Here is a 121896-nt window from a genome sequence, read left to right on the forward strand (position 1 = left end):
ATTTTTCATATGTGACCACTGTTCTAAGAAACCTTTGCTTCCTCCTAAGTAACAACAACAAAAAAAGTAAACAAATTTCTCTCCTTAAATTTTAAGTTTCAGCTTTTACATTTCAGTCTATGATTCATCTACATTTAATTTTTTGGTTGGTGTGAGATAGGGGTCGAGGTTCATTTTTGTTAAATTTTTTTAAATTGTGAAATACAGCATGTATACAAAAAATCAATATATTTCCAAGTACATTTAACAAGTAGCTATAGAACAAATTTTAAAATTTATATGGGTTATAGCTTATCACCTTAAACATAATCTCTAAATAGAAAACAATACAGACACAATGTTTTTTTTATTTGTTTGTTTTTTGCTTGACAATACTCAGCTGACCTGAGTACAATTGGAAACACACTAAATCTCTCCAGAATAGGGTGCAAGCCCTTGGGTAATACTCACTCTTAAACTTGATATCCTATAACTTAAATACTACAACATGAACAATACAACTTATGCCATATGATAAAGGGGATGAGATGGAGAGAAAAACAAAGACATTTGCTTTATATACAAATACATATAAAGAAAGCAAGAAAGAAATATTGATACTATTACAGTCCTTGTTTCTGTAACTGATCACGTGGTTGTAGTTCATATTTATCACTACCTTCTTCCAGTACCCGTTCCATGTTCCCTTTACCCTCAGCAAGCACTTCAGCTGGCCGTGGTTCTTTGCCTGGTGGGGTGACCCAAACCTTCATTCCTGAAGTTTCAGAGCCAATGGCAGTCCTGCCTGAATTGGGTTTGTTGTAGTTTTCCATTGACTTAAATCACAGTGCATGGTAGTACTAAGAAACACCCTAGGGGACCTCCTGTATTCCAGGAAAACTGTTCTTTACTTCCATTGTGTAATTGCAGCCCTATTTCCCCTTGGTAGTCAAGATCAACCAACCCAGCCAGTAAAGCAATCCCCTCCTTTCCTGTTGATTCAGAGGTATAAGAAGCCCAGAGTGACCAGGTGGAAGTCTTAGCTTCTGGTTCAATGGAATCATTGCTGCGTTTCTTGGTGGAAGTCCTCCTCTTTCTGGAACTAAGGCCTGTGGGCCAGTAGAGCGCAAGGTAGCAGAGACAGGAAGCAAAAATTTTCCTAGTGGATCACTAGGGGTGATAGTGAGTGGTGCCACTCCCATTTTCACCCTTTGATTCCTGGGACTATGAATCCTGGCCATGGGAGAAAGAGCAGCATACAGTGGACACTGATTCAAAGCATGCACAGCCTCCTGGAGAACATGGCCCCAAACCTGCAACATATGGCCACCTAGTTGGTGCCACAATTGAGTCTTCAAAAGGCCATTCCATCGTTCTATCCATCAGCTGCTTCAGGATGATGGGGAACATGGTAAGACCAGAGAATTCCATGAGCATGAGCCCATTCCTGCACTTCATGTGTTGTCAAGTGGGTTCCTTGATCAGAATGCTGTGTGGCATACCATGGCAGTAGACAAGGCATTCTGTAAGCCCATGGATGGTAGTCTTCACAGAAGCACTGTGTGCAGGAAAGGCAAACCCATATCCAGAGCATGTATCTATTCCAGCTAGAACAAATCGCTGCCCTTTCCATGATAGGAGTGATCCAATGCAATGAACTTGCCACCACATAGCACTCTGAGGAAAGGCGCCATATCGGGGGCTGAGTGTGGGTCTCTGCTGCTGGAAGATTGAGCACTCAGCAGTGGCTGTAGCCAGGTTGGCCGTGGTAACTGGAAGCCCATGTTGCTGAGCCCATGCATAACCTCCATCTCTACCACAATGACCACTTTGTTCGTGAACAATGAGAAGGAGTAGCTAGGCAAAGAGGCTGAAAGGCGCCCACAGAACGGGTCTTCTTAGCCACTTGATTATTAAAACCTTCTTCTGCTGAAGTCACAACTGGGGTGCATTCACATGGGACACAAATATCTTCCTGTTTTTTGCCCAATCACACAGGTCTATCCACATACCTCTTCATCACTAATCTTGCAATCATGCTCCTTCCAAGTTCCTCATCACCCAGCCAAATCATTAGCTGTAATCTATGAGTCGGTATACAAACACACCTCCTGGCAATTTTCCTTCCAAGCAAAATGAACAACCAGGTGCACTGCTCGAAGTTATGCCCACGGGGAGAATTTCCCCTCACCACGGTCCTTCAGGGACATCCAGCAAGGGGCTGCAGTGTTGCAGCTGTCCACTTTCAGGTGGTACCTGCATATCGTGCTGAACCATCTGTAAACCAGGCCCGAGTTTTCACTTCCTCAGTCAACTGACTGTAAGGAACTCCCTAAGAGGCCATGACTCTAGGCTGGGAAAGAGAAGGTAATGTGGCAGGAGTGGAGTGGGGGCTGTGGGCATTTGGGCCACTTTCTCATGTAACTTACTTGTGCCTTCAGGACTTGCTTGGGCCCTATCTTGTATGTACCATTTCCATTTTATGGTGGAGTGGCTGTTGTATACACTCAACTTTATGGCTTGGTGGGTTGTTCAACACCCAGCTCATGATAGGCAACTTAGGTCTTATGATAACTTGGTGGCCCATGGTTAAACATTCAGCCTCTACTAAGGCTCTATAACAAGCCAGAAGCTGTTTCTCAAGAACAACTCCCGGCACCAAGCTGTATTAGTTAGGGGTTTCAGGGAAACAGAACCAACAGGAGATATCTGTAAATAGGAGATTTATAAAAGTTTCTTACACAACCGTGGGGATGGAAAAGTCAAAAATCTGCAGGGCAGGCCTCAAGTTAGCAGCGTTGATAAAGGTCCTCTACCAACTCCCCAGGAGAGGCTGGCTGGCTGAAGTGAAGAGAGAGAGATTCTCTCTTCTGAATTCTCCTTAAAAACCTCCAGGTGATTAGATTTAGCATCCCTCATTGCAGAAGGCAGTCCCCTTAGCTGACTGCAGATGGAATCTGCCAACCTGCTCACGATTTAAATCCATGAAATATTTAAATCCATTGGAAATCACAGATAGTCCAGTGCTTGCTTGAAAAGACAATGTACCCTATGGGCTGGCCAGGTGGGCCATGAACCTAATTATCACATTAGAGAGGCTATAGTTGTCATTGAACTGTACATTTAAAATGACTAACTATGCTATGTGAATCTCAAAGTTTAAAAGAAGGAGTCTACAGAAATTTCTGCTGCTATAGCTTTAAATCCATAGATTAATTTTGGGGAAATTGACAAAAATATGAATATGTTTTTCTAAATTCATTTATTTAAATCTTATTTATCTCAGCAATGTTCTGAAATTTTCCAAATAGAAGTATTGAACATCTTTTGTAAAATTTATTCCTAAGAATTTTAGGCTTTTTTGACAGTATTGTAATTTTCAAATTTCACTTTTCTATTGTTTGTTGTTAATGTATACAAATGCAAGGGTTTTCTATATTAAGCTTGTATCCCACAAGGTGGCTAAATTCCCTTTTTAGTTCGTGAAGTGGTTTTGAGGATTTCTTAAGCTTTTTAGGTAATCAAAAATGTCATCTGCAAACCGACAGTTTCACTTCTTCCTTTCTTATCTTTATGTCTTTTATTTCTTTTTCTTGGCTTATTGCAATATTTCCCCTGGTACATTCTTTATAGAACTAGTGAGAGTGAACCTCATTGTCTTGTTTCATCTTGGGGAGAAAATAATCAATATTTCACCATTAAGTATGATGATGACAGCAGTAAATTTTTCACAGATGTGTAGCTGCTAAAAGGTTTTAACTGTGAATGGGCATTGAGTTTGTGAAATGCTTTTTCTGCATCCTTGGGAATGATCATATGCTTTTTTTCTTCTTTATTCTGTTAATGTTGTGAATTACATGGAGTAATTTTTGAATGTTAATGCAATCTTACATTTCTGGGATACACCCTATGTGATCATGTTTTATTATCCTTTGCTGAATTCAATTTGTAACATTTTGTAAAGGATTTTTGTCTCCAGCTTTAAGAGGAATATTGATAGGTAATTTTCTTTCTTTTTATTTCATTTCTGTGGTGACTTTTTCAGGTCTTGCTATTAGGGTTATGCTGGCCTCATAAAAGGAGTTGGGAAGTATTCCCTCTTCCTCTATTTTTTGAAAGAGTTTATGCAAGATTGGTATTATTTTTTCTTTAAATATTTGATAAATTTCACTAAATGAAACCAAGTGGTCTGGAGGTTTCTTTGAGAAGTTTTTTCAATAGATATAGGGTCATTCAGAGTTTTTCTTTCACATTGGGTCAGTTTTGGTAAATTGTGTTTTGTACCAAATTTGTCCATTTCCTCTAGGTCATCAATTTTTTTCTTAGCATAAAGTTGTTCATAATATACCCTTATTATCCTGTCAATGTCTGTAGGATTTGTGGTGATAATTGCTTTTTCATTATTGATTAGTAGTTTGTTCTCTCTCTCTTTTTTTTCTTGACCAGTCTACAGAGTTATGATTAATTTTGTTGTTCTGTCAAAAAAAAAACAACACAAAAAAACCCCAACTTTTAGCTTTGTTAAATTTTTAAATTATTGATCTTTTTTCTATTTAAGTTGTATCTGTTTTTCTTTTTATTTGTCCTTCCTTTTACTTACTTTTATTTTTGCTTTGTTTTGTTTTTAGTCTCTTAGGTACAATCTTGGTCAATAATTTTATCATCATTTAGTTAGAAATATTTTTCAATTCCTTTTGTAATTCCTTCTTTGACCTAAGGGACCCTAAATTTGTTTAGATTTCATTTTAAAATATTTGGGAATTTTCCAGATACTGTTTTGCTATTGATTACTAATTTAATCAAATTATGGTCAGAACTGCAATCATTTCAAATTTACCAAAACTTAATTTACGGCCCAGAAATTATGTAACTTGGTGAATATTCCACATGAACTTGAAAAGATATATACTCTACTGTTGTTAGGTATGGTGCTCTATAAATGTCAATCAGTGCAATTTGGTTGATTGATGATAGGGTCAAGCCCTCTACATCCTTACTGATGCACTTTCTACATGTTCTAACAATTTTAGAGAAAGACGTATTGAAAGTAGAAACTACAATTGTGGCTTTGTCTGTTTTGAATTTCAATTCTGTCAGTTTTTCTTTCAAATATTTTTAAACTTTGGTTTAAAAAGGTATTAGGTATATGTACACTTAGCATTTTAATTTCTTCTTAAAACATCTTTTCATGGCTTTGCTATGAAATGTCCTTGTTATCTCTGATAACATTCCTCATCTTGAAATCTACTTTATCTCACATTAACTAGCAATTCATGCCTTCTGACAATTAAAATTTTTATTGTATATGTTTTCACTTTTTAATTTTAATTTATCTGTACCTTTAACTTTAAAGTGAGTTTCTAATAAACAGCATATAGTGGGTCTTAACAACCTTTGTCATTTAATTGGAGGTCTAGGCCATTTACATTTAGTGTGATAACTGATATAATTGCTTTATTAGTTTGTTAAACCTACTGGAATGCAATATACCAAAACTGGATTGGCTTTTTCAAAGGGGATTTATTAAATTACAAATTTATACTTCTAAGGTCATGAAAATGGCCCAGTTAAGGTATCCAGAGAAAGATACCTTGACTCTAAAGAAAGGCCAATGGCGTACAAGGTTTCTCTGTCACATGGGCAGGCACGTGGTGATGTCTGCTGTCCTCTCCCCACCCAACTGCAACCCTGTGTCAGCTGGGAAGGCACATGGCTGGTGTCTGCTAGCCCTTGCCCCTTGGCTCACTGCTTTCAGCTTCAGATTCCGGTTGTTCTCTCCAAGTCTGTGGATCTTTACTTGGCTTCTCTGGAGCAAACTCTGGATTTCATCTCTTACTTTAGCATCTCCAAATGTCTGGGTCTTGGTTTCATCCTTCTGCACTCTGAATCAGCTCTGAGTTCTCCATCATATCGGGCTCTAGGAAAGGATTAAGACCCCCTTGAGTGGGCAGATCACACTTCCATGGAAACAACCTAATCAAAAGATCCCACCCACAATTAAGTGGGTCACATCTCCATGGAAACAACCCAATCAGGAGGTCCCACAAAACAATGAGTCTGCCCCCACAAAGATTGCATTAAAAGAACATGGCTTTTCTGGGGTGCATAACATTTTCAAGCTAGTACAACCAGACTTGTGTCTATCATTCGGATATTTGTTTTCTATTTGTCTCATCTGTTCTTTGTTCCCTTGTTTCCTCTTTTCCTGTCTTCTTTTGGATTATTTCTAATATTCTATTTTATCTTTTCTATTCTATTATTATCTGTACCTCTTTGTCTTATTTTTGTGGTTGCCCCAGGCTTAGCATTTTACATTTACCACATTATACCTTTAAATAATATTACTGCCATTCACATATATTGTAATAACCGTACAAAGTTATGCTTCTGCTTCCTTCTTCCTCTTCTTGTCTTTGTGTGTTATCGTCATACCTTTTACTTCTACATATATTATAAACCCACAATGCCTTGTTATTTTTATTTTTTATTGAAACAATCACTAACCTTTTCAAAAATTAAAAACAATGAAGAAAAAATACCTTTTATATCTATCTGCATATTTACCTTTTCTGGCATGGTTAATTCTTTTTTGAAGATACACATTTCTATCCTGTATTATATTACTTCAAGTCTTCTGATGATGAATTATCTCAGTTTTCGTTTGTCTGAAAAATAGCTTTGCTGTGTCTTCAATTTTGAAGGGTATTTTTCTTGGTCATGGACACTTAATTGTAGAGACTGTGGAGTATACTGGGTTTTATTCTAGTAGGCAGTTAACTCGACTCAAATTCCACATTGGGTCTCCCCTGTGGTTGCAGCAATGGTATTCCCTGCTTGGTCTTCTTTAGCTAGGCTGCTTGGACTTTCTATAAAGAGCACACAGTTCAAGGATCAGTTAACGCTTGGGGCAGAATTTCTATCTAGAATTCATCACACTCCTTCTGTGGTTACCTCTTTTCCAGGATTTTTTTCCTTCACTTTTCAGTGACTCTGAGAGCTCTAAAAACTTTGTAGCCTTGTTTGCTTGAATTCTAGTTACTCCAGACAGCATGGACTGGGGAGTGATCAAAGCAAAAAGTCATAAAAATTGCAGATCCCAGTACTTTCCCTTCTTTCAAGACTTGACATCTCTCTAGTTTCTAGCTGCTTTATGTACTCTCTAGTGCCTTCAAGTAGATATTAATTATATTTTATTTGGCCTAGGGTTTAAAATGATCTGTGGAAATGTGGGTCCAATACAAATTATTCCACCATTACCAGAACAGTAGTGTGGATAATTTTAAATCACAATTATTGTTTTCTCTGAGTGTTCCAAACTTGGTCTTGAGACTATTTACACATACAGATTTGTGCGGCTAATATAAATGGAAGATATTTGCCATGCTTGGATTTGCTTCCATTGTAATAATCTTCTTTCTGGGAACGTAACAGGAAATATGGTTTCCAGCCATGCTTGTTCTGAGCTGCAAAACTGTCTTCTGCTCAGGCAAAATGCTCTATCTAAGTAGACAAGTGCAAATTCTTCCAGCTGTGAGTCATCATTTCATCGAAAGTTTATGAAGTACTTACTTATTTTCTCCATTTGTCAGATAAACATCTTTCCACTCCCTTCCATAACAGCTCTACTTAATTTTATCAGTTTTATATGTTGGTCAACCTGTGTATGATTTTGTCTAAAAGAAGTGCGCCACTATTTTTTAAAATGCTTGTAATTCCTAGTTTAGAAAACCTCAAAGAATCTCTAAACTTCTGTAACTCAATATATTTTAGATTGCTTGACTATGGAAGAGTGGTGGGTGTGTATAAAAATAACTTTTAACAGAAATTCCTGGTGAGCTCCAAAATGCTGCCTATTTGATAACAGGTAGAATCATTTATCAGTGAAATACTCTGATTTCTTCTAGTTTGAACTTATTTAAGGACCTATAATACAAAACTCCCTTTATTACTGAATATTTCATTATTGCTATCACTAGTTTGTACTACTTGACATTTTCAAAATGGTAATAAAACTGAAAGACAGAGGAGATCTGTGTTGAGAAATGTGTACTGATCACAGCAAAGGTTGCTTAAGCTCAAAGGAATGTGTGCAGCTAGTTGTACATTGGACTAAGACCTTTATAATAAATAGTTCAGAGCTGCCAACTTCGTAGAATCAGGCACATTTGCCAAAGATTGTAATTTCCTAAGGAATTATGCAATCATTGTTCCCATCATAAATTCCAGAGTTGTCAACATCTAAACATTCCTGCCCATCAGGAGGTAGGACTTTTCATTTTCATTGTGGCAAGGAATTCATTAATCATTTGCTGTCATCTTAATCAGTAGGAACAAATATTGTAATAAACATACTAAAGCCTCCAATGGACTAAGATGATGTTTAAATGAAAAACAAGACTCCAATAAGTGTGTGTTAGTGCATTCCCTCCACTTCTGTAGGCTTGTTAATTTACTGATTGCAGCCTGAAGGCTTTTAATGGTGAAGGAAAAGCAGTAGGTGTTCTTTTTAGAGTTTTAACTGAGAATACAATGCTTAGTCTTCTGGCCTACAAACAAACAACTTTTATAATACCTAATCTAAACTACTGGTGATTCTTCCCTCCTATATTGTAAGCTTCTTGGGGACACAAACCATGCCATTGTTAATTTTTGTAACACTGTCAGTGCCTGGCAAGCTGCCTTGAATTTTAGTGGGTGTTCAGCAAAAGTTTACTTTTCCATAAGTAAAATCCTACCGGTCCCAGGAAGTCCTTGGGGACTGATGGTCTTTCACGTTAGGTTATTGTTATTATGCCACTTTCATTCCTACCACTCACACAATAGTTTAAACTTACCTAATCTACCATATTATAACTATTGTATTTGTTAATATTTGTTAAAGCATTCTCTCTTGTCTTCTGTTTCCTAAACTATAAAATGGGGGAGACCTCTTCTAATAGGTAAGGGAATGGCTTTGCCACCCACAGGAAGCTATGCAAATACGAAACAATAATTGTATTACAGTTCTGAAAGCCCTGTAAGTGATCAGGGTCTTTAATTCTATAATTGTAATCTAAAAACAAGATGTGCTCAGCTCAAACAGAAGATTATTCTGGCAGAAGCGTAATCATAGATAAGGCATTGGTATCTGAGTTTTTCATTTAGAACTAGCGTCTGTTGCTTTAGACATGACAATTTCGCTCTTTACAACCACACTCAAAACTAGATAGCTTATTTTCAAAGGCAAACAGTTCTCCAGTAGGTAACTTTATGTTACTAGAAAGCGTAGTGTTTAGAATTAAAACTAACAAGAAGTAAGAATGACAGAAACAAAGGTCAAGGAGTGAGGAAACACATAATGGGCTTTGGTATTGGTGAGCCAGCCAGTCTGGACGCAGCAGACGATGTGGCAGCCTACAGAACCAGAAACGTCACCAGGGGTCACGCTAGGGAGGCCTTGTGTCCTCTATTTCCCAAGCTATTGCACTTTATACTACGGTTTACAAGAAGCCATTCATGTTTGAGCAGGGATTTGGTTATGATGTAAACCATGTTTGGGGAGACTATTCACATAACGATGTGAGGCAGAGACCAGGGGCAAGGGCATAATCCCTACTTCACAAATTATAGAATTAATTGAATATATATATATATGTATATATATAGTTACTTCATTACTGTAAAATGTCAGAAATGCAAGGGTGAAATACAAGTGTGTACAGTTTAAAGAATAATAATAGACACCTGACTTTTAATTTTTAAATAAGCTTTGCTGTTTATGTGTATATCTCTAAATGACGTATCCTTATTTTTTTCTGTCTTTGTCCTTTATATAGTAGAATCAGACTCAAAGTATTTTGTGTGTGTGATTCCTCTTTTTGCCCCCCACTGAACTTTTTTGAGAGTTTCATCCATATTCATGCCTATACCTGTAGTTCATTCATTTTCACAGATATATAGTATTCCATTGTTTGAATTCGAACACAGTTTTATCCACTCGGGATATTTCCCAGTCTTTGGCTGTCCTAAGTAGTGCAGCTAAGAACATTCACGCATGGGTCTGCCAATGTACATGCAAAAGTTCCTCTAGAATAAAATACACAGGAATGAAATTGCTGGATCTTTGGAAAGTGCATTTTTTACTTATAAGCAATACCGAATTGTTAGCCAAGGTCATTATCAAATTTACAATCCCATTGGGAGTTATGAAGGCTTCACTTCCTCACTAACATCTAAAACTGACCAATTAAAATTTTTTCACCATTTGGGTGGATTTGAAATGGTAACTTGCCGTGGTTTCAACTTGTAGTTCTCTGATCAGCAATGAAATAGAGCATACTTTCATATTTTTTGGCTATTCAAGCGTCCTCTTCTGTGAACTATCTACTCATACCATCATTTGCCCGCTTTTCTTTTGGTTGGGTTGGCTTTGCCTTATGGATCTACCAGGTCACCTCTGTCTTATCAGATTTCCACGGACCTGCTTCTAGCCTCTGTTTTCTTGGGGACTTGTATTTTATTGATTTGAATATTTAAGAATGGTTAGCTCAAAAACTATCTTCAATGGAGCTCTCATCCACAGGAATTTCTAAGAGACGCTTGGAAATACTCAGGCATCACTGAGGATGAGATGCCAGCAGAGGGAGCCCAAACAGACCTGGCATGTAGCCGAACAGCATTCAAGTATGCTTGAGTATATTTGAGTAAGGCGGTTCAGATTTACTTAACGCTCTATGGGCATTTGTCATTATTAATTACATGAAGAGTTTTATAGTAGGTCACATTCTTATTTCTGGTGTTTTATTATTTTTATTTCATTTTCCCATATCACTATAGCACAACCGCCGCATGGCGAGATGAGGTAACTAGTTCAGTGTTGTCCCTGGGATCGTTACGGCTTGTCCGACTCTGTTCCTACATTGTTTCCCAGCCACTGCAGTCTTGACCCCTCTGTCGACTCTGGAAACAGTCCTGAAAGTGGAGAGTTTAGATTGTTAGCTGTGATAACTTTCTACAACTCAAGCTTGCCCTAATCTGATCTAGTTGTCCAAAACGAGTAGTGGGATTCTACCACCTCCTAAACCTCACTGCCAAGAAAAAAGGTTTGCGTTTTGCACCTCATTGTCTGGGTTCCCATCTCGAAAATCAGTTCCTCTGTGACTGTGCTTCTCTAAGAGACCAAAGTCCTGTCCTGAAACCCAGGCCAGTGACACGGACCCTGAACCCTGTTCCTTAAGGCACTAAAAATAGGAACTCAAAGCAACTTTCCCAGCCAGAGTTTTGATTTGTTTTTGGAAGTTTCTGGAACAGGTGCTAATCCCAGAATATGGACAGGCCACAGGATAAAATCCTTGGATGCTTCCTTGTAGTGGCTGTCAGAAATCTCAAAAATAATTTCATGTGCCATTACTGTAGCTTTTCTTCAGCAGCAATTCAGCAAAAAAGCTTCTTGATATATTTTTATTTATTTATTTAACCAGTAATGCTCTATGTTATACGCTTAGGAATATGGCACAAGCAAGACTGGCAGAGTCCTTACCATCAGGAGATTATAGTCGAGCAGACATTTGTGGCATCAAACCCATTTTCACCGGGAAAGTGCTATGAAAAGGAGGACAGAAAGGAAGTTTACAGCATCTAGTTAACCTCATCTATTAATGTTTACGATGTGATTTTTTTGTCTTTTATTCTGGGTTTGTTACTTGTTCTTGTCTTACAGCATCTAATTTTATTTTATTCAACGTAAATTATTTTAGTTGTAGGCAAAGATATGAGACTGTGAATGTAATCGCACAATCACTTTCATCTATCCCTCCTTCTTTCACAAAGAATTTTAAGTGCTGCATCATGGGAGTATACACTGGAATTTCTGAGCTGGGTTTTCACCGATTCAACTACTGGCTTCACAAATGGCTCCCAGATGTCACAGAAGCTGATCCCGTACAAAAGCATAGCCTGAGAGGGTGACAGATGCACAAATCCTTAGCTGGTCTAGATGAAGAGAGGAGGGAACAGAGGACTGCATGTCTGCAGGGGATGACTGAACCAGGTAAAGGTGGGAATGTGGTGAAGGGGGAGACGGCCTGTTCCAAAAACTGTTTCCCTGCACAGTGCTGGCCTAGTGCTGCCAGAGTACCCCAGTTTACAGGAGAAGCCAGAATGTGGATTTTTATATAAAACCTTTCCATTTTTAAGTGGTGTCAAATAACTTAAACTTCCTTAAAGAAATTGTGCAGGCTGAAAAAACACCCCTGCCTTACTGTGACGTCTAATTTAGACTAAATTTTACGCTGGCTTTCTAAGCGTGGACTTTTCAACTACAACAAATGGATCTTGTTTTCTCTCCCATTTTCTTCATCCCTTTTTCAGTTGGAACACCAACCTTCAACCCCGTCACCGTTCACTTTCTCCCGGTATTGTAAAATGATCTAAATGGGAACAAATGAAGTGAATCAATGGAATTTGTTTGCCCTTTTCTCCCTAGAGGTGTTTTTCTTACAGAGGGAAGTGGGAGCAGGTAGGATAGGTGAACAAGTCCATTTATTTCCCTTCCTTCCCTTGAGTGGGCCACAGACTGAAAGGTTTACAGGGTAAAGTCCCAGCATTTCTTCCCTGCCTAGAGAATAGCCCACTGAAAGAGAGTAATCAATGGATCTCTTTACCCCTTTTAAATCCTAAATCCAGAATATGTTCTGTAATAATGCTGCACTGTACAACTTTTGGCTGCTGATAACTGAATGTAGTACAATAATTAGCTGTACAGTGACAAACTACTCTCGGGTTTATACCAGCTGCCCCAGTATCAGTTGCGGTATCATAGGATGGCAATCAAATTTTCAGGCAGCTAGGTATTCAAAATGTAGGATTGTGAATTCTCCTGGGAAAATAATTCTATCCCTTGGAGATTTCTGTTCACACATTTGTTATGTAATACTAATGGCAACTGCAATTTTTGAAAAAATACTTGACTTTTAACTAAGACATAAGTAAATTTGGTATTTTGTAGCAATCCTGCATAAGTCAGGATATATTTTAAATGTTTTTTCAAATCCTGTTTCTGATTAGTCCTAAATCAACTCAAACATTATTACTATAAAGTCATATCCTCTGTTGTTTCTAAAAGTCTATATCGCATATGACTATGAATGTGAGAAACCAGCAAAAGAGCAAAGAGATGTGACAGAGCCTGTACCTGCCATCTAGCTGCTCCTTTTTAGATCCATTCCTTCTCCTTTCCCTACTCTGCTTTTTATGAGGAGGAGTGATTTTTCCCAAACTCCCTGGCCTTATGACTTCCTGACTGGTTCGGTCATTGAGAAGCACTGGTGAAAGGTTAGAGGATAGGAGGTGGGGAAAAGGCAGGGTATGCTGCCCCTATGACAGTAGCTATGTCCTCTGTAGGTCCAAAGAGACCCCTCGCTACCCCCACCTTGTATCTACTGCCAGCTACAGTGGATGGCCAGCTTCCAGGCTCTGATGACCCTTTGATGTCCTCTCAGGACTAGAGGCAGTCATGGCTTGTTGCTGTCCTAATACTGAGTAGCTTCACTGTCCCCTTTGACTTCTTGGCTCAGCTATTCAATCACCCGTGTTACCAATCCTTTGCATTAAATTTTCCCTTTCAAACAGTGTTTTTTATTCTATTTTTTTTACTATCCCTTCACTGATACAAAAAAAGAATGGAGTTCTTTGCAAAACACTCTAAGCTTTCAGGTATATGTCATTAATCTAATCCCCAGACTAGCACGTCAGTTTTATCTGTGACCAGGAATTCTTATATTTAGTCATATTTTCCACCTAAGCCCAATTAGCTATTCCCCACATTTTTTATTATTCTTGTCAGATGCCAGAGAATTTTGTAACCTCAGTTTGAGTTGCCTATATTGGCTTCTAAAATTTCTTGGTGAGAAAAAGTTTAACATCCAGTCATAAGCCTGTATCTTAGCAAAATTGAAATATGATTCAGGAATCAGAAATAAGTTTTATTTAGCTTCTAAAAGCTATGGACATTGCTTTTCACAAGAGGCGTCAAGAGGAAAATCCCATTTGTAGGCGTCGAAACTCTTTATTTATATCATTTCCCCCCCCACACAGTGTTTTCAATCTTCAGGAAAATAGAAATAATGGTATAATATAACCACTGATAACTTTTACTGGATTCACCACTTGTTAGCATTTTAACAATTTTTTTCTCTCTTTTGGAACCATTTAAAGGTTAGTTGCTGGCATCGTGACATTTCACCAATGAATAGTTCAATGTGTATCTCTTAAGAGCAAAACATTCTCCTACATAACCATAATACCATATTATGCCCAAGAAATAGAGCACTGTAGTCCATTCTAATTTCCTGAATTATCCTCAAAATGTTCTTTATAGCTCCCCCCACCCACAAACTTTTTAAAGGGAAGTATTATGCAACTATAGGCAACTGGATGATATAAGAGAATGATAAACAAATGTCGATATTTGCTTATGCCATCACTTATTTGCCTATCCTATGAGCAGATAGATACAATTTAAATGATCTAATTTTGCTTCTCTTAAACAGTATTGGCTAAAATTCTGAAAGTGAAGGATGAGATTGATTATTAATTTGACTTAGATTTGGACATAATTTACTCATTCATTCATGCTGCAAGTGTAGACTGAACATTTCACTGTGCGAGGTGACCTGGATCCAAGCCAATGTGATCTTAGCCACATTATAATTGGAAATGAACAAGTACAATATGTCATAATGCTTTTAAGAACAGAGACATGAATATGCTGTAGGGGGAAACAGGAAAAATATGTGGTGGCATTAAAGAAGGCTTCATTTTCAAATAATAACTGAGCTGAATCTTAAAAACATGGCAGAAGTTTGTCAATCTTATCTCTAACATTCAGTCTCTAAAAGGGGGTTAAAAGCAAAATCAAATCTCTGCTGCTGACGTGAAAAAGAAAAAAAAGATGTTCATGTTTTCCTTTGAGTTTATTACTTTCCTAATCCTTTCTATCTAGGTTATTGATGATACTGATTTAGTTTATTAAATATAAATTTAATAGTTGATAAACCTCATTCCTTAATATTTTATTGTATCAGTGAACAAGGGTTCCTTTCTACAAAGATATCAGATTTTCCCCCCTTTATATGGCTTCAATATTAATTTCCCATCCCCTTATTTGCAGGCTGGCCAGAAAATGGAGATTGCAGAAATTGGAAGCATCTTTTGAGCTCTTGCTTGAATTCCCTGAAATGCTTCCTTATGCTTGAGGAAGAGTGCCCTATTGTCCTACAAGACTAAAAATAGTAGCCAAAAAAATATTTTCATTCAAACCAGTAGTACATGTCTTTCCACAATGACAATTTCCCAGATCTAAAGTGAGTCTAAGGCATGTCCTATCCTTGCTCTGCTCACAACTGTTGGAATGTGGGCTGTGGCTGACACTTTCTTTTATACACCCAGCCTGTCCTGTAAAATTCTATAAAACAGTTCTTTATTAGAGAGGTTGTGGGTTTACAGAACAGTCATGCATAAAATATAGGATTCCATTTATCTATTATTAGTACCTTGCATTGGTGTGGCATATTTGTTACAACTGATGAAAGCACAGTTTTATAATAATGCTATTAACTATAATTATGGTTTAGCTTTGTATTGTGCAGGTTCGTGGGTTTTAAAAGAAGATTTGAATCTATTACCATGTATACAACCTAACATTTCCCTTTTAAGCACATTCGGATACACATTTCACTACTGGTCATTATGCTATTTCCCATCTCCACCCCATCCCTGGTAATCCATATTCTGGATTCTGGCTGAATGCGTTTACTTATTCTAATTATTTCATATCAGTGATATCATACAATATTTATCCTTTCGTGTTTGGCTTATTTTACTCAACATGACATCTATGTTGCAGCATGTATCAGGACTTCATTCCTTTTTACAGATGAATAATATTCCATGTGCATATGTACCACATTTTGTTTATCTGTTCATTGGTTGATGGACACTTAAGTTGCTTCCATCTCTTGAAAATTGTGAATAATGCCACTGTGAACATTGGTGGGCAAATATCTGTTTGAGTGCTATTTTCAATTATTTTGGTAAAATTAGAAGTGGAATTGTGTCATATGGTGATTCTTTTTTTTTTTGGCACGGGCAGGCACTGGGAATCAAAACCTGGTCTCTGGCACAGCAGGCGAGACTTCTGCCACTGAGCAACCATTACACTGCCCATATGGTGATTCTCTACTTTATGAGGAACCTCCAAACTGTCTTCTACAGTGGCTACATCATTTTACAGTGCCACCAACAATGCAGAAGTGTTCCTATTTCTTCAATCCTGTTAAACAATTACAATTTTCTGTTTTTTTTTTAATGGTAGCCATTCTAGTGCGTATGAAATGTTACCTTGGTGTGGTTTTGATTTGCATTTCCTAGATGGCTAATGATGTTGAGCATCTTTTCATGTGCTTTCTAGCCATCTGTGTATCTTCCTTGAAGAGATGTCTATTCAAGGCTTTTGACCGTTTTTTAATACATTTTTATTGACAAAGCCTTACCCATGTGTATGAGTCCATACATGGTGTACAATCAATGGCTCACAAAATCATCACATAGTTGTGTGTTCATCACCATGACCATTTCTAGAACATTAGCATCACTCCACAAAAAGAAATAAAAAGAAAAAAGAAAAACTCATACATCCCTTACCCCTTACTCCACCGTCTTATCGACTACTGGTATTTCAATCTACCCAATTTATTTTACCTTTTATCCCTCTGTTATTTATTTTTTATCCATATTTTTACTCATCTGTCCATATCCCAGATAGAAGGAGCATCAGACACAAGGTTTTCACAATCACACAGTCACATTGTAAAAGCTACATCATTATACCATCATCTTCAAGAATCAAGGGTACTGGGATACAGCTTAACAATTTCAGTTGCTTCCCTCCAGCCATTCCAAAACACCATAAACTAAAAAGGGATATCTACATAATGCATAAGGATAACCTCCAGGATAACCTCTCAACTCTGAAATCTCTCAGCCATTGAAACTTTATTTTGTCTTCTTTCTCTCTTCCCCTTTTTGTCAAGAAGACTTTCTCAATCCCATGATGACAGGTTCCAATGAATCCCAGGAGTTCTGTCCCATGTTGCCAGAGAGATGTATATCCTTGGAAGTCACGTCCCACATCATGGGAACTTTTGCCCGTTTTTTTAAATTGAGCTGTTCATCTTTTTTGCTTTGTGTTGAAGGACTTTTATGTTCTGGATATTAAACCCTTATGGATGTGAGGTTTCCAAATATTTACTCCCATTACGTAGGTTGTCATTTTACTTTCATGCTAAAATCCTTTGAGGCACAACAGTTTTGAATTTTGGATTTTGATGAGGTCCCATTTTTCTTTTGTTGCTTTTGCTTTGGATGTAAAGTCTAAGAAGCCTTTGCCTAACACAAGATACTGAAGATGCTCCCCCACATTTTCTTCTAGGAGTTTAATAGTCCTGGCTCTTATATTTAGGTCTTTGATTCATTCTGAGTTGATACTTTGTACCATGTGTGGTGCAGGGGATCCTTCTTCTTTCTTTTGCAAATGGAGATCCGGTTTTCCCAGCACCTTGTTGAAGAGACAATTCTTTCCCAATTGAGTGGTCTCTGCTCCCTTGTCAAAAACCATTAATGTAAGGGTCGATTTCTGAACTCTCAATTCAATTCCATTGGTCTATATGTCTGTCCTTGGGTCAGTACCATGCTGTTTTGGTTACTATGGCTTTTAATAAGTTTAAATTCATAGATTGGAAGACTAAATATTCAGGATGTCAATTCTACCCAAAGCAATTTATAAATCATAATTTTAAGTAGGAGACACCAAAATTTGAGCCTGAACAGCAAATAAACTCAAGTCTCAAAAGTAGAATGCAAAACTTTTGCTTTCATATTCTTTCTACCATTTACTCTGAAATCTTGGGAAAAAAAAAAGTAAAACCCTAATATTATTTGACTTTTTAGTTTTCTAAGGCAATAGTCTTCCAAGTCTGGTGAGTGTCCTTTGGGGCTACACAAGACAATCCACTGATTCATGGAAAGAAACTATTAAGTAAATTTTTATCTACACTTTCATCTTGCCTTTAAAAATGTCTATTTTCATATACTTTATACTTTATAACCTACATTTTACATCAGTACAGTAATACACATATATAATTCAAATAAGTAAATAAATAAATGGTGCAAAGAAGTTTGGTACATTTTGATTTAGTGCACTTTATTCATATCTTGCGAATACTATGGAACAAACCTTCTTTTACAAAAATGATAAACTGAACCAGTACATAGGTGGTTCAGTGGTAGAATGCTCACCTTCCATGTGGGAGACCTGGGTTCAATTCCTGGACCATGCACCCCCCCCAAAAAATAGATAAAATAAACTGAAAGGCACAACCAGTTATAAAATGTTAAATTATTCTTCTCGAACCATTACGATAGTCATTGTATATTAAAATCCTCATACAACTCTATGGATATGCTAAAAGAATATTTTGACAAATCATAAAAACTCATAGAGAATTTGAAAATAGAATGAAGAACAAATATTAGGCAACTGTTGTTATCATTTTATGTACTTTCTTCTAGTCTTTTCCCTGTGCACTTTTGTTAACAATAGATTAAATCATATGTCTATAAATATCTGCTTGCTTTTTTTCACTTGTAAAGCACAGAGCTTTCACAAAGTCATAAAAATTTTTAAGAGCTACATAACAGTCCAATTTACCATATATGCCCTTACAAATACTGGAATGAAGAGATTGATGTCAGGAAGAATTGTGGTGCTGATGACATTTTCAGTGAATTCATCCCAGATGGTTTTATAGGTTAAGGCTCTCTTTCGCATACTCTCTATATAGATGTGATAATCTGTAGTAAACGTTCACTAATTAGGCATATTTTCCTTTTGTTGTGTGAAGATTTTATTTCACATTTATATTTCCGCTTCTATTATCTCTGTCTATCCATTTCTTTTAAGACACCAAGGAGAGATTTCTTAGGGTCTATTGGACTAAAGGCATTTACCAAAGGAACCTCTTTCCAGGAGACCTGAACAAACAATAATGTAACATGGACTCGTGGAACCATTTTTCTTCCACCACTGCCCTTAAGCTGTTGACTAGAATTTCTATTCTCAAAAAACAGCTCTCTTGTGCAAGCAAAACAAAGAAATCTAGATTTAAAAAAAACAGGCTAGAGTGCAGGGTGCGGAAAAGCTGGAAGTATAAAAGAAACTAAGCCAACAAAGTCGGTGAAAGGAAATCAAAGCAGATATCCCAAACAAAGACGTGCTATCAACAGCAGCCGCTGAAAAAATATCAAACAAAATAAGCAGCTTAAGCTTAAGACATAGAACGCACCCTCTGAAGCACAAAGCAACTATTTCCACAACTCTAATCCTTCTTTAAGCCATGTATTCCTTTCTTTGGTTATTTGCCCTGAAGTGTTGAAAATAAACACTTGACAACTGAAGTGAATTAAACCTTTAGCTTTCAGTTAATCCGAGTCTAGCAAGTTTAACAGCATTTAATGGATAAGTCTTTGAGTGGGTATGAGTTCAGTTAACATCTGAGTCCGATTATTCTTCATCTGCTGGTAACACAGCCTTACTTCAGGACGTTAAGTTCTCTGAGCAATCATGACTAAGAAAAAGTGTTTTTTTTTTAACCTACTAGGAGTCGAACTCATTGATCCGGGACATGACTAAAATTTTTATCCTTTACAATTTCCAACATTTGCAATGTTTGGATATTTGCAGTATCCAAAAATTTCCCCACTTTACAATGTCCAATAAATGTGAAATGCTAACAGAAATCTTTAAAATTGACTTTCATTAGAATATGACAGCAAATAAAAGGGATGAAAGTAAAAGGTGTTTCACTTGCACAGGTTCTTTTGTTAATAGCATCAGGAACGTTTTTAAAAACATTTTTATAATAGACTTAGTATGATGACACAAATTTTGTGATAATACTTGGCACCCTTACTTGCCTACCTATTTAAATTTTCTGGTTAAAAGAATATATACACATAATGCAATGTAGACTTGGAGCAATATTACCCAACTCATTTATCTAACCAATTCAATACAGAATGCTTATCACACATGCACCACAGCCATGCACAGTCCCAATTAAAAATATCATTCAGTTTTCTGTGTAGCAGTATTTTTAATTGTTATGCTTCCTATATTTTCACAATATCCTTTTCTTCATCTTTTTTCTTTTGCATGAAAATATCATGAAAGACACTACGCAGCAATGATGAGATTCAACCTAGGGCACCTCTGGGCTGTACGTTTCTAAAATTTTACAATTTGGGTCATCTACGTACTTTATAGATAGGTTGACTCTTTAGGTATCGTGCACCTCATAACTTTCAATTCTAGAAATAAACTCTAAATAAAATTGATTTGACAAACTCGTTTTACTCTCTATGTGAGTTTTTCCTCAAGTGAAGTATTGAGATAGATCAGTATCTTTCATTGTCCAAATGAATTTTCTGTCTGTGATCAGAAGATAAGAAACTAGAATAAGAAATGTGGTGAAATAGAAAACTTAAAAACTACAATGAACGCATCGAGGGAAGAAAAAGTAATAGCAATTTTAGCCTGTTGTAAGGAGGAGGGGTTCAATAGTATTAAGTACAACTTATTAAATGTTTCCCATCTGCCAGGCACTGTACTAAGTGTTGACTAGAATTTTTTACATTAATCTCATTTATTCATCTCAAAAATCCCTGTGAGGTCAGTATTATTACTTATTCCAAGATCACATGGCTAACAAGGGACAGAGCTCGGAATTGAATCTCCTTCTACTTATCTCTAAAGCTTAGACCCTAAGCATCACAGTTACTGCATTCAACACAACATGCATTGGATATCTAATTCTGTAAACATATTGAAGTGGCTCTGAGTAACATGAGGGATAGAGAATAAGTAAATAGTTGACAAATCAAACTGGAAATCAGGAAGAAAATTGAAGAGCTAATTGACAAGACTGTTTTTAAATGAGTTCCAAAATCAACTTAGCACTTGTCCTGGTGTCTTGGGCAATGATCCCTGCTTTAGAAAATGTAAAATAACTAGTCTAGGGTGCACGGGTAGTTCAGTGGTTAGCATGCCCACCTTCCATGCAGAAGACCTGGGTTCAATTCCCGGACCATGCACCCCCCCACCCCGCCCAAAAAAGATAATCACGTGGACAAGATGACTAGTCTATGAGCAAGCATAAAGCAAAAATCTTTTAAATGTTAAGGGTGTTGAAGTCATGGAGCCATTGATCAGAAGTATTTGGATTCATTTTACATAAATAACTTCCGACATTATGCATTGGTACAGATGACTGTCTTCAGAATTTCTATTTGTAGAGCTAATCCTTGAACTGTAATATTATTGAATACTTGCTAGATCCATGTACAGAAGGATCTGTTAGGTATATTAGAAGGATAATAATGTATTAGAGTTGATCCCATAGTTAAGAATTGGGGACATAAGTACATATTTTTGAAATTTTGAATAATTTTGAAATAATTTTCTGAAATTATTTTTGTGAGCAACAAATGCAACATGCTGTATACGAAAAGCCACTTTTGTTTTGGTGGTGGACTATGATGGTTTTGGTTTTGGTGGTGGTTCTTTTTCCACCTAGTAGACTTTCCCTCCCTATTTGCTTGTGGGGATGCCATTTCATCATGATTCAGGTGGGGCTAATTCCGTATCCCTCACCACTAGGCGTAAACTTTCACACGTATCACCACACAGCCATCGCCACAGGAGTCCATAATGGCGCACACCTGGTTAGACAGAGTGCGGCATGCTTGTGCTGGCAGAGATTGGCTCAGGGAAGGACCAAGCAGGGCCAATTACACTCCTTTCCGGGGCATTTACTGGCAGTGTTGAGAAAAAAACCCTTTCCTGTTGCTGAGATCACTAGCTGTGAGGAAATTATAAGCCTGGAGCTGCAGATGGCCATCTTTGCCATCTCATGGAGAAAGCCTGTTGAGGGAATATAGCCAAAACAGCAAGAAGAAAGGACTGAGAGGGTGAGATCCGAATCTAACCGTAATCAAAGTCAGCAGCAATCCTGCGTTTCCCAGTTACAGCCCATACAAGCCTTTCTGTGCTCAAGCTAGTCTGAGTTAGGTTTCTGTCAAAAATGCAGCAGATCCTTAACTGCAGGCACATTACAAATATACACCATCAAAACAATATTTCCCAGATATTATTACAAACACAGGTGCTGTATATCAGAAGTCCATAATCTCTGGCAAATACACCAGAGCTTTTCCTTTGGTACGATGAAACGACTCTATCGTCATGGCCCCAATTTTTAAAAATGTGTTTTAATTTCTTTTGTTTTGAAATGTGTCATAAATACAAAAGGCAACGAAATATGTCTGTATTATTTAGAGATGGACGTCCATATGCCAATCCCCAGGTTGAGAAATAGGAAGTCACTGGTAACTTAGAAGCCCATTTGCACCCCTTCCACCTTCTCTGAAGTTAACTGCTGTGTATTATTTGGGTTTCCATTTCTTTAGCAGCTATACAAATGAAATCAATCTGTTTTTCTCATGACTTGAATTTTTCTCTCAGCATTTTATTTTTTGAGAATCACCTACATTGATAAACAGTGGAATTTGATTCATTTTCACTCTTGTGTAGAGTATTGCAATGTGGGAATATACGACAGTTTATTTATCTATTGTACTGTTGAAATGACATTTAGGTTTCCCCCGTTTTTTGTGATCACAAACAATGTTTCTATGAACATTCTTGTATGTGTACCTACAGCAGACATGCAAGATATTCCTTAAGATGCATCTAGGAACGAAACGATGGTTGTTGGATATGCCTTTTTAGAATTATTTTAGAAAGCGCTGAATCATTCTACAAATGGTTACATCAATTTACACTCCCCCAGCAATGAATCAAATTCCCAATTGCTCCACATTCTTGCCTACCCTTGGGATTAACCAGTTTTAATTTTTGCCAATTGAGTATCAGGATGGATTTCACAGCAACGAAATGGTATCTCTGTTCTGTTTAAATTTTCATTTCTTGATTACTAATGAGGTTTCTTCTCTGGTGAAATGTCCATCAGTGTATTGTATTTATTTTTATTATTAGCTTGTTTTCTTTTTATTAATTCACAGGAGACATTTGTTTATTCTGGACACTAATCTTTTGTGGGTTTTATGTGTTTTAACTATCTTCTCGGTTCATTAGTCTTTTGAATAAACGGAAGTTGTTCATTTAAATCTAATAGAATTTATTAGCATTTTCTTTCATTGTTTGTCCTTTTTGTGTCTGATTTAAGACCTCCTTCCCTCCCCTAATGTAATAAAGATATTTTCCTACATATCATTTAAGAAGTTTGATAGTCTTGCATTTCACTTTTAGGTCTTAATCCACTTGGAATATTCTTTTATATATGGTGCAAGACAGTGATCCATTTTCCCCCATATGAATTTACAATGGCCTAAGCATTATTATTTATATATCAAGTACTACTTAAATATTATTATTGAATTTATATAAACATGTAAATGATATTGACTCTATCTTCCACTGATCTATAATGATAATTATGCTTGAGAGCTATTGGTCTTCATTCTGTTTCATTGGTATTTGTGTACAAGCCATGCCAAACCCATTCTGCCTCAATTAGTCCAGCTTTATAATAAATCTTGCTATCTTGTAGAGCAAATCACTGCAACCCTGTTCTTTGTCTTCAAAACTGTCTTGGCTATTTTGGTCCTTTGTCCTTGCATATAATTTCAGAATTAGCTGTCAGTCCACTAAAAAAAAGCTCCAGTTTTTAATTTGAATTTAATTGGATCTGTAGATAAATTTAGGGAGAACAGAGACCTCTATCTAAGGGAGTCTTCTTATCTAATAATGTAACATTTATTTATTTCTATTTTAATGCCTTTTATAATGTTTTATAACTTTCTTCATAAAGCACTTGTATATGTTTTATTAAATTTATTCCTGGGAACTTTATTTTTTCTATTGCCGTTGAAAACACAATATTTTCTAAAAATTACATATTGTAACTGGTATTTGCTATTGTGTAGCATTGCAACTGACTTTGTTGGTATGCTGTATGGTGGGGAATCACATTTCATTCTTTTTCCATGTGACAGCCCCATTACTGCAGCACCATTTGTTGATTTTTTGGGAGGAATGGTAAATGCACAGGCTGAGAATCGAACCCGGGTCTCCCACGTGGCAGGTGAGAATTCTACCTCTGAACTACCCTTGCACCCCTGCAATTGACTTTTGTATACTGATTTTTCATAAAATAATCTTGCCAATTTCTCTTACTAATTTAAAGAGTTTATTTCTAGATTTTTATATTCAAAGTTTTATCATCTACATATAATGCTTTGTTTTCTTCATTACAATCTTTGTACCTTTCATTTCTTTTATTTGTCTTACTGAAGTGACTAAGATTTCTAATATAAAGTTGAAGAGAAATGCTAACATTGGATATCCTTTTACTTTATTCCTGATATTAAAGAAAATGTGTTCAATATTTCACCATTACATGAAACGTTTGGTATGGTTTTTTTGCAAATAAATTTTATCACGTTAGTTAAGTTCCATTCTATTCCTGACTTTCTAAAAGATTTTATTGTGAATGGGTTGAATTTTATTGAATATTTATCTCTTATCTACTGAAATGATGTTTTTCTCTGGAGATATGCTCATGTGGTAAATTACATTAATCAATTGTCTACTATAAAATCAACTGTGTTCCTAGAATAAACCCAATGTGTTAGCTTTTCATGCATTATTGGATCCGGTTTGCAGGTCAGGGAAGAACTAGCTGTGTTTAGCTGGGGTCCTTGGGTCCTTGAGATACCCTTACATCCCAGTGTCGCTTTGGAGCCTCTTACGTGACCCTCTGAAAATCAGGAATGTGAACTGGCATAAAACAGTCATGGTCCAATTCAGTATTATATTGGGAGGTCTTGATTTTGTCCACAGTGTTGCCAAAAATCAGATCTGCATAAGGACCATGCTAGGGAGTTCAAGGTGGGCAAATTTCCATGACCATAATTTCCACATTTTAATATAATATGGATACCTATTGGATAACCCACCTGGTAATTTATCCTAATAGATAGATAATATCTATTTTGACATTTAATATCTTTAAATATATCTTTAAGAATTTATCCCAATAATATCTGTTGGGATAATTTACTAAAGTCTCTAGTACTAAGTAATAAAGCACCTGCATCTGAGAGGACTGGGATTCCCTACTTTATATCAGAGGCAGAATAGAATCTTTCAGTATCCAGGATTTCTAAAGATAATTTTGTTCACCTTTCTAAGGTGTACAGGGAAGCAAATATTAAATCGCTGATGCCCCAAATTCAATTAAGTGCTGCTTTTTCTTCCATAGTCTGAAAGAAAGAAAACGACGGAAGTGAATTGAAGTCAATAAAAATTGGACTACCTCTTTTTTAAAACAGAAAAATATGTCCTACAATTTTTGATCAGCTCATACTACCATTATAAGAATGCCAACATATTATATTAAAAAAGGATGGAAATTTAACTGCAAAATGATGCTACAAAAAAGAGGCATAAACTACATATAGAATACATCTGTATCATAATGATTTCTTGGGAGGTTGAATTTTCTAAATGACCCATATGACCATTTTCAGATAATCAGTCATTATGTGAGTGAAATGGAAGTTAAGATTACACTGAGAAATCACACTGCAGCTTATATTAAAACATCAAGTAGAATTGTCTTTACTAAAGTTCATATCTGTAATAGGCATGATATATAAATTTTAAAACTCAATCCCCTGGTTTTACTGTACCATTTGTTTTACTGATGCAGTAAAATGTGACTGCAAATCTTTTTTAAAAAATATTTTTATTAATAAAACAATAAACAAACACACAAACATTCTATACATGGTATATAATCATTGGCTCATAATAGCATCACATAGTTGTGTATTCATCACCATGATCATTTTTTTGAACATTTGCATCTCTCCAGAAAAAGAATGAAAAAAGAAGAAACTAATACATATAATACCCCTCACCCTTCCCTCTCATTGACCACTAGCATTTCCATCTACCCAATTTATGTAAATCTTTATTAGTAGTTACTAATTTGGTTTCTGATTTTCCCAGCATTGAGTTCACGCATCACATAAAAATTATGATCCTACACTCACATATATATATGTTCAGATGAACATCACACATATTATATAGTAATAAATTACCATTCCAAACTTTTTTATGAACTGAAAATACACTTAAAATGGTCAACCAAAATGTTGATTATCAATCATAATCCTTTTGATGATAATCAGATTATCAGTCATAATCATAATTTTCTAAATTTTGACCCTTCTAAAAATAATGCTTACTCTCCTCTATTTGTAAACAACAGCTCTGAAAGTTTAATTTAAACTCAACAAGGGTGACTGATTAAGTAATTAAACATAACCCTATGGAATGGTACATCTAGAAACTACATCAGGGCGAGCAACGGTGGCTCAGTGGCCGAGTTCTCACCTGCCATGCTGGAGACCTGGGTTGGATTCCCGGTGCCCGCCCATGCAGACAAAAAATCACCTATATCAGCTCTGGAGTTCTTAAAATAATAGAATAGTAAATTAAGTTATAGCATATGTCCCTAAGCAATCATTCAGTCCCTTTCCATTAATATACTTACAAACTGTTCAGGAGTGCCACCTTTTCATAGAAAAGGAATCGACATATTTGTGTATACAAATATTATTCTTCTATAAATGAGGATTTCTGAATTTCATCATAGTTGAACCGTTAAAGAATGCATTAAGGCAGATGTATTCAAAGTAAATGCATTCACCTACATTATCATTTATAAATGTTTTAATCTTTTTGTACTCTTACAAAGAATATTTTTCTGATTAGACGGTATATGGGGCTCTGTCATGAAAGGAAAACATTAGTTCACTAATAAGAAGTAGAGACTTAATTCTCATTCCAGCTCTGCCACTTTCTAAGTTTCCTCAACTACACACTGTTGATAATTCACTATAGTATCAAATAAAATAATATGAAAATTATTTTATGGGAATATACTATGTAAATTATGCATTGTCATTATTTGCTAAACTTTTTTATTGTGAAATATAACATGTATATAAAGAAAAGAAGGAAAAAGCAATAATTTTCAAAGTACACTTCAACAAGCAGCGAACAGATTTCAGAGTTAGTTATGCATTACCATTCCACTATTTCAGAATTGTCCTTCTGGCTGCTCCAAACTGGTAGTAGAAGAAATACCAAGAGAGTGATTCAGCAGTCACACTCATTTGTTAAATTCTGTTTTCTTGGTTATAATTCCTCCTTCTCCCAATCTATGGGGATCTTTTGGCAATGCCCATTCTGACTTTGTGATGTTGAGAAGGGGTGTTCACACTAAAGGAGAAGGGGGTGTGGTTAGTTAATAATCTTGGAGAGACTGGTCCCAATGGGTTTCAGGATTCATCTGGCCTAGGAACCTTCTAGAAATTATTGGTTCCAGGAAAGCAAACTGAGTGCATGAAACTTTTATAGAGTCTCAGTTGGAGCCCTAGGTGTTCTTAAGAGTTAACAGGAGTGATGTTGGTTGGGGGTTAACAAACCATGCAATGAGCAGTATCTACCTGAAGCTTGCATAAGAATAGTTCTTCAGAATAGCCTCTTGACTCTATTTGATCTTTCTTAGCCACTGATGCTTTATTTTATCACACTTCTTTTCCTCCTTTTGGTCAGAAAGGTATCGTCAATCCCACAGTGCCTGGGCGGAGTCATCCCATGAGTCATGTTCATGTCCCACGTTGTTAAGGAGATTGTCCCTCCTGGATGTCATGTCCCACATAATGGGGAGGGTAACGATTTTCCTTACAGAGTTGGGCTTACAGAGAGAGGCCATACCTGAGCAACAAAAGAGATTTCCTGGAAGTAACTCTTAGGTCTCGTTTTATAGGTAGTCTCAGCTTCTCCATCACAGTACTAAGTTTCATAAGAACAAGCCTCAAAATCAAGAGCATGGTCTATTTTCTTGGCAGTCCCCAATGGTTAAGAGGGTATCTGGGTTTTTCCAGATGGGAAAGTTTAATAGTTCCATTTTTTTTTCCTTTGGACCCTCAAGGGACTCTACCCATACTTTTTAATTATCAGCCCACCATAGTCTGAGATGTATTCTGATTTACGTTTATACAAATTATACAGAATTACAAGGCCTCGTTCCCGGTCTGGACTCTAAGAGTTTGGGTGTTTAAATAAGGTGTCCAGATAGGTTGATTTAGATAGTGTGTTACAGAAAATTTAGGTTCTAGACATTATAAACTGTAGGAGACAGGATGAAAATAAGACCTGCGGAATTAGTTGGGAGCAGATGGCATTAGGGTGGTGTCGGCTGGAAACTGTGGAGATTGTAATCTGCTTTATATTATCTGATTTATGTAGAATAGTCTGGGAGGAAGAGAATGTTTGTTTACCCCAAATGGTTATCTTAAGTATGAAGGAAGAGCACTGAAAGATGAGCACTTTGTTCCCTCGGGAAATGCACTCACGCCTTTTACCATCCTGCAGTATATAAGCAGGATCTGGTTAAGAATAGAGTTGTCTGTATCGCTGATCTTCAGACCCCCTGATCCCGTCTCTTTCTCGTCATTCCTTAATATCCTTTGAGCTCCGTTCCGTAGGAAGCAACAATAGACCTCTCTGCCATTGGCCTCATAGTAGGTGGAGGTCTGGAGTGCATACGCTATCATCTTTTGCCCTGTATTCGGATTTATCTTAGTCTCAGCCATGTCGGCTTTGTTTTATCTCTAATTGAGGCCTGATTCCTTGTTTGGTTACTTTAACTGTTACTATATAGAGCTATGCTAATTTCCAGGGCTGCAGCACCACATTGCTGGGTCCCAGGGGTCACAAGCTACTCAAAGTTCCAGGAGAATACACGCTGGTACACGTATAGCTCCGTGTCTCAGAATCTAGAAACACCCTTACAACTTCAGGCTATGGGGCAGCTCTAAGGGCTTACAACCTAAGTTCCAATTTTCATATAAGTATTTTCTGAAAGAGACGTTAGCATATTTGTTCATTTGTTTCTGGCTTATTTTGCATAACACATTGTCCCTAATGTTTATTCATTTCATGGCATGCCTCTCGTCATCTTTCCTTTTTGTAGCAACACCATATGCTATCATATAAATGTATCACGGGTCACCATTTTGCTTCTCAGTCATTGCACCCTTTGGCTCAGTTCATCTATTGGGCATCATGGATAATGTCCAAAGTAAACAAGCCATGCCTTACAGTGTCCTCACCTAGTTGTACAATCAGCAGCACTCTTAATTTTAGACAATTTTTACTGGACCACAGTGACAGAGAACCAACAAACACAGTGTCACCAAATACCCCTTTGTCACTTGTCCCTCTCCCCCAATTAGTTGCCCCGGTAGTGCTGTGGTACTGTTGATATCTTCCTGTTAACTACTGGCCCTAGCATACAATTTTAATTCCCCCCCTGTAGCCCTCTACTATTGACCCTTTGTTCAATATCAAACCTTTGATATAGTTCATGCAGGAACTTATTTATAATTGTATATTTAATCAGTGGGATACATGGCACTATACATCCCCTTTCAATCATATTCTGAAGCGTCTTTATTTTTATATTCTGGTATTTTTTATAACATGACATATAGGAGTATTTCATTTAACCTCTTTTTATTTTAAATACATTTCTACTGAAAATGTACTGTAATGCAGTGTTTCAGTTTCCTGGCTGCTTAAAACAAATACCATACAATGGGTTTGCTTAACAACAGGAATTTATTGGCACGTGGTTTCAGACTTGCTTCCTATTGGAGTTGGTATCTTTTGGGGGCTCCTTGGCTCTTCCCTCACATGGCCATGTCTTCTTTCTCTTCAGGGTTCCGCCAGCTTCCACCTTCTGTCCCTCCATCCCCACCCCATGGCTTCTCTCTGTCTTTCATTCTGTCTGTACAGGACTGTGGTAATCTGGAATAAAACCCAATCTGATTCAGCTGGGCCACGCCTTAGCTCGAGCTACACCTCGAAGAGATCTTATTTATTTATTTATCGACACCAGGTCCACGGCCACCAGCACGAGACCAACCTCAGGAGCATAGACACACTGGGGGATGCAACTCAGTCCACCACAGGCATCTACTCAAAAAACCTCAAGTCACCGAAATTAGCTGCAGTGTTAAAGTTAAAAGATAGAAAAAAAAAATTAAGTAGTCAAAAGATTTCTCTGTTCTCCCTGGATAATAAAAGGAAATGATATGGATTTATAGCACTCATAATTCATACATGAAACCGAATAATTCTGATCATCAAACAAGCAAAGCAATATGAAAAAAAGAAAGGAAAAAAGGCAATAAAGACCTGCGATTGAAATAATATCCCACTTCCGGTATGAACATGAATTTGTTTGTGGCTGTGATGTCCGTCTCTTGACTTGATGGTTAAAATAGCAGCTTTTTCTAGCCTCAAACTGAGAAAATCTAAGGTTGCTTCATGTCAACTCACTTTGTCATGTTGAACCAGCAACATCAAAACTTGTGTCCATGCTATGAGTTGGCAGCGTATCTTCTATTTGCTTTGCATATGATATTCTGCTTGCAGTTTGCCTTTTCTTAAAGATTTTAGCACCTAGAAACCATATTCATTGTTGGTGTCTAGCCCAGGGTCTTACACAGTAATAAGAACAGATTTGAAAACAATGGAATGACTACGCTCCAAATAAATCAAAAGATAATGGAACCTTTGCCCTGTCACTGGCGGTGAATGTGTTAGCGTAGATGGATGAGCAGAGGCGTTGAAACAAAACTCGAATAAGTCTGGCTTTGACTAGCAAAGAATACTGACATTTTTAGTCCCTACTAAGAATCTGAGTATTAAGTAATGCCTGTTTAGTTTATTCTATCTTTAAATATGGAATTTTTAAACTGACTTTATATTCTTTTATTCTAATTGGAGATGGCATCTGAATATCTTATGTCCCTTCGCTTTTCCCTTGGACTGCTCTTGCACGCTGTGCTTGCCCATAACTACCTCGTTTCTAAGCTGCCAGTTTTGTTTTATTTTTCATGTTGCTAGCACATTCACCTTCCTAAAATGACCACTACAATCCCAGCACTCTTTTGCCCTTTGCAGGTGCTCTATTGACTCCAAATTCCTTAACATAGTTTAAAAATCTTTCCATAATCAGGTCTAACTGCATCTCTTCCTGCTGTCATGAACTATTTTAGCTGTTTTTTAAAAATGACTTCTTTTACTGGAAGAGCTGTAGGTTTACAGAAAAATTATGCTGAAAATAGAGTTCCCATATCACTTTCCTTACACACAGTTTTCCTTATGATTGACCCTTTGCATTGGTGTGGTACTTTTGTTACAGTTGATGAAAGAATATTACTATATTCCTACTATTAATTATTGATCATAGTTTACATTAGGGTTCACTGTTTGGATTTTTAATTAATTTTTTGTCCTAGTAACATATATACACATAACCTAAGATTCCTTTTCACCATATTCAAATACACAATTCACAGAGTTAATGACATTCATAATTTTGTGCTACCATCACCAAACTCCGTTACCAGAATTTTACAACCAACCCAGAGTTTCTATTTAAGCCTTAACTCCCCATTCCCTACCCACGCCCCCCAAGCCCCTGGTAACCTGTATTCCAGTCTCTGACTCTATGAGTCTGCTCACTCTAATAATTCGTATCAGTGAGATTGTACAGTACATGTCCTATTGTATCTGACTTATTTTCCTGAACATGATGTCTTCACGATTCATCGATGTTGTTGCATGTATCAGACTTCATTCCTTTTTACGGCTGTATACATCCATTTATGCATATGCTATGATCTGTTTACCCATTCATCAATTGAGGCATATTTGGGTTGCTTCTGTCTTTTGGCAATTGTGAATAATACCACTAGGAGACCAATGTGTAAATGTCAGTTCAAATCCCTGCTTTCAATTCGTTGGGATATACACCTAGAAATGGAAATGCTGGTGTATTGGTCAGGGTTCTCTAGAGAAACAGAAACAACAGGGAACACTTGCAATTATAAAATTTATAAAAGTGTCTCATGTGACCGTGGGAACGCAAAGTCCAAAATCCGCAGGGCAGGCTGTGAAGCTGACGATTCAATGGAGGGTCTGGATGAACTCCACAGGAGAGGCTCGCCAGCCGAGACAGGAAGAGCCTGTCTTTTCTGAATCCTCCTTAGAAGGCTTCCCGTGACTAGATTAAGCATCACTCATTGCAGAAGACACTCCCCTTGGCTGATTACAAATGGAATCAGCTGTGGATGTAGCTGACATGATCATGATTCAATTCTATGAAATGTCCTTATTGCAACAGACAGGCCAGCACTTGCCCAACCAGACAAACAGGTACCATCACTTGGCCAAGTTGACACATGAACCTGACCATGACACTGGGCCATATGGTAATTCTATACTTAATGATCTAAGGAACCACCAAACTGTTTTCCACGGTGGCTGCACCATTTTATAGGAACTACTCTTATATTTTTACCATGATTCTTTGATTCATAGCTAAGACCTTGCCCTTATCATAAAAAATGGTTTATTTATTTTACTTATTATTATCAATCGTTTATTGCACCAACAGGACAGTATCAGTCCCTTCAAGTTTTCTGTCAACTAGCATAAGTTTTCTTCTTTAGTGTCGTCAGAGGACAAATTCCCATTTCCCAACCACCCATGTCCCCACTGACTCTAAAAAGAATATTGTATTCTGAAAAAATATGCCAGCGCCAACGGAGTCACAATTTAGCCTTGGGGTATAGTGGGCTACTACATTTTATGTACTTTCCTCTTTCAATGTCATCTTTGGGTTAAGTAGACCCCAGGATTGGAAAGTCCTTGGATCTGAAAAATTCAAGTTATTCTTACAGAAAAGCATGTAAACTCCTTTACTGAGGCTGTTTCTCTCATCTCTCTACAAATCAAGTAGATCCTCAATTTCCAATGAGAGTTTATCATATATTCCACAGAACCACTCATAGATAACCCAGTGCCTCCTCTCTGCTTACTCCATGGAATGATGTTTTTGTGTCTAGTTTCCTAGAGCTGATTAGTATGCCTGGCTTTACATTTTATTTTTTTTATTAATTTTTAATTTTTTTTAAATACCAAAAGACACCAAACAAATGTAAACATTCGTAATTTTTGATCATTCTGTTCTACATATATAATCAGTAATTCACAATATCATCACAGTTGCCTATTCATCATCATTTACGTTTTACTTTAACATATTTAGACTAGTATTGTCACCCTTGCAAAAAGGGAAATGCCTCAGTGTGTTCCCATCAGGGATGCACCTGATTGCAGACATGAGTTCAAAGGAAATGCTTTAACTTTTTCTTCGTTCCAAAATCTCATTCATTTCTATCCCCCTTTTCCCAATCTTCAAACCCCAGTCCTGTAACTGAGAAATTAGGATTTAAGGGATGATTTTAATTACTGAATCATTCTACAGGTATTTCTTTCCGCATTCTGATATACTGGATTAGACAGAGGGAAATACCTGAAATCTCTAAATTGTAACCCAGCGGTCTGGATCTCTGATAATGATTTTATAGCCTCTCTTGTCTGCCCCGTGATTGTAAAAACCTTATGACTAACCTTCATTTGCACCCATTTATCCAGTTTTTCAACTTCAGAATCTTGTACTCACTGGAGACAGCCCCTAATGTTTATGAATGAAGGGTCTTGGGTCAGCCCAGAAGTCACCCAAGTCCAAAGTTATCTTGATAACTGAGACTGGATCTAATAAAGTGGGCCCGCCTGACATGCGCAGCGGCTCAGACTTTAACCTACAAGTCACCTAGACCTCAATATAACACTAAACTCGTGCCCGTCATCACAGTAAGGCCGCCATTTTCTTACATTTGTTCTGCGACTAAGCGTGCAATCAATCTGTGCATGCTCAGTAATCAGATCACCTCTAATTACATCATCTGTGATCATTATCTGCCCATTTTTACTCTCATGAAACTATCAAAATTACCGACAGGCCATACGATCTCCTGTTATGTGCCTAGTAATAAACTGTTTCTCTCTTTGAAACCTGGCGTCTCAGGAATGGGTCATTTGACCTCATTGGGCAAACGAATCAACTGCCTTTGTCCAGTAAGAGTCCTGTTCTGGTCCTCATGCTGCCCCGTCCAGTCCCTGCAATCTCCTTTGTTTACCTGGCCTTTGGTTTCTGACATCTGGCAATTCTTCTCTGACTTCTTTTCCAATTCTCTCTCTAAAGACACAGTTTTGATGGAATCACTCCCTAGTTTAAATGCCTTTCGTGGCTCCCCACCGCGCACAAAATAAAATCCCTAGGGCAGCATTCACGACTTTTCAATCTGGTCCTAGTCTCCCTTTGTAATTCCTTTTCCAACCGCCTATGCTATCTACTCAGTATTCTACGGACTACTGTTTACCGAACACATCTCTGCACGTTCCCATGCCCTGTCCTGTTTCTTTTTTTCCTAAAGTGGCCTTCTCCACCTGTTCATATCTTGCTTTTTAATTAATTCCAGTGCCACAGGATGTCACCTTTTAACACCTATCTTGCTGTCCTAGAACAAACTTGCTCCTTTTGGCTGCCGGGCACACGTTTTCCTCTTAGAGGGGTCCGTCCGGCTCTGTCTCCTCTTTATTGCTGAACTCCTCAAGGGCAGGATAATGAGCTATCATCTTTCTATGACCACAGCTTAGTAAGTGGACCTGAAGAGGGAGAGTAATCCTTCCCAAGAAGTGGAAATATTGCTAAGGACCAAAGGTAGGGGGATTTTCCTGCTTGTTTCTTGGAAGTAGTTCAAATCCTTTAATTATAGACATTCACCTTATTGAAAATAACTTCCTGGACTCATGAAATTCAGAGACCTTCTAATACAAACTATCAGAGTTCTTCCTTTAGAGTCAAGACTGTAACTTGTAAGATAGGGAAGTCTCGAAACCAAGCCTTATCAAATTCAAAAACGGACATGTCTCGTTCACGCCACCAATCACACTCCTTCTGTGCAAACTCTCTAGTTAGGAGAATTTATTAAAAGAAAATGCTCCATGTAAATCCAGACTGTCTGACCCCTTAACTTATATGAAAATATGTGATCCCTGTCGCAGGAGGCTGAGCCGCAGGGGAGCGGATTTCCTTGCGTATACTCCGGCTGTTGGTTTCCCCAGGCAGGTAGACAGCCTCGCTGTGTCTCGGTGTCCACGCCCAGTCTGCCCACCCCTGTCCGCGGGCACGCGGCCTCGGGCCGACCCTCCCCGGGGCCGTCCGGGTTCACGGCCTGGGCAGCGCCGAAGCTGGCTCGAGGGCGGTGACGTCTCCAAGTCAACAGTCCCGCAGAGAAGCGGGCGATGCCCGGCCTGTCCCGGGGAGGATCTCACGGTCCTCGGCCTCCAGGGACCAGCCCGGGGCTCCGCCAGGCCTCTCCGGGCCGCGCCCCCGCCGTCCGCAGCCGGGAGGGAGGGGCCGGGAGCGCGCCGGCGCCTGGCGGGGGCGCGCGGAGGGCGGGGATAGGGGCGCGCGCGGCGAGGGAGGAGCGCGCGGAGGGAGAGTGCGCGCGGAGGGCGGGGGAGGGGCGCGCGGAGGGCGGCGGGCGGGGGAGGGGCGCGCGCGGCGAGGGAGGAGCGCGCGGAGGGCGGGGGAGGGGCGCGCGGCGGGCGAGGGAGGGGCGCGCGCGGCGAGGGAGGAGCGCGCGGAGGGCGAGTGCGCGCGGAGGGCGGGGGAGGGGCGCGCGCGGCGAGGGAGGAGCGCGCGGAGGGCGGGGGAGGGGCGCGCGGCGGGCGGGGGAGGGGCGCGCGGAGGGCGGGGGAGGAGCGCGCGGAGGGCGAGTGCGCGCGGAGGGCGGGGGAGGGGCGCGCGCGGCGAGGGAGGGGCGCGCGCGGCGAGGGAGGAGCGCGCGGAGGGCGAGTGCGCGCCGGGCCCTGCGGCCTGCGGCGCCGTCACCCCGCGCGGCGAAGCGGCTCGCGCTGGGCGTCGGCGTCGGGGTCGGTGCCGCGGCCACTGCTGAGCGCGCGGGGACGCCGGGGAGCAGCGCCGGGAGCCCGCCCCGCGGTCGCCGTCCTGCCGCCGTGGGTCGGCCCGGGCCGCGTCACCATGTCGCTGAGGCAGCTCCTGGCCGGGCTGGCGGGCCGGCTGCAGGACCCGCAGCGGGTGGCCGGCTTCCAGCGGCTGTGCGGGGTGGAGGCGCTGCCGGGCCGCCTCGCCGCGGCCGCCGCCCCGGGGGAGGATGAGCGCGAGGCGGACGCGCCGCTCACCGGAGAGCGCCGGCGGCGGGGGCGGCGGCCCGGGCCGCCCGGGGACCCCCAGCCGCCGGGGGGCGGCGGCGGTCAGCGCCTGGCCAAGCCGGGCGGCGGCTCCCCCAACGGCGTGCCCAACGGGCTGGCGGCCGAGCCGGGCCCGGCCCCGCGGCGGGGGGCGGCCGCGCTGCGCCGCAACTCGCTGACCGGCGAGGAGGGCGAGCTGGCCGGCGTGAGCAACTGGCCGCTCTACTACCTGTTCTGCTTCGGCACGGAGCTGGGCAACGAGCTCTTTTACATCACTTTCTTCCCCTTCTGGGTCTGGAACCTGGACCCCTTGGTGGGCCGGAGGCTTGTGGTCATCTGGGTGCTGGTCATGTACCTGGGCCAGTGCACCAAGGACGTCATCCGCTGGCCGCGGCCCGCCTCGCCTCCGGTGGTCAAGTTGGAAGTCTTCTACAACTCCGAGTACAGCATGCCCTCCACCCACGCCATGTCCGGCACCGCCATCCCCATCTCCATGGTCCTGCTGACCTACGGCCGCTGGCAGGTAAGGGTCCCTCTCCGCGCCCCCTCGGTCTGGTGGTCGCCAGAGATGCCCGGGTGGCAGGTGGGTTCACAGAAGCTCGGAATTTGCAGTGTCCTCCGCGGTTATTTTAATCTGGACGTTCCTCTCCAAAACCTTTCCACGGTGCCCACAGACAGGCCCTTTCTGGGTTTTTAAAAATTAAAGGACCAGGGAAAACCCATCAGATGCACTCTAGCTGTCAAACTGTATTTTAGACAGCAGTGCCTTTCTTAGAACCCAAAGGAAACCCTTTGCGCAGAATACTGTATGATTATTGGTCTTTCCTTGAGTTTTGAAACTTTTCGCTCCTGTGATGCACGGTGAAAGTGGCTTTTCCCTATAACCAATCTTTAGGACACCAGGACTGTTTTCTCTGCAGTATACGCTGCCATCCCAACACCGATTCAGTTATCAGATACAGATACAGCCATTCGCTTACTGGGAGACAATGTTTACAAAGCCTGAGTTTATTCCGGAGTGACCTTGCTCCAGGCAGTGAAGGCATTGTTGTTAAATGAAAGCCACCCGTTATGGGAGTTCATTGAGCACAGTCTGCCTACACTCTGGGGCCTCCTTTTAAGGGCTAGCGTTGCTGATTTGCTGGTAGACATAAAATTTATCTTCTGATTGCTCTCTGTAGTTTCAGTTGTTGACTTACTGCTAGTATGCTTGCATTGACTGGAAAAAAATGCATGAGTTTAAAATTATTCTTAAAGATAGGGCTTTTGATCAGACTTGCAAATGTGTAAAAATGGCAGCTGTGTCAGCAGGGTCTTTCTGACAATCAAGGATGAGTTTTTACAAGTGTTTTATGTTTTGGCTACTTCTTTTGGACTCCCATTTTTCAGTTTTCTGTGGTCCATAAGTGTTACTAAGGTTTTAAAACTAATTCACTTTAATATTTAAGCAGTTTATTCTTAAACTGTTGTGCTTGCTTTATCTGTCATTTGGGTTGTAAAGATATTTATTGGTCCTGCAGTTTAGTCCCTTAATTTAACAATAAAGTGCAAAGCTGTGGAGAATCTTTGTCAGGAAGCATTCTTCCTTTGTGCATTACTGCACAAAATGATCTTGTCTTCAGAAATTCACATTCTGTGTAAAACTACATTATGATAAGCTTCCTTATCCCAAATTAAATGTCAGCATAGATAAGATCTTGTCCCCATGGGTATTTCTATATAGTGTATTTCTCTTACTGTAAAATGGAAAGTATATAATGTACATAGTAAAAATGACAGAATTACTAGGGAAGAGTACGATAGCAAGTTTTTCCAGGGAGATATACAGTGATATTCAGATTATAAAGTAGGGCCGCCTGTTTCAAAATTTTTAATTATTTCAGAATTGGAGGTTGTCAGTGAATGACACTTGGCACAGTAATTACTGATGTTTCTTGTTTTCGTGAGACACTCAGGGCCTTTTATAACTGTAGGGCCTTTTATAACAAACTCCTCTTCAGAGAGTAGCTATGTTTCATGCTGTTAATATTAGCAGTCCGAGAAAGAGAAAATAGTTATTTTTGCTCTTCACTTATTCAAAGCATATGCTAAACAGGAAGTTTGAAAACAGTACTGCCTAATTGTTTACAGGATACAGCTATCAGTATTCTAACATTTCAGGTTATTTGAACTATCAGAGTAAGCTTAAATTATAGTTTTTGAACAACCTGGTATGTTTGAGGAACTTATATACCATACAATTTTACAATTTTACAATTTGAGCTAAATAGGACTTTGTAAATAAAGTTTCACACTGTCACAGTTGTGGAAACTGACCAATTACATTAGAATTAACCTAAAATTAGCTTACATGTTTTATTTTGCATCTTTTTTTATCCATAACACTTATATATTTGAATAATTGTTTACTTTTTGGTTAGCTGTTTTGAAATAAAGGCTGCCTTAGATGAAAGTTTTGCCTTTATAATTAACAGTAATAATCCACTACGTAAACCAAAATGACTTTTATACTTCTTTACTTTTGTAAACCAAAATGACTTTTACACTTCTTTACTTTTGTTTTCTTCGTCATCAATGGAAAACAAAAGTGTCTTCCTTTCTTGAAGTCAGTGGTGTTTTATATTTGCTGAAAGCGCTTGCTTGTATTTCCAGAATGCTAATGAAAAGATTTTAGAAACGGGGTAAGAATGAAAAGGACGGAGGCCTGGTGTTTTTTAATTAGCAGCTCTTTAGCTTGACCATCCAGCCCCTCTGCCTGCCTCTGTCTCTCCCTGACAAGAATGTTGCTTCTCTATGCCGAGGTCCCTGAGCATCCTTCCGAACGGAGTTAGCTCGCATGCCATCCTTCTCTGCTTGCTGTATCTAATCCGTTCTCCACCACTCAGTGTTCTTCCTACTTGAAATTGGCTCCAGATTTGCCTCTTACCACACAGCCTTTTTTATTAACCCTTTCTGTTTCATTATTCCTCAGTTCTTAAAATGGCAAGGTAGCAAAAAACTACCCGAGGACTTGTGAAAGGACAGATGTCTGCACCTGGCTCCCAAAGATACTCTGGCCCTTGAGACATAGACGAGAATTGTGTTTTACTAGAGTAGTTTCTCCCAAAGATTCTTAGGAAGAAATGGACATTCCTCAACCTCTTCCGGTAAAATTAACTCTCGAGCCTTAGAATGTATTTATATTTGTCCAAGATTGCTGTCTCAGCTCTCTTCTGATCCCGATCTTTCAGTCTTTTTAAGGTATAAGACAGAAAGGGAGATTGGAGCAATACAGCACCAAGCAGTTATTTGATATTGGAAGAATTTGAGAACATTTTTATGGAGAATGTAAGAGTGAAAATGTTACGGCATTTCCCCGGGGATTAAATAACTTAAGATCCATTGGCTAGGTAGTAGTTATTGTTCTTATACTATTAGTTGGATTTTTTTTTTGTAACTTGACTTGTGAAAAATTAAATATAAAGAGCACCAATATTAAGAAAAATAGTACTTGAGGAATAATCTAAAATAAAAAACAAAATACTCCTTTTGTATGACGTTTGCATGTTCTTTCTGGAAATAAAAATTCTTATTTTTTAAATAATATGGTATATAATCAGTTCTAATGATGTCCTTAATTTAATGATTGGTTAAGAAGGTTTTAGGCAACTTTCATTTTTTAAAAATTAGACTTTTTTTGTAAGTATTATGAAACTACCGTGGTCAAAACAGCATGGTACTGGCATAAAGATAGATATACTAACCAGTGGAATCGAATAGAGTGCTCAGATATAGACCCTCTCATCTATGGACATCTGATCTTTGATAAGGCAGTCAAGCTAACTCACCTGGGACAGAACAGTCTCTTCAATAAATGGTGCCTAGAGAACTGGATATCCATATGCAAAAGAATGAAAGAAGACCCATCTCTCACACCCTATACAAAAGTTAACTCAAAATGGATCAAAGATCTAAACATTAGGTCTAAGACCATAAAACAGTTAGAAGAAAATGTAGGGAAATATCTTATAAATCTTGTAATAGGAGGCGGTTTCCTAGACCTTACACCCAAAGCAAGAGCACTGAATAAATAAATAAATAAATGGGAACTCCTCAAAATTTAACACTTTTGTCCATCAAAGAACTTTGTCAAGAAAGTAAAAAGACAGCCTACACAATAGGAGACAATATTTGGAAACAATATATCAGATAAAGGTCTAGTATCCAGAATATATAAAGTGATTGTGCAACTCAACAACAGAAAAACAGCCAACCCAATTACGGAATAGGCAAAAGACTTGAACAGACACTTCTCAGAAGAGGAAATACAAATGGCCAAAAGACACATGAAGAGATGTTCAACTTCCCTGGCCATCAGAGAAATGCAAATCAAAACCACGAGATATCATCTCACACCCACCAGAATGGCCATTATCAACAAAACAGAAAAAGACAAGTGTTGGAGAGGATGTGGAGAAAGAGGCACATTTAGTCACTGTTGGTGGGAATGTCAAATGGTGCAACCGCTGTGGAAGGAAGTTTGGCGAATCCTCAAAAAGCTGAATATAGAATTGCCATATGACCCAGCAATACCATTGCTAGGTATCTACTCAGAGGACTTAAGGGCAAAGACGCAAACGGACACTTGCACACCAGTGTTTATAGCAGCATTATTTACAATTGCAAAGAGATAGAAACAGCCAAAATGTCCATCAACAGACGAGTGGCTAAACAAACTGTGGTATATACATACGATGGAATATTATGCAGCTGTAAGACAGAATAAAGTTATGAAGTATGTAACAACATGGATGGACCTTAAGGACATTATGCTGAGTGTGATTAGCCAGAAACAAAAGGACAAATGTATGGTCTCACTGATATGAACTGACACTAGTGAATAAACTTGGAGAATTTCATTGGTAACAAGACTTCAGGAGATAGAAATAGGGTGAGATATTGGGTAATTGAAGCTGAAGGGATACAGATTGTGGAACAGGACTGATTGTAAGAATTCAGAAATGGACAGCACAATGCTACCTAACTGTAATACAATTATGTTAAAACACTGAATGAAGCTGCATGCGAGAATGTTAGAGGGAGGAGGGCTGGGGGCATAAATGAAATCAGAAAGAAAGATAGATGTTAAAGATTGAGATGGTATAATCTAGGAATGCCTAGAGTGTATAATGGTAGTGACTAAATGTACAAATTTAAAAAGTTTTTGCATGAGGAAGAACAAAGGAATATCATTACTATAGGGTGTTGAAAATAGATCGTAATTAATGTTTTAAAACTTTAGCTTATGTGTGAGACTAAAGTGAAAAATGTTTATTTGGTACAAAATTTATGTTTTGATTAGTGCATTTTCTAATATAACTTATGTAGACAGCTTAATTGGAGACCATAAGTACATGGAACCTTGAGTAGGACATGAGATTTTGTTGATGTGTCCAGAGTGATGCCCCCATAAATCCCAGAGTGATTTGATCAGTGAATAAAAAGGTATTTGCAAAGTCCCCTTTGGGGAATGGTGAGAAAGGGGGAAAATTCAACTTCTCCAAGTTGAATTCTTGATATTCTCACAAGCAGGGGAAACAACCAAAGCTATAAGCTGAGCCCCTAATTTTGGGATTTGTTCATATGAAACTTAACCCCACAAAGGATAGGTCAAGCCTACTTAAAATTAGGCCCAAGAGTCACCCCTAAGAGAACCTCTTCTGTTGCTCAGATGTGGCCTCTCTCTCCAGCCAACACAACAGGCAAACTCACTACCCTCCCCCTGTCTATGTGGGACATGACTCCCAGGGGTGTGGACCTTCCTGGCAACATGGGACAGAAATCCTAGAATGAGCTGGGACTCAGCATCAAGGGATTGAGAAAGCCTTGTCGACCAAAAGGGGGAAGAGCAAAATGAGACAAAATAAAGTGTCAATGGCTGAGAGATTCCAAACAGAGTCAAGAGGTTATCCTGGAGGTTATTTTTACGTATTAAATAGATATCACCTTGTTAGTCAAGATGTAGTGGAGAGGCTGGAGGGAACTGCCTGAAAATGTAGAGCTGTGTTCCAGTAGCCATGTTTCTTGAAGATGATTGTATAATGATATAGCTTTCACAGTGTGACTGTGTGATTGTGAAAACCTTGTATCTGATGCTCCTTTTATCTACCTTATCAACAGATGAGTAAAACATATGGAATAAAAATAAATAATGGGGGAACAAATGTTAAAATAAATTTAGATTGAAATGCTAGTGACCAATGAAAGGGAGGGGTAAGGGGTATGGTATGTATGAATTTTTTTCTGTTGTCTTTTTATTTCTTTTTCTTAATTAATGCAAATGTTCTAAGAAATGGTCATGATGATGAATATGCAAGTATGTGATGATATTGTGAATTACTGATTATGTAGAATGAAATGATCAAAAGTTAAGAATGTTTGTATTAGTTTGTTATATATTTTTTAAAAATTTAAAAATTAATAAAAAAAGAAAAAAAACCACTGGAGACTAAAAGATATAGCAACATTAAAAAAAAAAAATTAGCCAAATCCGTTCCCAACTTGTCCACGTGCTTTTACTGCTTTTTACAGTGATAATAATGATTGTTATATAACAGTAGTCATCATCCTTACTAGTAACCTTTATTAAGCACTTACTATGGGTCAGACATCACTCCCAGTGTTGCATACCTGCCGCTTCATTTAGTTGGCTGTAAAACACCTCATCGTTTGATTCTGCTGTGAATACCAGTTCACAGGATGAGGAAACTGAGGCACAGGGAGGGTAGATAACCTCCTCTGTGGGAGAGGATGGATTCAACCCGGACTCACTGACCCGGGTGCTCACAGACAGAATGTTCTAAATCATACTCACAGCAACATGTACCGTTTAAACCATAGGTAGGACTTTTGATAGGATCATTTCTGTAATGTGATTAAATGTATAGTAGGTACATATACAGATATATGATTAGAGAAATATACACTTATATTTATATGCCCTTGAGAAGATGAAATGTGTGTGTGTATATATATATGCAATATCCACAAATATTCATATTTTGAAAAGATGTTAAGATGTTACTGGAAAGTAAATGCTGATTTGGTCAACCTTCCTTTTCCTATGTCTTCCAAATACAAATATAAATGAAATTCATTAAACATAATAACAGCTTTGGGAAAGAAAAGCACATAAGATATCCTACCAAAATAAAATATTAAAGGAAGATATCTGTGTGCTCATGAATAGGTTGAAGGTAGAAAGATGAAAAGTAAGAGTTAAAAAAAATAGGTCCCTAAAATGGCAGAAGACCAGAACATGCTTCATGAGCCAAGGAAAATTGATCATTATGGCAATTCAGATGAGAAGAAAAGCAGTTTATTAAAAAAACTAATTGATTTGCTGCTTGATTTATTTTTTTACTTAGCAAGATAATTTGAAATGAACATTATCCTGATTATGTAAATGCCTGTTACTAAATTTTTATTTAAAATTAATTGCATTTATTTATTTGAATAGGTAATGGTGCAAAATTTACATAAAAATATGAAGAGGAGGATGCATTTCTCCTCATTCTGTGCTACACACCTACCCAGGTCTTTTTCCCAGAAGGAATCATTGTTACAAGTTTCTTGTTTAGCCTCCCAGAGATAGGCTTTACTTTTATAGACATTTATGTATATGCCTTACTTTTCATGCAATTGATAATGTGCTATATACCATTTGGGACCTTACTTTTTTCCCTTAGAAATATATTGTGGAGATATTCCTTTTCTCTTAGCTGACAATTAAATAATATAAATTGTGTGCTTGTTTTAAATGCCTTACGTGACTTACCTATTTTAATCCACATAAAGTCCTGTGAGTGTTATCATTGTTTTACCAAAAAAATAAGATAAAATGAAATGAAATGAAAACTGAGGCAAAGCAAGGTTAAGTTACCTACCCGAGACCACGACAAGTGCACGGGAGAGCCTGGGTTTGGGTCCAGCACGCTAACCATTCAACATGGAATCTCCCTCCAGGGCCTGGATTCAAACCTAAGCTTTGGAGTTCGGCTCCAAAAATGGTACTGTTTTACTGTATTATGTTGCCTCTCCTTGTGAGCACATTCCATATAATAGAGAGATTTATCTCTTTTTTTCACAGTTTCATAATGTTCCAATATATCAATGTAACACCCTTTATTTAATATGTTGGTTATTCTAGGAACCTAGGATTTCAGTCTTTTCCTAATAGTTAAAACCTAGGATTTAACTATTCCCATATACAGTCAATTCTTCTTATTTTGTAAAGTTACCACCAACCCTAAGTTAGCAAATACTGAACCACTACTCCTGGGGAAAATAGAGGGTTCTGATTAGCCTCTGATTAACCCTGTCAATACATAACCTTATATTACATGTGTTTCTCTTTAAAGACACCTTATAGTTTTGTTTCCTCCTAAAATTTGTATACAGTTTTTCCCTGGGAAATTCTCTGTTTCACCAGCCTTTTGGAGACTGCCTCCCTTTTAACACCATCTAGAGACAGTATCACTGCTTTCAGAAGATTTAGAGCAACAATTAAACAGAACCCCTGAAAACAGATTTAAGCAAGTTTAACCAGAGTATCATTTGGAGTCAGGTAGTTGGAGCTCGTTAAGTAAGCTGTTGAGTCATTGATACTGAAAATCATGGCCACTATAACTCATGTTTGAAAAAAGCATGTATTTTCTCAGTAAGACACATCACAGTCTTGCACTTAGGAACACTAGACAGCACTTCAGCACTCTGCTTGTGAGCTGTTTTAAACGGTGAAGTGACCAACGGAAAGCACATAAATGAGAAAAACGTGGCATTAACTATACTGTGAAAAAGATAGTTGTTTACAGTATGAGAGCAGAAACAAGAAGACAGAACTTCATCTTGGTTGGCCTCAGCTGGAAGCATGCTTGTCAGGTGACTCACATTTTTTGCTGTTCTGAGCATGTCCTCAAATGACCGGAAAAGTGCTGCAAATATTGATTTTGAATGGTTTGGATATTTGAGTGGGATTACAAATAAATTTTAACAAGTAGAGGAATTGGCAAATACTGAATCCATAAATAATGAGGATCAGCTATGTATATATCTGAACACATTGCTGTGTCAAAGTATATGTATTTGAAGTTTAACAGATAATATAAATTGCCCCTGAAGATTATCTCAATTTACATTCCTCCAGCAATATATGAGGGTACCTTGTTTCCTACACTCTCATTAATGTAATCAGATGACTTGATTTTTTGCCAATCTGGTAAGTGAGAAATAATTTTTTAACATTGTATTAATTTGGATTTCTCTTATCAATAAGGCTGAACAGCTTTACATAAGTTTATCCGTCCTTTGTCTTTCCTTTACTGTGAACTAACTATCCAAACCCTTTCTCTACATTTTTCTATTAGATTGTTTGGTATTTTACTTACAGATTTTTAAAACTATGCCTCTTTGGTTTGTGTGTGTGTATGTGTGTGTTATAATGATTTTCTTAGAGGTGGCAATACCTTCCAGTAGTATACTGCTTTAAATAGAACGTAAGAACGTGTCTTCTTTCTCACGTTGCCTGTTTTTTGTGGTTTTGTCAGATATACTATACAGGTCTGTATACATTATAAAACTCATATTACACTGCCATTATTTTTGTATATTATTGCAATATATAATGTGGAGTGGCCTAATAGATTGTTTTGGTCCTGGTATAATTTTTCTTCTAACAAACTTCTTTTTCCTTTTTTTTTTTTTTTGTAGTATAGGTCTGCTGGCAGTTAATTTTTCTCTTAGCTTTCTTCCCCCCAGAAAAGTATTTTGCCTTTATTTTTGAAAAATATTTATATAGGATATAGAATTCTAGGCTTGCAAGACAGGTTTTTTATCCCCTTTCAGAACTTTAAATACGTTGCTCCATTGTCTTTAACTTCCATAGTTTTGAATGAGAAGCCTGGTGCAATTCTGATCTGTAATCCTCTGTATGTAATATGCCTTGTTTCTTCTGGCTGCTTTTAAGATTTCCTCTGTCACTAGTTTCCTGTGTCACTAGTTTTTTATTTTTATTTTTTTTATTAATTAAAAAAATTAACAAACAAAACATTAAGATATCATTCCATTCTACATATATAATCAGTAATTCTTAATATCATCACATAGTTGCATATTCATCATTTCTTAGAACATTTGCATAGATTTAGAAAAAGAAATAAGACAACAGAAATAAAAACAAAACAATAACAGAGAAAAAAAAAGACTATACATACCATACCCCTTACCCCTCTCTTTCATTTACCACTAGCATTTCAAACTAAATTTATTTTAACATTTGTTCCCCCCTATTATTTATTTTTATTCCATATGTTCTACTCTTCTGTTGATATAGTAGCTAAAAGGAACATCAGACACAAGATTTTCACATTCACAGAGTCTCATTGTGAAAGCTATATCATTGTTCAATCATCATCAAGAAACATGGCTACTGCAACACAGCTCCACATTTTCAGGCAGTTCCCTCCAGCCTCTCCACTACACCTTGAACAACAGGGTGATATCTACTTAATGCGTAAGAATAACCTCCAGGATAACCTCTTGACTCTGTTTGGAATCTCTCAGCCATTGACACTTAGTCACATTTCACTCTTCCCCCTTTGGTCGAGAAGGTTCTCTCAATCCCTTGATGTTAATTCTCAGCTCATTCTAGGGTTTTTCTTAGTCCCTTGATGCTGAGTCTCAGCTCATTCCAGGATCTCTGTCCCACGTTGCCAGGAAGGTCCACACCCCTGGGAGTCATGTCCCACGCAGAGAGGGGGAGGGTGGTGAGACTGCTCGTCATGTTGGCTGGAGAGAGAGGCCACATCTGAGCAACAAGAGTCTCTCTTGGGGGTGACTCTTAGGCCTAAATTTTTTTTTATTATTGTTAATTAACGGAAAAAAAGAAATTAACCCAACATTTAGAAATCATACTATTCTACATATGCAATCAGTAATTCTTAACATCATCACATAGATGCATGATCATCGTTTCTTAGTACATTTGCATCGGTTTAGAAGAACTAGCAACATAACCGAAAAAGATATAGAATGTTAATATAGAGAAAAAAAATAAAAGTAATAATAGTAAAAAACAAAACAAAACAAAAAAAAACAAAAACCTATAGCTCAGATGCAGCTTCATTCAGTGTTTTAACATGATTACTTTACAATTAGGTATTATTGTGCTGTCCATTTTTGAGTTTTTGTATCCAGTCCTGTTGCACAGTCTGTATCCCTTCAGCTTCAATTACCCATTATCTTACCCTGTTTCTGACTAGGCCTAAATTTTAAGTAGGCTTGACCTATCCTTTGTGGGGTTAAGTTTCATATGAACAAACCCCAGGACTCGGGGCTCAGCCTGTAGCTTTGGTTGTCCACACTGCTTGTGTGTCACTAGTTTTGAGCAAGTTGAAGAAGATACACCTGGAGGTGATTTTCTTCTGCTTGGGATCCATCGGTCTCCTTGGAGCTGTGTCTCTGGTTCTCTTTCAGTTTAAAAGATGTTCAGCATTATTTATAGAAATGTGTATTTTTTCTGTTTCCATACCCCTCGTGCTCTCCTTCTAGGAATCCAACATCACAAGTGTTAGTCTGGTTAACACTGGTCACTCACAGGTCACTAATGCTGTGTTCATTTTTAATTTTTTTTGGTGATTTTGCTGTCTTTATTTCGTTTTCAGTAGTGCCTCATGCTCTGAATCCAAGCTCACTAATCTGTCCTGTACTGGTGATCTGCTGGGAATCTCAAGTGGGATGGGGTATAATTTCAGATACTGTATATTTCATATCTAGAAGTTCCATTTGAGTCTTTTTTTAATCTTCCATTTCTTGGCTCATTATATTACTGTTTTTCTTTATATCCTTGTATATGTTTATATGATTTAAAATTTTTATTATGTTAAATTTTATGCAACCTAAACTTTCTCATTTTATCCACATTCGTATACACAATTCACTGGTATTAATTACATTCGCAATGTTGTGCCACCATCAGTTACCATAACTTTTCCATTATGCCGAATGAAAACTCCCTATCAGTTAAGCATTAACTCCCATTCTCCAGCCCCATCTGGACCTCGGTAATCTGAATTCCACTTTCTGACTCTTTTAAGTTGCATATTCTAATTATTTCATATATGTGAGATCATATGATATTTGTACTTTTGTGTCTGGCTTATTTCATTCAACATCATGTCTTCAGGGTTCATCCATGTTGTAGCAAGCAGGAAAACTTCATTCCTTTTTATGGCTGAACAGTAGTCCATTTTATGTTGTGCCATTTTGAATCTGTGGTGTATCCCAGAAATGCCAGGTTCTTTAATCCTCATTCAGTATTGCTGGATAGGATCTTTTTGATTATTCATGGAGATGTGACCCACCCAGTTGTGGGTGCTAACTTTTGGTTAGATTGTTTCCTTGGAGATGTGTCTGTACCCATTCAAGGTGGGGTTGCTTACTGGAGCCCTTTAAGAGGGCTCTGGGATATGTGAAGTTCTCCAAGGAGAGGCATGTCATGGACAGAACCCCAGAAAGGCTGAAGAAAGAGCTGGAAGAGGAGCTGCTGCTGAGTAGCGAGGACCTACGCAGCCACGCCTGGTACCGCGGCCGCATCCCCCGACAGGTGTCAGAAAACCTCGTGCAACGAGATGGGGACTTCCTGGTGTGGAAGAGGGAACCATTTTTGGAAAGAGCCATGAGAGCCTGCACAGCAAGAGACCTTTGCAGATAAAGAAGCAAAATACCCCTGGGGGAGCATCATGAAACAAGAATCCTGGAGAGAAAACGAGCAGACGTCACCATGTTTGCCGTGTGCCTTTCCAGTTGAGAGAGAAACCCTGAACATCATTGGCCTTCTTAAACCAAGGTAGCTTTCCCTGGATGCCTTAGATTAGACACTTCTGTAGCCTTGCATTAATTTGGACATTTTCACAGAGTTAGCACTGTAAACTTGTAACTTAATAAATTCCCCATGTTAAAAACCATTCAATTTCTGATATATTGTATTCCATATGTGTTCTAGTTTGCTAGCTGCCAAATGCAACACGCCAGAGATGGATTGGCTTTTACCAAAAGGGGATTTATTTAGTTAAAAATGTATAGTTCTTCAGAGGAAAGGCAGCTAACTTTCAACTGAGGTTCTTTCTTACTTGGGAAGGCACAGGGTGATCTCTGCTGGCCTTCTCTCTGGGCCTCTGGGTTCTAACGACTTTCCCCGGGGTGATTTCCTTCTACATCTCCAAAGGTCTGGGCTGAGCTGCAAGTGCTGAGATGAGGTATGCTAAGCTGCTTGGGCTGTGCTATGTTGAGTCTCTCATTTAAGCACCAGCCAATTAAGTCAAACATCATTCATTGCAGCAGGCATGCCTCCTAGCCAACTGCAGGTGTAATCAGCAACAGATGATGTTCACATGCCATTGTCTCTCTCTCTTTCTGTGTACCCTATGTTATACATTTTTTGCCATGCATATCTGTGTTATTTTACTCATCTAACCGTAGACTGGACAGAAGGGTATGAGTCACAAGGGTTTTACAATCACACAGTCAAAACATAAAAGCTATGTAGTTATACAGTCATTATCAAATATTAAGGCTACTCAGTTGCAGTTCAGCAATTCTAATACAATTTCTAATTTCTAATACACTAGAAGCTGAAAAGAAATACCTTTATAATGATGCAGTAGTCATGATCATTTGTTAAATCCTAACTTCTCTGTTACAAGTGCTCCCCCTCATTTGATTGATTTCTCAGTCTTCAGAGGTGTGGGGCAATAACCTTCCTAACTTCTTCATGCTGGAAAGGGGTGTTGACATTGTGGGGTGAACAGATATGCCTGGTTAATGTTCTCGGAGATCCTGCTATCTCTGGGTTTTAGGGCTTATCTGAGATAGGAACAATCTTGAGATTTTAAGTTTCTGAAAAAATAAACTTGGTGCATGAAACTTGTGGAGTCTTAGCGCAGGGTAGTCTCTAGGGTTTTCAGGAGCATTGTTGGTTGGGGCTTGGCGTACTGTGACAATTTGTAATATCTGGGTGAAGCTTGCATAAGAGTAACTTCCAGAATGACTTTTCAACTCAATTTGAAAATTCTTAGCCTTTGAAACCTTATTTTGTTATATTTCTTTAACCCCTTTTTGACCAAGAAGGCATTGTCAGTCCCACGGTGCCAGGGCCAGGCTCGTCCCTGAGAGTCAGGTCCCAGGTTTCCAGGGAGACTCACATCCCTGGAGTCATGTTCCACATAGTGGGGAGGGCAGGGAGTTTATCTGCAGAGTTTGGCCTAGAGGAAGAGAAGCCACATCTGAGCAGTAAAACAGGCCCTCTGGAGGTGATTCTTAGACATAATTATAGGAAGGCTTAGCTTTACCTCAATGATCCAATTTTTTTATTTTATCACCTCTCTATGATCATTTTATCCTCTATTTTATTTATCTCTTCTGTAATCTTTATTATTTCCTTCCTTCTGTTCACTTTTGGCTTAATTTGCTCTACTTTTTCTACATCCTCCAGTTGTGAAGTTAGATCTCTGATTTGAGGTCTTTTTTCTGTTTTAATGTAAGCATTTAGAGCTTTAAGTTTTCTTCTCACTACTGCCTTTGCTGTATTCCATAATTTTTATGTTGTATTTTTGTTTTGATTTACCTTGACATAATTTCCCTCTGAGTTCCTCTTTGACCCAATGGTTATTTAAAAGCATGTTGTCTAAGTTCCACATATGTGTGCGTTTTCTAGTTCTCCCTCTCTTTAATTTCTAACTTCATTCCATTGTGATCAGAGAAGATATATTGTATGATTTTAATGGTTTTTTTTTTTAATTTACTGAGACTTGTTTAGTGACCTAGCATAGAATTTATTCTGGAGCACGGGCACTAGGAGAATGTGTACTCTGCTCTTGTTCGGTGACATGCTCTGTATATATGTCTGTTAGTTCATAGTCTCATTAAAGTTTTCAATTTCCTTATTGATCTTCTGTGTGGAGTTTGACCCATTATTGTAAGTGGTGAATTGACGTCTCCTATTAATGTAGAACTGTCCCTTTTCTCTCTTGAAATCTGTCAATATTTCATATATTTTGGAACTCTGCCATTAGGTTCATATAAATTTATAATCTTTGTGTCTTCTTGTTGAATTGACCCCTTTATCAGTATATAGTGACCTTCTTAGTCACTCATAACAATTTTTAACTTGAAGTCCATTTTATCTGACATTAATGTAGTTATCCCAGCTATAGTTTGGTTACTATTTACATGGTATATATTTTTCCATCCCTTCGGTTTTAACCTAGTTGTATCTTTGAATTTGAGGTGAATCTCTTACAGACAGCATATATTTAGATCATGCTTTTTTATCCATTCTGTAGATCTCACATTTTTGCTGGAGATTTTACTACTTGATCACTGTAAGTCTTGTGCATTTTTAGTTCTTCAGTTCCTCCATTAATGCCTACTTTCATATTTATTTGATGTTTTTTGAAGTGATCCATTTCTCATTACCTTCTGTGTGTATTTTTCAGATATTTTTTTTTCTGGTAACCATGGAGCTGAAATTTAACGTCCTAAATCTATAGCAATCATATCTGTTTTGATACCAAATTAATTTCCATAGCATACACAAACTACATTCCCATAACTCTCTGTCCCCCTATCTTTTTGTTGTACTTGTTACAAGTTGTATCTTTAGACATTGTATACATTTATACATAGATTTATCTTTGCTTTTTATACATTTGCATTTTAGACCCGTAAGAAGTTAAAAGTGGAGTTATATACCAAAAAATATAATACAACAATACTGGCCTTTAAAATTACTCATAAGGTTACTTTTGCTGGAAGTCTTTATTTCTTAATGCCACTTCAGTCCTTGTCTGGTATCCTTTTCTTTCAATCTGAAGAACTTCCTTTGCATTACTTATAGAGCAATGTTTGAATAAGCTTTTGTTTGTATGGTAATGTCTTTATCTTGCCTTCATTTTTGAAAGATGTTGTTCCTGAATATAAAATTCTCTATTGGCAGTTGTTTTCCTTCAGCACTTTAAATATTTCATTCCACTTCCCTCTTGCCTCCATGGTTTCTGATGAGTCTATTTTACGACACATCGATTCTCTCTAGCAGCTTTCACAATGCTCTCTTTTTCTTCGGTATTCGGCAGTTCTTCTATAACATGTCTGAATGTGTTTCTTTTAGAGTTGATCATGTTTGGGGTTTGTTGACCTTCTTGAATGCGTATATTCATTTCCTTTGTTAAATCTGGAATTTTTCTGCCATTATTTCTTTGGATATTCCTTCTGATCCTTTCTCTCCTTGTTCTCTGGGACTGCCATAGTGTTGTGTATATTAGCACATGTGAGTGTTCCACAGTCCTTTTAGCCTCTGTTCACATTTTTTATTCTATTCACTTTTCTTCGTTCTTTTTTCTTTTGTTCCTCCTTCTGAGTAGTTTTTTAAATGCAATTTTATTGATAAATATTCATACCATAATCATTGGAAGTGTATAATTAGTGCTTCACAGTATCATTATGTGGCTGTGCATTCATCATCACAGTTGATTATTGAACATTTTCATTAGTCCAAGAAAAAGAATAAAATAAAAAAGAACACCCAAAACATCCCATACTCCCTATCCCCTACTATTACTTGTTTTTTTCTGTCTTTATTTTCTTACTCATCTGTCCATACACTGGGTAAAGGGAGTGTCGGCCCCAAGGTTTTCACTGTCACGTGGCCACACTTGAAAAGCTCTGTAGTTGCACAGTTGTCTTCAAGAACCAAGGCTATTGGTTTGCAGTTCAGCAGTTTCAGGCATTTCCTTCTAGCTACTCTACTACACCAAAAACTGAAAAGGGTTATCTATATATTGTGTAAGAATAACCTCCAAAGTGACCTCTTGACTCTATTTTAAATCTCTCAGCCTCTGAAACTATTGTATTTCATTTCTCTTTCCTCAAGAAGGTTTTCTCGGTTTCTTAATACCAGGGCCAGGCTCATTCTTGGGAGTCGGGTCCCACATTGCCAGGGACTCCCTAGGGGAGTGGGGGAGGGCAGTGAGTTCACCTGTGGAGTTGTCTTAGAGAGAGAGGCACCATATCTGAGCAATAAAAGAAGTTCTCTGGGGGCAGCTCTTAGGCATAATCAGAAGTAGACTTAGCTTCTCCTTTGCAGGAATAAGTTTCATAAGTGCTAGCCCCAAGACTGTGATCCTGGCTTGTCAACTTGGCAGACCTCAGTGCTTGCAAGAGCATCAGGCCTTCCCCAGGTGGGGAAGTTTAATTTTTCCAGCTTTTTCCGCAGGCCCTCAAGGAGACTTTGCAAATACTTTTTTTTTCCTTGTACAGTGTAACATATATACAAAGCAAAGAAATAAAAGAGCAATAGTTTTCAAAGCGCTCTTCAACAAGTGGTTACAGGACAGATCCCAGAGTTTGTCTTGGGCTACCATATGATCCTCAGATTTTTTCCCCCTGGCTGCTCCAGAATAAAGGAGACTAGAAGGCTTAAATATGTTTTTATCATCATATTTTTCCTTCTTTTTATTATCAACATTTTTCCTTCATTTTTTTGTGAAAAATAACATATATTCAAAAAAGCAGTAAATTTCAAAGCACAGCACCACCGTTAGTTGTAGAACCTATTTCAGAGTTTGCATGGGTTACAGTTCTACAATTTTAGGTTTTTACTTCTAAGGTCCTGGAGACTAAAAGAAATGTCAGTATGATGATTCAGCAGTCATATTCGTTTATTAAACCTACCTTCTCTGTCTAACTCCACCATCACCTTTGATCTTTCTCCCATTCTTTGTGGGTATTTGGGCTGTGCCCATTCTAACTTTTTCATGTTGGAAGGGACTGTCAGTGATATGGGGTAGGGAGATGGCACTAGCTGATGTTCTGGGGAGGCTGGGCTTTTCTGGTCCAGGGACTGATCTGGATGTTGTAGGTTTCTGGAAAGTTACCCTAGAGCATGGGACCTTTGTAGAATGTTATATATTGCCCTAGCTGCCCAAAATATTTTTTACTCTTCCTCTCAGATTACTCTGGAATGTATCGGGGCTTCACATTAACTTGTACAAACCAACAAGATCTCACTCTCTAGTCAAGGTTCTGTGTAATTATGGTGTGTGAATAAGCTGAGCATACAAGTTAAATTAGATACACTGATACCGAAAATACGAATTTTATACCAAATCAACATCTCTTCCTTTGGTCTCACACACAGTTGAAATTTTAATATACAGTCAATATCATCCTTTACCTTTTAGTCTGATTTACCTTAGTCCTACCCAGATTAGCTTCATTGTTATCTCTCCTTGAAGTCTGACCATCTTTTGAGTGTTTTTAGCAGTTGCTGTATGGGATAATACTGACTTTCACAGCTGCAGAACTCTAGCTGTGAGTCTCAGGTGAGACACAGATACCCAAAGTTCCAGGGAATAACCAGGCTATACACAAAGAGCTCTGCATCTCAGAATTTAGAAATAACAGTTACCACTTCCAAATAGATGTGACTCTGTAAGAGCTTGCAATCTAGGAACCTTTACAACATCTGAGAAGTTTTAATTGTCTAAGATTTCAGTTCCCTGGTTGTTTTTTCTGCCAGTCTGCTGTGAAACTCTCTAGAGAATTTTTTTCTTCAGTTATTTGGTCTTCAACTCTAGTATTTCTGTTTGATTCCTTTTTATAATATTCATGTCTTTATTGAGATTCTCCTTTTGTTCATATATTGTTTTCCTTCCTTCAGTTCATTTTCTGTGTTTTCCTTTAGCTCTTTGAGCTAAACTCCGGCAACTCTAGTATGTGTATGTGTGTCTGTCTGTCTGTCTCTCTCTCTCTCTCCTTAAATCTTTGAAACTCTTGGACTCAAGTTTTCTTCTCCTGGGCAGCACTATGTGTATGCTGCGACTGGGGCATACATAGTGCTCACCTCATTTGTTTCCCTTTTCTCACAAATCTGTCTGTGACCAATATCTATAAATAGGTGTTTTAATAATTTGTCTAGTTTTCTGGTTGTTTACAGTTGAGGGACTGTTCTTACAGTAATTAGTCCTTTATTAGCAGAAACAGAAATCATCTCTTCTGTGTTTTTTGTTAATTTTTGTTTACTGTATGATAGCTTATTGATTTATAATTCACATCCCATACAATTTACCCGTTTGAAGTGTATTATTTCCATGTTACTAGGGAAGTTTCAGACACACTTAAGCAGGCATCTCCAGCCCTTGCCTACCACCCACGATTTCGCTCTTGCTCATTTGTGTGTAGGTGTTAACTGTGTTTCCAGTCTTGGGTGTTTGCATGTAGGTGTTTGGTATGTCTGCATTGGTCCCTGTTTGTATGCAGCTTTTCAGTAAGTTTCTGTTTCTCAGAAGACCACAAGCAGCCAGGGAAGGTCAGATCTTTACCAGCCCTGGCTGCTACCCAGGACACGAAGATTGCTCATTGGCAGGGCCCCTCCCCTGGAGTATATAAAATCCCAGTCCTTGGGCAGTGTAGCTGTCCCTCATCTCCTGCGTGATGCAGATACGCAGAGCTGCTGTCCACCTATCCTGACCAGAGCAGTTGGCCTTCCTGGGGGACCAGCCACAGTGGGATCTTTGCGTCTGCTCTTTTGAACCTTTTGTGTTGTGTAAATAATAAAGTTATCATTTGCTGTGAGACTCTGTTGAGCCTGACCCTGCATTCCCATGATGTACCATATCACAACTTGCTCCGCAAATGATTTTAGTATATTCACACAATTGTGCAACCATCACTACAATGAAGTTTAGGACATTTTCATCACCCTCAAGTAAAACTCATACCCGTAAAAATCATTCCCCATTTCTTCTCTACCCCTAGGCAGCACTCAGCAACTGCTAATCTGCTTTATATCTATATAAATCTGACTATCTAGACATTTCATATAAATGGGGTCATACAATATATCATCTACTGTGACTGGCTTCTTTCACTGAGAATAATGCTTTTAAGGTTCATCCATGTTGTAGTATGTACTAGTGCACTATTCCTTTTTATTCCTGAAAATAGTCCATTGTAGTCTTCATCAGTTAATGGATATTTGAGTTGTTTCTGATTTTTGGCTATTAATAATAATGCCATTATGAACACTCATGTACAGGTGTTTTTGTGAACATATGTTTTCATGTGGGTTACTTACTGTTTTGTTTTTTTTTTTACTTACTGTTTTTTGAGGCCATTTTTCTTGTGTTGAAATTATCCTTTTAAATGTGGAATGATTTCGAAATATGCTTTCCCAAGTTGTTTTTTCTTTTCTGATTTTATGATATTTTCTGCCAAGCAGAAATTTTTTCCTTTTAATGTATCACTCTTTTCTTTCATGGTTTCTTACTTTCCTTTCTTTCATATTTTTAAAATATTTTTATTGATAAATCTTAACATACAAACATTCCATACATGGTGTATAGTAAGTGGCTCACAATATCATCACATAGTTGTGTATTCATCATCGTGATCATTTTTTAGAACTTTTGCATTACTCCAGAAAAAGAAATAAAAATAAAAAACTCATACATACCATACCCCTTACCCCTCCATCTCATTGATCATTAATATTTCTATCTATCCAATTTATTTTAACCTTTGTTCCCCCATTGCTTATTTTTTTAGTCCATATTTTTTACTTATGTCCATACCCTAGATAAAAGGAGCATCAGACACAAGGTTTTCACAATCACATAGTCACATTGTGAAAGTTATATCATTATACAATCTTCTTCAAGAAACATGGCTACTGGAACCATGTTTCATTCAGTACTTTCATACCTCATTCAGCATTGCTGAGTAGAAGCGTTTTGATTGTTCCCGCAGAGATGTGACCCACCCAGTCGTGGGTGGTAACTTTTGATGAGATGATTTCCATGGAGGTGTGTCTCCACCCACTGAAGCTGGAGTTGCTTACTGGAATCCTTTAAAAGAGGAAACATTTTGGAGAGTCCCTTTTTTGTAGAGCCACGAGAAAGCCAGCAGATGCTGCCATGTTTGCCATGTGCCCTTCCAGATGAGAGGGAAACACTGAACGTCATCGGCCTTCTTAGACCAAGGTATCTTTCCCTGGATGCTCTACGTTTTCAGGCAGTTCCCTCCAGCCTCTCCAATACACCATAAACTAAAAAGGTGATATCTATATAATGCATAAGAATAACCTCCAGGATAACCTCTCCACTCTGTTTGAAATCTCTCAGCCACTGAAACTTTTTTTTTGGTCTCATTTCTCTCTTTCCCCTTTTGGTCAGGAAGGTTTTTTCAGTCCCTTAATGCCGGGTCCTGGCTCATTCCAGGAGTTCTGTGCCATGTTGCCAGGAAGGTTTACACCCATGGGAGTCCTGTCCCACCTAGGGAGGGAGGGCAGTGGGTTCACCTGCCAAGTTGGCATAGAGAGGGAGGCTGAATGTGAGCAACAAAAGGATACCAGGGTTTCTTATACTGGTTTTGTTTTGTTTTGGGGGGGGGTGCATGGTCTAGGAATCGAACCCACATCTCCTGCGTGGAAGGCAGGGATTCTAACCACTGAACTACGTGTGCACCCCCTTATACTGGTTTTATAGTTTCATATTTTAATGCTTAGATCTTTGAAAACCTCTTGTTTTGAGGAAGGTATCCAGTTTATTTCCCAGTAGTACCATTTGTTGAACAATCTGTTTTCCCCTATTTACCCAAACTGCCACTTTTATAATATATTAAGAATAAGTACATATTTGGGTCTATTTATATATTTTGACTTATAATTTATATGTCTGATAAGTATAAGTTCTGTAGTATCATATTTCTTTTAGCTTTATATATAATTTTTTCCAGCATTATCATTGTTCTTACTTGTTTATTTTTCTATATGTACTTTAGAATTAGTTTATCTGGTTCCAGAAGAAAAATCCTTTTGAGATATTTTTCAGTTGGAAAGATAAGGTATACTTTCACATTTAAGTCTTTAATCCACCTTTAGTTAATTTTGTACATGTTCTGGGATTTGAATGGCATGTTATTTTTCCATATAGATAATTAATTGATTGAATACCATTTCAAAACAATTTTTCCTTTTTCTGCTTGTCTGTAATGTCACCTTTGTCATCTCTGTGTCTGATTCTGAGTTCTCCATTCTGTTTCATTGATCTCTTTATCTCTGTAGTAATACAGATATCTTAATTTCTTTAATTGGTTTAAAGTGAATCTTGAAACCTAGTAAGGCAAATTGGTTTATAGACAAATACAGAAAGGCATGTGGCGAATGCATTTAGAATCAGTTCTTTAATTTTCAGGAAAAACTCTGTCTTGACTGCAATGAATTTATAAATTGATTTGGAAAGAATTGATAGCATTACAGTATTGAGTCTTCTTATCTATGAATATGGTCAGTGTACTTATTTATTTTATTTAGATTTTAAGTGTCTTTCAACAAAGCTTTATAACTTTCTCCATACAGGTCAGGCATATCTTTTTTGTTATATTTACTGTTTGTTCTAGTTTGCTAGCTGCCGGAATGCAGTATACCAGAAATGAAATGGCTTTTAAAAAGGGGAATTTAATAATTTGCAGGTTAACAGTTTTTAAGCTGTGGAAATGTCCCAACCAAAATAAGTCTCTAGAAATGTCCAATCTAAGACATCCAGGAAAAGATACCTTGATTCAAGAAAGCCGATGAAGTTCAGGGTTTCTCTCTCAAGTGGAAAGGCACATGGCGAACACAGTCAAGGTTTCTCTCGGTAGGAAGGGCATGTGGCAAACACAGCGTCATCTGCTAGCTTCCTCTCCCGCTCCCTGGGAGGCGTTTTCCTTCTCCATCTCCAGAAGTCACTGGCTGGTGGACTCTGCCTCGTGGTTCTGTGGCGTTCTCTGGTGTGGCTCTCTCGTGGCTCTGCCATGCTCTGCCCTCTCCGAATTTCTCTTTTATAGGATCCAGTAAAGTAATCAAGACCCACCCACATGGGTGGGGACACACCTCCGCCTAATCCAGTTTAACAAGCACTCTTGATTGAGTCACATCTCCAGGAAGATGATCTGATTAAAGTTTTAAGCATGCAGTACTCAGTAGGGATTAGAAGAAGCGGCTGCCTTTACAAAATGGGATTAGGAATAAAACCTGGCTTTCCTAGGGTACACACATCCTTTCAAACTGGCACACTGTTTTTAAGAAACAGTTCATTTATTTATAGTTTTCATTCCTGTTTTAATGATATAGTGTTAAAATTCAAATGTTCTAACTTTTTATAGCTAGAATGTAGAAAAGCACTTGAGTTTTTACATTGACACATATACAACAACCATTTAAAACTCATTAATTTAATAATTTTTATGTATATTCTTGTATCTGTGGAGAAAATCATGTCAAACAAGAATAATGACAAGTATATTTCTTCTTTTGCAATTATACATCTTGTATCTTTTTCTTGTTGACTAAAAAGCTTTAATCCAGATAGTAGCATTCAATTCAACAAATACAATTTTTTAGTTTCTAGTGAGAACTAGGCTTAGGTACCATGGTTGGCCCTACAGCTATCAGGGTGAGCAAAACAAGCTGGTCTGTTTCCTCAAAGAGATTACGTTAGGGTTTTAGGAAGATCATCTGACAAATCGGAGCCAGACTCTGGAATGCTGTCACACTAAGGCATGATGTTCATCTTTGTTTCTTTCTTTTTTTTTTTATTAAGGGCGGGCACCGGGAATTGAACCCGGGTCTCTGGCATGGCAGGCGAGAACTCTGCCACTGTGCCACCATGGCCCACCCACATCTTTGTTTCTTGGTATTGAATGGTCTCTCATTTCTGCTTTTTTCTTCTCTCTCTCTCTCTCTCTCTGCTTTGGTATGCACATATCTTCCTCATCCCTACTTCTGCATATTTTCCAGGTTCGGGCACATACCAGGGACTGACTTTATTTCTTTCTGAACTTACCAAATTATTTAGAAAAAGAATCTGATTGTCTCGGCCCAGCCAATGGATTTGCTGCCTGTGGGCCACAGTTAGCTGTGGCCAAGGAAGCAGGGTCAGTATAGTGTGAACATGTCTCTGGGGCCATTCTGCTGTGCCCAGGTGGGAAAGTTTTCAGAAGAGAAATCTATGGGTTGGACAAGATCATTAAAAAGGATATATTAGTAAGAGAAACTAAAATTGAAAGAAAGAGAGAGGGTGGTTGTAGAAAAGGAAAGTAATTAACATTGTTAAGTGCTTCTAAGAGGACAAGCAAGATAAGTGCTGAAACTTAGAGAAGACTTGGAAAATAAAGTGAGTTAACATTTTATTGTGTTTTCTTATAATTTGAAAACACTGGGTAATATTGCATGAGTTTATTCTTTTTTTAATTTAATGTTGTCATATAAATTTTCACATCAGTAAATATTCTAAGAACACATTTTTCATTACTCTAGTTTTCATATTACTGTAAATGATACTCTTCGTTTACGGATGAGGAAACTGAGAAGCAAAAGAGAGTATGTAACTAGTCCATGGTCCCACAACTGAAGTAGACATCTTTTAGGGATTCTGCCCAGCCCACAGCCCTCCAAAAGCTCCCTCACCATAAGGCAGCCATAAGTTCTCTGCATGAGCTTGTCCCTTAGGAACTGAGAACAGGTACGGAGTCTGGGTTAGTTTCCTCATTGAGGAAGTAAATTCAGAAGCCTTCATCTAACATATGGATTGAAGAAGGATCTGCAGAAGGATGAAGATGAAGCAGATATGTAGAAAGAAATAAGAGGTAAGAGACAGTCCTGTGGCCATGCAGTTTACAGTTCTAGTTTCTTCTGGAAGCAGCGTCAATCTACGTTAGGGTGTGTATGCACACTATCTCCTTTCTTTCCTTTTTTTTGATTTTTAACTTCTTTTATTGTGTAGTATAACATATATACAAAGCAAAGAAATAAAAGAGCAATAGTTTTCAAAACACTCTGCAACAAGTAGTTATAGGAGAGACCCCCCGAGTTTGTCATGGGCTACCATACAATCCTCTCAGATTTTTCCTTCTAGCTCCTCCAGAATAAAGGAGGCTAGAGGGCTTAAATATTTTTTTATCATCATAATCAACTTTTTTTCCTTTTTTTGTGAAAAATAGCATATTAAAAAAGCTATAAATTTCAAAGCACAGCACCACAATTAGCTGTAGAACATATTTCAGAGTTTGACATGGGTTACAATTCCACAATTTAGGTTTTTACTTCTAACTGCTCTAAAATACGGAGACTAAAAGAGATACCGACTTAATGATTCAGCATTCATATTCATTTGTTAAATCCTGTTTTCTCTATATAATTCCACCATCACCTTCGATCTTTCCATCCCAAACATAAGGGTGTTTGGGCTATGGCAGTTCTAAATTTTGCATATTTAGAAGACTCGATCACTAATACGGGGTAGCGAGATGGAACTATCTTATGTTCTGGAGAGGCTGGGCTATCTATATCTATATCTATATATATTTTTTGCATGGTCAGGCACTGGGAATCGAACCTGGGTCTCTGGCATGGCAGGCAAGAATTTTGCCCCTGAGCCACCATCACACCACCCTATATCCTTTCTCTTTTTTTCTAAACATAAAGTAATTCAGTTTGGTTTCTATTATTTATATCTTTAGATTCTTAATAAATGCATGCAGTAAATAGCTAAACCAGATCTGTCTAGGTTTAAAAATCCATATTTTTAGCTACTACATATAATCAGTGTTGATTTATCCATTATTGTGTATTATAGGTAATTTTACAATAAACATTGCTGTATGTTTATTAATACATATAGCTTAATATAGCTCATAGATTATCCTTACCCACATTTCTAGCTCCTTAGTGTAGAATTCTAGGACAGAGATTACTTGGTCAAAGTATATAAATATTTAAAGCTCTTTTATGTATTGAAAAAATGCCTTCCAGAAAGGTTATACTGATTTTCATTCCACTAACAATTTATGAGGACAAGGCATCTATATATTTTAATGTGTCATCCTTGTCACCTGTTGTTTACATATTCACTATCGATTCTTAGAATATGAAATAGAACTTTTTTTTCTGGTGCTGCTTTTGCCCCATATTTAAGTTATTTTTGGAATTTTAATATTACTATAAAAGACAGTTTTTATAATTTTATATAATTCCAAGTTCTCTTATTGACTTTTTTCCTAACTTCAGTGAATGAATGGAAAATGTCACAATACATAAAATAATTCTGATTATTTTTGATAAATAGTTGAAGAAATCATATCAGGAAGAATAAAACTGTTTGGTAGAATTACTGAAGAAATACTTAGGTACGTTTTCCAGTAATAGGATGTGCAATGAAAAGATTAGATTGTGGTATGAAATTAAAACCACATAGGAAGTTAGTAATTTGTTATGGGTTTGGCAAATTTTTAATCATTGGAAATTAATGTAAAGTACTTGTAAATTTTTACTTTCATCTTTTTTGGTAAGAGCTAAGTATTTAATTTTAGTAAAAATGTTCTTACTGAAGGAAATACAGAAATTAAGTAGTTAAAACTCAACTTCTTTAAGAAAAATAAATTAGAAACTAGGAACCCCTACTAAACTTAAAATTATGACTTATTTTGGAGTGATGAAAGTGATAAACATAGCTATATCATATCCTCAAAATGCCTAGCACTCCACCAAAGCAGACATATATTTAATTAAATATTGCATAGATTTGTGGAAATTTATCACTGTCTAAAAAATGTATCTTTCTAAAGCAATTAAACTTGTTAATTTTAGGTGTTTGTCTCCATGTTTATTTCTTTCCCCAAACAAAAAAGCAGAATTGTATATTTGCCGTTTTACAGTTTTTGAAAAATAAGCCTTCTCTGTGGCCTTACATCATTGCCCCTTTGACAGAGAACATCTCAGAAGAGCTGTCATCACCCAGGATTAGATTTGTTCCCAACCCTGAAATCTTGAATAGAGTTTTAGAATTGATACTAAACACTGGAGATGTTTTCTAGGACTTTGACAGAAGAGACCATTGGATAAAAAAATACATTGATATGTAAGGAAGGACTATTGGTGCATTTAAAGTGCCTGGAAGTCTACATTTACTGTTTCTTTTTGAGTCTACTCTGGTTGCTTGAGAGAGAATTAGAAATTTATAGTTCATTCTAGCTCTCTGGAAAGCTCTAGCCTACTTGCCTCTAAAATAATATAAGATATAATAGGTAGCCCTTCTCTTTCTTTCCCCATAAAACACTTCCTGAAATAGGAATTGGGAAGTGCACACTATTTCGCTAACATAAGACCACATTAGCTAGTATGGTAATAAATAGTGCTTTCTTTATTGTGGTTTGTAATGTAAAATATATTTAAAATTATAATTAATACTTATATGGTGAGATCTATTTCTAAAATGATACTTTCTGACTTTTTGAAAGAGAAACAATAACTAAACTGGTGTCAGTTTTAAGTAGGTCAAAACTATGCTAAGATTAGAGGTGAGTTGATTATGTTTGCATTTTTCTCAGAATTTACCTTACATGACTGTGTATGAGTTAGTTTCTATTTTATTTATTTTAGCTCATATATTATTCTGCATTAGCCTAACTGTGTAGAAAGAGCCATACAGGAAAAAATAAAATTGTGATTGAGAGTTTTTTTGTTTTTGTTTTTGTTTTTTTTGGTTTATGCCTTTAGTATAGAAAATATGAGAGTTCCTATATGCTGTTTTTTGAAGTATTTTTATATTTTAGTGCAGCTCGGATTATTTTTTTTAAGAATGCGTATTCTTATTAAAGCTTACGTTACAGAATCCTTAACTAATTATGCTCGTTTTAAAACAAGTTTTGGAATTCTCCTTTTTAAGTTTACTCAAAGGAGTTTTTAGACTTGCAATTTATTTTGGTGGATTATGCAGATGCTCTTAGAACTACAGGGTAACATAGCCCAGGTTTAATGCCAGAAACTGAAAAAACTATGGCATTTGGAGATGACAGCGGTAGAAGTGGTGAGAAGTAGTCGTCTGGATATATTTTGAAGGTAGAACTGATACTGTTAATGGATTGTATGTGAGATATGAAAAAGGAAGTTAAGGATAACTCCAAGATTTGAGGGCTGAGGACTGGAATAGTGGAGAAACCATTTTCTAAGGAGACTGTGTATTCTGTATGTGTATTTTTCTTACGGTTACTTCTAAATGATGAGTGGCCCTAAATTTTTTTTTACACAGTTTACATATAATTAAAGGTAGGTATAATTTATGTATTCTTCAATATAAAATAAAAACATAAGATGTCTTTTTCTGATATGGTAGTTCTTCCTCCCCTCACATTATCCTACTTTATAAATATTACTTTTATGTACTTTACCTCATTTGCTTTATTTCCTTTAATCATTAAGATCTGTGATCTTATTTATCTTCTTCAAGATTACTGATGAAATACTTTTTTTGCTTTGATACTGTTGGTGGTTCAGTATTATTCAATAAAGAATAGATATGAAAGCTGTCATGTACTCAGAAGTGAATCATGTGTTCCCCAAAAGAAAAATCTAGAAAAAATGTTCTGAAGGTAGAAACTAATAAATGAATCAGTAAAATTGAAATGATATATTCAAAGACTTATCCAAACAGACGGACTCCAATGCTTATACATTTAGCAGCGTCTTTATTTCTTCCACATTTAAAAGGAAAATGTTCTAAGAATATTTCAAGATTTTGTTAGTTTCACCTTAATTTTTTAAGGTGTAAATTTCATTCTGCTGTCTAAGAATTGGGAAATAATAGAAAGCTCTAATAAACTTTGATCACTGCAGGAATATAAAAAAGATCTCCCCAACCCACCCCACCCCCAAAAGAAAGGAAAGAGAAGAAACTACAAAAAAAAGATCCCCTCTCTTGCATAAGTTCTGTTGCATGAAACACATTCTAAATTCAGGAAGAGAAAGCTTTTTGCAACAAAGAAAAAAGGAACTGAAATTAACCCAAAATAAGCTTTCCCTTAGCCTCATTACTGTTTCCTCTCAGTTCTTCTAAGTTTCCTTCCTCTGTAGAAAGTCTAGCTTTCTCTGGTTTGCAACAATGTATTTTATACATTTACTTTCATTTATAGAGAATATACAATCCTATTTTATCCTAAATAAAAGGAAAAAAAGGTATGCTACTAAAATAACTTTCAATCATAAATCATTCTATTTTATTAAGGATACTTGTAATCATTTGTCAAAACGCCATCACCAAAGCATATGTTATCTTTTTTATATTGTGTTACTAAGTAAAAATGGTCCCTATCTTAATTGTTTTGGCAATGTTTTATTTCTTAATCAGGATAGTGCCCATATGGGTACTCTTTTTGTATGTTTCACTTATTGTGAAAAGAAAATTAAAACAAACATAAATGGTTCCTGTCTATTTTTTCTTTATTGCTGTAATCCATAGTTGTTAAAGGACTATGTAAATGCCTTCAGTTAAAGTTATTTTGCATTTTGCCTAAAATGAATTCTTTCTTGCACCTTTGATGAACAGGTATTAGCTGATGTCTAATATTGGCACCCAACTTGCTATTCCAGATTTATTGACGGCCTTTATAGATGTTGCATTAGAAACACTGTTTACCTCTCTGTAACCTCTACTTGGTTGTTTGAAATTTTACTTTTCCCTTTTTGCTAGCTGCAGAATGCAATATACCAGAAATGGAATGGCTTTTAAAAAGTGGAATTTAATAAGTTGCTAATTTACAGTTCTAAGGCAAAGAAAATGTCCCAGTTAAAACAAGTCTATAGAAATGTCCAATCTAAGGCATCCAGGGAAAGATACCCTGGTTCAAGAAGGCCGATGAATTTCAGGGTTTCTCTCTCAAGTGGAAGGGCACATGGTGAACACAGTCAGGGTTTCTCTCTCATCTGGAAAGGCACGTGGCAAACACGACATCACCTGCTAGCTTTCTCTCCTGGCTTCTTGTTTCATGAAGCTCCCGGAAGACAGTTTCCTTCTTCATCTCCAAAGGTCACTGGCTGGTAGACTCTGCTTCTCTTAGCTATGTCATTCTGCTCTCTCAGAATCTCTTTTTCTCCGGAAGTGTTTCCATTTTTATAAGATTCCAGTAAACTAATCAAGACCCACCCAAATGAGTGGAGGCATGTCTTCACCTAATCTTGTTTAACAACCACTCTTGATTGAGTCACATCTCCAGGGAGATGATCTAATTACAGTTTCAAACGTACAGGGCTAAATAGGGACTAGAAGAAATGGCTGCCTTTACAAAATGGGATTAGGATTAAAACATGGCTTTTCTAGGGGACACAGACATTTCAAACCAGCACACCTCTCTTCTTTTGGGAAGATATATTCTTGTGTGGGAAACAATGAAAAAAAAACATCATATGATCAAATAGGAACCAGAATTGCCTGGGGGTGGGCTGGGGGAAATGGGGAGTCACTGCACAAATAGTCTGTGCAGTGTGTTTGGGGAGTTGGGAAGGTTTTAGTGGTGGAAGTGAGAAAGCTACCACAGCCTGTGAGTGTGATCCATCCCATCACATTGCGTGCTTGGGAGTGTTTGAAATGGGAAAATTGTGTTATATGTATGTTCTCACAATCCTAGAAGGGATCCAATGAGAGAAGAAAAGATTCAAGAGAACTTTTATTGGGGCATGTGAAAAATTAGAATATAGACTGTAAGCTTTGTATCAGTTTAAATTTCTTGAACTTGATAACTGCACTTAAGGTGGTTACATAAGTGAATATCTTTGTTCTTAGGACATGTACATGGCAGTATTAAGTGCTAAAGAACATTGATATATACAACCAATATTCAAATTTCAGAAAATGTATTGCTATGCAGATAGATGGACAGATAGATGGATAGGTAATATGATATGTCACATGTGTCAAATGTTAAATCGGTGGATCTGAGGATCTAGGGAGATAGAGGTATGTTGGAATTCTCTGTATGGGGTTTATATGATTTTTGCACCTTTCCTGTAAGTTCAAAAGGGTTTCAAAATAAAAAGTTTTATTTTAAAAAGGGGTGTGGGGAAGACCAGGAGAGTGTTACACTATAGAAATCAAGAGTTTTAAGGTTTCAAGAAGAAAGGGGTGGGTCATGTTAAATTAAGTAGAGAAGCCCACTCAAGACAACGATGTACTAAATCTTTATCACTCGTCTCACAACTTTATTTACCTCCCTTATTTTAAGCTCACTTCTACCCTGCCTCCAACTTCACTGAGAAATTTGAAGTCATCAGGCATAAACTTCCTCAAAGGTACCCTCCCCTTCTTCCTTTACAGGCTTACCTGTAAGCTCATTCATTTTTTCCTTCTCCCTGTCATGTCAGAAAATTTAGAGTCATTTCTTAAAGTAGTGCCGTTGATACCAAGAGGTGTCCATACTTTGTTTTTCCCTTTTTATGGCTTTCTGCCCCAAGTATTTTACCAAAATCGTTTTCAGTAAGTTAGTAGAGAGGCAAAAGTGAAAGTTAAAATACAAATTCATATACAAGGTGGGAAGATGTCAATAGAATTTGCAGATAGCAGTCGCTGCTGGGAGGGAGAGGGAGGCTGTGCTCAGGTCTGCCCCCCAGGGAAGTGAGGGCCGTATGTGGCCCTATCTCAGGTACTCTTCTGGAGGCTGTTTTGGTTTGGTGTCATATTAAAAGAATATCTCCTACCTGCTCTCTTCTGTAGCTGACAGGCAATTGAATCTTTCTTACAGAAGCAAACATGAGTCAGTTCCCACCCTGAAGAGGGTTGAAATGTGAGTATCTTACTCACTCATACACGCATACAAAAAATATTTCTTAAATGCCTTTTATGTGCAGTGCTCTGGGTTAGGTGCAAGGAGTACAATGCGGAGTGAAATCATGGCTGTTTTTCTGGTGGCGCTTAATAATACAGTGATTTGTTTTTATTTGCTTGATTATAGTTAACTTATGTGACTTAACTAATTTTACCCTTTTTTCCCCTTTAGTATCCTCTTACATATGGACTGATTCTTATTGCCTGCTGGTGTTCTCTAGTATGCCTAAGTAGAATTTACATGGGAATGCACTCCATTCTGGTAAGGAAAACATATTCATAGTGCCTTATTTTTTTCTGACGTTGACAGGCAATTTTATAATTTTTAATTGTTTGTAAACTTACATGAAACCTAAATAAGAAAATATAGCTATTTTAAGTATTCTTTGTTTTACAAAAATATTTACATGATACTTTGCCAAGTTTTAATGTAGTGATCACTTATTTTATAGAAACATTTACCAGCAATCACAGTAGCTTAGTATAATACTCAGAATAACGTTTCTCCCTCTTTTCAGTCTTATTTTTATTTTCCTTTGGAATCCCCTCTGTGCCTTCCTATTGCTGAGTCAAAGCCTACAGTGTGGGCACAGAAACTGAGGACTCTAAGAGGTAGAGAAGACCCAGTGACTAAACACTGAGTGAGCCTCAACTGTCCTGGTACCGTTAGTATTTCTATGTTAGACTCTAGTTTCCTTCGCTTTCATAACAGCATAACCAGGTGTTTTGTTTTGAGGATTGAGTTCAGTTTCAGAAGCAGCAGCAGCATGAGGGCCCTGCATGTATGCGCACACCCACACCTCTTCACTTTCCTTTCTCTCTGTCCCTATAGACAGCCACTTAATTCCGGCTTGCAGAATTTCTTGACCAGGTAACTGCAATTTCCTAATCAGTAATCGTGCTTCCAGATTGTTACTCCATCCACTATTCAGTCTGCTGTTGTAGTAGACCTCCCGAAACCCAAATGCGATGCCCTGTGGACTTGTGCTTCCTTAAATGAAAAGGTGTGTCTTACCTCCATGCCTGTAGGAATGCTGCCACTCCTCCTGAATGCTCTTTTCCCTCCTTTGCCTAGCAAACCATCCCAATTATCCTTTAGGGCTCACTATAAATGTTCCTATCTCCTAAAACTGCTTTGCCAAAACTGGCTAGGTGACATTTCTCGCAGAGCACCTTGAGCATGATGGGCACAGCACTCACCGTAAAGTATAATTTCGTTTTTCCTGGTCTGTCCTGCCTGTAAACTATAAGCTCCTGGAGAGCACTAGCAGCGTGTTTCCTCTCTCTACCCCCAGCATCTAACGTGGCATCTCAAGGTGCTCTGTGCATGTATTATATATTATCTTTGAAGAGAAAGGATGAGATAAAAAAAGTACAGAAATTATGAATATATGACTCCTAAAATTTCTAGTGGAGAACATCCCATTTTTTTTGCCCCTTAAAAACAATTTAAATTTTAAATTTAAAAATGTTTTGCTCATAAAAATATCTTGTTTAGCTTATTTCGTCCTGTAGCAATAATACTGTTTTCTGTTTCTTTCTCGGATGTCTATCTCTGGCATCCCCTTCATTAGTAAATTTCCAGAAGTTCCAAATACTATTTGAATAAACATATTATTAGTTTGACTTTTTATACTTATTTATATTCAATAAAATTATGAATGCACTTAATTTAATCTTGCTGCCTAACCTCTACTAATTTTATAATCAAGATATCACATTTTTATAGCAAATCTTGTTGTAAAGTAATGTTTTACATCTGCTGTGCCTTGTTTAGAATCATTCCATCCACCCCCACAAAGGTAGCGATATCTATTCTAAAGATCCATCAAATAGTTATCAATCAGTGAGTAATAAAAAATTCCTTGGAGGAAAATATATTAGATTATATTACCCCTAGATTCATTACCATCATAAAAAGAGGAACAGGAATCTGATGGTATAAATTACATAATCTCAAAGATGGTATTCTTTTTTTTTTTATTAATAAAAAAATTAACAAAACATTTAGAAATCATTCCATTCTACATGTACAATCAGTAATTCTTAATATCATCACATAGTTGCATATTCATCATTTCTTAGTACATTTGCATCGATTTAGAAAAAGAAATAAAAAGACAACAGAATAAGAATTAAAACGATAATAGAGAGAAAAAAAAACCTATACCTCACATGCAGCTTCATTCAATGTTTTAACATAATTGCATTACAATTAGGTAGTATTGTGCTGTCCATTTCAGAGTTTTTATATCCAGTCCTGTTGCACAGTCTGTATCCCTTCAGCTCCAATTACCCCTTCTCTCTTTTTTTTTTTTATTAACGGAAAAAAAGAAATTAACCCAACATTTAGAAATCATACGATTCTACATATGCAATCAGTAATTCTTAACATCATCACATAGATGCATGATCATCGTTTCTTAGTACATTTGCATCGGTTTAGAAGAACTAGCAACACAACCGAAAAAGATAAAGAATGTTAATATAGAGAAAAAAATAAAAGTAATAATAGTAAAAACAAAACAAAACAAAACAAAAACCTATAGCTCAGATGCAGCTTCATTCAGTGTTTTAACATGATTACTTTACAATTAGGTATTATTGTGCTGTCCATTTTTATTGCAGGTTACTACTGAAACATTAAAATATAGGATGACATATAAATTATACTATATTAGATGTATAATATTAAAAAGTGGGTTCATTATGGGTATAATTTCAAAAATTTAGTTTTGAAATTGATAAGCAATATATTACTGGTTTGGAATAGCTGTGGTTATAGCTCAGCATCATATTTTTTGTATCTAGTCAAAGATGGTATTCTTTAAAAATAAAAATGAAATGTTTAGTAGATTGGTCAAATATCCAAGGTGAATTCAGTTCATTTTTTATATACGAGATAACATCTGTTCTTGAATCAATAGAAGTGAAAGCAATATTGATGTGTTATTTTTCAAATCATGAGTTTGATAAACCCAATCCTTTAACCTTTCATAGAATGTCTTAAATCAATTTTATTCAGATTAGCTACTGACTTTTATTATATATAGTATTACAGGGTTTTTTTTCCTTTTCAAAGTGAAGTCAGGAACAGCTTGCAAGTGCTGTAAAATATGATGCTGAGGGCGGGCCGCGGTGGCTCAGCGGGCAAAGTGCTTGCCTGCTATGCCGGAGGACCTCGGTTCGATTCCCGGCCCCAGCCCATGTAACAAAAACGGAGAAACAGAATACAATAAAACAAGAAAATGTTTAAAAATGTTTCCCTTTCTTCCTTCCTTCCTTCCTTCTATCCTTCCTTCCTTCTCTCTGTCTTTCCTTTAAAAAAAAAATATGATGCTGAGCTATAACCACAGCTATTCCAAACCAGTAATATATTGCTTATCAATTTCAAAACTAAATTTTTGAAATTATACCCATAATGAACCCACTTTTTAATATTATACATCTAATATAGTATAATTTATATGTCATCCTATATTTTAATGTTTCAGTAGTAACCTGCATTTTGAGCTTTTCTTAAATATAATTTGTATTCTAGGCAGAGGGTGCCGTGGAAGTTGCTAGTAGGTGCTCAGATGCCGAATTATCTAAGCTATGTCTTCATTACCATTAAGAAGACAGCGCTGATGTGTTATATAGTTTAAGGGAGTATTTCATACAGTATTTTCCATAAGCTTTATTGTTATTGTTTTAACACAAAGTGTAACGACTTAGCTAACTTTTAACAGCTGTTACTTTCCTACTAATTTAGTTTTCTCAATGCCTAGAAATGTAGAGAAGAGCTACTGTATCCATTTTTCATCAAACGTAGCTTGCAAAATTTAATTTTTTAAAATAAAACACAAGCCATTAAGTTATTGGATTGTCAGACTACTATTTCATTTCTGTATGGGTGAGATTGTTTGTTCTAACTACATTTACCTAAAACTATAATAGAAGTTTTTATGTATATATGTGAAAAACTGTTTTTAGAAAAGCAGCATGTACCTCTCGACACCATCTTTCTAACCAAAAATAAAAATGAAATAAACCCCTAGGGAGAAGGAAGAGTTATGAAGTTAGGATTTTAAAAATAAGTATGACTACTGAATCATTGTGTTGATATTTCTTTTTAATCTATAGTGTCTTGGAGCAGCTAGATGAAAAAACCTGAAATTTTGGAACAGTAACCCATACCAGTCTTTGAGATCAGTTCTATAATTCCTTTTTAAATGTACTTTGAAATTTATTGTTTGCATATATATTATATTTCATAATTTATAAATGTTAAAAAAATGAAATGAACCAAACCATAAAAAATGAATAAGTTAGAGAAAAAGGCCTAGAACAGTGAACACTAAGAGTTTTAGCAGTGGTTATTGCTGGGTAAAAGCTATTTATTATTGTTTATATTTATTTTCTAATTTATTACAGTGGAATGCAATAGTTTTGTTTTTCAGTTAAAGCAGATAGAAACTTCAAAGTCAAAACATCCTTAATAATGCCTCTATAATCAAAGATCATGCATTCCAAAGACATATTTTGTTGTCAGAAATGCTTTTGACATCTTTGGTTATATTGAAATCAGAATTAGGATGCCTGAAATATGTTATAATTAAATTTTTTAAAAACTCCCTATAAGACAGAAGACCTGGAATCTAGTTTTGGCAAATAGTAGTTCCTGATTAGGAAAAGGAGAAGATTCCAGCTTTAATGGTTAATAAATCTTCATCAAATGTATAGTATTTGATACCCTCTATCATAAATTTGATAATAGCCCTGAATATTTCATTCAAATGTGTAATTATCTATTGACAACTTTTAGGGCATAAAAGGTATTTATAACTAATAAGTATCTAAAATTATTTGCTAAATTTCCTTATAGGAAACTTGCTACTTTAGACTTTTAATGTAACCTTTAATATTAATTTTTCTTTATTACATAGTTTGTGCTCTAATACTTAAAACTTCTTAGTTATATATTTTAATATTACATATTACATGGATATAACAGTGATAGCCTACAGCCTTATCTCCTGAATTTGCTTATTGTCTTCTTCTGGTCCAGTAGTATCAGTTCAGTGTGGCATCCAGGGCAGTATCTTAAATAATTAATAACTCAGCCAGAAAAGGAGACAAATTTATATGAAGAGTTTTGCAGTAATCAAAGTTTACTATTTAAGGAGCTATGTTAAAAAAAGTATAAAGGGCGGGCCGCGGTGGCTCAGCGGGCAAAGTGCTTGCCTGCTATGCCGGAGGACCTCGGTTCGATTCCCGGCCCCAGCCCATGTAACAAAAACGGAGAAACAGAATACAATAAAACAAGAAAATGTTTAAAAATGTTTCCCTTTCTTCCTTCCTTCCTTCCTTCTATCCTTCCTTCCTTCTCTCTGTCTTTCCTTTAAAAAAAAAAAAAAAAAGTATAAGACAAAATATATCAGATGTTTTATGTCAAGCTGAAATACTTTTGAAAGTATAATTGATACCAGAGAATTTATCATTTAAAGAGATTCTTAGAAACAGTAAAGTGATGATATGTAAAAAATCTTGATACTTAATTGGTTAATTTTTTCGTTTATTTAAGATACAATAAAGATTTTATAGAAATGAACATTAATTTATATCTATATTTATACTGTGAAAGAATATGATTAAAGGGGAAATTTGGGGTGTGTATATGTGTTCTAGTTTGAAAGCTGCTGGAATGCAATATCCCAGAACCGGTATGGCTTTTAAAAAGAGGAATTTATTAAGTTGCAAGTTTACCATTCTAAAGCTATGAAAATGCCCAAATTTAAAGCAAGGCTATAGAAATGTTCAATCTTAGGCATCCAGGGAAAGATACGTGGGTTCAAGAAGGCTGATGATGTTCAGGGTTTCTCCGTCAGCTGGAAGGGCACATGGCAAACATGACAGTTTGTCTACTAGCTTTCTCTCCAGGCTCCTTGTTTCATGAAGCTCCCCTGGGGCATTTTCCTTCTTCATCTCCAGTCTGTGGCTGCGTGAACTCTCATGGCTCTGAAGTTTTTTCCAAAATGGTTCTTCTTAATGGGGGCCAGTAAGCAACCCCACCTTGAGTGGGTGGAGGCACATCTCCATGGAAACCATCTAATCAAAAGTTACCACCCACAGTTGGGTGAGCCACATCTCCGTGGAAACAATCTAAAGGCTGCCACCCAGCAACACTGAATGAGGATTTAAGGACATGGCTTTTCTGGGGTCCACATCATATTCAAACTGGCACAATTTGTTACTAGAATTTTTTTTTTAGATGTTAATAATTTACCCATAGCACTATACAACACAGTAAACCCTAGAGTAACCATGAACTATGGATAACAATACAATTATACAAATGTCTTTTCATCAATTGCAGCAAATGTACCATACTAAAGTGTAACATGTTATATGGGTAGTAATTGGGAATTCTGTATTTTATGCATGATTTTTCTGTAAACCTGCAACTTCTCTAGTAAAAAAAAAAAAAAATAGGGAAATAAATTCAGTTAACCAGAATTCTTAAGTAACTTTTAGTATATGTCAATGAATTTTCATGGAAGTCCAAGTTCATATTCAAAAAATGTACAAAATTTAGTTTCTCCTTATTCCCAATGTTTAATTTCTATTGCTGAAAAGATTTATTTTATCAACAAGTGTGTTGAGTACCTTCAATCTAAAGTAAGGTTAAATAACTGTGTGACCTTATTCCAGTTTTCTTATTTAAAAATTGGTGATAAGGGAGAAAGGAGGAGGGCGCTCCAAGCGAAAGCACCGCGGACGCCATTATCCTGTTTCTTGCCGCACCGACTTCGACGTCTTTCCGGCCCACTACTCTTTCACAGCCTATAGATCAGTGTGTCCATTAAATACAAGAAAATGGAAACTGAACAGCCAGAGGAAACCTTCCCCAACACGGAAACCAATGGTGAATTTGGTAAACGCCCTGCAGAAGATACGGAAGAGGAACAAGCATTTAAAAGATCTAGGAACACTGATGAGATGGTTGAGCTTCGCATTCTGCTTCAGAGCAAGAATGCTGGGGCAGTGATTGGAAAAGGAGGAAGAATATTAAGGCTCTCCGTACAGACTACAATGCCAGTGTTTCAGCCCCAGACAGCAGTGGCCCCGAGCGCATATTGAGTATCAGTGCTGATATTGAAACAATTGGAGAAATTCTGAAGAAAGTCATCCCTACCTTGGAAGAGGGCCTGCAGTAGCCATCACCCACTGCAACCAGCCAGCTCCCGCTCGGATCTGATGCTGTGGAATGCTTAAATTACCAACACTATAAAGGAAGCGACTTTGACTGTGAGTTGAGACTGTTGATTCATCAGAGTCTGGCAGGAGGAATTATTGGGGTTAAAGGTGCTAAAATCAAAGAACTTCGAGAGAACACTCAGACAACAGCCAAGCTTTTCCAGGAATGCTGTCCTCATTCCACTGACAGGGTTGTCCTTCTTGGAGGAAAGCCTGATAGGGTTGTAGAGTGCATAAAGATCACCCTTGATCTTATATCTGAGTCTCCCATCAAAGGACGTGCACAACCTTATGATCCCAATTTTTACGATGAAACCTATGATTACGGTGGTTTTACGATGATGTTTGATGACCGCCGTGGACGTCCTGTGGGATTTCCCATGCGGGGAAGAGGTGGTTTTGACAGAATGCCTCCTGGTCGGGGTGGGCGTCCAATGCCTCCATCTAGAAGAGATTATGATGATATGAGCCCTCGTCAAGGACCTCCTCCTCCTCCTCCTGGAAGAGGTGGCCGGGGTGGCAGCAGAGCTCGGAATCTTTCTCTTCCACACCACCACCACCTAGAGGAGGAGAGCTAATGGCTTTCGACAGAAGAGGAAGACCTGGAGACCGTTATGATGGAATGGTTGGTTTCAGTGCTAATGAAACTTGGGACTCTGCAATAGATACATGGAGCCCATCAGAATGGCAGATGGCTTATGAACCACAGGGTGGCTCAGGATATGATTATTCCTATGCAGGGGGTCGTGGCTCATATGGTGATCTCGGTGGACCTATTATTACGACACAAGTAACTATTCCCAAAGATTTGGCTGGATCTAGTATTGGGAAAGGTGGTCAATGCATTAAACAAATCCGTCATGAGTCTGGAGCTTCCATCAAAATTGATGAGCCCTTAGAAGGGTCTGAAGATCGAATCGTTACCATTACAGGAACACAGGACCAGATACAGAATGCACAGTATTTGCTGCAGAACAGTGTGAAGCAGTATTCTGGAAAGTTTTTCTAAGACTAGTGAAGAACTGAAGGAGTCCTGCATCTTTTTTTTTTATCTGCTTCTGTTTAAAAAGCCAACGTTCCTCTGCTTCATGGGTGTTCTGCATTTGAGGTGTAGTGAGATCTTTGCTGTTCACCAGATGTAATGTTTTTAGTTCCTTACAAACAGGGTGGGGGGGTGGGGAAGAGGGTGTGCAAAAACTAACACTGAAATTTTGAAACAGCAGCAGAGTGAGTGAATTTTATTTTTTGTTCATTGTTGGTGGTGAAAAAAACAAGAATGAGATTTCCCCCCCCCATGTACTTATTGTGAACACCTTGCTTTGTGGTCACTGTAACATTTGGGGGTGGGGGGGGACAGAGAGGAAGAGTAAAAATAGCCCACATGTCCCTGGCATCTATTCAGAGCAGTGTTCAGAATGTGATGCTCTTTTGTAAGAAGCGTTTTATGATTTTTTGAATAAATTTAGTGAACCTATTTTTTTAGTGGTCATTTTTTTTTTTAATGAAAAAGTCATTTTTCACATGGCTAAATTCTTCCACCCCACCCCTAAACTGAACACTAAGTTTGATTTTCAGCTCCTCTGTTGGATATAAATACATCTCTTCTTGGACACAGGCAGAATACCTTGGCAAATTCAGTTCTGGTGACTTGATTGTTTGAAAGTCCATTGTTTGACAAAATACAGATATTCCATCACATATTCATGCTTATAATAAGCTGGGGGTTTTGTTTGTCTTTGTAAATTGTTGCCCCCTACTTTGCAACAGTTTTATTAATCAGAATAATGCTTGCTTATGGAAGTGGCTGAATAAATTCTGATTATTTTTTTAGATTATTTCTCACCTAGACTTCAATTGTCAATCTGCTAGTGTTTTATTAGTTAAACTTTGTAAAATATATATATATTGTTTTTCCATTGTATGCGAATTGAAAGAAAAAGATGTACCATTTTCTCTGTTGTATGTTGGATTATGTAGGAAATGTTTGTGAACAATTCAAAACAAAGATGAAAAAAAGTTCCTGTGGATGTTTGTGTAGTTTCTTGGCATTTGTATTGATAGTTAAAAGTTCACTTCCAAATAAATAAAACTCCCATGATCCTAGGAAAAAAAAAATCGGTGGTAATCATTAATATAATTAATGATTTATAATTATTAATGAAATCATAATTTTCATCAAATTTGGACACTGATAGGGGGAAAGGGTGCTTTTAATACTTACTGGCCTAGTCAAGTCATCTCAGGGTGGTTGCAAGGATTAAAAATAACAATACATCAAAGTATTAAGACGATGTTTTTAGTAAAGAAAATATTAGATCCTGAAAATTATTTCAGCCCAGATTCAAGAAATTAGGTATCATGTTTCTCTTAAAGAGTCCTTAACAGGGAAGATTATAGTGATAAGTCTTAATATAAAATGTGTAATGTAAATATGTACTACTGTACCTGTCAATCCTGGCGGTATAGTAGAATCCCTGGGGAGTGGGTTTTTTTTTTTAAAGGCTAATGCCCCACTACCACTTCAGTGCAATTACATAAGAATCTCTGGGGATTCTTATGTAATTGTCCAGACATCAATATTTTTATAAAGTTCTTCAAGTGATTTTAATCTGCAGCAAGGTTTGTGAATATCTGGTTTTCTTGGAGAAATAGATAAGCAAAGAAGACAGTGTGTTAACGGTTATAGCATGTCTGGAGAATGCTATGGAAGCAAAGAGAAGGAAGGTAACTATTTAGGGATGAGAGGAGAAAGTTTATGGAGGAAGTAGATGCTTGAGCAGAAACTCAAAAGATATATGAAAATTTGCCTAAAATATAGGTAGGAAAGATAATTCTAAGATGAAAGTAAATAGAGTCTATAAATTTATTATGGGATTTGGCAGTAAATGAAGTGTAATGACAGGAGAAGCCTGATATGAAATACTTCATGTATTCTAAGATGTTTGCACAAGTGATAGTGCCTTGTTACTCTCATAAAAATGTATTAGTTATGTAATAACCTAGACCTATTAGAAAATAAATCATTCATAGAGGGAAAACACAATTAAAATAGTAAATAACCTTGCTTCATATTTCAGAATAGGAAACTATGAACGAAAAATGTTTTTTTATAGAAATAAATTTTTAAGATGCTTTTCTTAAGATACTCATAATACAATAAATTGTTGAAAGGCAGAATAAAGTACATTTATTTTCAAATAATTTAGTAGATTGTGATAAAATAGTGAAAACCAGTTTCTGTGAAGGATGCATCCTTTCATTTATTCATCCATTTCATAAATATGCTAAGCCCTGGGAAGGGAGTAGTGGTCATACATAAGCTATCTCTTCAACATCCTTTCAGTTGAGTGTTCAGTTCTCAGTCCATTTATTATTTGTCTTTCTGGTGCTGCTATCTTATATTCCCACAGTATTCTGATTTGGAATTGAATTTCATTTAGGGCAGTGGTTTCCAGACACCACTGTGCTGACCGTGCCAGTCCATGGCAGAGTTTTTATCGGACTGCACCACAGTGAGGACAGTGCCAGGGATTTTACATTTAAACGGATTCATTCAGTCGACAGGACTGTCTGTTATCCAGCAATATTGGAAAGAAATCCTGCTTTATGTCGGGCTCTATATGAGGTGATGTGTCTGTGCAGTGATAGACAAAAATAATTGTGGTTCTTGCCGTAACAGTTTGTAGGCCAGTGAGAAAACAAGCAGTCACACAAATAAATAGCATTAGCTATTACGCTTTTCTGAAAGCATGTTATACTTCAACAAAGAATTTATGAAAATAAAATGTAAAATATCTTAGAACGTAACTCAAGAGATTGAAAAAGAACAGAATACTATCCACAAAGTAAGAAAGAGAGAAAAAGAAAGAGTAGGAATTGGTGAAAATGAAAACAAATATGTAAGAAAGCAGCTGTTCCAAGCAAAGAGTTACTACTTTGTAAAGACCAATAAAACAGTTAAATCTATGCAAAATAAAGGTGACAACAGAAAGAAAAGGCAGAAAATAAACAATATTAGAAATAAAAAAAGGAAAACATATTAACAGCTATGCCAAAAATTTATAGATAGAGAATTTTATGAACAGGTTTATGCCAGCACATTGTAAAGCTTAGATGAAATGAAGGACTTATTAGAAAAATATTACTTAATAAAACTGGCTCAAGAGGAAACAGAAAACCTGAGTAGTCTCATAACTATTAAGGGATCAGTGGTTAAAAATCCATCCAGAGGATTGAGCAGAAGGGCGTATGAGGACTTTCTGAGGTGAGAGATGTGGCGCATCTTGGTTGGAGTGGTGATTACAAGTACATACATTTATCAGAACTCATCACATTGTATACTGAAGATTTGTGCATTTCACTGTATGTAAATATTACCTTAATAAAATAAAAAGGTAGAAAAATCTACCCATAAAGAAAATGTTAGATTCCCAGACAGTTTTATATACAGCAGATCATTCAAGAAACAGATAATTCCAGCCATAAGCAAATTTTTCTAGGGAACAAAAAAAAAAAGAGGAAACTGCTTCTGAATTCACTTTATGAAGCTAACTTTATCTTGTTAGTAAAACTGACATTAGGAGTAAAGAAAATACATACTAACTTACAAATAACTAATTTCAAATAGCTTAGTCCCAGAAATATACAAAAAATATTTAATACATTGAGTAAGTTGGATTTTTCCCGGAATTTAAGGATGATTTAACGAGAATATTTGTTAAATTTATTGCATTCACACATTTAAAAAGGAGTCAAAGGATGTATCAAAAATAAAAGTTATTCAGGGCCGTGTGACAGTGGCTCAGTGGAAGAATTCTTGCCTGCCATGCTGGAGACCTGGGTTTGATTCCCAGTGCCTGCCCATGCAAAAAAAAGAAAGAAAGAAAAGAAAAGTTACTGAATACATTTCAATGCCCATTTGTAACTTCTAAGACATAGCAAACTGGGAAAAGACAAACTTCCTTGGTCTGCTAGAGTAACTACCAAAACTCACAACACATATCATCCTTAGCAACAAAGTATTAGAAGTATTTCTTTTAAAAACAGGAATAAGACAAGGGTGCCTACTGTTGTTTCCATTCAGTATTGTAAAGTAGAAATATTTTTAGAAATGTTTACATAGAAATAATTAAAGAATATTACTAGGCATATACCCTAGGCAATAAAACTAGGGAAAAAGTAAAACGATTTGAGGATTGGAAAGGAGAAAATAAAACTGTTTTTCACAAATGAGATAATTGTTTACATTCAAAATCCAAAAATAAAAATAAAAATTACTGGAATTAATAAATTAATTAGCAAGGTGGCCAACTATAACATCAAATTATAAAAAATCAATTGCACTTCTAAAAACATTTTTTAAAGTTAGAAACATTAATAAAAGATGCTATTTACAAAAATAACAACAGAAAAAATATATAAGGTACCAAGGAAAAATTATGAAAGACCTGTATCAAAAAATTATAAAAGGGCGGGCCACGGTGGCTCAGCCGGCAAGAATGCTTGCCTGCCATGCCAGAGGACCCAGGTTCGATTCCCGGTGCCTGCCCATGTTAAAAAAAAAAATTATAAAAAATATTTTTAAAGACCCTGAAGAACCCTGAACAAATGGATCTCTATTATTTCATTGGTAGAAAGACTCATGATAGTAAAGATATTATTTCTGCTTAAATTTATCTACAGATTCAGTATAATCTCAATCAAAATTCAAAGAAGGTGTTTTGAGGAATCTAAAAAGCAAATACTAAAATTCACTTAGAAGAGCAATTGCCTAAGAAGAGCCAATAAACTGAAAAATAAGTGAGGGGCTTGCTAGGAGTTACGTATGTAAAGATTTATTATTAAGCAACAGTAATTAGGCTGTGGCATTAGAGCAGGATTAAACAAATTAACCAGTGAAATAGAACAGAGAGCCTAGAAATATGCCCATGTCTGTATATGCAGATTAATATATCACAGGAATGGTGTTGCACATCAACATGGGTTTGGAACAGTTAGTTATCTAAATGGGAAAAAAAAAAAAAAAGAAAGAAAGAAATTGGATTCCTACTTCACTACTTCACACTAGAACCAAAAATCAATTCCAGGTATATTGAAGTCTTAAATGTAAAAGTCAAAAATTGAAAACGTTTTGGATAATATGATCTTGAGGTAGGGAAGACTTTCTTTCTTAAACAAGAAATACTGATTAATATGACAGCACTAAAATTTAGAATTTCTGTTTATTAAAAAAAGGCCATAAAGAAAATGAAAAGGCAAGCCACAAACTCCAAAAAGATATTTGTAACATGTATGACTGATAGAAGCTTTTATTGATAAACTATTTGTACACAGAACATGTAAAGAAATCCTGTAAATCAGTGAGAAAAATAAAATCCAAAAGAACAATTTCCCAAAAGACTCAAACATGCATTGCCTAGAAAAGGAACAGCACATAAAGTTATGTGAAGATACTTAACTTAATGAATAATCAGGAAAATGCAAATTAAGGCATCAGTGCAATGCCATTTACATCCATCAGCTGATGGAATGTAAATTCTGTAAACATTTTGGAAATTTGTTTATTGCCTTTTAAAATTGAACATGTGCATATACTCTGTGTCAGCCATTCCATTCTTAGGCATATGTCCTGCTGAAACTCTTACAGACCTATTCCAGGGAACATCATAAGAAAGAACATAATAGCATTGTTTATAAAATTCTTGCTTGGCTTAAGAACAGCTGTCAACGGAGAAAACTTTTAAGTTTAACCATAACCAGTTAACTAAATAAAAACCAAAAAACAACCCAATTGACCATCAGTGGGAAAATGGTTAAACACCATAGCAAAGTACTATAGTCATAAAGCAGATGACATATTACTGCATATAATAACATGAACGAATCTTAAAACCTTAATGTTAAGTGTGAAAAGCAAATCAAAGGAGACTGCATACCATATGGGAGCATTTTTATAAAGCTCAGAGTGAAACTAAAAAAAAATTTTTGGAGAGATATGATAATTCTTAAAAAAACAGTATTAAGCCAAAATTCAGGAGAGTAATTGTCTCTGGAAAGGATGCAAAGTGATAGAATTAAGAGACAACATACCAGTAGATACATTATTGGTAATAGTATTGTTCTCTTGTTCAGTGGTGATTGCATGGATATTCTTATACTTTCATATATATCTTACATATATTGTTCTATGTATCTCTGCTGGTTTGAAAGGAAGTATGCCCCCTGAGAAAAGCCATGTTTTAATATAAATCCCATTTCATAAAGGTAGAATAATCCCTATTCAATACTGTATATTTGAAACTGTAATGAGATCATCTCCCTGGTTGATGTGATTTAGTCAAGAGTGGTTGTTAAACTGGATTAAGGGATGACATGTCTCCATCCATTTGGGTGGGTCTTGATTGGTTTATTGGAGTCCTATAAAAGAGGAAATATTTTGGAGAATGAGAGACTCAGAGAGAGCAGAGAATGCTGCAGCACCACGAAGCAGAGAGTCCACCAGCCAGTGACCTTTGGAGATGAAGAAGGAAAACGCCTCCTGGGGAGCATCATGAAATAGGAAGCCAGGGGAGAAAGCTAGCAGATGACGCTGTGTTCGCCATATTCCCTTCCAGCCAAGAGAGAAACCCTGACTGTGTTCACCATGTGCCTTCTCACTTGATAGAGAAACCTTGAACTTCATTGGCCTTCTTGAACCAAGGTATCTTTCCCTGGATGCCTTTGATTGGACATTTCTATTGACTTGTGATTGGGACATTTCCTCGGCCTTAGAACTGTAAACTAATAATTTATTAAATTCCCCTTGTTAAAAGCCATTTGTTTATTGCATTCCAGCAGCTAGCAAACTAGAACAGTATCCAATATTACATAATACAAAATTTTTAAATAGAAAAAAATTAAGTAACTGGTTAACTGTAATGAATGCTGTTGAGAAGTGACCATCGCTTTTGAGCCATGAAAATCTCCAGTCTCCATGGAAGGAGTAGTTTCAATGCAGCGATGACTTTAGAAAAGAAGAAGTGAGGAAGTGGAGGCAGTGAATAGAAGCAATTCTTTGGATAAATTTTTCAGTGATAGTAGATTCCAAGGTTTTATTTTGTTTTAAGGTAGAAATTCTGGGACAGTTTTGTATCCTGTCAAGAATGATTTAGAAGAGAAAATTCTTTTAATAGTATTTTGATTTCCCCCTGTAAAACATCTTCACTCCTACGTGACCATCATCTCGTAAATTGCACTTGCCTAAAACTGAGTCATCTTTCCTCTCTTTTCTCTTCCCACATATAATCCATCACCAAGTTAAAGCTGTCAACTCTAATTTTAAAATATTTTACTAAATTCATCGATGTATTTCTCTGCATGTAGATACGGAGCATATCTAGAGCGGACCACTGTGAGAGCCTCCTTCTCGTGTCTTCCACTCTTCCTTGATAATCTGTTCCCTACACAGCGGATCAAGTGCTCTTTTGCAAATATCAATCAGATCATGTTACAGCCCTACTTCAAAATCTTTCAGTAGCTCCCTGTCACTTTTGAAATAAAATCTAAACTACTTGCCTAATACAAGGGCACAGCATAATTTGACCTCTGACTATCTTTGACCTCATGTTTCTTTCTCCTTTGCTCGGTGTTTTAGCGACTTCTAGACTTCTCTCTGTTCATTGAACTTACCATCTTCGTTTCTGCTTCACGGCCTTAACGTTTGGTTTCGTCTTCCTGGAACAGTTTTCCCCAGCCCTGAAGACACAGGGTTGGCCCCTTTTGGACTCAGGTCTCTGCTCGAGTGTCACTCCTCAGACAGGCTTGCTTGACGAGTCTAGTAGACCCTTCATCATCTCTCCCATGTTCCGCTTTCGTCTCTCCGTAACACAGCTGTCTTAAAGGAGGACGCCTGTCTGCTTTCTTACATGGGTATTGTCAGTCATCCCCACTAAAGCACAGGCTCTGTGACAGCAGGGATCTTGTCATTCTCGTCCAGCCCCTAAAATAGTGCCGGTCCCATGTAGGTGCTGAGTAAGTATCTGTTAAGTAAATGAGTGAATGGATGGATTGATGAATATAAGAAAGCTACCCAAGTATTTGTTCAGGCGTTTAGCTTCTTTGGTCATGGAAATAATTATGTATTTAAGTGCATGGAAATGAAGATTGTTTCTTTAAAAAATAAGTATACTCTTTTTTCCCAGGTTAAAACAGTACAACTTAAACATAGTTTATTAAGAATTTGAATTTGGAATAAATATGTCTTTATTATATATATATATATAATTTATAAAAGTGTGGAACTGAAAGCAAATCTTTTTATAATCAAAAGTTTTTAGTGCATACTATATGATCAATTCCTTTGAGAATCTAGTAACTTTTATTAAAATTTAAATCTGTTCAACATTTGAAATGTGAAATAGATGTTATTGTTAATATAAAATGTAAAAAATAGTATTTTACTAAGCTGTACTTTTCTCTTTTCCCAGGATATTATTGCTGGAGTCCTATATGCCATTTTAATCTTGGCTGTTTTCTATCCATTTGTGGACCTGATTGACACCTTCAACCAAACGTATAGATATGCTCCATTCATCATCATCGGACTCCATTTAGCCTTAGGGATCTTTTCTTTCACCCTTGATACCTGGAGCACATCCCGAGGAGACACAGCTGAGATTCTGGGGAGTGGCGCTGGAATTGCGTATGGATCGCATGTCACTTATAACCTGGGTCTGATATCAGATCCCTCTTTAGACATGTTACCTTTAGCTAGGCCACCGCTCACTGTGACTCTGTTTGGAAAAGCCGTGCTGCGGCTCTTCTTAGGGATGGTGATTGTGCTAATAGTCAGAGATATCATGAAAAAGATCACCATTCCCTTAGCCTGTAAAATCTTCAACATACCATGTGATGATGTTCGGAAAGCAAGGCAGCACATGGAGGTCGAGCTTCCTTACCGGTACATTACCTATGGGATGGTTGGCTTCTCCATCACGTTTTTGGTTCCTCAAATATTCTACTTTATTGGTCTCTTTTGATAGAGAAATGTTGTTTATGATAGAAAGGAGGGTTCAGTAACTGATATCTAAAAATATATTTTAGGTAAAAGCCAGATCAGAGTCAAGCTTTTGCAGGAATTTAACTTAAATAATTATTTAAGTAAATTCATAAGAGTCAGTGCATTTTATCATTGCACATCCAGTTATTGTTTTAAGTGAGTTGAGCTGTTTCAGTACTGAGAAAATGATTGATTTAGAATGTTCATGTAATATTTGGAAAGTTCTAGTGCTGTTATGGATTCAAGTTTTATATAATATATATTAAGGTACATAATATACAATTATATATCTAATATATGTTATATATGAAATAATTGTTTTTTTAAAATGTTGGGATGTATTATAAAAATAATAATATGCAACAGTTGTGCCTGTGTATTTGGACTTAATACAGGTATGGTTTTGTTAACTAAATATTAAACTCTCATTTATTTACTATGGGAGCCATTTCCCAATTGAATTGCATAATTACTAGATTTATGTGCTACCACATATTGATTTACTGCCTCTATTTATACTGCCATCACCTTTCATGTTATCCATGATATTGAACATGGGAGGCATTTTTAAAGGACCAAATTTTCAGAAAAATTAGTTTGGGGATTCCTTAATTTTTTTCAGTTCAGTACACTGTGTTGAATGTACTTTATTTGCAACTGTTCTGGATATTAGTTTAATGATTCAGGTACTGAATTTTATGCTTGCTAATTGTGCCTTTCTGTTGCTGAGTTAAGAAATGCCATCTAGACTGTGATATAAAAATCAGATGCCAACTTTATCTGAAGTTACATATAATCAAGCAAATAATTTTAAAACATATATCAAGCTAACAGGGCTAGAGTTAAACCGTCCTTAACTGTTTAGCCTTCATTTAGAAAGGAGTGTGGAGTGGGCTTCCTCCCTAATTGACTGGAAATCTGTATGGAGATATAATTCCATTTTTAAGGTATTCTTCTGTGCATTGTAAGAAAAGTAAGATATAGGAACAAGACATATTTTTTTGTATGTTGTCTTGATTGTTTATACTGCAGGTAGACATTTTCAGTGAATGGAAATGTAATTGAAATTTATAGATGGGACAATGCACATGTTTCATATGTAAAGAAACCATTTTTCTAAATTACTCAGAAAGGATTGGATTTAGAAGTGTTATTTAATATCCATTTATTTGCTACTTTAGGTAAATTATAAAAGCTAAAAATAAGTATCAATATTTTAGATCCTATTATTTTTTCAACATTTTATTATTTTCACAGTGGAAAATTTGAGCACAGTATTAAACTATTCTTTATCCTGTCTGTGCCTTTATGTTTCCAAGTGTAATTATAACGAGGTTCATATTAAATTTATTTGTAGTGAGTTTTTCATAAAAAAGAAAACTAAATTTCCATATAAATGAACATCAGATATGGAATCACTGATTTTAGTGCAATATCTATATGATTCTTCAAAAGTATCATTTGTTTCTATTTTGAGCAGTTTAACTATTTAAGTTCATATTTTTATAATTCTGATTGGGAATTTAGGGGCATCGTAATTTTCATCAAAACTGAATGATAATTTTAAGTAATGCAGCTAAATTTGCCTCCTTTCCCTGTTACTTAAAAGGAAACAAAGGCACATAGGAACGTATTGGTGCTTTGGAAAATGTAAAAAGAACTTTCAAATTTTGTGTTTAATAAATTGAATCTTAGGGACAGTTTTCCATAAGTTAGTTCTGAACTGTCCAATTAAGTCTTTTCTTTGGGGGGTGCATGGTCCAGAAATTGATGTCCTATTAATTCTTATATCTATTTTAAAAGGTATTTGAAAATATTCCATTTCCTTGTGTCTTATTGTTTTCTGTCTGATGACAGTTCTATGCTAAATGTATTTTCAAATAAAAGCCAAACTCAACACTGAAGGGTTTTTTTTTTAATTGTTTTGTTTTCTTTTGCTGTCTATACGTTTGTCTGTGAATGATCTGGTAGAGACTTTTTTTAAATTGCCTAGAATTTTCGTTTTTAGCATGTTTTCTCTCTGAAGCAATTTGTTCCATTTAAAATGCTGTTTTTAACAGTAGAAGACAATGAACATTCTTTTGCTCCATTTTTTATTCTAATGCACTTTTAGTGAACTTTTTCATAATATTTCTTTAAAAACATGCATGAAAACCATTTCAGTAAAATCTGTGGCTAATATTACTGTAGTGGTTTATTGCTATTCCATTAAAGTCAGAATTTAATTATCAGGCTAGGAAAAGGTACTTTTTAAAGCAGAATAAAAATATAATGGACATTTCACTTTCTACTTTTAAAGTGCCATGATATATGAATTGTAAAATGTCTGCCAGAAACTCATTACAAGACCAAATATATTGCCTGCCATGCTGGAGACCCGGGTTCGATTCCTGGTGCCTGCCCATGCAAAAAAAACAAAACAAAACAAACAGTGATACAGAACACCAAATATAAAGCAATGCTATGACAAGATTGATATAATTATTTTAATTTTATTTTCTAGTTTTCTTTGTAGGTAATCCTTGTTAAATATGACTTTCAAAGACAGCATAAAAAGTTAATTCAGTGAATATAATTTAAAGGCATATTTTACAGACGATTTGATAAAGATGAGTGAATGCTAAAATGTTTTCATTCTGAATTTATAATCACACTCCCTATTGTATATGGCAAAAGATTTTTTGTTGCTAATACAGTTTTATTCTTAACAAAGGTTTATTTCTGTATTTAAAAACCAAAATGTGTAATCTGAGCATCAGTAAGGACGAGTTTTTTAAATTCATCTTTACAATTGAGTTGGTTTTTGTGAAGGGAGTTGTGTTAAGGAGATTTTTTGAGAAAGGAAAGAGGCAACAGTTTAATAAAGAGTAATTGAATATATTGGATGTTACTATACTGAATATTTGTTGTCAAATTTTGGTCTCATTCTTAACAGTTCCTTCTGAAGTGTACATAAGTTACAAAGTAAAACACTTTTACCCTTAAATTTAAATTGTGGTTCCATAATCTGTACATAGCACAATAAAAATGAGTTTTAACATACTAATTAAAAAGGATATTTTTAAAAGTTGTTCCCTTCTTTCTTTTTTGCAAGGGCAGGCACTGGGAATCGAACCCAGGTCTCTGGCATGGCAGGCGAGAACTCTGCCTGCTGAGCCACCGTGGCCTGCCCTGCTCCCTTCATTTTTAAAGCTACCATACCACTACAGATCTTTATAAGGGAGTATATGTTTTCCTTGTGAGACACACAAGAGGAAAATGCAAAGATAAAAAAAATTTTAATTTTAAAAATAAAGTGTTTAAGGAAATAAACTACTTTTTTTAACTACAACTAACTGCTTTTTCTTTTTTCATATTAAAGGGAGTAATTCTCTTGCAGATCCTTTTTAGTCCTTCCCCTGAAACTTTCTCCTCCAAATATGGAATTGAACATTTGATAGCAGCAGCCTTTGAGCAGGATAAAATGTATTTTGGTAACTTAACTACTGTTATTGACTGTTCACTCTGAAAAGTCTCAGCGTATGAAACACCTCTTTGCCTGTGACTGTGAAAAGTCAGTTTCTCTCATCGCCCTGGAGACGATGAGACTTGTACCCTCCTCATCCTTAGTCTTGGCACCTTTTCCCTGGAGGCGATGAGACTTGTACCTCCTTATCCTTAGTCTTGGCACCTTTTCCGTGCATGGTCGCAAAGCCCATTCCCTAGACTGCGAGCAGCAGGACATGACAGAATACCTGGTGTATTTTAAGTTTTTTTTTATATTTTCTAAAAATAGACACAGATTATATCATGATATCTGGCACATGTTTAGGTTTATTTTCAACCTTAAGTGCCATAAAGTCCGTCTCAGGTTTTAAAATTTCGTACACTTACATATTATACTTTTTTTTGCAGTATTTATGATTCCATACATACTTAAAAGTTTATTTTGTTACATACTGACATTTCTTAGAAGATTAAAATATATTCTCTTTAAGAAGAAAACTACAAAATTATTACCTATTCAGGTTTACGGGTTATCCCTTCTTAAATTAGAGTTTTCTTTTAATCTCTTCATCTGAAATCTATGTAGCACACGTCAGATCTGTAATTATCTTATTTACTTGTTATTTCGTTTTTAAATGTCTGTCTTCATCTCTACATCTCCATAGAGATAAGGATGTGCATTTACTTAATGCTGGCTCCCTGGGACACAAGGATTCACACGTATGTTACTGAATACATTAATTACTCGATCCCTAAACAGGCTTCAGCATATACATTTTTTCTGGGGAGAAGTTTTACAATTTTTCAGATTCTCAAAGAGATCAATGAACTAATAAAGATAAAAATTATTTATTTAATAGACTACCTTTTACTTCTTGTTTTAGCTGTTTTAAAACTTTCATTTGTAAATAAATGCTTCAAATTTCTCTGAATTCTGTGACTTTATGCAAATATTTAACAATTTAGATTCTTGAAAATAAGTTTGCATGTAGTAACTACAATATTCTGTTGTATAGAATGTGATTTGTGTCCAAATTAGTTTTAAGATAACTTCTTTAGAATTAAATCAAATCTGTAAAGAAACTATTCTGCATATATATGGATATAATATTAGCTTTTAGTAATAGCTATGTAACTGTGTTCTTGAGAATAAATTTTTTTTTCAGAATAAAATTTAAATAAAATACATGCAGGAGTTACATATCAATTTTTTTACTTAAAGATCTTTTTTTACCTCGAAGGTCTTCAGGTCCAAATATACGGCACTCAGTAGGGTTGAGCGAAGCTTGATGGTCATGAAATGGAGTCTAACTCTCCTAGTATTTAAAGACTTTCCCCCTTTATCTGGGTTAGTTTAAGGGGAAATATTAAACCAAATTCATGTTAATGGGCAGAATTTTTTTGTTCATTTCTGATTGAAATTCTATGGAAAAATCTTGAATTAATAAAAGTAAAAAAACTTAATAATCCCTCAAAATTTTCCACTCTGCAAAATGTTTCAAGTAACTTAAAAAAATTTTTTTTAATATTTCTGTTTCTTGGCAGTGTATTCCAAAAATCTTATTTAAATTATTCATGTACTCAGGATATAAATTTTAAAACATTTAAACTAGATTTATATATTAATTGATTATAAATCTGAATATGGTGTTTTCATCTGAAATATTTTTCTGCCTTTTCTAAAAATAAGTTGCCCTCATTTCCCCAATGTTACATATGCTAAGAGTAATCATAAAATTATAAAAATTTTAGATAAATTTGTCTCCTATATGGCAAATTCTTAATCCAGGAGCCTCTTCCACAGTATCCCCAACACAACCATACAGAGTCTTCGTAAATAATTCCTTAGTCATACACTGTCCTCTGCTGTTGGGTTCTTATAAGTGAAATAAGATTTTTATGAGTTAAGCTTAGTATGGTGGGGCAGAAGATAAATTTTGGATAGAATAATAGGATAAACCAAAGGTGGGAAAGGCATGTATAATATATGTTTGGTAAGCAAACAGATTGCAGTTTGTCTGAAGCACCAAGCTATGTAGAAGGGAGTAATAGATTATAAAGCTGTAAAGTTTGCTAAAATAGTAAATAATGGATATGGTGAAGTGTTACTTTCCTTTTCTGTAGAAGAGCTGCACGATTTATTGCTCACTTAGCTCATGGATGAAGTTACAGCCAACTTGAAGGTAATCAAAACTATTATTTGATAGATAATTATTAAGCATTTGTTTCTTGTTTGATTATTTGGTCTATAATAAAGCAAGAAAATCACTTGTTTTGCTTTAAGTCTTGTTTATTTATAAAGAAAGGAATAAAGCAATTTCATATATTAACCCTGGAGATTATATGAAAACTCAAGGCCTTGAATTTTAGTGACATGATACCAAGACTTGCTATAGTAGTAGTTATTTAGAAAAGAAGTCCCCAGGTAGTAAAGAGAACTTTGAATGTAAAGTTATACTTCCTCATTCTACAAACCACCACTATGTAACTAAAAAATTAGGATTTAAGGGATGATTTTGATTGCTGAATCATTATATAGATATTCCTTTTTGCTTTCTGGTATATTGGAGTAGACAGAGGGGAATAGCTGAAATCCCTAAATCGTAACCCAGCTGCCTTGATCTCTGATAATGATTGCTTAGCCTTTGTCTTCTGCCCTTGTGATTGTAAAACCTTGTAACTAACCTTCATTTATACCCATTTATCCAGTTTTTCAACTTTAGAGTCTTGAAATCACTAGCCCCTCATGTTTATTAATGAAGGGTCTTGGGTCAGCACAGAAGTAATCCACCCTATCCAAAGTTATCTTGATAACCGAGATTGAATCTAACCAAAGTGAACCCTCCTCTCATGTGCAGTACGTTGGACTTTAACCCCTATATCTCATTATAATACTAAAAATCATGCACTCATCTTCTATTAAGGCCCAATACCAGGCCAAAAGCAGATTATCAAAAGGAGAGTAGTTATCTGGAAAGGCTGGCAAAATCCTAATGGTCTGGGTTGTGATTCTCTAATTTGCCAAAGGCTCCAGACATCATTTCTGTTACATCTGACACTTTCAGCAACAGTGGATGTGCTGGATTATACGGCCCAAGTGGCAAAGTAGATTGCACAGCAGCCTGGGCCTGTTGTGGGGCCTCCTCTTCTTCCTGTTCTCACTCAAAACTAGCAGCTTTTTGGGTCACTCAGTTAATGGCTGGAGTAGCACATCCAAATGAAGAATATGTCCTCTCCAAAATCCAAAGAGTCCAAATAGGCATTGTGCTTCTTGTTGGTTGTAGTAGGGGCCAGAAGTAACATCTTCACCTTAGAAGGGATCTCTCAACATCTGAGTTTTTGTGGAATTTCTCTTGCACCCTCTCCTACACAAATAACTCACCAGTCAGCCTTAAGTAGTTGCTACTTCTTACTCACTGGGTCCAATCAATATATCACTATAATGGCCCAGTGTAATGTCTTGGGAGGGAGAGATGATCAAGGTCCTTGAGGAATAGATTATGACATAGGGCTGGAGACTTGATAAACCCCTGAGGTAGACAATGAAAGTGTGTTACTGGCTCTGGAAGCTGAAAGCAAACTGTTTCTGCTGGTCTTTACTAATAGCAAATTGAGAAAAAACCCTTTGTCAGCTCAATAGTTGCATACCTGGTACCAGGGATGTGTTAATGTGCTCAAGTGGTGATACCACATCTAGAAAAGCAGCTGCAACTGGAATCACCACCTGCTTAAGTTTACAATGATCCACCGTCATCCTCCAATATCCATCTGTTTTCTGCACAGACCAAATAGGAGAGTTGAATGGGGATGTGGTGGGAATCACCACCCCTACGTTCTTTAAGTCCTTGATGGTGAAGCTAATCTCCGCAATCCCTCCAGGCATGCGGTATTACTTTTGATTTACCATTTTGCTAGGTAAGGGCATTTCTTGTGTCTTTCACTTGTCCTTTCCTACCATGATAGTTCCTCATTCCACAAGTCAGGGAATGATTATGAGGATTCTGATAGTTGCTGAGTGTGTCTATTCCAATTATGCATTCCAGAACTAGGGAAATAACCACAGAATGAGTCCAGGGACCTATTGGACCCACTGTGAGAAGGACCTGAGCTCCATAAAGTCCTACTTTGGTGGGCCACAGTGATGTTTTGGGTCTCCTGGAATTAAGGTCACTTTCAAGCCAATGTCTAATAATCCCTGAAATGTGTGATCATTTCCTTTTCCCCAGTGCACATTTATCCTGGTAAAAGGCCTTTTCGTCCCTTTGGGGAAGGCTAGGAGGAAGAACAGCTGTGTAGATTTTTGGCAGTGTAGCAGCCTCATTTCCCAAGTGGACATTGCTTCCCTTCATTGAAGGGGCTCTAGGTCTGTAACTGTCTCAAGTCTGAGAATTGACCAAGGTACTGTGACTCTCTGTTATTGTAATTCAAGTTTAACTTTTGTTTTCTTGGCCTAGAACTCTTCTGCATATATAGATCACGTAAGAATTTAGTAGACTTCCGATCTGTTTTACTTCTAGGTACCCCGTGATGTACCCCCCAATGCCATAGGTCTCTGTGAGTCAGACTATTTTGATTCCTCCTTTGAGTGTGCTGTCCATTATGGTAGTCATGCCCACCTTGTCTTTGGAGATGAAGTGCTGCCACTTGGCTTCTGACAACCCAGGATCCAATCATCCCCATTGTGTTTTAGTATCCAAATTCACTGGCAACTGTTCCCACAGTAATATCTGACTTACAGAGAAGAGAAACCACAGAGCTTCAGGGATGATGGAATTAGTTCACAGTGAAAGGTGTGTCCTCTAGACGTTCCTAGGGTGGGTGAACAGGTCTTGCATGAAAAATCCACTCTAACATTCCAATCCCTATAAAGAGATCTCTATATAAACCTTTGGGTCCCCTCATCTACATATTGAGGGCAGTTCTGGCATTTCAGTCTCAGGCAGTGTAGACCACTTTTTGGTCCATGTTTCAGCCAACTACCCCTACACACTATCAGAGCTCTTTCTAACCCCTTGTGCTTCAACGCTGAATCCAGAATCTCTTCTTAATGGGCCCATATCAATAAATTCAGCCTGATAGAACTTTATATTACTTCTGCCATTATCCCACACCCTTAAAGTGCATTCCCATACACATTATCCTGATTTCTGTCGGTATAAATCGGAAAAATCCTGCAGTTCTTTTGGAGACTAGTGCGTGTCATTGGTCACACTTTGTGCCTCACCTTTTGGGGCTTTTAGACTTCAGTCTAGTTATAGGTCTGGTAGAAAAGAGGGTTAGTGGGGGAAGGTCAAGAGAAGTAGAAGTGGCTTGTAAGCCAACTACCTCAGGGTATTGCATGGCAGTTTCATCTGTCGAAACAGGATTGATCTCTTCAGACAAAGGAATGAGAGCTGTTTTCTCAGGGGGTGTGGTTCCAGGTTTATCAGGCACCGCAGAGATAATCTCTTCGAGTGGAGGCCGGGTGGTAGATTCCTAAGGGCAGACTGGAAGTCCTTGGCTGATTTCTCTGGGCAGACCATTCTCAGTTTACCTGGCAAAGACAGCAGAGTCTAGGGTTTCAGAATCCCCTCCACCATCATTATCAACCCATATGTCCCACTCAGATTTTCAGGATCCTCGTCCTTTCAATTTCTCACTTGAAAAGCAGACACCCTGCGATTTTGGGAATTTAGTTTGTGTTGTAATTCAGCCAATCCCACAATGAGACTATGGGTCTCGTTTTCAGAAATTATCTTTCAGGGCACATGAAGAAACTTTCACATCCTTCATGCGGCACTTAAGAATGCAAAGCCTTGAGTTCATCCCTTTGTTTTACAACTGTAACTGGATTTACTAACAGCCAGTCAACATCATTATACTTTTTAACCCCACAAAACCCTGTTAAGATGTCAAAAACACCAAGAACCTTGCCTCTTACAAGCATTTGACTAACCGTATCCAGTGGTGATATTTTATGTATCTCTATTGCCAACTCATGCCATAGACTATCAATACTATTTTGACTGTTGAAGAAAGAGTCATTATACCTTTGACTCTAATATTATAGATTAGAGACCAATTACAAAAACCCCAGACTGAGTTCAGAAATCTTATCCTTGAAATTCTGTTTCTCAAGAACCACCCCTTGTGCCAAAGAAGTATTAGTCAGGGTTCTCTAGGGAAACAGAACCAACAGGAGATATATGTAAATGTTATGAGATTTTTATAAGAATTGTCTCATGCCACTGTGGGGATGGGTGAGGGTAGGCTGCAAGCTCTGAACTTGGATAAAGGTTTTGCTTTTTTTTAATTTGTATTGATAAAACAATGCATAAGCACATACATTCTTAACAGACAAACATTCCACACACGGTGTACACTGAAAGACTCACAATATCATTTCATAGTTGTATATTCATCACCATGATCCTTTTTAGAATATTTGTATCACTCCAGAAAAAGAAATAAAAAGAAAAAAGAAAAGACTCAGACATACCATACCCCTTACCCCTCCCTCTCATTGACCACTAGTATTTCCATCTATCCAATATATATATATTTTTAATTTTAACATTATTTCCCCTATTATTTATTTATTTTTGCGGATAAAGATTTTTGATGAATTCCCCAAGAAGCTGGCTTGCTGCAGTGGAGATGGAAATTCTCCCTTCTGACTGCTGAAATTGTCACTTCGCCTTTCCAAGCCTTCCACTGATTGAATGAAACGTCTCATAGTTGACGGCAGTCTCCTCAGTTGGTGTAGATGTAATCAGCCATAGATTGACATTTTTGTAACCAACAAGTAATCAACTTACTGGTGATTTAAGTCCACAAAATACCCTCACAATAACAATCATGCCAATGCTTACTTAACCAAACAGCTGAGCACCATAACTTGGCAAGTCCACAGAAATAACCCATGACAAATACCGTCTTCTCAATGGGACTTTCCTTGGTCACCTTGTTTAAAGGAACCCCACCTCTTCCAAGTCTTTATCATATTATCCTGTTTTATTTTGTGCATAGCCCTGAGATTTTCTTGTTTAATTGTTTGTTATATTCTTTACCCGCTAGCATGTAGGCTTCATGAGGTCAGAGACCATATTTATCATGTTCTCTGCTTTATTCACAGCACCTAGAATTAGTAGTGTGTCAATAAATATCTGTCCTATGAATGGCTAAATGGATCTATCTTATTACTTTATACAGCTGCAAAGTATTCAGTTGCATAAATCTACCACAGTTTATTTAACCATTTCTCTATTGCTGGGCTTTAAGATTTGTGCTAATTTTTTGCTATTACAATGCTACTCTGAAGATTCTTCCATGTGTCTTTTTTTAAATCCAAGTGACTATATACTAGCAGGGAGCCAACAAGAGATGAATAAGTGACTACATCTTATCTTCTTCCCTGATATCATTTCTATTTGTTTTTCCCGCAGAGATGTAAAGAGCCGTCATACACAAAGTAATTTTAAACATAAAGCAATTTTTTTTATTGCTCAGATTAAATGAGAAGGTGTGTTATCATCCAGAGTGTATTTACTACTCCAGTTCAGTTATATTTAAAATTCTCTCATAGCTCACAAATCACACTCGGATTATAAAATGATAGAACAAAACCCCTAAACTTGCATCTACAAATAATCTTCTGTTTAATTACGAACTTTCATCTCATAGGTTTATTCATCTCTTTTTGGTTCCCTACCTATATGTGTTCAGCAAATTACACTGCAATGTTAATAAAGCCCTATACTGAACATTTTGTGACTATTATTTGTAATGAATATTTATTGTTTTATATGAATGTTTATATTTTTAAACTCTTGGTATATTTAAGTAAATCAAGAAAATGTAGAATTAATTTTAAGAAAATCAGTGGCAAGAGTTAAAAGACGAGCAACAGTTTGGCTGATGTTCTTCATGCCAATAATTTCTCGTATTCTTCACTCTTTCCCCCTTTATTACTGTTTCCTTCATTTTTTTTTCTAAAAAGAGACAAAGTTTTATTCCTTGTGAAGACTACATAATGCACCTAACCATATTAGTTCCATTGGAAAATATGTTCCTTTAGCTATTACAAAATGTTTTTCACCCAGGATATAATATTGATAAGATTAAAGAGCATTAATTCGCAGATATGAATTCCAACAAATTATCCATGTTTCATCAGTTCAAACCCAAGACTATATTGCAAAATAATGTCTACCAAATGCACTATAAAAGAGCCTTGAGAACGAATTAATATATTTTGGGCAGATATGAAACAGTCTTTAGGGTTTATTGTTACAAATTAACCGAATAAAGCATGTATTCAAAGAAAGAATAAAGCATAGAATTTGAAGTATATTAATAAAAGTAATAGAACATCAAAGTGGTTTTTAAGAATGCAGGCAATTATGGATCAGATGAGTTCTGAAACCCAGAGGGCCCAGCCTCTCCAGAACATCAACTAGCTCCATCCCCCTACCCCATATTATCCACGGCCCCTTCCAACATGAAGTTAGAATGGACATAGCACAACACCCCTAAAGAGGGGAGAAAGATCAAAGGCGACGACGGAGTTATACAGAGGAGATAGGGTTTAACAAATGAGCATGCGTGCTGAATCATTGCACTGATACTTCTTTTAGTCCCCAGAATCTTAGAACAGCTAGAAGTAAAAACCTAAAATTGTGGAATTGTATCCCATACCAAACTCTGAAATCTATTCTACAACTAATTGCTGAGCTGTTACTTTGAAATTTATTGATTTTTTGTATGTATGGTACTTTTCACAAAAAAGGTCGATTGTGGTTATTAAAAAATAACATATATACAACCTGAAATTTCCCCTTTAAAGCACATTCCCTGTATTATTATTTCTTATACTACGTGTAAATCTACAATTACCTCACAATAAAAATGTTTTCTGTTTGAAAAAAAAATCCAGGGAACGAATTGCCTCATTGAACTGAAATTCCAGGCACTGTGTGCTTCACGTTAGTCTTAACCCGGCAGCCCTGAGCTGCCACCGCACATCCACTTCCTTTTCAGCCGGTCACTCTGCCTTCCAGGATGTGGAAGTGAGCTTTCCTCGTGGACAAACGATGAGACGGGGGCCAGCAGCGACCAGGGTTGGGCTTTCCTAGTCCCATTTAGCAATAGAGAGCATCTCTTCCCCCAACCACTGAACAGAACCTTCACTCGGTTTGGACTAACCAGTCACAATGGCCAGAGAAATTCCATGTGCTGAATACTTTGAATAGTGAATCAAGAGCCACCCCAGGGGAGAGAGGATCAATCCTATATAAATCCACATGACTGTTTCACTTTGGTGGCGGCAGAGGGGTAGCTACTTTGAGTAACCAAAAAAAAGTCGATTTTAGATGGTTAAATTTATGTTACACCAAAATGATAGCATAATAAGCTTCACCATGTTCTCGGGTTTTAGAATATACTTCCCAGGAGCATTCAAAGGGCCCATCTAAAGTCATACTCAAAATGATCTGAAATAAGACTCTCCGACTGGCCCTAGGGCCCATATATACCTTTTTTATTTTTCTTACTACAGGGTTGATTCCCTGCCTTCTCTGCACACTGTTCCCTCAAAGATTGGGGTAGCCTTAATTGCCTCTTCTTCAAAGTCTAACATCCCACATCCTGAGGGATAAGTAGATATGCAAAACAAAAAACGGGAGAGGGAGGACAAAAAAAATGCTATGAGGGAGTAATCTGACCACAGTGGAAAAAAATGTTATTTCAGAATAAAGTGGCATTTGGGTATCGGCTCAAAAATGAGTAATATTTCAAATGCTACTGAGAGGGCTGGGGTGAGAGTGTGTGCATATTAAAAAGATAATTTGAATAAAGTAACCGACAGTGGCTAGATTTTTCAGGCCAAGATTCTATAGCATAATGAATGCATGTGAGAAATTGTGAGGATAGTTTGTTTAAACTTTGAGCCAGAATGATTTATGAGCTCCATATTTTCATTAGTTAATTCTGTCAACAATTGAAGGGTAAATTGGAACAGATGTAAAGAAGAGAGGCAAATAGACAAAGGGGCCAGAACTAAGAAAATGGCAGTGAGAAGAGAAAGAAGCAGGGCAATTCAAGAGATGTATTAGAGTAGAATTGACAAGGCCCTTGTGTCTATTAAATGTGAGAGTATTTAACGAGGCAAAGATTATTTCATGGTTTTATTTGGATGGCATCATGAACTGAATGAGGAAAAGGACTGGATATGAGGGAAAGAACGTGCATTTGATTTAGAACATGGATCTGAAATGCTGGCAGAATATACATGGGGAAATGATGAGCATACTATTCCAAAATATATGTCTGAGACTTGGAAAAACAGTCAGGACTAGGGATGCAGAGGTAGGGCAAGTATGCATTATGAAATCTGAAGTCATGGAAATAGATAGGATAGTTTCTGGAAAGAATTTAGAGTCTTCGTAACAAATGTTTCATCTCAGGTACCAACACCAGTCAAGCAAGTGTTTTCTTGAAGGGCTTTATTAGAACAATTGCTCAAATTCTATTCATAGGAGTGCTATGATTAATTATTGATGTCTGCAAAGGTGGGAAAGAATACAAAGTAGATTAGGGAAGCAATTGAAGATATGTCATTCCCTTGGAGAATGCCTACAGTTTCAGGGAGATGGGAGATGAGCCAAAGAAAGACTAAAATCCAGACTGAAAGGACCCTTTCTAGACAAAAGGGTCCATAGTGCCAAATGCTAGTGGAAGGATTTGTGAGAAGGGCAGAGAAAAGCCATAGGTTCCTTGTTTCCCTCTAAGAGAACAATTTCATTATTATATGTTGTAGGGGCCATAGTCAGATTGTAGTGAGTTGAGGAAAAAATAAAAACAGGAATTGAGGAAATGATGTAATAAAGACATTTCTGAGTACTCTGGATTTATGAAATTGGTAGATATTGCATGCTAGAACTGATTTTGTTTATATAGTTTTTTAAATCCACATAAAATCTTTATAAGATTAGACTGCATCTGAATCAGGAAGAAAGTAAAATCTAAAGCTAACAATATCTACCATATAACTTCATAGCACTTCATCTTAAGTGATACGTTCTAGTACCATTAATCCACCTTTCCAGAACTATCTCACACTCATCAAACAACAAAGAGAAAAGACTAGGGAACTATTTCAAGGAAATTAGCTAAACTACCTGGAGCAGTGGTTCTCAAAGCGGGGTTCCCTGACCAGCAGCAACAGTACTACCTGGTGATTGTTAGAAATACAAATTTTCAGGTCCCATTTCAGAGTTAATGAATCAGAAACTTGGGGACAGGACCAGTCATGCATTTAACAAGCCCACTAGGGGATTTGGGTGACCACTCAAGTTACTGTATTGTAACTACACTTTCTCATTAAATAGGCCATTTAGTTAAGTTACTAATCCATTTGGTCTGCCTGACCTCGATTCTGCAAAGCCAATCTTTATCAAGGAGTTAGGGCCAATGATCAATCTGTGCTATGGGCGGAGGCTGGAGTGAGCAGCTTAGCATTTCCCAGCCCTACATGCATAAGGAAAGTCTAAAATAGAACCCGACCATTTAGATCAATAACTGTGGTATCTTTATTGATGTAACTGACAAAGAACATTAACTTTAAATGTTTTTTAAAATAAAAAAGTGAAATCCCCTTTTGTAATGAATATTTTATTTATAATAAAAATTAAGGTATGGTTTAATGGATATCTACACCATCAGTTTCAATGTGTTCTTTATAATTACCTTGAGTGACACCTTTGTTCCTTCTAAATTTACTTCATCTTTAACTTGTCTTGTAATAATATGAATATCTAAATAATCTGTGCTTCAGAATTATTTGAACTTGTAATGGTTGACATGTTTGTGATTCAGTTTTTAATTTATGTTTCAAAATTGTGCTGATCTGAAAATATTATGTACCCCAGAAAAGCCATGTTTTAATCCTGATTCAATCTTGTGGAGGCAGCTGTTTCTTCTAATCCTAATTCAGTACTGTAGGTTGGAAACTTTTGATTAGATTATCTCCAGAGCTGTAACACGCCCATTTGTGGGTGTGACCTTTGATTAGAGGGAGATGTGACTCCACCATTCCAGGTGGGTCTTGATTAGCTTACTGGAATTCTTTAAAAAAGGAAACGTTTTGGAGAGAGTCAGAAACATCTGAAGCGACAGAAATGACAAAACTGACAGAAACTTCAGGGCAGAGCTGACACAGATGCTGACATGTGGAGAAAAGAGACACAGATGTTTGGAGTCCAGCAGATGTTACCATGAGATGTTAAGCAAGCCAGAAACTGGAGAGGGCCAAGAGAAGCCAAGAGATGAAAGCCAGCCCCAGAGAGGCAAAGTGAGGGACCCCTAAATGAGCATAAACTGAAAGCAACAGAGCCCAGGAGCAAAGGACCAGCAGATGCCAGCCACGTGACTCCCCAGCTGGCAGAGGGGCTCCTGAGCCACAGACATTTCTTGAGTGAAGGTAACCTCTTGTTGGTGCCTTGATTTGGATACTTTCACTTCCTTAGAACTTTGAACTTGTGACTTAAATTCCCCTTTTTAAGAGCCATTTCAGTTCTGGTGTATTGCATTCTGGCAGCTCACAAATTAACACAAACATATTTACAATGAATTGTTTTACTTGTCAATATATTTTAAATTCACTACCACCAATAAAATTCAGGTGCTTTATTCCTCCCTTTTTTAAACCCAAATTTTATTTAGTGCAATGAAAAATCACATATCTTAATGTCCATTAATAACCACACAATAGCATCAAGTATCACATTTCAGAAAACATTCTAAACATTTTATGAACATCTACCTCAAGACCATTTTATTGAAAAACTGTCAATATAAAACAATTTCTCCTGCCTCAAAATTAATAATCCTTACAAATCACAGTTTGGCTTGAAAGAAAGAAGAGAAAAAGAATATTTGCAAAACCTCACATAAAACTACATCTAGTCCCTTCAATAATGTACATTAATAAATTCATTTTCTTCTAGTGTAGATTGAACAAACTGAGATTTCTGACTTCTGCCTAAATTTGTCAGATTATTTACAAGTCAGCATGTTGTTTTCTGCTGTGCAAGCTCTCCTTTTAAAGTCCTGAACTTCCGTGGAAGACATTTCTGTGTCTTTTAGACACAGAAATAAATATTAGTAAAATAATAATAAACAGCTGAAAAAAAACACATAACCCTGTCATGCTTTCTGGAGCTTAAGACTCCATTGGAGAATTTCATCTGTTCGAGGACCAAGCAGAGGTGAGAAACATTTTTCCAGGTTTAAAACAAATCAATACAGGAGTATAAAGACTTTCCAGTTGTTACTTATTAACTGCCAGCTCAAACCATAAGAGGTAAAATGTATCATTACCAGATTGGAAATTAACCTTCGTTGCCAGGGTTCAACAGGTCTTTCTTTCTTTGGTGTTGAAGAGAGAGCATGACTAATGCTTTGGAAGTGATTTCCAATATTGTATACATACAAAGTATCATTAGTAATACTGGTGGGCCTTTAACTTACATCCTTTACCTTTTCCAAAGTTTTCAAGACATAAATGTTTCACAAATAAGGGCTCACTACAAATCCTGGTGGTACAGTTTGGCACTTCTTAAAAAGATTCCATTTTACACATGATTTTTTCTTACGTAGTATCAGTATGTACCGTTTTTCTTCTGTTATGAAGACATTCCATCTTGACTCATATAGCTATATTACTTTTCAACTATAAGTACAGAATACAATACCTTGTTGAACAAATTAGGACTATTATCATTGTTCAAGTCTGTCTAGAACATGAGAAAGAGGTGGAATCATTACCATGAGGAATAATTTTCATATGTGAATTTTACTAATATTTCCAAATTTCTCTAGAATCTGACTGTAATTATTTATATTCTTAACAAGAATGTACTTAAATTTCCACCACCTCTATTCTAATTAAAATTAAACATTGACAAAAAAAGATTCCATTTTATTTCAGTATATGGTATTTATAGAATAACAGTCTCAATACTTTTATCTTATGAAAAAGTGCTCTCAATAGAATCACAATTACATTTGAATTTTGAAACATAAGTAATATATGTAACCACATAAGAATAGAACAGTGCTTGTTCTCTGCAGAAAAAGAACTTCTCTATTTCTTTGCAAAACATTATATTGGACTTCTGCAGAATCAGGAAGTAAAATTAACAATCTATTTTCACTGTCCTTGATAGAGAAATTCTAAAATTAATCAGCAGGAAGTTGCAAATGTAGATATTATCCAAATTTTAAATCAAGCAAAATTAGCCAGAATGCTTTGAGATGAAATATTTGATTACCTTTTGTTAGTTGAGTGTTAAAAAAGAAAGCCCTTTTTGATGAAATCTTTAAAAATGCATGAATAAATACTTCCATAATTCCACTTTAATCTTCCTGTGACAATTGAGACACTAACCTTCTCTTTTTTTCATGTGCTATTGCAGTCTCTATATAGACCCTGTTTCCAGAGCATAGAAGCTTGCTTTTTCCTAAGACAGGGCTGCAGCAAAGATTTCTGATTAGGTACATGACATCCCTACCCCCCAGGGGAGGGTGGGGTGCACATGCAGTCCCCACAATAAACACAAGTTGTGCCGTGGAGTGCCCCCCCATGTGGGGAAATTGCAGGGGGCAGCAGGTACCGAGGGCAAAGGTCAGGCTCGCCCTGGGCAGACCACCTTCGGGGGCACCACCTTACCTGCCAGGTAAGGTACAGGTACATGATATTTTATCATAGCCATTTTATGTGGTCATTTTGATGTGTTGATAATTTAAAGCTTTCTTAACATGAAATTAATAAGATTGGCATCTGGTAAAAAAAAAATTAAAACAGAACTGTGAGGTGTAAAAGGAAAAAAAATAAAATCTTGCTCTTGAACCGAAAAGTCTCACTCCCTGGAGATAACCTGTTACTAGTTAAGAAGTTCTTCTGTAGACTTCCTTGATGTATACAAACGTGTATATATATATACATCCTTTTAAACGCTCATTTTAACAAAACTGAGCTATACATATACGTGCTGGTCTGAATCTGTGGCGGACCCCAGAAAAGCCAGGCCCTTTGATTCTCATTCAATATTGCTGGGTGGGAGCATTTTGACTGTTTCCATGAAGATGTGACCCACCGAATTATGGGTGGTAACTTTTGACTAGATGATGTCCATGGAGGTGTGTCTCCACCCACTGAAGGTGGAGTTCCTTACTGGAATCCTTTAAAAGAGGAAACATTTTGGAGAGTCCTTTCTGGTGGAGCCACGTGAAAACCAGCAGACGCCGCCATGTTCGCCATGTGCCCTTCCAGCTGAGAGAGAAACGTTGAATGTCGTTGGCCTTCTTGAACCAAGGTATCTTTCCCCAGATGCCTTAAATTGGACATTTCTGTAGACTTGCTTTAATTGGGATATTTTCTAGGCCTTAGTACTGTAGACTAGCAACTTATTAAATTCCATTTGTTAAAAGCCATTCCGTTTCTGGTATGTTGCATCCCGGCAGCTAGCAAACTAGAACAATATAGTTCTCTCAGTTCTCTTGACTTAGAAATATGTCTGAGAGATCTACCTAATTTTAATGTCTGCATATTGTTGTATACTTGTAGAATAGTTATATTCTCTCTTATTCTAAGTGTACATTTAGGATATTGATAGGTTTTTAAAATTACAGTGATGCAGTAACCACCGGTGCTTGTTTTAACCTATTATGTACCCCAGAAAAGCCATGCTTCAATCCTGACCTAGTCTTGTGGGAGCAGCCATTTCTTTTAATCCTGATTCAACACTGTAGTGTGAAACTTTTGATTAGATTATCTCCATGGAGCTGTGGCATGCCCAATCGTGGGTATGACCTTTTGATTAGGTGGAGATGTGACGCCACCCATTCCAGGTGGGTCTTGATTAGTTTACTGTAATCCTTTAAAAGAGGAAACATTTTGGAGAGAGTCAGAAACGACAGAAGCCACCAGAGCCACCAGAGCCCACACGACCAGAGACCTTTGAGATGAAGAAAGAAAATGCTCCTGCGAAAGCTGTTGAAGATGCCTGGAGAGAAAGCTAGCAGATGTCGCCATGTGCCCTTCCAGCTGAGAGAGAAACCCTGAGCAACATCAGCCTTCTTGAACCAAAGTGTCTTCTCCTGAAGGTCTTAATTTGGACATTTTTATAAACTCCCTTTAATGCAGACATTTTCATGGCCTTAGAACTGTAAATTTGTAACTTAATAAATTCCCCTCTTTAAAAGCTGTTCTGTTTCTGGTATATTGCATTCCGGCAGCCTACAAACTAATACACCACCCTTCAATAAAAATCTTTATGCATTTATGGGCAATGGGATTGATGAGTGAAAGGTTTGGCATATTTATGATGTTTATAGATATTGCCAAATTGCCCTACAGATATGTTTTGTCAATTTACAGTGCAACTAATGGTATATGAGAGTACCAGTTTCTTTAGTCATCACCAACACTGGCTGAATATTATTTCACTTTCCATTTATTCACTTTGATGAACAAACATATCAATACATCAAAAATTATTTTTATTTTGAATTTATTTATATACAACATTAGGCATTTGTTCAAATGCTTTTTTTTCTTTGAGCTATACGTTCATGTCTTTGTCAATTTTTCTTTAGGCTTTCTTTTTTTTTTAAGTCTTACTGATTTGGTAAAAGCTCTTTGCATATTAACCCTTTCTCTGTCATACATATTGCAGATTTTATTCTAAAGAACTATTCTATGTAGCCAATAACAAAAAAATAGGGCCACTCTATATGTACTAACATGTAACTATTTCTAAAGTATTTCCAAGTAAAAAAAAAAGCAAAGGGAATAAAAATATGCTGTTTTGTCTACCAAAAACAGATTATACACTAAAATGGTCATTTTAGTGTCCAAGGCTGCTTGAAGCAGGCAGCATGAAATGGGTTCAGTTTAAATAATTGGAATGTATTTACTTACAGTTTGGTAGCTGAGGAAATGTCCAAATCTAAGGCATCATCAAGGGGATGCTTTCTTCCTGAAGACTGGCTGCCTTCTCTGCCAGATGACAAGGCACATGGTGGCACTGCTGGTCTCTCCCTTCTATCCCAGTTTTTTTTGCTTTCAGCTTCTTGCCTCCATGGCTTTCTCTCTCCCTCTAACCCTGTATTCACTCCATTTATAAAGGATTCCAGTAATGGGATTGAGACCCATCCTGAGTGAGGTAGGTCAAGCCTTAACTGAAGTAGCCTCATCAAAAGATCCTGCTTACAATGGGCTTAACCCCCTAGGAATGGATTAGCTTTGAGAACTTTATTTTCGGGGGTACATGCAGTTTCAAATCACCACAATGGTACAAAGTATCTGTGGAAAGATATCCAAAAAAGCTGGCTGTAATGATTGCCTTTGGGAGGGGAGTTAACTTTTTAAAGTTTCAGTTTCTTCCTTGCTATAGCAAATACCATGCAGTGGTTGGCTTAGGCTATGGGAATTGATTGGCTCATGGTTTTGAGGCTGAGAAGTCCTTTTTATTTGCAGAAGCCATGAGTTTTGTTCACAAGCTGGAAATTCACAGAAGGAAAACTGTTAGGATAAATGCAGTTTTCTCCATGCTGCAAGGGAACAAGAGCTGTTTTCCAGCCCCTAGACATACTAATAATGAGTAGGGTGTTTTCTTTTCCCTTATTTCTCTCTTGCCAATATGTGGGATTTTAAAGAAGATAGAAATGTCATTCTGGGAGTAATATTTAAACTCTCAGGAGCTGACTTATAGTATTGAGAATGAATTCAATTTTAGTCAAGTTTTCACTAAATGTTGCTTTAAAAATCTCAACCATTCTTTATATTGTGAAGAATCAAAACCACATGGGAAAATTTATGAGATTATTGGGTGGCGTATTAGTTAGGGTTCTCTAGAGAAACAGAATCAACAGGGAACACTCGCAAATATAAAATTTATAAAAGTATCTCACATAACCATGGTAATGTAGAGTCCAAAATCTGTAGGGCATACTGTGAAGCTGACGATTCCGATGGAGGTCTGGACAAACTCCACAGGAGAGGCTTGCCAGCCGAAGCAGGAAGAGAACCTGTCTCTTCTGAATCCTCCTTATAAGGCTTCCAGTGATTAGATTAAGCATCACTCATTGCAGAAGACACTCCCCTTTGGCTGATTACAAATGGAATCAGCTGTGGATGCAGCTGACGTGATCATGATTTAGTTCTATGAAATGTCCTCATCACAACAGACAAGCCAGCACTTGCCCAACCAGACAAACAGGTGCCACCACGTGGCCAAGTGGACACATGAACCCGACCATGACAGGTGATAAGCTACAATTGCTTTGCTTCTCATTTCAGATGTCATGTAAATAAAGGTTTATATTTTTCTAAAAATAATCATTTTGGGGGATTTTAAAATTAACTTTATTTTCTAACTGGCTCTTCTTTACTTATGGGAAAGCTATTGAGTTTTGTAAATTAAATCTGTAATAGCTGCCTTTTAGGGTTTTCTTGTTGTTTCTGAGGGGAACCCATTCTGTCATTCTTGCACCTTTTTGCTTCAGCCAGTAAGATAGGAAATGTCTGTCAAACTTCCATCCCTTGGGAGGTTTTAGGGGAGATGCAGCTGTCCCTAACTGAAAGGAGGAGAGACTGCCCAGTGAAACACTATGTCCGTGACATCTGTTGTGTACCCTTTCTGCGTTGGGTGGAACTGATGTGGAAAGGACCATGGCTTCCATGTGGCCCATCTCTTTGACTGTGTTTAATGTAGACCAACCATAATCCACCAAGCAGCCCCTACGTGACGTGCTTGCACTGCTCACACACGCTCCCATTTCAGCACGGACATTTGAGCTCCACACTAGATTGTTTCATGTGAAATTTCTGGTTATTTTGCCAAGAAAAATTGAATGGGCCAGTGGCCACTAAACTTTGTTGATTCTGCATTAACCATAAATTTTTTAAGTATCCATCCCAACATCAATTTATCCATATGTACTATAATTATATGTTGTTTATATTATAACATATATGAAATAAGAATTTTTAGATTAAGTGATATCTAAAATAATTTTTACTTTAACGAGTAAAATATTTTGCCTTCACTAAAACTATTAAAATTTTCATTATTTTTGAAAATCTTGGTTTAACACTTTGGATACATAGTTCCTTAAAGGTCTGACATTACATTAGCTCTATTCCAATTCTTGTTTCTAACGTCTATCATAACTGAAAAACGCATCTCAAAAATATATTTAGATTCAAAGGGAAGTAGTACAAAATCAAGATACACATCTTTCAGCCCCATACCCCATTTAAGAAATGGTATTTGTTGAAATTCCACTAAAAATCTCAATCTTCTCTAATGCCAGTCAGAATATACTGCATTTTTATATTTCAGAAACAGATTTAAAATCCACTGAAATACTTTTTAGAAAAGTTTCAAACAGGTTAGAAAATTCTATTTGCGAATTTCAGTGCACAGATAAGAAATTTTTATAGTGACTAACATCATTTTCAACAATAAACAAAAAATAATAGAAACATTTCCAAATAGCTGTTTTCAAATTATAAGTTAGCTTTAGATAAGCAATTTTAAATTTTCCATAGTTAAAAGGTCATCTTTTCCTGGAAGGAACAGATAAAGTGCTCTTTTTATCCCCTTCAACATCGCATACTGCCGAGATGCACTTCTCAGCACAGGAAAAGCCAACAGATTTGGAACACTTTTCTTTTTTGTAAAAAGTAAATGTGTAACTCATCTTCACTTTGGCAGCTCTTTTAAGAGTTTCACAACAAAATACAAGTGAGCCTGTCAGTGGTATGAAAAATTTTATGCCCATGCTACAGATAATTAAAGTGTACTGTAAAGATTCAACACTGAATTTTTAAAGTCTTGTTTTAATTACAATAACTGGATCAATGATATTCTGTAGAAGTTTCTACAGTTCTGGCTCTAATTTTCTTTTTATAATAACTTGCCAATGAAGAATTCAGGGATTTTACTTCACATGTGTTATTTGCTCTGTAACCACATTCCAAAAAATTCACTTACTCTAGTGAAAGCAGTTGCTCCATGAAAAAAATGTTGTATTTTTCCATTAAAAATGATTTTATTAAAGAAATCATTTATGATTGAAAACATATTTTCTCTGGGATATCTTTCCTTTAATGGCTTACAGAAAAATAGTTCTTCCTGTATTTCACTATTGACTCAGAATTTGGCAAATAACATAAACAGAGACATACTAGAAACATCTGTTCATCCAACTTAATAAGAACTGCCAAAATGGCACAATTTGTTCAAAAACCTGTTTCTTCAAATTTTCCACATTTTCTATACATGCTCCCTACAGTATGTGTTAACTAAAGGATGTGTTTTAGTTTGTCCCCTTTTTAAAATTCTGTAACATTTTAGTTACAAATACTTTACTAGTTGTGCTGGTCTGAAACTGTTGTGTACCCCAGAAAAGCCATGTTCTTTAATCCTGATTTAATATTGCTGGCTGGGATCCTTTTGATTAAGCTTTTTCCATGAAGATGTGATTCAACCATCTGTGGGTGGGACTTTTTGATTGTGTGGTTTCCATGGAGATGTGTCTTTCAAAGTGGGTCACTTACTAGAGTACTTTAAGAGGGAACTATTTTTGAGAAAAAGCTTCAGAGCTGACACAGACAGAGAAGTTGGGAGATGCAGAAAGAAAATGCCCCTAGGGAAGTTGTTTGAAGAAGCTGGGAGAAAAAGTAGCAGATGTCACCATGTGCCTCCCCAGCTAACAGGTGTTGTAGATCCATTGGCCTTTCCTAAGTCAAGGTATCTTTCTCTGGATGCCTTAGCTTGGACATTTTTATGTCCTTGGAACTGTAAACCTGTAATATAATAAAGCTGCCAGAATGCAACACACCAGAGATGGATTGGCTTTTAATAAAAGGGGATTTATTTCATTAGTTCTTCAGAGGAAAGGCAGCTAACTTGCAACTGAGGTTCTTTCTTATGTGGGAAGGCACAGGGTGGTCTCTGCTGGTCTTCTCTCCAGGCCTCTGGGTTCCAACAACTTTCCCTGGGGTGACTTCTTTCTGCATCTCCAAAGGCCTGGGCTGAGCTGCGAGTGCTGAGATGAGGTGTGCTGAGCTGCTTGGGCTGTGCTATGTTGAACTCTCTCATTTAAGCACCAGCCAATTAAATCAAATATCATTCATTGCAGCAGGCATGCCTCCTAGCCGACTGCAGATGTAATCAGCAATAGATGAGGTTCACGTACCATTGGCTCATGTCCACAGCAACAGAACTAGGTGCCTTCACCTGGCCAAGTTGACACCTGAATCTAACTACCACATTCCCCTTTTATAACTTTCTGGTATACTGCATTGGCAGCTTTAGCAAACCAAAACACTAGTGAAATGCAAATTGGCTTCCTTTTAGTTATTCTGTTTTTTGTTTTTGTTTTGTGTTTCACTATTAAGAAACCTCAGAAATAAGAACTCTTAGAACTGATTGTAAGCATATACCACTTAATTTAGAGAAGTTTTAGGAAGTATAGCATTGTGTGTCACGTAACTTGAACTTCAGTGGAAAAGATTGTGGAAATTTAGCTTCATATTCTGGCTGTATAGATTTAAAATAACATGCTAATAGTGATGTTGCATATTATCATTAGCTAATATCTCAAGCCATTAGAGTCACTTATGGCAAGATTCAATTGCTAGAAAAAGTAGGTTGAAATCTATATTTTACATTGCTTCTTCATAGGTTCTAATTCTTTTAGCAAACTTCTTGTTCAAGCTGATCAAATTGTCATCTTTATCAGATATTTCAACACTCTTCTGTCCTGGAAGAAAGAATAGGCCTAGATTAGCTATTTTGTTATTTTTGCTTTGGCTTTTATTAATGATCTCTCTAGTCCTTGGCTTCTCTGCATGACTATTTTAAAATCATATGTCCACTGTACTAGACTGCATTCCCAAGAAGCAAAGCCTGAGATGGTGATTCTTGTGCCAAAGATTGTTTGGGAGTGCCCTCAGATGGAACCTGTTAAGGGAGTGAAGAAAACAGAATTGGATAGGGAAAGAGATGTTAGCAAAGACCTGGGTTCAGCTGAAGTCCACGCAGTCTGATCCCACAAGGAGCTGGAGTGTGGATGGTATCACCGAGTTGTCCCACATTCATGTAAAGGGAAAGTCTTAGTACCCCCTTATCATTCAGTCATTGGCTATTGTTGGGGTGGAAGGGTGGTGCATATACAACCTCCCTGTTTAGGTAACTCTTATCATCTAAGGGCATTTCTCCCAAGCAGAAGAGTTACAGTCGAGAGTTGTTGGCATCCAAGAATCCCAACATTCTGGAATGGATACATGGGCACCAACACCCATTTTGTGAGGTCGTTTTAGTTAAACCTAGATATTATAATTTGTAGATCTTTTGCTTAACCGTTGTACAATGTATCACAATACACTGAAAATGAGCAAGACAGTGAAGGTGACACTTTTTAAATTCCCGTTCCTGTCCTTGGAGACTCCTCACCACATGTGACCATCTGACCTTCAGGCTGAGGGAGGAAGCAAGGGTCAGTCCATATATAAAATATCAGTAAGAATTAATTTTCTGTTTTTTAGATAAAAAGGAACATAAATAAGAGTTCTGATACCTTTTTTCCTGAAGCTCAATGAGTCACCAGGCAAACCCCATTTTGGAGGTCACTGCACCCGACCTCCACGTTCACGCCCAGCGTGCACAGCCCATGCACCAGACCTTCACGTTCACGCCCAGCGTGCACAGCCCGTGCACCCGACCTCCACGTTCACACCCAGCGTGCACAGCCTATGCACCAGACCTTCACGTTCACACCCGGCGTGCACAGCCTGTGCACCAGACCTTCACGTTCACACCCGGCGTGCACAGCCTGTGCACCAGACCTTCACGTTCACACCCAGTGTGCACAGCCTGTGCACCTGACCTTCACGTTCACGCCCAGCGTGCACAGCCTATGCACCCGACCTCCACATTCACACCCAGCATGCACAGCCTATGCACCAGACCTTCACGTTCACACCTGGCGTGCATGGCCTATGCACCAGACCTTCACGTTCACACCCAGTGTGCACAGCCTGTGCACCCGACCTCCACGTTCACGCCCAGCGTGCACAGCCCATGCACCAGACCTTCACGTTCACACCTGGCGCGCACAGCCTGTGCACCCAACCTCCACGTTCACGCCCAGCGTGCATGACCTGTGCACCAGACCTCCACGTTCACACCCAGCGTGCACAGCCTGTGCACCCGACCTCCACGTTCACACCCAGCATGCACAGCCTATGCACCCGACCTTCACGTTCACACCTGGCGTGCATGGCCTATGCACCAGACCTTCACGTTCACACCTGGCGGGCACAGCCTATGCACCAGACCTTCACATTCACGCCCAGCGTGCACAGCCTATGCACCAGACCTTCACGTTCACGCCCGGCGTGCACAGCCCATGCACCAGACCTTCACGTTCACACCCGGCGTGCACAGCCTATGCACCAGACCTTCACGTTCACACCTGGCGTGCATGGCCTATGCACCAGACCTTCACGTTCACACCTGGCGTGCACACCCTGTGCACCCGACCTCCACGTTCACACCCAGTGTGCACAGCCTATGCACCCGACCTTCACGTTCACACCCAGCGTGCATGGCCTGTGCACCAGACCTTCACGTTCACACCTGGCGTGCATGGCCTATGCACCAGACCTTCACGTTCACGCCCAGCGTGCACAGCCTGTGCACCAGACGTTCACGTTCACACCCAGTGTGCACAGCCTATGCACCAGACCTTCACGTTCACACCTGGCACGCACAGCCTATGCACCAGACCTTCACGTTCACACCCAGCGTGCACAGCCTGTGCACCCGACCTCCACGTTCACACCCAGCGTGCATGGCCTATAAAATGTGGGACTAGAGAAAGCTGGTCTTCTGCATCCTTTCACCTCCCCACTCAGTGCTTCCCCTTCTGTGGGAATCATGTCCCACATTTGCCCTGTCACTTCACACCTCCTGTCTTCAGGTTTGCCAGAATCCCCCCTCCCAGGACCACCTGCCTTTCACTTACATATACCACCCAATGTGAGATATGTGTATCACATTATAATGGTGATAAAACAATGTGATGAAGCAAAACGCAGTCCTAAGGCAGGCACAAATCACTCGAGAATTTCATATATGACGAAGATAACATTCACGTGCGTGGGAAAACATACATTATACAGATAGACAAATGGTGTAAGTAAACTTGTATTCTTAAATTACCCAGGACTTCTGGGGATCCCCAAGATCCATTCAAAGAGGCTACAAGTTCTTCCCTTTTCCCACGCTCTATATATGTGAGTCCAGACTTCCTTCAAATACTTTCATCAACATATCACAACAGACTGAGTATAAAAGCAGCTATGAAAATACAGATGTCTTCTACATACCAGATATTAAAGAGATTTGCCAGAGTGGCTTTTCTTACTACCTTTTGTTTGTTTTGGAAATAGTAATTTTAAAAAATATGTTTATGTTAATGTGTAAAGGGTTTAACATTGTTATTTTAAAATGTATAAATAGTAAAACTCTCTTTGGATTTCTAAAATGGTAGATACTGATAGACCTTGCTCACATAAACAAAAGATCTTTTGGCATCCTCAGTTTTTGAGTACAAAGGGGTCCTGATGAGGTAGAGTTAGAATTAGGGCAGTAGCTGGTTGAGCAAAGGGCAATTTGCAAGAAGCAGTCAGACCTCAAGGAGGAAGATACCTCTGAGAGGTACAGCAATAAACAGCAGCTGGGGGTCAAATAACTCTCTGCTGAGTGTGCCATCTACAGAGAAGGGTGCAGCCAATCGAACCCACCTGAGTCATCTACGCTCAAGCATCAACGGAAGGGAAAAGGGGAGGGTAGTAAAATAGTTAATAAAAATTGCAAAAGAAACAAAAATCTGTAAAAGCAGATTGCACCACAATACTGGGGCCTCTTGGCTCTCATGTCTTCCTTTGCGAAAGTGCCCGCATGTTCCTTCTCCCATACATTCCTAATAAATTTTCTACCTGCTTACTCTATGCTGTGCCCTTGAATTCCTTCTCACAGCATGGCCGAGAAACTGGAAGCCAAATCTGGCAGCACTGAGACCAAAAATTTAGAAAAACACTTGTCTGGAACTCTTTCCTGTTCATCCATATTCTCTCTCTCTCTCCCTCCCCTTTTGCTGTCTCTCTCTCCTTCCCAGCATTATTGTGTTCCACCTTGTAGCGTGGATATTTGCATCCCTTTATTTTGAAAAGAGGAACTCTGTTTGCCACAGCACCCACCCAGTGCTTTGCTTATAATAGAGCCTCAATCACTTTGCTGAATTAAAAAATTGAATGTTCTCTTTGTCTTCTTCCACGTTTGCTCTCCTTTTCAAATGGCACCTTTGCCTGACTCAGCTGCCCTTTATAAATAGCCACCAACTGGGTCTTTTTTTTTCCCCTTTCATTACTAAACCTTTTCAGGTGCATGGTCCTTAACTCCTGGCTAAGCGTGGTGACTGGGTGTGGAGAGTACAGGAACTTAGTCTTGCATCCAGCTAAATTATAAACTAGCCTTTATCAAGTACTGGTACTATCATATCATTCTTACTCGAGAGCCTACAGAGCTCCTGTTTACCGTGGTGGGCATCAGCGCCTCTGCCTGTGTCCATCTTCACAGCTTCATCTCACCTACCAGCTTCACCTTCCCTTAAACCAGCACTCAGCCTCTCCGGTCAGGCTGACCTCGCCGGCTCCCACAGTAAGCCCTGAGGACACACTCTGTGTACTGGTCACTCACCACCTGGCTAGATGCCATCCTCCCCATTATGTCGTCTTGGACTACTTTTTCCTCCTTCACATATAATCGTAGCAAACATGCCTGGCATGCGTCGATTTCTGGCTAGAGATTGATGATAAAAAGTAGAGTTAAACACAGTTCCTGTCCCCTCAGGAGGGTATCCAATGGGAAAGACAGATGTGGCCATAATGAATGCTATGTTCCAAGCATTTGAAATGCATTATCTCATGTGATTCTCAAAATAACCCTATTAGATCAGTGGTCCTATTGCTCCAATCTAAGAAATGAAGCAAGTGAGAGCTCAGCAGTTATTCAGCCCTCCTTTTCACGTGCCTAGAGATTGTCAGACTTTCTACAGCTCTGGAGCCAGAGTCCTTAATTGCTCTCTTATAATACTTTCTGACTGCAATAGAATGCCAGCATCTGGGCAAAGTGGGAAGCGAGGAGTAAAAAGCCTTTGTTTCTCGGGGAGGGAGAGGGAAACACAGGGAAGAGAAAGTTTTGTCGTCCCTCCATAGAGCCACAAGCAAATAAACCAACGTTATCAAGGACATGGAACTATGACAGTGAGAGACACACTTGGGCAATACATTGCTCTTTCTTTTGGATTTCCTCTGGAATAGATAATTGTCCATCCTGCAACCAATGAATTAAAAATTAACAAGCGATTATGATTACTGAATCGTTATATTGATGTTTTTCTTTCTATATTGTAGAACAGGCAGTAGTTAATATCTGAAATAACTGAAACTCAGCAAGTCTCACTCCTGTTATACTTACTATTATAATGTCATCCTAGCTGGTCTCAGCTTTGCTATTGCAATGGTCATTATCTCCCAGTCTCAGCTCTGTAGAGTTACTATTATAATGGTATTTATGGCCTAGACTCAGCCCTGCCTATAGTCACAACTGTAATGATTATTCTAGCCTAGTCTCAGCCCTGTGTGAGCTAACCACTGTATGGTAACAGCCCGCCCTCCCCTTGCTTGAATTCATGAAAACCCTGAACTCCTTCGACTTGGGGAGATAGATTTTTGGGCCCATGAACCATCTGATCTCCTGCTCCATGTGTGGCATTAAACTGTTTCTTGCAGATCCCAGCGTCAAAGATTGGCTGTTACACGCACTGAGCAGAGGACCCACTGCTTTTGTTTGGTGTCAACTATTTCATTTTATTTCATTAAAGCATTAAATTCACTGAAAAGTATTTTCTATGCGCCTGTTCTTGTCATTGGACAGTTCAGTGGGTATGTTATTCATCCTTCTGTGCCCACAACCTGGCACACTGCAGGTTCGCCATACGAGCTCTTCAATGAATGAGTGATTGGCACGCAGGCTGTGTGAGGATGGGGAGACAGTCTGATGGACAAGACCAGAAGGCTGGGTGAGGTCTGGTTTTTAAGGTGCTTAAGAGCACACTGCGGAGACTTAAGCATTATTATGTGAGCAAAAGGGAACAGGGAAGCTACAAAGGTTTTCTATTAATCATATATATTTTTTTCCTGAACTAATACCTGTCTATAGTTTCTAAACATTTGTCCTAAATGTATTAAAATTGAAAATATCCAGTGCGTGCTGCACTTATCCCTATTCCCCAGGCTATATGCCAGGCAACCTTTCCTAACTTTTCTACTTGTTTACCCATTTATAGCCATATATCTTAACAAAGATCTTATAGAGTTATTATTTTATTTATTAATTGTAGACATTGTCTTCACACCATACTGGATTACCGCTTTGTTCTTCCATAGTCCACCCCTTATACCCAATATGCAAAAGTATTTCCCCTCTCTCCATGATTCTACATCACAATTTTTGGTTAAATCAATAATTATCATTTATATTATTATAACTATGCAAATGTATTTTACAGTGAGCTAACCCTTGCAATGTGACCCCTGCTTTTCTTGGACTTAACAGTCATCTTTCTTTTTATTTGCCTGATTATTTTACATGCCTAAATGAACATTTTTACCAAATGTTCCAACATACCTGCCACTCACTTATCAGTGTTGTTTGCATGTACTTCCTCCAGCTTTCCACTGTCATTCCAGACCCCGCTGTCCTCTTGCTCCCGTATGAACTGCTAACGCCTCAGCTCTGCTATGCCGCAGGTATCTTAGGTCTTCCCTTGACAGCCACCCAAGGAATTATTTTTGCTTCTCTACTGAGTTGGAGACCTTCTTTCTAGATCCCAAGATTTTGTTTGTTTGTTTACTCCACTGTTTTGTTGAAACACATCTTCCAGTTGTTGCCTAAGGGAGAGCGCACAGGAGATAAAGTTTTGGAGCCCTTGAATGTCTGAAGATGACTCTATCCTACATATATTCTTATGCTTGTAGAGGTACAGAATTCCACCTTGAAAATCATTTTCCTGCAGAATTTAGAAGGCATTGCCGGTATTGATGTGGAAAGGTCCAATGCCATTCTGATTCCTAACCCTCAGCAGATGTCTTTTTTTATTCTAGATGCTTTCTGGATCTTCTCTTCGTGCGTAGGATACTGAAACTTCACAATAATATACCTTAATGTGAGTTCTCATTCGATTATTTGGGCATTTAGTGGAGACATGTCCTTTTCTGGGACATATTATTTTATTTCAGTGATAAATTCTCCTCAATTTTCTCTCTTTCTGAAACTCCAATTAGTTGAATTTCCTAGATTGAGTGTCTATTAAAAAAATTTTTTCCTATTAATTTTTCACATCGCTTTGCTTTTTCTTTGTATTCACCCTTCTGGAAGACTTTTCTTCATTTCTAGACTTTTTTGTTAACTGATTTTTTATATATGTATGTATAATGCTATATATTATACATCATATGTGTTATATATTAATATAGTAATTATATAATATATATGTAATTGTGTAATATATAAAGGTTAATAAGAGCTTCACAGCACAAAGGACATGAAAGTATCCAGGTGTGCCCTGAGACAAAATCTGATTTCATGTAACCACAGACTTGAGATTGCTGAACACCAGATCCAGTATCTCATTGTGTGAATGGCTGAATTGTAGTATACACTAAATTCCTAAAGTTTCAGGGAGTTTGCTGTTAAATTGTGGGCAGCCATTGAAAAGGAGGGGAACCTAAAAATTCAAATGGGGACATATGGGTTGATAATGACAGTGATGGGGACATTGAAACCTTGGGTTTTGTGAAATGTCTTTGAGTCTTTCCAGAAAAACTTGTAATGATCCGCCTCGAGGAGTCAGCCGCCTGACCTCCACGTGACGAGATCAACCCCAGAGGAGGTGGGTGATAAACCTGCACCCACCTCCTCTGAGGAAACAGCTCTCACACCTGTCCGAAGAGGTTAACCCTGTTTCCCCAGATGAAACTGCAATGCAGTACCCTGAGGTAGTTGGCTTGCAAAGTACTTCTGCTTCTTCTCTTGACCTTCCCCCACTAACCCTCTTTTCTTCCAGATCTATAACTAGACTGAAGTCCAGTAGGCCCCAAAAGGTGAAGTACAAAATGTGACCCATCAGGAGATGTACTAGACTCCAAAACATTGCAGGATTTTTCCAATTTGTATAGACAGAAGTCAGGACTATGTGTGGGAATGCATTTTAAGAGTGTGGGATAATGGTAAAAGTAATATAAGGCTTGATCAGGCTGAATTTATTGATGTGGGTCCATTATGCAGAGATTCTGGAATCAGTGTTGAAGCTTGAGGGGTTAGAAAGGGTTCTAACAGTCTGTTTGGGTACTTGACTGAAACATGAACCAAAGGTGGCCTACATTGCCTGACGTGTAAATGCCAGAATTTCCCTGCAAAAATGTAGATGAGGGGACCCAAAGATTTATAGAGATTGGAATGTTGGAGAGAATTTATCATGTAAGACCTGTTCACCCACCCCAGGCATGTCTAGAAGACACACCCTCCACCAGGACTGTGATGAGTACATTTGTGAAACAAACTCCACCATCCCTGAAGGGCTCTGTGGTTTCTCTTCTCTGTAAATTAGATATTACTGTGAGAACTGCTAGCAGTGAATTTGGATACTTAAACACAATGTGGATGATTGGATCCTGGGTTGTCAGAAGCCAAGTGGCAGCACTTCATCTCCAAAGACAAAGTGGGCATGGCTGCCATAATGGACAGCATACTCAAAGCAGGAATCAAAATAGTCTGACTCACAGAGAGCTATGGCATTGGGGGGTACATCATGGGATACCTAGAAGTAAAATAGATGGGCAGTCTACTAAATTCTTACATGATCTATATAAGAAGAAGAATTCTAGGTCAAGTGAACAAACGTATCATGAATTACAAAAACAAAAAGTCATAGTACAGTAGTTAGTTCCCAGATGTTCTAGTTTGCTAGCTGCAAGAATACAACACACCAGAGATGGATTAGCTTTTAATAAAAGGGGATTTATTTTGTTAATTCTTCAGAGGAAAGGCAGCTAACTTTCAACTGAGGTTCTTTCTTACATGGGAAGGCACAGGTTGGTCTCTATTGGCCTTCTCTCCAGGCCTCTGGTTTCCAACAACTTTCCCTGGGGTGATTTCTTTCTGCATCTCCAAAGGCCTGGGCTGAGCTGCGAGTGCTAAGATGAGGTATGCTGAGCTGCTTGGGCTGTGCTACGCTGAGTCTCTCATTTAAGCACCAGCCAATTAAATCAAACGTCATTCATTGCAGCAGGCACGCCTCCTAGCCGACTGCAGATGTAATCAGCAACAGATGAGGTTCACGTGCCATTGGCTCATGCCCACAGCAACTGAACTAGGCAGCTTCACCTGGCCAAGTTGATAACTGAATCTAACTACCACACCAGACTTGAGACAATTACAGGCCCAGAGTCCCTTGAACGAAGGAAACATGATGTCCCCTTGTGAAGGATCCTGCTACACTGCCAAAAATTTATACTGGTAACGTTCCTTTCAGCCTTCCTCAAAGAGACTTATACCTTTTACCAGGCATGGTGGTTTGAAGTTGTATGTACCACAGGAAAACATGTTCTTGAATATTATCCAATTCCTGTGGGTATAAACCCATTGTAAGTAGGATCTTTTGATGAGGCTACTTCAGTTGAGGTATGAGGCACCCCATTCAGGATGGGTCTTAATCCTATTACTGGAATTCTTTATAAATAGAATAGAATGTGTGTTCATGTGTGAAAGAGAGATAGAAAGCCATGGAAGTAAGAAGCTGGAATAAATGAAACCTGGAAAAGAAGAGGGAGACCAACAGATGCCACCATGTGCTTTCCCAAGTGTAAGAGAAGCCAAGGATCATAGGGAAGCCAGCTTTCAGGAAAAAAGGAGTGCCTTGATTTGGACATTTTCTCAACTTCAATGCTATAAGCTAATAAATTCCCACTGTTCTTAAGTTAAGCCGTTTCTTAGCATCTGTTTTCAGCAGCCTAGGAAACTAAAATACCAGGGTAACTGTGCATTAGGATAAAGGAAATGCCAGGCATTTCAGGGATTATTAGACACTGGTTCAGAAATTCTATTAATCCTATAATAGAATTATCAGCAATAGAACTAGGCACCTTCACCTGGCCAAGTTGACACCTGAACCTAACTACCACATATCACGTTCACTGGATCTAGTGAACAAGAAGTGGCAACTACTCTAGACTTACTAGTAAGGCATTGCATGATACAAGATAGAAGATAAATCCCACAAAAATTCAGTGGTCTCCCACAACACTGACAATTCCAAGCATTCAGTGGTAGGGGCATGGTGTGGGGCATGTTGAGATAACCCTTCTAAGGTGAAGGATAATTAGTTGCATCTGGCTCCTATAGCCAAAAAAAGAGGAACAATATCTAGTTAATATCTTTGGGTTTTGAAGGTGACATTATTCCTCATTTGGGAGAGCTACTCTGGCCCATTTACTGCGTGATCTGAAAAGTTGCTGTTTCAGTTTGCTAAAGCTGCCAGAATGCAACATACCAGAAATGGGTTGACTTTTTCAAAGTGGATTTATTAGGTTACAAATTTACAGTTTTAAGGCCATAAAAATGTCCAAATTAAGGCATCAAGAGGAAGATACCTTCTCTGAAGAAAGACTGCTGGCATCTGGGGTTCCTCTGTCTAATGGGAATGCACGTGGCAACATATGCTGGTTCTTCTCCCCAAAATGTCTCTGAGAATCTGTGGGTCCTTGCTTATCTCACCCAGAGCATTTCTTCTCTAAACTCTCTCTCTCTTTCTCTCCATGAGCTCTCTTAAAGGACTCCAGTAAAGGATACAGACCAACTTTGATTTGGGTGGGTCACCATTGAAACAACCAATCAAAAGATCCCACCCATAACAGGTCCCCACAAATGGATTAAAGGAACATGGTTTTTTCTGGGGGACATAACAGATACAAACCAGCGCCGGCGCTATTTTGAGTGGGGGTGGGAACAAGAGGTCCAGGCTATGGTGCAACCTGCTCTAGACTTTGGCCATATGATCCAGGAGATACAATGCTGCAGGGGCTGTCAGTGGCAAGTCCAGATGCTGTCTGGAGCCTTTGGCAGGCCTCTATAGGAGAATCATAATACAGACCATTAGGATTTTTGAAATAAAATCTTACCATCCTCTGCAGATATCCACTCCCCTTTTGAGCAACAGCATTTGGCCTGCTACTCGGCCTTAGTGGGGACTGAATACTTAATCACAGACCACCAGCATGTCATGAGACCTCAGTTACCTATTATGAACTACATGTTGTCTGACCTTCCAAGCCATACATAAAGTTGGGTGTGATATAGGGGTGTCACATCATAAAGTTGGGTGTGATGTAGGGGTGTCACATCATAAAGTTGGGTGTGATGTAGGGGTGTCACATCATAAAGTTGGGTGTGATGTAGGGGTGTCACATCATAAAGTTGGGTGTGATGTAGGGGTGTCACATCATAAAGTTGGGTGTGATGTAGGGGTGTCACATCATAAAGTTGGGTGTGATGTAGGGGTGTCACATCATAAAGTTGGGTGTGATGTAGGGGTGTCACATCATAAAGTTGGGTGTGATGTAGGGGTGTTACACCATAAAGTTGGGTGTGATGTAGGGGTGTTACACCATAAAGTTGGCGTAGTATAGATGAGACAGGGCTTGAGTGCACCCTGAGGTGCGAGTTACACAAGGAAGTGGCCAAATGCACATGGCTCCCACTCCTGGCACATCACCGTCTCTTTCCCAGCCCACAGCTATGGCTTCTTGGCAATGTTCCTCAGCTGATGGAAGAACAGAAAACTTGGGCCTGATTTTACAGATGGCT

At 37.6% G+C, this 121896-nt stretch overlaps 1 protein-coding gene, 1 long non-coding RNA gene and 1 pseudogene across 6 annotated transcripts; 2 read left to right on the top strand and 1 right to left on the bottom strand.

Annotated features, from left to right (window-relative positions):
• Positions 1-10910: 10910 nt before the first annotated feature.
• On the bottom strand, positions 10911-121389 carry LOC143651705 (uncharacterized). 5 transcript variants are annotated; one of them, XR_013160159.1, is made up of 4 exons: positions 121212-121389; positions 116673-116924; positions 94181-94388; positions 93191-93664 (listed from the first exon to the last, which is right to left on the bottom strand). It is a non-coding gene; the product is annotated as an uncharacterized LOC143651705 (long non-coding RNA). The 5 variants fall into 5 exon arrangements; XR_013160157.1 differs by having other exon boundaries at positions 93192-93664; positions 116662-116924; XR_013160160.1 differs by lacking the exons at positions 93191-93664; positions 94181-94388 and adding an exon at positions 10911-10929 and having other exon boundaries at positions 116662-116924; positions 121212-121382.
• Positions 36189-90043, top strand: SGPP1 (sphingosine-1-phosphate phosphatase 1). Its single transcript, XM_077122425.1, has 3 exons — positions 36189-36896; positions 68267-68356; positions 84798-90043. Exons 1-3 carry the CDS (start codon positions 36204-36206, stop codon positions 85347-85349), a joined length of 1335 nt encoding a protein of 444 aa, XP_076978540.1. The 5' UTR covers positions 36189-36203; the 3' UTR covers positions 85350-90043.
• LOC143651702 (heterogeneous nuclear ribonucleoprotein K pseudogene) lies at positions 73550-77431 on the top strand (annotated as a pseudogene).
• Positions 121390-121896: the final 507 nt, after the last annotated feature.

The sequence above is a fragment of the Tamandua tetradactyla genome, chromosome 12, assembly GCF_023851605.1.
Source record: "Tamandua tetradactyla isolate mTamTet1 chromosome 12, mTamTet1.pri, whole genome shotgun sequence".
NCBI classification, from domain to species: Eukaryota; Metazoa; Chordata; class Mammalia; order Pilosa; family Myrmecophagidae; genus Tamandua; species Tamandua tetradactyla.

Excerpts from the sequence above, each read along its gene's own strand:
- SGPP1 (XM_077122425.1), top strand. The coding sequence starts at position 36,204 with ATGTCGCTGAGGCAGCTCCTGGCCGGGCTGGCGGGCCGGCTGCAGGAC. Across the intron at positions 36,897-68,266 it reads TGACCTACGGCCGCTGGCAG|TATCCTCTTACATATGGACT; the intron begins GTAAGGGTCCCT and ends TTTCCCCTTTAG. Across the intron at positions 68,357-84,797 it reads TGGGAATGCACTCCATTCTG|GATATTATTGCTGGAGTCCT; the intron begins GTAAGGAAAACA and ends CTCTTTTCCCAG.